The 144,179-nt window shown below is 36.1% G+C and overlaps 1 long non-coding RNA gene across 1 annotated transcript; it reads left to right on the forward strand.

Annotated features, from left to right (window-relative positions):
* Positions 1-8,123: 8,123 nt before the first annotated feature.
* Positions 8,124-61,716, forward strand: LOC144370334 (uncharacterized). The gene is made up of 3 exons (XR_013430317.1): positions 8,124-9,769; positions 58,041-58,119; positions 61,575-61,716. It is a non-coding gene; the product is annotated as an uncharacterized LOC144370334 (long non-coding RNA).
* The last annotated feature ends 82,463 nt before the right edge of the window (positions 61,717-144,179 follow it).

A 144,179-nucleotide genomic window follows, 5' to 3' on the forward strand; every position in this document is an offset into this window, starting at 1 on the left:
GGAAACTCCCAGTTTCTCTAGATAATCTTGTTTTTTTCTCTCTCCATAATTCAATGAGATAATTTTCATTAAGAACCATGTGTTATGTGTATTATATTGTATCATAGTGCCTGCTACATTAGACTTCAATGAATAATCTCTATTATTTTGAGATAAAATCTAATTTGTTATCAACTTACTTGTTTTTCTAGACCCAACTGGAAGACTTTGCTACGGGCTGAATTTTGTCTCCAACCTGCTCAATTCACTTGTTGAAGCTCTAACCTCCAATGTGCCTATAAATTGATAAAGATTAAAAGAGAGCAGAGCACAGTGGCTCATGCTTGTAATCCCAGTGGCTCAGGAGGCTAAGACAGGAGAGTTCAAAGCCAGCCTCAGCAAGGACAAGGTACTAAGCAACTCAGTGAGACCCTGTCTCTAAATAAATTACAAAATTGGGCTTGAGATGTGACTAAGTGATCCAGTGCTCTTGAGTTCAATCCCCATTATTAAAAAAAAAAAAAAACCACATTAAATGAGGCCCTGAATGGGTTCCTCTGGTCCAATGAGGCTGGTGTTCTTATCTGAAGAGGAAGAGAATCCAGAGCCCTCTTCTTTGCACCAAAGAAGGACCATGGGAACACACAGTGAGGAGACGGCTGTCTTTTTAAAAAAAATTTTTTTTAATTGGACACAATATCTTTATTTTGCTTGTTTATTTTTATGTGATGCTGAGGATCAAACCTAGTGCCTCACATATGTGAGGCAAGAGCTCTGCCACTGAGCCACAACCCAGCCCGAGACTGTTATCTTTAAGCCTGGAAGAGAGCCCTTGTCAAGAAATAAAACTCAAACCAGTAAGTGGCATGGCATCAAATTAAAAACAAAAAACAAAACAGAACAAAACTTCCTCACAGCAAAGGAAACAATTAAGAGCATAAAAGTAGAGCCTACAGAATGGGAGAAAGATTTTTTCCACCTTCTCCTCAGATAGTGCATTAATATCCAGAATGTTTAAAGAACTCAAAAAACTTTACATTAAACAAACAAACAAAAACCACATAACCCAATTAATAAATGGGCAAAAGAGCTTTTCAAAAAAAAAAAAAAGAAATACAAGTACTTAATATATATTTGAAAAAATGTTCAACATCTCTAGCAATTAAGGAAATGCAAATCAGAACCACATTAGCTCATCTCACTCCAGTCAGGATGGTAATTATCAAGAATTCGAATAATAGTAAGTATTGGCAAGGATGTGGGAACAAAGGTACTCTCATACATTGCTGGTGGGGCTGAAAATTAGTTCAACCACTCTGGAAGGCAGTATGGAGAGTCTTCAATTCTTCAATGGAGATTCTTCATTAGGAATAAAATTACCATATGACCCAGTTATCCCACTCTTCAATATATATCCAAAAGATATGAAATAAACATACTGAAGAAACACAGCCACATCAATGTGTATAGCAGAACAATTCACAATTCTCAAACTATGGTGCCCTTCGACAGATGAATGGATAAAGAAATTCATATATATATAATCAAGAAGGTCTGAAATAAGGGCAAATGAGAAGTGAAGTAATACTTTCTATCTTATTTTTTTTTGATAAATGTCCAAATGTGCCACATATTCCAACTTAATACAGAGTTTCTCTATTAGAATAGGCTAGAACACTTTTTAGGTGATATATATATATATATGGAATCAGCCATAAAGAAGAACAAAATGAAATGATGGCATTTTCTGTTAAATGGATGGAATTGATATCTTACTAAGTGAAATAAGAGACTCAGAAAGTCAAAGATTGAATATTCTCTCTGATATGTGGAAACTAGTCCATAATAAGGAGGAAAAAAGAACAATGGCAGAGGGGTGGGTGGATTCTATCAAAGTAGAAGATGTGTGGTAGAGGATAGAGATGGGGGGAGGGAGAAGGATAAAGGAAGAATGGTGGAATGGAGCTGACCTAACTTTCCAGTGTCAATACATGAATGTAGTGTAGTGGATCTCACCTTCATGTGTATCCATAAGCCATTAATTAAAAAAAGAAAGAAAGAAAGAAAGAAAGAAAGACAGAAAGAAAGAAAGAAAGAAAGAAAGAGCAAACAACTAGTAAGTAAATAGGTGAATGATCAGTAGAGAGTAGGGAGAAGGGAACAGGGGGCGGGAGGTAAAGTGGCAAAGAAGTACTTGGGACTAAATTAGAGCAAATTGTAGTCCATGCTTTTATAACGATGTCAAATGAATCCTAATGTTGTGCATAACTAAAAGGAACCAACAAGTAGAGAAAGGGAGCCCCTGCCAGAAACTGCTGATCTCCAATTTCAGACGTCCAGGGCCCAGAAATGTGAGAAATACATTTCTAATGTTTACACCTCCCAATGTGTGGGACTTGGTTATTCAGCCTGAGAGGACTAATGTCCACCGACATTTCCCTACGCCCGTTCATGTTTAGTCACCTCTCCTTAGCCTGCTTGTGTAACTTGGCTTTTTCACCTAATTCCAGACCTTGACCAATACAATTCCAATCAAAGCAGCCTGCCCTTCTATTTTAATTTAATAAAATATCCTGCAAGAATTTTAACTTGTAAAGCCACGCACTGTGTTTGCTGCCACCGGCCCAACCTTCATTTCTCTAGCTATCTCCTACCTGTTGTTTGCGTCTTCCAGGCTCTGTGCTCACTGAAGGAGAGGAGCAGAGGCCATTGGAAGAGCAGGGAACAGAGTTCTCATTCTGCACTCCATATTCACTGATGTGGTTCTCACCCAAAGAAACTCTGATTTAGTTTGGCATGGATGCTGACTGAGAATTGGGAAAGTTAAAAGTTTTCCAGGAGATTCTAATGAGTAGTCCAAACTGAGAAGTACTGAGCTATATGCAGGAGAACTTGTATATAGCACACCATGGTGAGTCACGCTCCAGAGAGGTTCTACGTGAGTTTCAGTGTCTAAATTCTACTCTCCGCCATTCTTTCTCTCTAGTTTTGGATCAAGAAGATCTGAAATTAGGGCAAATGAGAAGTGAAGTAATACTTTCTTTTCTTTTTTTTTTTTTTTAAATAAGTGTCCAAATGCCATATATTCCAATTTAATACAGTGCTTCTCCATTAGAATAGGCTAGAACACTGCTTAGTAGTTTAATCAAAGTGGGAGTTCTTCTGAGTGGTAGTCATAACACCTACTGGTCTGAAGATCCAACTCCCAGGCCACTTCTCCAACCAATGCTTTGGTCAAGATCTAAAGAGCTGCTTTGACAATCAGAGCAAGAACAGAAACATAGGATCAGAAAGAGCACGCCTGGGTCCTGTCCAGGCAAAAATGAAGACAGACCAAGGGAGCTCAAGAGAGCCCAGTGTTTATGGCAGAAAGGTACTAATTTAGGTGTGAGGAGCAATGAGCACTTTTGTCCTCTTCAGTAAGACCAGCACAGGGGTTTCCAGGGGTAGAAAGAGGACCAAGGATAATTTGCTTTGTCTTGTTCCACTTTGGAAAAATTTCAGAAAAAAAAATTCATAAGTAAAAATTATTATTATCTATTACAGAAATATAGTGGGGTAGTTTGTGCAAAAAATAGTTTTGGGCTATTTCAGAGATGCTAGGAAGGGGTGAAGAACTGTGCTTCAATGTGGATGGGAACCAGGGATACCTCATGGGTTTATGTTTTGGGAGTGGTCCGTGAAAATTATTCTGCCTTCCCTATTACATGTTGCAATGCAGAGACCCATTGGATACCTCTGAGAACCCACTTCAAATTTCTGAAGATGAGCACTTTCTTGGATCAGGTTGGTTCTGGTATTTACTGCTGGGCAAGCAGTTAAAGTCAAGGAGTCAGTGTCATTGAAAAGAAAAAAGTACTGTAACACTGGGCATGGATGGATGGGTTCTTTGTCTCATGAACTGGAGGAATAAGATCCGTGGACACAGGGTGAGAGCAAAGTAACAGGATTTATTAAAGTAATAGAAAGTGCAGCTCCTAAATAGGAGGGTCCCAAGAGAGGGATGTCAACAGGTATCTGTTGTCTAGGGATTTTTAAGGCATATCTGATGATCCAGCACAGGTGATTGGCAGGAGGAGGGACATTAGCATGGGCCAGTGAAGCTCTAAGTTTAATAAGCCAATCAGAAGTGTATAATTTCAATTCCTTATTTACATAACTAAGAGGACGAGTCTAACTGTGTGGTTTGACTCATTTGTTGGGGAGAGGAAATGCTGTAGGGGCAAGGGAAACTGGAGAAGGGCGGCTGTGGTTGAAGCATGAGGAATGGAAACAGGTGTTCTAACTCAGAAGACGTCCTGTGGTAGAGGCTGATAGGGAGTCTCCAGTGCAGGGTGTCCTCCTGATCCCACGTCTCCTTCAGGTTGCATGATGTCCCCTCCCGTCCTGTCCTCCAAGGTCCCTATCCTGGATGCCTGTGTCTTCCTGCCTCCATACTTTCAGAGAAGAGTTTCAAAGAAAGGAAAAATCATGGTGGGTAAGCAGAAACCTGGAATGTGTTTACTACAAACCCCTTTTTGTGTCAGTGTTCTTTGTCAGTGTACCAAGGACAGTTTTCTTCTTCCTAAGATGTAAAGATACTAGTGAAAAGGGAATTATTTTTCATAAAGAAAATTCTACATCATAAGATGTCAACCTTATGACCTAGTTAATGGTACTGATCTCTTCAGAGCCCAGCAGTGGGTATAGGGATGAAAGCGGAAAAGGAAAGAAAATGCCTGAGGGGAGAACTTTTTAAGATCAGGAGGGGAGGCTCCCCCCTCCGAGATGAGGCAAGGAACTCTGTGCAAAGCTGGCCTCACTTCCTCAGGGATCTCTCCCTGGCTGAGCTTCATCCCCACTGCAGATTATGCTGCTAACCATGGGAGCAAAATCAATGCACCCTCATACACATTCTGGGTAAGAAAACTACTTCTGAGTAAGCGTTTTCTTTTTTCTTGGATTCTTTTAAAAGAACGCAGATTGTCTATCCATCACTTAAATTTTCTTCCAAGAGAGGGAGCATCATCTCTGTTGATTTCTAGCACTGTGCAAGGAGAAGTTTCTTGGAAAACAGAAGAGGACTTCCTCTTTCTCCCGGGCTTGCACGTGGCTTTTCTCTCTGTGTAACATTAGCAGGGAGGTTGACCCAGAGGGATCACTTACTTTGGTTATAGTGGAGTGTTAATTGCTCGCTGCAAACAGAAACATACTTTATACATAACTACTTAGCATACTTTTAATTTAAAAAAAATGTTCCCAAAATATGTGAGGAAGAGAGGGCAGAAGAGTGGGCGTTTGGTGGTGCTGTGTGGACTGGGATGATCTATAAACACCTCTGGGAAAAGGAGGACTACAACAGTTGCTGTCTGGGTGCCACTAGGTTTGTGTGCTTTGTGGAGGACGGGGTTATATTTTAAGTGAGGTAATTAGTCAGTTTCACATAGAATTTTCCACTGTTTTCTAATGGGGTCTGAGATAATGTTTTTATGTTCATGAAGATAATTTGGCCATGTACTCTTAACCTACAAATAATAGAAAAAAGAAGAAAGCAAAATAATGGATAATCCCATCACCCATAGTCATTTACAAATTTTAGGTAATTTAATTTAATTTTATAGAGAAGTATAGTTTTGAGAATTTTATAGTATAGAGAAGTTAAGCAACTTGTGGAGAAGCTCTGACCAAAAGTGGACTAATGTTCAAATGACATATCTTTTTCATAGTTTTATGTCTAAACTACTTGTACTTTTATAAAGCATTTCTATAAGTGGGGTTATTTTCTTATATTTATTTTTTAGTTGTAGGTGGACACAATATCTTTATTTTATTATTTTTTTTTTATGTGGTGCTGAGGATTGAACCCAGTGCCTTAGGCATGCTAGGTAAGTGTTCTACCTCTGAGCCACAACCCTAGCCCCAGCATTATTTTCTTATTAAGTTATTTGACTCTATTATAATTTTTGTTTTTACTTAAGCTCTGTAACTTTGCAAGTATCTTTTTAACTTTTAAGGTAGTTTGAGTAAATTCCATGTAATTTAATCAAAATTCATCCGAGACTTTTAACTGAGGATAGATACAGTTGTGAGTTCGGAGAATACACGTGGTAAAGTTGAGGACTGGTTGATAAAGGGAGAAATGTGGAAAACCCTCTTTTATTCTTTTTAAATATATAAATGTTCATGTGTTATTCAGAGGTATAGTTTCCTAGTATTGGTTTATGCATTCAAGAAAGGAAAAGATTTTTCTCTTTGCATTTTATTAATAATAGAAAGTGATAGTTACAAAGCACTTTATAATTTTACAAAGCATACATGATGTATAGCCTTATTTAATTAACACAAAAGCCCAGCATGGGGTGACAGACAGACCCATCATTGATGGAAACACTGGGAATTTCAGAGGTTAATGCCCAAACTCACCCATCTCCACAATGATTAACCTAGGACTCACTCAGCTCGGGACTCTTTACCTTCAAGTCTTGTGCTCTTTACACTGCATCACTGATAAGAATCAGATCATGAAAATCACAATCATTTGAAATGCACAAATGATCCCAAACAGCCCTAGATGGGACTCCTTTCCAAGAAAAGGAACTTGCAATGAGAGAGTTCCGCCACAAGAGGGCACAATTCCGAGTTTGCAGTTATGCTCTAGCGCCAAGGGGAATATTGTAATGCCATCAGAAGGATTTTGCTGTCACCAGCTTCTTGGCAACTGGTTGTAACTCCGAAGACCGGGCATAGAGGATAATGCAAAACACTTTTAATTCTAGGGGGAAAAAAAAATGAAAGTTTACTTTTCTCTGCTTGGTGATTGTGGCACTCTTAGAATGTGCTGTTTCACCAGTACAGGAAGCTTTCTCTGGGCTCCAGTGTTGGTTGTTGGTTGGATTGGCGAGAAGACAGAAAACATCAGCTGTATTTTTCGATTGCATTATGTCTGTTGGCCTAACAGACTCCAGGCACATTAATATTCCTTGAATGAGTTGGTGGTTCCCATTTGTTAGAGCTGGTAAGAATTAAAGCATGAAAAAAAACACATTTTATAGAAATTCCCCAAGGCACAGAACAGCAAAGCTGGAAACAGTTTTAGAGTTCAGATTCTTCATTTTGCAGATAACAAAACTAAGTATTAAAACAAAGGATGACTTTCCCTGAATTATCCAGCTAACCTAGACCAGAGGCTGACCTAGAACTAAGGTCTCATATTTGTATGGTCTCATCCCATCCATGAACAAGTGAAGAGGGAATTTGATGACACTGGTCCACAGAATTCTTGGGTGGCTTATTAAGTTAATAGAGCCTCATTAGAGGTTCTCCATGAAGTGTATTGTACATGCACATGTTAGTTTCCATTAATAAATACTATTATTGCAGCATGTTAGCGTATCTCTAGCTAGATTAAGGCTAGGGGCTTTTACATCTCTATGCCCATCGGGTCTCAGGGCAAGCAGTTTCCAAGCAAGTAGAAATGTGTGCCTCCTTGTTAGATTTCTAGAAATGGAGACCTCACTGTTTTGAACTTGTCTAGTCATACTGACAGAGTAATGTTGATGAAGTAATTGGGAGGAGAGAGGGTAGTTTGGAAAATGGGTTTGGATATGGGGGTAATAATTTAAGGTTGTTGCCCTTTTCTATGTGATGATGAAGAGGTTTAGCAGGGCTCTGTGATTCATCCGAGGCTCTGAAATTAGATGTCAAAATAGGCGTTATATAATACATTAGAACCTAGAACCCCCCTTAGACTTGTAGTGAAATATTGTAAGTAAGTAATGATTCCACTGTATAAGTGGCTTCTCAAGTCAGAGAGTCACTTTCTAGTCTTAGTCCCTAAGTGTGGACTGAATCTCCTTGCAATATGTTCCCCTCAAATCTTTCATTTCCGTCACTGACTTATGCCCTTTCTATCCAGATGTGCTCAACACTCTCCACCTCGCCCCAGAACTGCACTTAGCAGGAACTTGTCCTAAAGCAAATTGGACTGTACCTCTCCCCTGATTCAAATTCCTTCTTAGCTTCCCAGGGTCCATACTGACACTCACTTAACTGCATATGGAAGAGACAAGTTTCATTTTGAAGCCAGAATATGTTCTTCTTCTCCTCCCCTATTTGTTTGCTTTCCTGCTTGGGAGACTCCCTCTTTGACTTGTCCTCTCTTCTTGTTGAAATGAAATTTGTCTGTGGTGTAAGAGATGGAAGCTGGTTTTGTAGGAATAGGCTACATGCAATAAAAAGAGGTGTGCTATTTTAAGTCACGAGCAGCAGATGCCTGTATAGCATAGTGAATCAGAAAGACTCTAACAGATTCTACCTCCAAGAAAAAAAAAATCATATGCATACATATATACATAGATATCTGGGCTGAACAGTCACTAGGCTCCTGATGTGACTTGCCCTACATTCCTTGCTCCCTGGGGATCCACGCAAAGTATTTTGCAGCCTCCTTTTACACCTCAGCCTACCACACCGTGTTGCCTCTGCACATTGACATTCCACCTCCTTCTTTTATTTGTGGTAATTTTATACATGACAGCTACTAACAAACTTAACGGGAAAATGATAGAGGGTCCTATTAAAATGAAAAACGCAAGGCTGTGAGTGTAGCACATTCCCTGTAAATAGTACAGCATTCTCAGCTAAAAATTTAAAGCAGAGGACATTCACTATTACAAGGATTTTTTTTTTATAAGTACAGGAAACTGGGCCTTACCCCAGATTCCACATGAATTCACTTTGGAAATTCATTCAGTTACATTTTTCTAACTCATTTCCAAAGCTCCCCCTGCCAACATACATTAAAGGTGGTGAGGGGATTTTGTTCTGATCTTCCTATTAGGACAGGAATCTGCAGCAGATTTGGGAGGCCATTCCGTCCTGTATTCATTCAACGTGCATTCTTTCCATAGCTCCAGAGATCAGGTATCTTGCTAGGTCTCTGGTTGGATGCACACAGATGCTGGAGGATCTCATTGAAGGGAGAGACATTTTCAGGTGAAGTGATGTGTAAATAAAACGATACCCGCAGTGCTGCCTATTAACACCATGATGCAGGCGAAGAGCCTAATGCTTCCGATGACAGTGCAGGCTGACTTCCTGGAGGAGCTGGTCCTAGCACTGGTTGAGACTCAGAAGTGAAGGGGAAGAGGGGTGTCACTCAGGAAGACAGCAGCCCGGGCACAAGGACTGGGTTTCTTGAAGCATATGCAGTAGTGGGGACTGCAGGGTCCCAATGGACCATGGTTTCTTCTCGGGGGAATTTTGGCCAAGATGTACGGATGCTCTTCAGGAAGTTGACCAAGCCCAAGTTTACCTTCTTCCTTTGCCCCTTGGAAAACTACTTATGATCCTCTTCTAATTCAATATCAGAGATTTTATTTTAATTCCAACTAAGCATGGAATGGCAGGGGACGCTGCACTTTCTGGCTGGTTGATGTGTCATCATGGTTGTATCAGCCATGGTAGGGAGTGACCAGTTTCTGTTTGACAGCAATGGGAGGGAGCCTAAGGTAGTGGGAGGCTGGATATCTGCCTTCTTTAGCAACAGGCTCGGGTGAATGCAGAGATGGAAGGAAACAAAGCCCCTTGACACTGACCCGCCGTTGTCTATTTTTCTTCTTTAACTGTGAGGAGACAGCAGAACCAGAGAGTTTCCTGTGGCACGCACCGTAACCACAGAAGAACGAGGCTGAGAAGCCAAAGAGCAGACCTTGGGTCAGTCCACTCTGAAAGCAAGAGAGGCAAAGCTCCCTCAAGGCTGTCTCAGTTCAAGTCCAAGTGGAAGATGACACCCACTTCTGGAGAACCCTTGGTGAAAAACCATGGCGGAAACCTGGTCTGTGACTCTGGAAAGGCAGAAATGCATTGGGAGGCTTGGCAGCTAGAAGTCTGCTGGTAGTTGTTTTGTTTGGTTTTGGTTGGTTGCTTACTAAACGGAGTTTGCCACATGCTAGAGAGGTTTGAAGGACCCAAATAGCACTAGGAGACCTGATCCTTGAACTTAATTATATTGACAAAGTAAGTAATAATCGTTGCTGTGTGAGTTAGTGCACTGATGATCTATATCTGCTCTTTGAAATCATTTTGGGAACCTTGAGACACATGCATTCCACTCTGGGAAACTCTGGCCACTGTCTCTTTGCATGCTTACATTTTGTCCCAGCCCAGTTTTGCAATCCTGTGGATTTCAAATATCTGTTCTAGGTCATTGCCTTAGAGCTGCCCCAGTGCATATTATATGATAATTAAATCAAAAGGTGTTTTTCAAACGTCTGTGTCAGCCTAATCTTTTCATTCTGAAAATGGTTCTGAAATGTCTTCAGATTCTCGTTTCTTATCTATCAATCTATATATCCACTCCTCTTCTATCTTTCTATCTATCTACCTATAGATATATTGGTTTATCCATCTGTCCATCTACCTATCAATATACACGGGAAAATACATGTTTGTGGCTTGGTGTGTAAATTTGCTTGCAAGAGTCCCATCATCTTCCAGATGTTGTGAGCCATTCACTCTTTTTCCCACTTGTTTCTATTCCTTATATTTCTTGGACATTGACAGTTAAGGATAAATATGTATGAATTTTTAATTTTTTAGGGTTTTGTTTCGCTTGTGACATTGTATAGATGTTGGTGTCTAGGCAGATTTGCACTGCTGATAATTTTTATACTGAAACTATAAAACATTAAATGACATTTTAAAAATTAACATTTAAATAATAGAATGCATAAAGTAGTTTTAGTGAGAATTTCAAACCATTATAAGTGTTCATGCTTGACAGATTTCTGATTTTTTTTCCTCTAGTTGGGTTCCAAAAAAATTGGTCATCGATTGCCCTCTAAGTAAACAATATTAGACATTCATTTCAGGATGGAAGCCTGGGAAAGATATCTGTAGGTTATGTCTTGACAGCTACACTGTTTGCCAGGTGGACATTGGATTATATTTTTTATTTTTACTATCTTTTATGCACATCACACAGAGTGCCAGATAGAAGTAAAGTGCATTGCAAAAATAATGAAAATAAAATTTAAATTGCTGGACCATACTTTCTAATACTTTCTGTGATTAAAACACAGTGCACACTTTGTATTTTTAAATGGGGACTTGCAAAATGAAAACTTATTTCTGTCTTTATTGGCATATAAGCAATTCAACACAGCTTGAGCAAATACACCCCTCTGTCTCTCATGGCAGAATGTTTGGTCTCTGTCTCTATCTCTGTCTAGTGGTGGAAGAGTTGATAAGCTGATGCAATGGTTATTAGTTGATTGATTATTTAGAAAACCTGGAAAAATAATAAAAGATACATTCAGACTCCGTCTATAGGGAATACCTAAGTCTACTTCTCTGTCATTGGATTTTTATGTCAGATTATCAGAATAAATGATGACCAAATAATGAAGCAAATCACTGCTCAGTTTATCTGAATCTATTTTTACAGTGACAGAAATAATTCTCTCAGACATGTCATGGTTTGGCTATTTCAGAAATCTCTAAGAACAAATCAGATTCTCTGTATTTCAATGCAATTGGTGTTGCAGGGATCAGTGGTTATTTCAGTTAAAACAAAAGAATTGACTCTGACTCAGCACTGCCACTCTCACCTGTCAATCTTGTATCACTCGGTTGTCTTTCTATGGGTTGGTGTGGACCAAAGAGTAGATGAGTATAATTAGGAGTAAGTGTAGAAGACTTGGAAAAAGAATTCTGTGTGGCTCCATTACTTTGACTCCTGTTGATACCCTGTGGCCCCTTGCTGGGAACAAGGGCGTGTGCTTTTTGACTTGCTTCTCCAAGGATTCTTGGAATTTTTGAGAATAATAACCCATGTCTCCATTCAGAGTTAGGGATTCCTGGTGAATATGGAGCTGAGAGAGATGCCCTGCAAGGTTGTCTCGCTCATGCTCCTGACTTGGGGCTTCAAGGATTTCAGAGCCTTCTAGCCAAACTTACCTTGTGAGCAGTTTTGTTGGTTGAACAAGGTCATTTCCATCCAAATAGTCATTTGATCTAGTACTGAAGCTTTACGTGTATTTTCCCGTGTATATTGACCTTCTAAGTACGTAGATGTTTGACTAAGACCTCCATGTTTTCCTTTATATAAAAGATAACAGGAAGGTCTCAGGGGTTTGGCCGCTTGCCTTAAGCTTTAAGAATTTAATTTCTTTTAATAGGCATTTCCCAGCTTCTGGAATTTTAATGCATAGGATGTAATCTGCAGGTTAAGGTAAAACTGTCATGTCTATTGACTTTGTGTCTTTAGCCAACTCATTATAAGGATATTTGTAAGCCAAATTTCTGTATGTATATATGAATGTCTAATGAATCTCTTCTCACTCTGATTCTCAATGCGGCATTTAGATTTATATTTTAATCAGACCAAGTCAACATTTAATTTTCACTTGCTTTATCTATTGTGTTCAATGAAGCAGAGAATCCATCTGTCTTCAAACTGCAGAGAAACAAATACAGCAGATAAAAGAACCTCAGAGGTGATGGGTGTTCTGCACCCCCAGCTGACGTCATCCTGGAGCCCTGTCCACCCTGAGGGCTGTTGGGACACGCAGGACCATGTTGAAACGTTCAGCCTTTCTTCCTGGGATCCTTTGTCTTCCTCTTCCAATTGTTACTGTGATTATTCATCCTCTATCATCCTTTTCTTTATTAGGCTGTCCCAGAACTTCCCCTTAGATGTACAAAACCAAGTGAGGATTTGGGTTTAATAAAGTCTGATTTTTTTAATATGTTTTCCCCCCTCCTTCAACACTTCCCAGTTTCCTTTTTTAAATTCCTCACTGAACTGCTTTACCTTCGGAATCTCATGGGCACAAACTGAGGATACCGTCCCTTAAATGACCTCCCCTTGTTAATGACTGAGCAAGGGAGCAAGGCATTCAAATTGCAAAGGTGTTTGAAAGCAGAGCCTTCTTGTTTGGGCTCATTATAGTCAAATATTAAGCGTCTTGTGCTAATGCTAAGGCCCTTCTCACTTTCCTAGGCCGACTTGGGTGCTGTTCCTTAACAGGAACACTACATTTAGTCAGATTGGTCTCTTGTGACATATTAGACATACCAAACTTTCCCATTATTTTTTTAACTTGCACACCATTGCGTCTGTATGTAAGTTGTGTCTTCCCCATCTTACCTGCTCCCCGCCCTGCCCAACATTGCCTCTTCAGGTGGGTTCCACTATTGAGGCTGCATTAAATGTCATCTTCTCAGTTCTTTAATCAGTAACCTCTGCTGTCACTACCCACCCCATGGCAGGATTCTCATGTAGCACCTCTGTATTGTGATTACGCAGATGTGGTTCAGTTGCTCCCATGGACTGATTCCATGGCACACCAAGAGACAGTTCACACACTACAAACTAGCCATGTATTCAACTTCCTTCTTTTGGAATATTTGTACTTCTATGCAACTTACAGACACTGATCCTAATATTTAACCCAGCACACTATTTCTCCTCTTCTTGTATGATGCCTTGCTTCAAGCATTTAGAAAGGACTTGCTTTACAATTTTAGTCTCTGACATGCTTTAGAGAGTCTCTCATGAGATTGCTTTTTTTTTAGAGTACTCCCTTTATAATCAGTCAATAATTGAACACTATGTTTCAGTTGTGACCAGTACAGAACAAAATGAGGCTGTTATTTACAGTGTTCTAGATTTACTTTTCTATATGTGGTCCAGTGTTGAAAGGAATTCTTAGTAATCATGTGACAATCTGGCTCACTGTCTTTGCAATCAATTATTTATATTTTCCACTTTCAATGTTTTCTAATACATCTTTGCAGTCTTTTGGCCCCTTCTACCTCTGACCCCAGGCAAACATACAGTGATCTGTTTTATGTCATTATAGATTAGTTTGCATTTTCTAAAATATATATAAATAAAATCTTGTATACATATATAGTTGATTACAAAGAATTTTCCTTCTTTGGAAAATGTATGAGTATTTTTTTTTTATTTCTTGAAACCAGATTATTCTTACACCATGTTTGCACAATTGAATTTCTAAACCTAAGAAATCCGTCCTTTTCAATTTCATCTTGTTGGTTTCAATCCAGTGTTCCTGTATGTCAAAATGATTTTGAATCCTGAATCTGTCAACCAAAGAATTAGCTGGCTATCTTTTCTAGTTGTAAGCTTTCTGAAGGCTTGATAAATAAATTTCAATACATTATTGCAGAACACAGAATCATAAAATATTAAACCTGAAAGAGCCTAAGTCATGGATAAAATTGCTGATCAGAACGACCCAGGCTAAAAGCCCCATGGTACTGTCCTAGCAATGACCTGTCAGGTTGATCTCACAGCCAAGGCCTGGCTACCTCCTTACCAAGGACACAGCCTTCTGTCCTACCTCAAATCCTATGGCAACTTTTGTACCTGCCACTGACTCTGTGGTGTTTTCCCAAATGAATTATACTTCTTTTCTACTTCTCTCGCCCTTCTTCCCAGGTACCCTCTTGATGTCTATGCAGATACGTGTTTAACATGTTTTGAATTCACACTCAGCAACATTTACCCACTTAAGTATCAACTTTGATGAGCTTTTCCAAGTGTTAACATTTATGTAACCATTCCTCCAGGCAAGATGAAAAATTATTTTCATTATCCCAGAGGTTACTAATGTCCTTTCATTTAATACTCTCTATCTTGCACCCCAGGCAACCATTGATCCACTTTATGCCTTTTGAGATTAGTTTGCATTTTCTAGAGTTTTGCATAAATGGAATCCCACAGTATACAATCTTTCGTATTTGAGATGGATCCATGATTTTGCATATGCCAATAGTTCATTCATTTTTATTAATTGTTACTGTTTCATTGTAAGAATTTATTTAATCCCTTGTTCATGTGATTTGAGCTGTTCTCAGTTCTTAGCTATTATGAATAAAATTGCTATGAGCATTGGTGTATGCTACATGAAGTCCTGAATGTTCCCTACAGGCCTGTGTGGTGAAGGTTGGGTCCCTTGCCTTTGGGAGGTGGTGAAACTTTCAGGAAGTGGGGTCTGGTGGAGGGAAGTTAGGTCATTTTATAGCATGCTCTTGAAGGAGAGATTGGAACCACAACCCTCTCTCACTCTCTCTTCACTTCTGGCTGCCATAGGTGAATAGATCTCCTCTGCTATGTAGTTCCTGCCATAATTTACTATGGAACCATTGACTCAAAACAACAGAGTCCAGCATCCATGGACTATGACCTCTAAAACTGTGACCCAAATTAATATTTCTTTCTTATAAGTTAACTGTCTCAGGCATTTTGTCACAGTGACACAAAGTTGACCAAAACAGTAAACAAATCTTTTCATGGATAGAGGTTTTCATTTTTCTTGGGTATATGACTATAAAGGGGAATATTGATTCACATATTTAATTGCATAATAAACTGCCAGATTATTTTTCAAAGAGACTAAATCATTGTACATTCCTACTATCAATGTATGAGGAATCTTGTCGGTCCACATCCTTGCAAACATTTGGTTTTCCATTTATTCATTGTATGGAAACATACTAGTAGCACATTATGGCTTATATTAGCATTTTGCATATTCAATGTGCTTTTTTTTGGCCATCTATATGTATATTTTTTTGTGAGATGTCTATTCAAATTTACTCCCATTCATTCTCTTTCCCTTTTCTCTCTTTTGTCCAGTTGCTACTCTCTCCATCTTTCTCTCAAGCCCCACTTTTTGGTCTGCAATGATTCTTTTGGTAGCTTATCCAAGCTCTTCTCCTTCAAATTTGCAAGCTTCTCCTCAGCACATGGCTGCTCAAAAATGTCTTCTGTAAGCATAATAGTCCAAGTTACTTTTCCTAGTAATAACTCCAAGTCAGGGATGCTGCTGGGTGAATGTCAATATTGAGAGAGAAGAAATGCTTCAGAAAAACTTGTTGAAAATAAATACTTGTTTAATGCTATCATCAGGGTAAAAATCTGCTGTATAAAATAAAAGGAACCAGTATTGACAGACAATTGGAAATTTTTGCCCCATAAATATCAGTTTGTTGAAGTCAAGGAAATCAATAAGGTTGAATTAAGAAAAAAAATCTCTTCTTTGTTTTCTGGGATGATTTCATTGGATTTATTTTTTAAAATGCAATGTTCTGTGTAGATTTCCAGCCTCTTTTCATGAATCTTTTCAATTTCTAAAAACTAACTCATCTTGACAGCAAGCTACAGTCAACATTTTATTGATCAGATTAGAAAACTCCAACTTCTCAAGCATTTGTTTTGCTGTTTCACCTACTTAACATGATTTGCAAAATATTTTTCTTGGAATTTGCAATGTGAAAGCACAGAAGGAGGAGAGGAAGGGTCAACCCATTCCAAGCTGTAGCATCACTCTCCACATGTACAAGCATGTTAGAGCATCCTGTGCAGTTAAGGTGCAGCAGTGGCACAGTCTCTGGGTTTGCAGAAAGCTGGCCTTGAGCATGTTCCCTGGGATCCTTTCTCCCTCACCTGGATTACCTGGTAATCTTTTTTTTCTTATTACTTCCTCTTGGGTTCTGAGGGTTCCTAGAACAATATGGTTCACCCAGCACTGCTTTACAATGAATGCCATTAAATAACCCCATTTCCTGATTAGGATAAGGAGATAAATACTAGACCCTCATTCACTCCTATTCACTAAAATATATAATAGCCTCAACTTTCTTAGGTAATTTGTTGCCATTGGTATTTTAAATATAAGCAAATTTGTGTGTGTGTGTGTGTGTGTGTGTGTGTATGTTTGGTACTAGGGATGATTGAACCCAGGGGTGCTTAACCCCTGAGCCACATCTCCAGTCCTTTTGTATATTTTATTTAGAGACAGGATCTTGCTGAGTTTAAGGCGTCACTAAGTTGCTGAGGCTGGCTTTGAACTCACGATCCTCCTGCCTCAGCCTCCTGAGCCTCTGGGATTACAGGTGTGCTCCACGATGCCTGGCACATGTGGTTTCTTTAATTCCCTCCATTAAGTTCAATATATACACCACTAAACTGTCTTAGTATGTGTATTATTTTGGTTTTGCATCTTTAGGTGAAGCTACACGATGTTAACATTGGCCCAAAACTAATAATCTCAAGAACTTCCCTGTGTGAAAACTAAGTTAACATCACCAATATCATGGAATACTAGTTTTTTAAAGAATCAATACATAGACTAATTATATATCTTTTTTTTTTCTGGATGAACTTTATTTGATGGTTGCATCCACTGTTTCTTTCTCTGAGTATGGGACTGATCAGAGTTTGGTCTATGAGGACTTGAACACATTCCTGGCTCCAAAAACGTGTTTGGTTAAAACTTCTCCACAGGAGCTCCTCACATAGAGAGATGCTTTAGGAGGTTTTGGCAAACTACTTTAAATTACATATTAAAACAACTTAATGTGGAGATTCTTTTCTTCTCTCTAAAGTTATTTTGACTTTAGACTTGCATGCCATTTCCCCTTTCGTTGGATACACTACATACGTTATGTTTCATCCCCATTTGTACATTGACTCTGTCCTGTAACCCTGCTAAGCCTGTTAGGATCATGACTTGTGTATAGAGATCTTTTCTCTGAGGAGACCTTTGAGACCATCAGAGGTGTCCTCCTGGGCCACGCGTTGTTTCTGCTCCTGTCTTTCATCCGACCATCCCGGCTGTGAGTTCAGGGGTAATGGTGAAAAACAGCTGTAACAGCTGGAGTCCTTGCTGCCCCCTGATTTAGCCCTTGCCTCTCCCTGGCCCCTGGATGGCGTCCTCAGCTGTCCTACTTGCTGAGTGCTGTTAAGTTTTGGTGGATTGCCCGAGAAAGGGAAAAAATGTTTACTTTTTTCTTTGTTTGTTAATAACTTTTTCCTTTTTATCATGAATACATCATGACATTGTCTTCAGCACTCGCCTTCATCTTTTCAATGATCAGCTTGTCATCTTCATTTTACGGATGTACGTGTGAACACGTTTGAGATCTAAGACCTCAGTTTTTGATGTACAAATAAATATACAGTGAAACTATTACTGTGAACAAGCAAATTGACACACTCATCACCTTCCGTGCCTCCCCTTTGTGTGTGTATGTGTGAGAGCACCTGAGATCTGTTCTCTTAGTGAATGCTATAGCCAGCTTTTACGCTGCTGATACTAAAAGACCCAACCAGATCAATGGTACACCAGGGAAGCTTTACCCGAGGGCTCATGGTTTCCGAGGTTTTAGTCCATTTCTTGGGGCTCGAGATGAGGCTGCACATCATGGTGGAGTGTGTGGCAGAAAGAAGCAGCTCTCATCACAGTGGTCAAGAGGCAGGGAGAGAAGCTCCACTCTCTAGATAAAAATATATGCACTGAAGCCGCATCCTCCTTCCCACCTCTCCAGCCACACCCCACCACTTCAGTCACTACTCAGTTAATCCCTATTGGGGGGTTAAATCACTGATTGGGTTGAGACTCTTACAACCCAATCATTTCTCCTCTGAACCTTCTTGTACTGTCTCACACGTGAGCTTTCGGGAGATACCACATCTCAACTATAACAGCAAAGTTTCAGTGTACAGTATTATTAACCATAGTCCTCGCGTAGCACAAGTTTTTCATTAACTTTATTGGTGATTTAAACTAATCAGCTTTCCTCACTTTAACTAACATTATGTTCCTGAAATAAATACACAACTGGACATGGATGCACAGGCCCACATACTATATCATGTTCACAAGTAAACATTCTTTTTTCCTCTGTAATGTTTGTGTTATTTCTGGGGTCACTTTTATATTTGTTTTCTAAAATTCCTTTGGGCATATCTCCTCTCCTATTTTCTGAAAGTATTTGTATAACATTGTAGTTATTTCTTGAAATTTAAAAAAAAATTCTTTGGAATTGTTCTTTTATTTGTGAAACTGTTAATTCCTGATCCATATCTTGATGTTCACAGACTGTTTCAATTTGCAGTTTCCCCTTAGATTTGGTAAGTTCTATTTTTTTTCTAAGAAACTTTCTTATTGTCTAACATTATAAATTTATTGACAAAAGTACTTGTTTATAGAGGGGTGTGTGTGTGTGTATTTGCATATGTGTTGCCTTGGTTTATTTGTATATATGTACATATAATGTATAATGTATAGCATATATCCCCATATATATAGTGCACATGCACATATATATATATATATATATTTTTTTTTTTTCCCCCTTATTTCTAGCTACTTTTACTATTGGTTACTTGTGTCTTTCATTTCTCTCATCATTGAATTCTTCCTTCTTGAGATGGTTTAGTTGTTTTAAAGAACAATTTTTTGAGCTTATTAAACTTCTCTATTGTACTTTATATTTTTATCTATTTCATTAATTCCTAGTCTTTAAAAAATACCCTTTCTTCCACTGTATTCTGAATCTATTCTGTTAACTTTTTTAAATGATTGAATAGCTCATTATTTTTCAGATTTTAAAGTTTTCAAAGAAGAGAAGATTATTTCTTCAAAGACAGCTATAACTATATTAATGAGTTTTTAATATGTAGTATTTTTATTATTACACATAATAACATAATAGTAAAATTCATTTTGAAGTATTTTCTAGTTTCAATTATTATTTCTTCCTTGAAGTGCGTTTTTACAAAAACTTAATTTAGGAAATCTAGAGGGTTTTTTTTTTTTTTTTTTGCTATGTTTTAAATTAATGGAGTTGTTCTAATAAAACAGGACCATGCTTTTTCTGGTTCTTTTCCTCTGTGTGCTATGTGTTTTGCGGGTTTCAAGGCTTAGTATCTGTGTGGTTTTCGTAAACATCCTTTTATCAGGAGTAGCACCACCATGTGATGTTGGTGGGTGTCTGGTTCTGTACAAGTCTGTTAATCAGTCTTGTTAATAATGTGATTCAAACATTCTCTGTCTTGCTGATCTCTTTATTTGATAGATGTACTAATTACAGACATTTATCCATAATGGTGGTAAATTTATCCATTTTTTCCTGTACTGCTTTCAACTTTTGCTATACAGATGATGAATCGATGTTCCTTGGTGGCACCAGATTTCAAGTTGTTATATCATTGAAGCGAGATGCATTCTTTTTTTTTTTTTTTAAAGAGAGTGTGAGAGAGAGGGGGGCAGAGAGAGAATTTTAACATTTATTTTTTCTTAGTTCTCGGCGGACACAACATCTTTGTCTGTATGTGGTGCTGAGGATCGAACCCGGGCCGCATGCACGATAGGCGAGCGCGCTACCGCTTGAGCCACATCCCCAGCCCCAACGAGATGCATTCTTGATATTTATTAATGCCTTTTGCCTTGGGTTTAATTTATCTGTAAGTAACAGTAGCTTAGATTTGGTTCATATTTGCCTATATATAATTTCTCATCCTTTCACTTTCTAGTTTTTCTGTTTTATGATATATATGCATTTTATTTATCATAAACACTAACATAGACACAAATATAAATTGGGGGTGGAAATGTTTTCTTTAATGAACAAACTTAGCTCATTAAAATTATTTGGATTCCTGATTGTATTTTATCCATATAATCTTCTTTGGAGTATTTTTGTAGCAAATTTCCTCTGCATTTTGCCTCTTTCTTATTTATTTGAGATTAAATAGTTGCCGTATTTTCCATTTTTTCTACTTGTTTGAAGTTGTTATGGTTTGGATCTTAATGTGCTCTGAAAAGCTTGTGTTTTGAGCTCTTAGATAAAAGTGTTGTCCCCAGTACAGCAAGGTTCAGAGGTGAGGCTTTTAGACAATGTTTAAGACTCTGACTTCAGTAGATTAATCTAGTAAATGGATTAACTCTTTGCTAGCTAAATGGATTACTGGAAGGTTGGACCTACTTGGAGGAAGCAGGTGAATGGCAGGTTTAGTACCCAGCCCCTTCATCTCACTCTCTCTGCTTCCTAGGTGCCATGAGCTAGGTAGCTTTTCACCAATACTCCCTTCCGCCATGATGTTCTGCCTTATCTCAGCCCCAGAGCAAGGAAGTTGGCCGACCATGGACAGAACCTCTGAAACAGGGAGCTCAAAATAAACTTTTCCTCTTCTAAGATATTCTTGTCAGGTAATTTGGTCACAGTGATGAAAATATAACACAGATGTTATATGCTCTTTTTTATATTATTAATGTTTATTTTTGGAATTTTAATAAGCATATTTCATTCTAAAGCTAATCAGTAGCTTTGTCTTCTCCCTATCAAAACAAATACCTTAGAAGGCTTTACCTTAAATAGTCCACTTCACCAATATTATTGTAATCTCATCTGAAATTTTAATGATTTTATTTTGGTAGTTCTACAAATTTTATTGTTGTTATTTTTATACATATTCATATCGACAAACTTACTCAAAATTATATTTGCTCACCATTGCCCATTTCACATTAGGCTTTTGTTCTGGGATTATTTGTTTTCTTCTAGTCTGTATCTTTTGATTTTCATTTTACCCTTGATTATTGATAGTAAAGTTCCACAGGATTTGTTTGTTTGTTTGTAACTTGAAAATACTTTATTTCATCTTCACTTTGAGAGGGCAATTTCTGGGGGGTATTCAATTTTAGCATGACTTTTTATTTGTCAGCTCCTTGGATATATCATGTAACTTTGCTTCTAGTTTTCACTCTTGTTATTAGGAAAGCAATTACAAATGTTTCTTTGTAGATAATTTATCTTGGATTTCTGTTTTCATTGTCTAATGTGTCAGGCAAGGAGTTCTTTAAATTTATCCGCATGGTTTTTATTTTATATGAAGATAGCTTATTTTAGACCTAACTCTGATAACATTGAATATTTTGTATAATTATAATGGAAATTTTAGTTTAAAATATCAGTACCTATAAATGAAAATTTAATAAGACAGGTAAAACCATACATGTATGCATGTATATCTGTGTATGAGTGTGTGTATGAGTGTGTGTGTGTGTGTGTGCGTGCGCGCACACACACATATCTATTAAGCTGGTGGTACTGCCATACAGAACTATTTTATTTCAATGACTATAACACAAATATTTATCTTATAGCCCTATCACATAGATAAGGACAAAAGACAACTGGGAAAAGCATATTAAACTGTTTAAAATATATGCTTTCAGTAATTGTGTTGCATCGTTGTCACTGAGATATTTGTGTGTGTCAAATGATGGAGCAGGTTGGTAAATTTGTTGACATCATTGGAAATGGGTTTGTAGCATGGTTTAAAGGAAATACAAAAACATAATAGAAGAAATAAACAAATTCCCATAGTGTGAGTTTTGGAGTAATAATATCAGTATAAAATCATGAAGCATTTTCCCCAAAAAAGAAAAAAAAATTTCTACTTTTGTCCACTTAAAATTACATAGGAATGACCTGAAATTCAGTGTCATGAGCAACTTTATTATTCAGATTGTGCTTTACAAACATTTCTCCCCAAACAAAGGCTTATTGCCGAAAAATAGTCTATTTCACATTTGGAGTTGAATATCTTACAAGGTGAGCCTGGAACATCATTTTCTGACTGAAAAGCAAGCAAGATTTAAAGAGCTATTAGGTGTGTTAGAAAGACTCAGAGGAGTCAATTTGAAGATCTTACCAACTGGTCTAAAATAAAAATATTTGAGAATGTAGAAGAAAATAAATACAGAAGATTAAAATACATCAAACATGTTTAAATCTATAAGTTCATAGTAATTTTAATTAAAAATAATGTCACTGAATACCTTAGAAAAACAAGAGGAATTCAATTATTGCTGTGAAAATGGGTAAATAAATGAATAGATTCAAGCACTTTTCCTGTCTTTTATGGATTACATTTCAGGGTAATCAAATGTTGATGAGAGAAAGTTCTCTGTAGAGATTAATTTAACTAAGTAATGAAAAATAATGTTAGAATTGAATTATTACCATTTTTCTTACCCCTCATGAAATAAGGGTCCAGGCAGTAATTATAAATTGTAGCTCACATCAAAAAAGACATCTGACCTTATATTTCTTCTGATTGGGGTATTCTTAATATATACCATTATTGCTTTAAAAAATTATTGCCAGAAAAAAATTCAAGTCAAATCCTAGAAAACCTTTAAATCTAAGAGCCAATTTATAGTATTTACAGAAGACAGAGGAGTATGTTAAAGGATGTCACAAAGAGGCAATTGATGAAGTGCCATTGGTACTATAGTATGCACAGTAAATAGCCCAGTGACTTCAACACATAGATTACAGGAAGAGGGGTGAAGGAGCAATCTACTGATAAAAATAGACTCAAAAAGAGTTGCAATATACTGATCTCATTTGAATTACTGATGTAAATAAATTACAGGATGCCATTATTAGGTATTTGAGGAAAAGAGGGATCAATTTTAAGTGTGATAATAATATACCGTGCTCATACATTTAAAGTCTTTTAGAGGTAAATGCAAAAATATTTATAGATTAAATAAAATTAAAATATAAATATTTGATTGGGGTATTCTTAATATATACCATTATTGCCTTAAAAAATTATTGCCAGAATGTCTGGAGCATACGGCAGAACAATCCAGTAAGGAGAGCAGGGGAGGAGGACAGACCATTGAACACAAAAGTGGCCATGAATTGACCATGGTGGTGTTGATGGCTAAATGAAGATGTATTATATTATTCTTTCTACTTTCAAATACACTGAAAGATTTTGATTTTCAACAAGCTAGTACTGAGAAAGAGAAAATATTTTCTTTTCATAGTCAGGTTTTGAATAGAGATCAGAATAAAACCACTTTAGACCAAAAGGGAAAAATTAAAACAAACTGATAAATTTTTGTAGTTTCAATCTCTAGAGTTATCTTATTACTTTTTTAAAAAATTTTTATCGTTGGTTGTTCAAAACATTACATAGTTCTTTTTTTTTTTTAAGAGAGAGGAGAGAGAGAGAGAGAATTTTTTTTACTATTTATTTCTTTTAGTTATTGGCGGACACAACATCTTTGTTTGTGTTTTTTTTTTTTTTAAGAGAGAGTGAGAGAGGAGAGAGAGAGAGGAGATAGAGAATTTTCAATATTTATTTTTTTTAGTTCTCGGCAGACACAACATCTTTGTTTGTATGTGGTGCTGAGGATCGAACCCGGGCCGCACGCATGCCAGGCGAGCGCGCTACCGCTTGAGCCACATCCCCAGCCCCATTACATAGTTCTTGATATATCATATTTCACATTTTGATTCACGTGGGTTATGAACTCCCATTTTTACCCTGTATACAGATTGCAGAATCACATCAGTTACACTTCCACTGATTTACATATTGCCATACTAGTGTCTGTTGTATTCTGCTGCCTTTCCTATCCTCTACTATGCCCCCTCCTCTCCCCTCCCCTCCCCTCTTCACTCTCTACCCCATCTACTGTAATTTATTTCTCCCCCTTGTTTTTTCCCTTTCCCCTCACTTCCTCTTGTATGTAATTTTGTATAACCCTGAGGGTCTCCTTCCATTTCCATGCAATTTCCCTTCTCTCTCCCTTTCCCTCCTACCTCTCATCCCTGTTTAAGGTTAATCTTCTTCTCATGCTCTTCCTCCCTACTCTGTTCTTAGGTACTCTCCTTATATCAAAGAAGACATTTGACATTTGTTTTTTTAGGGATTGGCTAGCTTCACTTAGCACAATCTGCTCTAATGCCATCCATTTCCCTGCAAATTCTATGATTTTGTCATTGTTTAATGCAGAGTAATACTACATTGTGTATAATTGCCACATTTTTTTTATCCATTCGTCTATTGAAGGGCATCTAGATTGGTTCCACAGTCTTCCTATCGTGAATTGTGCTGCTATGAACATCGATGTAGCAGTGTCCCTGTAGTAAGCTCTTTTTAGGTCTTTGGGGAATAGACCGAGAAGGGGAATAGCTGGGTCAAATGGTGGTTCCATTCCCAGCTTTTCAAGAAATCTCCATACTGCTTTCCAAATTGGCCGCCCCAATTTGCAGTCCCACCAGCAATGTACTAGTGTACCCTTTTCCCCACATCCTCGCCAGCACTTGTTGTTGTTTGACTTCAGAATGGCTGGCAATCTTACTGGAGTGAGATGGTATCTTAGGGTGGTTTTGATTTGTATTTCTCTGACTGCTAGAGATGATGAGCATTTTTTCATGTACTTATTGATTGATTGTATGTCCTCCTCTGAGAAGTGTCTGTTCAGGTCCTTGGCCCATTTGTTGATTGGGTTATTCGTTTTCTTATCATTTAATTTTTTATGTTATTTGTATACTCTGGATATTAGGGCTCTATCTGAAGTGTGAGGAGTAAAGATTTGTTCCCAGGATGTAGGCTCCCTATTTAACTCTCTTATTGTTTCTTTTGCTGAGAAAAAACTTTTCAGTTTGAGTAAGTCCCATTTGTTGATTCTAGTTATTAACTCTTGTGCTATGGGTGTCCTATTGAGGAATTTGGAGCCCAACCCCACACTATGTAGATCATAGCCAACTTTTTCTTGTATCAGATGCCATGTCTCTGATTTAATATCAAGCTCCTTGATCCATTTAGAGTTAACTTTTGTGCATGGCGAGAGAAAGGGATTCAGTTTCATTTTGTTGCATATGGATTTCCAGTTTTCCCAGCACCATTTGTTGAAGATGCTATCCTTCCTCCATTTCATGCTTTTAGCACCTTTATCAAATATAAGATAGTTGTAGTTTTGTGGATTGGTTACTGTGTCCTCTATTCTGTACCATTGGTCCACCCGTCTGTTTTGGTACCAGTACCATGCTGTTTTTGTTACTATTGCTCTGTAGTATAGTTTGAAGTCTGCTATCGCTATGCCGCCTGATTCACACTTCCTGCTTAGAGTTGTTTTTGCTACTCTGGGTCTTTTATTTTTTCATATGAATTTCATGATTGCTTTATCTATTTCTACAGGAAATGCCGTTGGGATTTTGATTGGCATTGCATTAAACCTATAGACAACTTTTGGTAATATTGCCATTTTGATGATGTTAGTTCTGCCTATCCATGAACAGGGTATATTTTTGCATCTTCTAAGATCTTCTTCTATTTCTCTCTTTAGGGTTCTGTAGTTTTCATTGTATAAGTCTTTCACCTCTTTTGTTAGGTTGATTCCCAAGTTTTTTTTTTTTTTTGAGGATATTGTGAATGGAGTGGTTGTCCTGATTTCCATTTCAGAGGATTTGTCCCTGATATACAAAATGCCTTTGATTTATGCATGCTGATTTTATATCCTTCCACTTTGCTGAATTCATTATTAGCTCTAATAATTTCTTTGTAGACCCTTTTGGATCTGCTAGGTATAGAATCATGTCATCTGAAAATAGTGATAATTTAAGTTCTTCTTTTCCTATTTTTATGCCTTTAATTTCTTTCATCTGTCTAATTGCTCTGGCCAATGTTTCGAGAAATATGTTAAACAGAAGTGGTGAGAGAGGGCATCCCTGTCTGGTTCCAGATTTTAGAGGGAATGCCTTCAATTTTTCTCCATTCAGAATGATGCTAGAATAAGGCTTAGCATAGATAGCTTTTACAATATTGAGGTATGTTCCTGTTATATCTAGTTTTTCTAGAGTTTTGAACATAAAGGGATGCTGTACTTTGTCGAATGCTTTTTCTGCATCTATCGAGATGATCATATGGTTCTTATCTTTAAGTATATTGATGTGGTGAATAACATTTGTTGATTTCCTTATATTGAACCAGCCTTGTATCCCAGGGATGAATCCTACTTGATCATGGTGCACAATTTTTTTGATATGTTTTTGTATCCAATTTGCCAGAATTTTATTGAGGATTTTTGCATCTAGATTCGATAGAGATATTGGTCTGTAGTTTTCTTTCTTTGAATTGTCTTTGTCTGGTTTAGGAATCAGAGTGATGTTGGCCTCGTAGAATGAATTTGGAAGTTTGCCCTCTTTTTCTACTTCCTGGAATAGCTTGAAAAGTATTGGTATTAGTTCTTCTTTAAAGGTTTTGTAAAACTCTTGCTGTATTCCCATCTGGTCCTGGGCTTTTATTAGCTGGTAGTCTTTTGACGGCTTCTTCTATTTCCTCAGTTGATATTGGTCTGTTTAGGTTGTCTATGTCCTCCTGACTCAATCTGGGTAGATCATATGACTTAAGAAATTTATCGATATCTTCACTATCTTCTATTTTATTGGAGTATGAGGATTCAAAATAATTTCTAATTATCTTCTGTATTTCTGAAGTGTCTTTTGTGATATTGCCTTTTTCATCCTGTATGCTAGTAATTTGAGTTCTCTCTCTTCTTCTCTTCGTTAGCATGGCTAAGGGCTCTGTTGATCTTAATTTTTTTTTCAAAGAACCAACTTTTAGTTTTGTCAATTTTTTCAATTGTTTCTTTTGTTTTGATATTATTAATTTCTGCTCTGATTTTAATTATTTCTTGCCTTCTATTTCTTTTGCTGTTGTTTTGCTCTTCTTTTTCTAGGATTTTGAGATGAAGTGTGAGATCATTTATTTGTTGGTTTTTCCTTTTTTTAAGGAATGAACTCCAGGCAATGAATTTTCCTCTTAGAACTGCTTTCATTGTTTCCCATAAATTCTGATATGTTGTGTCTGTGTTTTCATTTATCTCTAAGAATTTTTTAATTTCCTCCTTGATGTCTTTTATAACCCATTGATCATTCAGTAACCTATTGTTCATTCTCCAGGTGATGCATGATTTTTCCTTCCTTCTTTTATCGTTGATTTCCAGTTTCATTCCATTATGATCAAATAAGATGCATGGTATTATCTCTACTTCTTTAAAATGTCTAAGAGTTGCCCTGTGACATAATATATCATCTATTTTTGAGAAGGATCCATGTGCTGCTGAGAAAAAAGTGTAATTGCTTGATGTTGGGTGGTATATTCTATATATGTCAATTAAGTCTAGGTTATTAATTGTATTATTGAGTTCTATAGTTTCTTTATTCAACTTTTGTTTGGAAGATCTGTCCAGTGGTGAGAGAGGTGTGTTGAAGTCTCCCATAATTATCGTATGGTGGTCTATTAGACTCTTGATCTTGAGAAGAGTTTGTTTGATGAACATAGCTCCACCATTGTTTGGAGCATATATATTTATGATTGTTATGTCTTGTTGGTGTATGGTTCCCTTGAGCAGTATGTAGTGTCCCTCTTTATCCTTTTTGATTAAATTTGGCTTGAAATCTATTATATTTGATATGAGTATGGACACTCCTGCTTGTTTCCGAAGTCCATATGCGTGATATGATTTTTCCCAACCTTTCACCTTCAGTCTATGTATGTCTTTTCCTATCAAATGTGTCTCTTGTTGGCAGCATATTGTTGGATCCTTTTTTTTTTGATCCACTCTACTAGCCTGTGTCTCTTAATTGGTGAGTTTAAGCCATTAACATTTAGGGTTATTCTTGAAATATGGATTATTCTTCCAGCCATATTTGTTTATTTATGTTACTTAACATGGTTTGTTTTTCCTCTTCGATTATTTTTTTCCCTTTACTGTACTACCTCTCACTGTTGGTTTTCAGTGTTATTTTCTATTTCCTCTTCCTGTAATGTTTTGCCGAGGATGTTTTGAAGAGATGGTTTTCTAGCTGCAAATTCTTTTAGCTTTTGTTTATTGTGGAAGGTTCTAATTTCATCTTCCATCCTGAAGATTAATTTCACTGGATAAACAATTCTTGGTTGGAACCCATTTTCTTTCAGCATTTGAAATATGTTGTTCCAGGATCTTCTAGCTTTCAGAGTCTGTGTTGAAAGATCAGCTGTTATCCTGATTGGTTTACCCCTAAATGTAATCTGCTTCCTTTCTCTTGAAGCTTTTAAAATTCTCTCCTTATTCTGTATGTTGGGCATCTTCATTATAATGTGTCTAGGTGTGGATCTCTTATGATTTTGCATGTTCAGCGTCCTGTAGGCTTCTAGGATTTGGGATTCTGTCTCATTCTTCAAGTCTGGGAAGTTTTCTCATATTATTTCATTGAACAGATTGCTCATTCCTTTGGTTTGGACCTCTATACCTTCCTGTATCCCAATGACTCTTAAATTTGGTCTCTTTATGTTATCCCATATTTCTTGGATGTTCTGCTCATGGTTTCTTAAGAGTCTCGCTGAGCTCTCTGTGTTCTTTTCAAGTTGATATACTTTGTCTTCATTGTCTGATGTTCTATCTTCTAAGTGTTTTACTCTGCTGGTAGTATTCTCATTTGAGTTTTTAAGTTGGTTTATTGCTTTCTGCATTTCTAGGATTTCTGTTTGATTGTTTTTTATAACCTTTATCTCTCTTTATAGTTGATCTTTTGCTTCTTGTATTTGTTTATGTAATTCATTGTTGAAGTGATCTTTCATTGTCTGATTTTGCTGTCTAATGTCTTCCTTGAGACTCCAGATCATCTGTAGCATGTAAATCCTGAATTCTTTATCTGACATTCCATCTGCTGCAGCTATTACCTCTTCTAAGGTTGAGTTGACTGCATTGCTTGTGGTCCTTTCTTTCCTTGTCTTTTCATACTGCTTGAGTTTCTTTCTGCTTGGTGAAACTGTTGTGTTATTGAATTTTCCCCCTATATATTTATATTGCTCTTGTATAGTTGCAAAGTTTCCCTTGCAGGGGCAGGCCATGGCTGTGCTCCTCCTCCAATTGGGGTGATCTGTCTATCATGTCGGCGGGCTGCTGGGCCCCTTCTCCAGGTCGTGTGGTCTGCCTACATTGTGGGCAACGGCTGGGCCCCTCCTCCAATAGGGGTGGTCTGTCTACCATGCTGGCGGGCCGCTGGGCCTGTTCTCCAGGTTGCAGGTCTGCCTACCTTGCAGGCGCGGGCGGCAGCTGTGCTCCTCCTCCAATTGGGGTGATCTTTCAAGTAGGCCGGCGGGCCACTGGGCCCCTTCTCCGGGACACGTGGTCTGCCTACGTTGCGTTCGGCAGATGGGCCCTTCCTCCAATTGGGGTGAGGTGTCTACCACGCCGGCGGGCCGCTGGGTCTGTTCTGCCAGTCAGTTGCAGGTCTGCCTACCTTGCTGGTGCCTATCTTATTACTTTTATTGTAAATCATTTATTTAAGCATTGAAGCCACTTAAAATTATATTTGGCATTTAAAAAAACACAATAAATGTGGTATTTTGTAGTCCCATTCTGCTCTGTTCTTTTCCATAACTCAGTCTCTTTAAGAATTCATTCATTGTTTACTGAGTTCTCAAAATTTTGTTTAAATAAGGAAAAAAAGTCAAATTAATACCATTTTATAGCTTAATATTGGACACAAAATAAGATGACTTTCAAATCGGAAAACAAGATGAAGCTACTACTTGCTCCCTACCTGGACAAACAATCTCCGGGATAATCAGCATCCCCCAATAATATGGTACTATTTCTGTTACACTTGATAAACCTACACCGACACATTGTTATGGCTCAAAGTCTAAAAGTTTACATTCGGTTCACTCTTGGTGTTGTCAAGTCTATGAGTTTGAAAATGTGTATAATGGTGCGTATCACCGTTCTAATATCATACAGAGCATTTTCATTGCTATGGAAATCTTCTGTGCCCCACATGTTCATATGTCCCTCTCCCTTTCCCTAGGAAACCATCTCCAGAATTGAACCATCTCCACAGCATTTCTGTTTGCAGAATGTTATACTGGGTAGTTGGAACCATACAGTATACAGCCTTTTCAGATTGTTTTCTTTCACATATTTATGCATTTTAGGTTCTTCTGTGCCTTGCCATGGCTTGATAGCTCATTTCTTTTTGACACTGTATATTTCATTGTCTGGATGTGCCACAGTTTGTATATTCACCTACTGAAGGGCATCTTGATTTTATCCAAGTTTGGGCAATTATGAATAAAGATGCTTTAAAAAATTTGTGTGTAGGTTTTCATCTGAATATATTTTGCTGACTTGTGTTGTTCGTTTTTTAAGAAATTGCCAATCTGCCTTCCAAATTGACTGTGCCATTTTGTATTCCACCAGCAAGGGATGAGAGCTCCTGCTGCTCCACATCCTCTCCAGCATTTGGTGTTTTCAGAATTCTGGATTTGGGCCATTATCATAGATGTGTTGTTTTCGTCAGCCCTTTTTTTTTTTTTCTGCTATGGCTATAAGACCTGACAAGAATAATTTTAGAGGAGGAAAAGTTTATGTAAGGGCTTATGGTTTCAGAGGTCTTCATCCATAGATAGCTGGCTCTGTCCATGGGGCATGAGCTTTGACAGACATCTGTGGCATTAGAGTTTGGCAGAGGGAAGTAGCTTACATGGTGATCAGGAAGCAAAGAGAGAGAGAGAGAGAGAGAGAGAGAGAGAGAGAGAGAGAGAGAGAGAGAGATACAAAATATTTATCCCAAAGGCATGCATGCCCCCAAGGACTCACCTCCTTCAGCCACACCTCACCTGCCTCCAGTCGGTACCCAGTTAATCCCATCAGAAGATTAATTAACTGATTGAGTTAAAGCTTTCACAACCCAATCATTTCCCCTCTGAATCTTCTCACATTGTCCCACACGTAGGTTTTGGGGGATACCTCATATCCAAACCATAATTTGTGGAGGTATGTCATGTCATTTTAATCCACACACAAGCTTCTTAGTCTACAAAATGAAGTTTGCAATAAGTATTTCAGAGAACTCCTCTGAGAATGAATTAATGAGGAAATTCATGGAAAATAGCACAATGCCTGACATATTTTAGAACTCAGAAAATGATAGCTTTGCATATAGCTACCATTTCTGAATTTTGGTGTAGGGTAGATAAATCTCAAGTCTGAAAATAAAATTAAAATTTTCATTTTAAAATTTTAATTTAAAATTTAAATTAAAAAAACAAATAGAATTTTTGTCCTTCTTTCATCAATTGGACTACTAACCTGTATGTTAAGAAAGCATATACATAAATAAAAATGCTACATTAAAATATTGGCTTGGATTATACAACACACAATGAATGTTTTCTAGAATTGTATGTAACACTTTGGTCCAATAGTATCAAATAGCAGAGATGAAACACACATGTTCTTGCCATTAACCTTCCTTTAATAGATCACCTATCTGCATGTGAAGTAGAAAAGTAGCATTTACCAAACTGTGATTAATTTGTGTTGAGTGGTTTAATCCTAACCACAAATTATTTAATTCAGGGCATGGGTACAATGTGCTATTAGTTTCTGAATGATGATCTTAGTTATGGTCTAAGAAATAGAAGTGAAATTGTTTTGTAGTTTTATTTGTTTGAAATTAGTGCTTTCTTCTTACCTGAGAAGACTCTAGGGCAAAATGACTTAGTTATGAAGTCTTCAGCACATGAGAATTAGTATTGCCACTGCTGCCTTGGCATCCTGATGAACAATGCTGAATTCAGGATGTCACCAAAGCAGCATAGGTAGGCTTTTAGGCTGGGGATCTGCTTTGACAATGCATGCCACTGATTCTGAAGTCCGAGTTTCAGACTCCCCTCTTGGAAAGAGTTTCATCGTTGATGCTTTTATGAAATTTGAGGTTAAAAACACTGATGTTCAAGGTATGTGTGTGTGTGTGTGTGTGTGTGTGTGTGTGTGTGTGTGTGTGTTGCAGTCAGGTGTCTTTTCTCCATTCCAGGCCCCAGCAAGAAGGAATGAAGTTCACTTGTTGATCTGTGTCCCCTGCTACACACACCACTTTGTCTTGCTTCTTTTGGGGGCATTTTCTCCCCTTCAGAGCTCCCCTCAGTCTGAAACAGGAAGTGCAGCTGTAACTTGTTAGGGTGAAATGTTAGGGTAACTTGTCAGGGGAAACTGTGAAGTTTCCTGGATTCTGCATCCTCTAAAGAACATGTGTGAAAGTGGACTTTTGAGCTCCTGTGAGGAAATGTAAAAATGGATTGATATTTTCCTGGGAACTTTATAAAACCATTTTATAGCACTGTGTTTGCAAGACTAGTCTTCTGAGACTATTCATTTTTTTCCAGGATACTCTAGTCTGCTCCTCATCACGTGGAATTTTTCAGCCATTTTAGCTGGTCCATGTTTTCACATGATGATCTTAGATACCACAGGGAGGGCTGATTCCTGGCTGCTAGGAGGGGACAAATCTCCAGTAATGGGAACTCCCTGTGGATATTACCTGCAAAGTTCAGGGGAAAGGAGGCCTGAAGCCAGGCTCTATCTAGGACATACTGGCACTGTTTGTCTGAAGTTTTTTACATTTGGACTTAGAATCACATTGTCCAGGAGAAAATGAACTGAATCTGACCAAGGGGCAATTTGATGAAGTGTTTCATTGATTTAGCTTGGATATATAAAGATTCTTCCCTAGATTCAATTCCAGGTATTCCCTCCTCAAAAAATAAAAATAAAAAGGGATATAGATATATATCCCTTTATGTATTTATATATATATATGTGTGTGTGTGTGTGTGTGTGTGTGTGTGTGTGTGTGTGTATGTGTATGTGTGTGTGTATATCTGTGTGTATATCTCCCAGTGTTTGGGTATACTTAAATGTGTTTGAATTTTTCTTGAAGACAAAATTTCAAAAGCCAATTTAGCTTCTGAAAATTGGTAATAAACAAAAAATATTTGAAAGAACAAAATATAATAATATGTGAGCTCTATTAAATTGTATCATGTTATTTATTAAATCGTTAGAAGAAAAAATTACAAAAACCCAGACATTCAGTCTCCCTAGCAAAATCATCTGTCTTTATTGGCACGAGAAGGTGTGTTCATAGTCCAGCTGTCTGGGTAACCTGCAATGAGCTAAACACTGCTATTAAATCAAATCTTAGATACCAGTAAAAGTACTGAACCATCACAGGCTTCTGTTCTTTGAAGAAGCCAAGTCATAACATGATTTTACTGATATGGTCCACAATTAAAAAAAAAAGTCTCTTCACCTTGGTTGTTCAGACAACACAACAAGTATGATTTTACAATTATTTCACACACTTATTCTTTGAAGAACTGTGCAGAAAGCCTGAGAATATGCAAAACAATACCTTTGTTGTCTTGCTTTCAGAATGCTACCTCTGTTTGAGTAAACCAAACTAAAAGGCACTGAAAAATAACCAAGAGGGGGACACACTAAGCCTGCACATGGACTTTATGCATGGGGAGAACTTCCATCTTTACTAGATGCAAATTAGTGTCTTTAAAATTTTTTTTTTTTAGTGGTGCTGGGAATTAAACCCAAGACTTTGCTCATGCCAGGCAAGTGCTTTATCACTGAGCTGCACCATCACCCTAATTCTTTTTTTTTTTTTAAACTTCCATTGACTGTGCTTTCCAGCTTCCTGGCTTTAATCCTCATAAAGGCTGGATCACCTTGACTTCCTTTTTCATTATTTTAAAGATAATTGAACTTGATAGCAGAATTGTTTATAATCATAAAAATTTGAATTTAACCAAAATGTGCAAAAACATGTTGTTAATAAAAAAAATTATGGAGCATCTATCCAAAATAATATTATGGATGTACTAAAATGATTTTGTAGCTCTGTTTGTTGATGTGAAACAGTGCTAAGTCATTAGCATTATAAAAGAGAAAAAAGGCTATAGAATTTTGTAAATCTATTATATAATTGTATTTATTGGCACCTGAATGTGTGTAATTCAGCTGTCTTACCCACCACCAATTTAGATGTAAGGAGTGCCAGTATTTTAAAATCTTTCCTATAATAAATATTTCAGTGTCACCTACTCTGACCTCATCACCTTGCAGATTGATCTAGTCAAGGATCTCTGTTGAACAGGAGTTGGGCCCTGGAAAAGTCATTGCTGCCATTCTAGCCTCCTCCCTTCCTGGTCCACTGCCAAGGAGGAACATCAGTGCAGGGGCCTCAAGTGGCTTTCCCTTCATAGCCAAGGGAACTTCCTGTCCTGGGTGGGCAGGAAGAGTAGACCCAGGTATGGCTACTCCATGAGACTCAATTTCCTGTAAAATGTGGATTGATTTATGCACCCTAAGATGCAAAACTTGAATGCATAGAAGGCTGCATGCACCAAAATATTGCTGAGAATTAGTCTAGAATGTCAAATTATCATTATTTTAAAAAATTGCCTTGACTGATTTTCTTAATATTTGTTTTATAATAAATGTTGTATGCTTCTGTCATAAAACATGACAGATGTAGGTAATACAGTATTATCCTTCTGTGTCTTTAAAAATCCTTTGAAAATCTTTCATAAGGAAAGGATTTATTTAAAACACCAATTTTAGTTCTCCCAATGCCACTGTGATGCAGGTATACATTTTCCCATTTATACATGGAGATACCATGTTACAAGACATGTCCAAATTCATATAAACTAGTAAATGGCAGAGTGAGAATTTGGAATCATGCAATTTTCAACACAATTGTACACTTAATTCTCTCATTAAACTGATTTTAAGGGAAAATAACACAAATAATTTGTTCTTGGATAATTTAAATTTATAAGATACATTTGCAAAGCATAGATTTTTCCCTCTTATGGATCCACTGAAAACTGCTTTTGCTATCATAGAAGAGTTAGGAATAGCAGGAGTAGTAGACGAAGAGAAGGAATTTAAAATATTTAAATACTGAAGTAATGCTATCTCGCTGCCCTAACAAATGATCACAAATTCAGTGACTTAAAACCACATGGACTTATCATTTTACAGTTGTACAGGTCAGGAATCTGGCATCTTGGCTGAGCTTAGCTCCAAAATTGTCCCACAAAGCCAAAATCAAGGCTCTAGCTTGGCCTGGGCTTTTATCAGGAGAACCTGAGAAGTGACAGATGTTTCCAGGATCATTGAAGTTCTCAGCAGAATTTTGGTCTATGCGGTTGTAGGACTGAAGTACTGGTGACCTTGCTGGCTGTCAACTGTGGTCATCGTCAATATTTAGAGGTCAACTACATTTACTTCTTTTCTCTCTCACTCAGTTCCCTGGTCAGAGCTCACCGTTGACTCCATCTGGAGAGGTTTCTCTGCTGTAAAGGGGTCAAGTGCTCACCTCCATAATACAGGCTACTCTCCTTTTTTTTTTTTCCTGGTCCATAACCTCAATTACATCTGAAAAATCCCCAACATCCCTACTCAGACAGTGTTTGACTGAATAATCAGAAAATAGAATCTTGGGGAACGTTGTTAAAATTCTTCCCACCACAGATTTTCTTTTCCCCTCAAAACTTGGAGGTAGATAGAAATATTCATACTCTTTAAAAGGTTAATAAGTACTGATAACCTTCAGGGCTTATTCCTAAACATATGACACAGTTCAGATACTCAGAGATTTTCCCTCAAACACAGCACCTTGAGTAGCTTTATTTGTAAATATTTCAAAGTGGATATTATTAGTCTCACCCGAGATGTGTACTTCATTCTTCCTGGTAAAATGGAAAATAGCTCTTCTCTGATAACGTATTATTTTATAGACAAGTTAGCTTGAGGGGACTCAGGAATAAAGGACAAGGTCATAAGTAGCCCTGACCTGGTTATGACACAGAGCATATATTTCTATGGTCTGGGTTCAGGTGCAAATGTACAGGTGAACTACTCTGTCTCAGTTTAATTCATTTGTCTTAATCTAAATTGTGTTCATCACCATTATTCTGGTTAGGATTTACCATTTTACTGTAATTTTGGTCTTTATGGATACATACTAGGTTTTAAGAGATAAATTCCCAAATTGGATGAACTTTAGCTCCTCAAAGCCCTCTTGTCAGAGTAAGATGAAAAAAAAATGGAAGTTTTTTTTTTGTCCAACTTTACAATAGTTTGATTTCATAAATGTTATCCTGACTTGCTATAGACCACTTCTGGACAAAGTATCATTATCTTTAAGATGGGCACGCTTCCATAAAAAAATTAGCTAAAAAGTGGGCTAATTGTGCTATTAGAATTGCAGGTGCATTCCTCTAACAGGTTATACTTTTCCTTAGAAAAACAAATTAAATGAGAGGTCAGCATCTGGCAATAAATCAGAAGATAGGCAGATAAGTGCGAGATGGATGATCGATAGGTGAGAGATTGAGGTCAGGAGATAGAGGAGAACTTAGAGATATCCTAAGATAAATTTTAACAAGAGAGGCTGAATGAACCCCTAAATGAAAATAAAGGATATGGGGATTAGGGAGGTGGATATTCTGGGGAAATTACTAAATAGGGCCTTAAGATTGGAATTACATGGAACACACTGTCCTTAGCAAAGTCAATGAGAATAATTGATTATGACTTTCCTCGAGGAGGGTCCACAGAGTTCAGGTTGCCCTTTACCCAATGGCAAGTGGCGGCACCTCTGCATGCCACCTAGCAGCAGTGTCTATTTGAATGAAAAGTCACAGTGCTAAGATCACATCTGCCAGCTGCTGCCATGATGTGGAGTATGACATACCTTTTGGCCTGAGGATTTCTACAAATCAGAGTTAGTTACACAGAAAAACAGAATCAACATGATGAGTATATAGACAGAAAGAGATCCGTTTTAAGGAAGTGGCTTGAGAAATGATGGGGCCTGGCAAGTCCAAAATCTTTAGGGTGGGCTGGTAGGCTGGAGACCCATGGAAGAGCCAAAGCTGCAGGTCAAGTCCAAGGCCTGCCAGGATGAACATGCAGGGAAGATCCAATGCTGCAGTCTAAGTCCAAAGGCCTCCGGGGACCTAAGAAGGGGACCTAAGAAGGAATCGCCATTGCAGATCAAAATCTGAGGGTATCCTCTGGCAGAATTCCTTCTTGCTCAGAAGTGGTTAGTTTTTTGCTCTAGTTAATCCATCAGCTGATTGGACAAGGTCCACTCCACTCCCCATTATGGAGAGTGATCTGTTCTAGTGAAAGCCAGCCAGTTTGGATGTTTACCTTACCCCCAAACACCTCTACCAGAAACTCTAGGATTATGTTTGATTACATATCTTAGATCCTGTGGTCCGGCCAAGTTGACATATGAAACTCACCATCACAGGAGACTTTAAGTTTTATCTTTTGGATTCTAGGGTCTAAATTCTTACACATTAAGAGATTCAACTTACATGATTATTAAAATAATGTTAATGATACCTGTGTGTCTAGGTTTAGATTTCCTTTTCTAACAGAACAAAATAAAGTGCAAGTTATATATCATCCCCAGGTACTTAGTATGTGGCAGGCACAGCACTGAGGGTTTCATATGATAAGCCTACACAAGAGAGAATATTATCCCCATTTCACTGTTGATCTTGAAAGTAATTGATTGACATAAAAGACAGTGTTAAGTACCAAAGATGACCATTAACGTCAATTCTTTTCTTTCTAAATCTTACACGTTTTCCATTGATTACTGTACCTCCCACATGACATGGACATACCTGAAAATTCAGAGCCTTTCTCTGCCTAGGTGATCCACAAGCTGGCGCTTAGCATCATAGCTACAAAAGAGCAGAGGTATCATATATTTTATTATAACTTAAAATTAATGTGGGCTGTAGAAATTGAAATGTTTAAAGAAAATGTTTCAAGAATTTTATTATGCATTGATCTTTAATTGTTGGCGGAAAATTGGATGTATTTTAGCATTCTCAGATGGTTCTAATCTAATTAATATGAGTAACCTCACCATCGACATTTCTTGAATAATTGTGTGTGTTCTATACAAATGGTTGCAGTAAAGGGGCCGTCAGAACAGCAATGTGATTCTCTCCCATGTTGGCAGCAGCACATTTAATCTAAACCTCCACACGGGCTGCCAGGATATTACTGTCTTGCTGGAATTGTGTCAAAGCCATTGCTCTCCTTCTGCCCCACTGTGTTCATTGGCAGGAGGCATGTGACAGTTCCCAAGGAACAGAATCTGAGTAGTCCTATAATTTATTTGTTCATTTCATCCATTTATGAAAGAAAACAGGAGCACTAGCCATTGGGGGAAGTATTTGCATAATTTAATTAAATAACCACTGTCTTCCTATGCCAGCAAGCTGATGCAGTAGATTATGTCCCAATCATTGTTTGGTCACTCTTTCCTCTCCACCTTGAAGTCTCCAGGCACATATCAGAGGTGGGGAGACTTAAGATTGTCCTGAGAAAGGAACCTACATTGTGCCATGAAAAGCATATCCTTGTGTTTCCCATTGATTCATATTGGCTCTGATTCAAAAGACTTTCCCTCTTCTATGATGCTGGAGTCCTGGTTCTCCACAGTGACTCAGGTATAAAACCTGATTTGCCTAGGAGAAGCAGGCTAATCCCAATGCCTTTTTCAGCATAGATTTAGGAAAAAAATAAGACCTGGCTTCTGAAATGTGAGAAGTCCCCTTGGGTACTTTGGATGAAGGATTTCTTGTTCTTCTAAAAAGACCAGAGAAAATGATGCCTCATTCTTTTCCCACTAGATCTTGTCTGGTCTGAGTGGAGAAACATGGAGCAAGAGTAATCACCTACTAACCACGCAGCAAGCTACCTTGAGTAATTGGCATATTGTTGATGTTAGAGATAAAAGTTTCCATAGTCTTGATATATAAATATAAATAAACCACTTGAACAACTTAATCCTGAAGCTATCCCCTCTGTCTCATTATTTGAGATAAAAATGTTTCCTAATTTCTTAACCTGTGGAATCAACATTTGTCTTTAACTCTGTGCTGAATGCACACTTTCTTTTATGATTGACTTTTTTTGAATTCCTCCTGGTGGCTATGTCTTGTCTTTGAAGGATATGTGACTTATTTAGATTTTTTTTTTCCTGCTAATGACCTTACCCTTGAATACTGGTGAGTCATACACAGTCTCTCATTTCCACAGAAGCATGTGTTGTGGAGGATGTGTTACGTGGAAGGCAGACTCGTGACATACTGTGGGATTGCTGCCTGTGAATGCTGTGGAGTGTGTGCAAAATATGTGTGTGGAAAAGCAGCCAAGCACAGATTTACTTATGGAGGGACCACTGCCATCCATTTCCCTTCACACACACACACACTCACACACACAACCTACACTCTTTGCTCAGTTGGAGAATGTGGATGAAGAAATTCACAATACTTTGTGTATTGGAGGAGAAATTGGTGGGAGTGATTGACAGGACCCAAACAACTGCAATATGCCCGGACTATCACCTTTACTGAGATAAAGACCAAGAGGGCCTGGTTGCCTGGTTTTAAATCTTTGAGACAAATGTAACTGTTAACACCACACCCAAGAATCAGGCAACTTATCCCAATAGGGCCAGTGAGGTTTACAGCATTTAAAATAAGTAAAAACTCATGACTTTGGTGGAAAAGTTTGCGCATGAGATAAAAAAAATAGGGTTTACTGATAATAATTGCTGGCAGTGCTGGAAGTGCAAATTATATTGTAATATTTGTGCATGTACAATATATAACAATGAATTTCATCATTATATACTACTATAATGTACCAATAAAAATGCGAAAAAAAAAAACAAATAATAATTGCTGGTAAGAAGGTGTTGGCGGGACTGAAAATGAATACAACTACTTTGGAAATCAGTAAGGAGGTTCCTCAAAAGACTATGTATGAAACCACCATACGACCCAGCTATCCCACTACTTGGTATATATACAAAAAAATATGTTCTATAGCAGTACATCTACATCAACGTTTACAGTAATGCGATTCACAATAGCCAAGTTATGGAACCACCCCAGCTGCCTGTCGACAGTTGAACGGATGATGAAACTGTGGTGCGTATACACAATGGAGTTTTACTCAGTCATGAAGAAAAATGAAACTATGGCATTTGCCAGTAGATGAATGAAAGTGGAGAATATCATGCTAAGTGAAATAAGCCAGACTCAGAAAGTCAAGGGTCAGATATGTTCTCACATATGTAGAACCTAGAAAGAGAGAGAAAAAGAAGATTAGAAAAAATGGGGATCTCATAAAAATAGAAGGGAAAACAATAGAGTAGAAAGATTGAGGAGGAGGAAGGAGGAGAGGGCATGGGGAAGTACTGGGGAATAAAATCTACCAAATTATGCTATGTTCACGTATGTATGTACTACAATGAATTCTGTGTGTGTGTGTGTGTGTATACATACACACACTAGTTAAAATGATAATATTAATAGTCATAATAATAATAAAATGAGAACCATAAAATAGGATGAGCAGATCAGAAGGAGGAAGGGAGAAGGATTACAGAATGAGATGGGTCAAATTATGTTTTGTGACTATATGAATATGGCATGATGAATCTCACTGTTATGTATAATTATAATTCACCAATTTTAAAAAATGGATTCACATGCAAGGTCTCCCAAAAGACTGATCTGAGCATGTTGCTGTGGACTCAGTTGTGTCCCAGGTTCACACATGGAAGCTCTCATCCCCATTGTACTGCAAACTGGAGATGAGGTCTTAGGGAAGTAATTAATTTTAGATGAGGCTATGAAGGTGGGATGAAGGGATCTGTGCCCTTCTAAGAAGAAATGCCAGAGAGGTTATGTCCCTTCTTACCATGAGAGAATACAGGGTTGGGGTAGGACAGCAGTCTCTAAGCCAAGAAGAGGTCTCTAACCATAAACTAAATTAAGTGGCACTTCCGTGGACTTTGAGCCTCCAGAACTGTTGTGAGGACAGTTCGTCCAAGGTTCAAGCAGAATAGTAGGCATGCCCAGGTGTTTTCCAGGATCTAGCAATACTAGCAGAATCTCCTTAATGAGTAAACAAGTGGAGAATGGACAGAAATTATATTATTTTGACCTCTTATCACAAGAAGATTTTTGGGATGGAACTGAGGTATCCAAAATTAAAATTGTGTTTCTCTTATCCCTTTATGAAAGGTATGAAGTTCTGTGGGAGCAAGTTCAATAGACCATGGACCTTCCATAAGTTAGTAATTCTCTAGCATGTTTTTTTAAAATATTTGTTCTTTTTCTGCTCTGGAGAAAAGGATCCAGTTGATAAAAAGGAGACGGCAATGATGTTTGTCTCATGTTGTCCTATAGAAAAGGACAAAAACTGGTTGCCTGGTTTTAAATCTTTGAGACAAATGCCTTACATGCACGAAGTCTTACTCTTTGATTTTTGTACTGAGAAGAGACTCAGAGAGGTAACAATGTTGTGACCCAGGTTATTCATGGTAGAACTGGCTTCATGGCTTCTCACTCCTTGGAGTCAAATGTGTGTCCTCTAACTTCAATAGCTCAGGGTCAGGCTTCAATGATTACCTTTTGAAGTCTTTGAGCTTGCCAACTACAGGAGCAAAATTTATTTAGCATGAAACACACTTTGTTCTTTCCACTCTCATGAGCTTATTGCTGAGTGTCCTTTAGCCTTTAATTAAAGAATTAAAGCGAACATTTTATGTTTGTCTTCTAATTTATATGAAAATCACTCTATATCTTTGTTTTAAATTTGTCTGGATTTCTTAATGAAGTGTTAAGAAAATCTTTATATAATATATTCCAAGTTAAGTGTGGAAAAGGAGAAAACCACATTTATGTTTTCATCTTAAATTCTTTTTTGCAAATATAAGTGGATTTTACAAATAGTGTTTAGTCTGGGAAGCGAACTGGATTAACTGTCAGTAGAGGTAAAGAGGAACTTATATTTTTAACTATATATTATTAAACTTTTCTTTATTGTGTTATTTATAACTCTCTCTTCAGGATTTAGTGAAGATTTGTGTAACTCTTCATTCTATTTTAGAAAGTTACAAGTTGTTAAGGAAAGTCCTCACCTAAGGAAAAATTGGGAAACGGAAACCAAGTATTAGGATTTGACTTCTATTCTGTCTCTTCCTGTTTGAAGTTTTGAAAACTTCTTCATTCTTTCTATTTTCTCATCTTTAATGTAAGGATAATAATAAAACACAAGACTTGGGCAATGATTAGAAATAATATATCTATTTTAGTTGGTTTTGTTTTGCTATAACAAAGTTCTTGTGGCTGGGAAATTTAAAAAGAAAAGAGACTAACATAGCTCGTTGTTCTGGAGATCTGAGGGCATGGGGCTAGCATTTGCTCAGCTCTGGTCATGACTTCATGACTGTGTTACAAGATGGTAGAAAACAAGCAAGAGATAGGGGAGGAGCCAGGGTTGTTCTTTTATCTAACATCCTGTTTGTGCAGGAACTAATCCAGTTCCATGAAACCTGACCCACTTCCATGAGACAGCATTAATCTATTCATGAAGGTAGAGCTCCTGTGGAGAGTGGTGACAAGGAACGGGAGAGAAGTGTCTGAAACTGGGGTCTCTGATGATTTCAAGGCTGTTGCATGCTTGGTGCCTGAAAAATTTCAGTGCAAAGGTGCAAGATACCTAGTTGCAATTTTGTGAGGATGCTCTGTGATAGAGTCTTATCAGCCTTGACCTTGATCTCAGGCCCACAGCTCCTGGGAATAAATGAACTCTTTTGCTAGACAACCACAAGGTTTCACTGGCTCTGCTGCTCCTGAACCTACTCACTTAACAGTGTCTTTAAACAATGGACTTCCTTGAGAGCTACACACAGCTCCTAACATTGCACATTGTAACTGTAATATGTAACTGAGATATAAACTGCATAGTGTTGCTAATTCTGTAACTTTCATGAATACATAGAATTATGCTTGCCTAGTCTTTAATCTGATTAAGAAGACATATATAATAAAGATTACTGGCATAATTCTTTAGACCTACTTCTCCATCAGATAGCAGTGCTCTACCCAATTCCAGCTGTTATCTTCAAAATCTGTATACCTGAGTCTTTATTTTTCTGATTTCCCATTTTTCTAATCTTCCAGCCCTTCTGGAACCTGCTAATTTGGCTGCAGTGGGTGTGGCATGCTCCCATGCCCTAGTTACTTTCCAGAAGCCTCTACCTCTTGAGATATTTCACCACTGGAGCACCCACCACACTGGGGACCAATCGTCTAGCACATAAACCTTGGGTGGACAAATCCCACCCAAACCATGCAGCACATATTAAGTCTGCTATGAAGCAGACACTAATGAAGTGCTGGCTGTATAACTCGGGGCCAGATGATTGACTGCCAAGTGGGGAGGATGAAGGGACCTTTTGACAGGGACCTTTTTGGTCTACCTAATTATCCCACTGGAATTGCCACTAATATTGCTTTTCATTTTCAAATAATTGGAAATGAAAGATAAATTACATAGTCACCCCTATCCATCTGAGAAATGTTGGGGAGTTTGGATTTTATGGCAGAGTCTGTGGAAGGACACTGAGAGAGGAGAGCATGCTCCAGAGCTGGCTTGGTTTCTGAAGTTTTCACCCCCACAGGGAATATCTGTATGGGTTCTTAGGTTTACCTGTTTCAACAGCAGAAGCTTCTGTAAACCTAGAAGAAAAAGAAGAGACTTAAGCAGTTTAAGGTAGCACTGAAAGATGAATCTGGTGATGGAAGGAGACAGATATGAAATAAAGCTCCTCCTGAGCTGATCTTAGGATAGCTGTCTGCCTCTCTTCTGTTGCTGATTTGTTCGCTTTTTAAATTCAAGACTGACAAGTATGAAACTGTTTGAATATTCCCACAAATTCAGATTAAATTGGATCCACAAGCTAATATAGTGCTATTATTAGGAACTAAATCACTCACTCTGGAACCATTATCTGATACATTTCAGCAATATACATGTAGTGGATGTGCCACTTTTCCTTCTTGTACTTGAGGGATGGAATACAAACATTCAAAAGGTCATATGGAGTACAAAGTAGAAGGGAGGATGGCTCCCAGGCACATAAACAGACATGAAAAGACATCTTAGGTAAAGATTTACCTGAAGAGAGACTTGGGTTCAGACATTAGTAAGTTACTCTTTCAGAGTGGGGAGTTTTCTTTTAACTAGGGAGTACCTTCCATACAGGGTGGGTGGACATGCATCTATTATGGAAAAGTGGGGAACAAAATCAGATTCTGATTTTTTTTTTGCAGTTTTTTAAATCAGGGGATGCATCACTATTAACCAGGAGGTTTTTTTTTCTTCCTTTTAAATACAGGTGTGGAGCCCCACATCACACCTCCTAAATTAGAATGAGTGGATAGAGGGCTAATGAATTTTGAAAGCCTTGAATGTGAGTTTAATATGCACCCTGGGTTCAGAACTAGTGCTCCAGGTCTGTGATTATTAAGCTTTTTCATTGGAAGGACATGATAGACTTGTAAAAGTTAAGATTTCTGCATTCTGCCCCAGGTTGCTGAATTATATGCCTCGAGTAGGGTCTGAGAACATGGATTTCTGACTGGTCCCCAGGTGATGTTGATGCCAGCCTCCTGTCCCAGCTTGGAAAACCACTGCCTGACACTCTGCCCTTCCTCCTACCTCATCATTTCTTGCTTGGGTTGTTACTATGGTTTCCCATCTTACTTCCTTATCTTCTCCTCCAATCATTGCTAAAGTGATCTTTCTAAAATAAAAACTTGCTTATGATTCAATAACTTAAGGCATTTCAATGACTCCTCACTTGGTCAGGTCCAAATTTTATGGAATAGTATTCTTTGGGCCCTGCTACCACAGGTCTCATCTCCCACTGCTCAGCCACACTGTGATGCTTATCTTCAGAAGAGACTAGATCCTCCTGCAGGGTAATGCTTTCTCTGTTCCTGCTGCAAAGCAGGAAAGAGCACAGACTTCCTGAGTCCCTATTGGGATTTCTTCACTTCCATTTTTGGCTTATGGCCTTGGAAATGTTACTTAGCCTTTAGTTTTGACCTCTTCATTTTATTTATAAAGTAGAGTTGACAATAATGTTCCTACTTTTTCGGATGATTGAAAATTGAAAAAACCCTGTATTTGAAAAAAAAATATATATATAGTTTTATATATGTCTAACATTATATGCATATAAATATATATTACATATATATATTATGGCACATAATACATAAGTACACAATTAAAACAGTACTCAGCAAGTAAAAGACATTTAAATATTTGCTTCCATGGTACATTTTTTCTAAGAAATCTTCCTCTTATCCTTGAATCCTTGAATGCCAGTTTGGATTAAACATTTTTTTAAGCAAACAGTCCTGTATACTATGTTTAAGAGTGTCTTCCTGGGATCACTTATAGTTTTTAGTTCATGTTTTTATTTGGATACTTCCTGAATTTCCTCCTCTATTTATGAGCCCTGAAGAATAGGGTTTTTTTGTTGTTGTTGTTATTTCTTGATGACACTGCTCTTCTAGAGATCGAGCCAGAACATGTTGGTTGAGGAACAACTGGTAGATCCGAGTCACTGAGTCATGGGGCCTCCAGAAGACAAGAAAAATGGTTGTGAAACAAAGAGTTTTAAACACAAGGGAGTGAAAGCCACATAGAAGATAAACTGTTAGTCAGTTGTCTTCTTTTTCTTTCCCTCTGACCACATATTGGTTGTTTATACATTCTTCTCAAAAATTCCAAGAAAAGTCTTCAATAATAAAGAGATATAGAATCAGGAATAGAAGATGTTTTGTGTAAGGAATTAAAACAGATAATGTCAAATTTTTTCTAAAGTGACCCTAATAATTTACAGTACCAATAAATGAGAGTTTCAGTTGTTCCATATCTTTGCCAATATTTGATATTCTTGGGATTATTTTTGATTACTGTCATTTTAACGAGGGTGACTTCAATTGCATTTACCTGGTGACTGATGATGTTAAGCATCTTTGCATATAGTTATTGACCAATTCTATATCTTCTTTTGAGTTATTTTGGTTCAAATCTTTTGCCAATCAATATCTTATTGATACATTATTTTTATAGTCAAAGTAAGAGTCCTTTATCATATATATATACCTTTCTCTGTGTGTGTGTATGTAATATTCTCCCACTCTGATTTATCTTTCACTTTCAGTTGATGTCCTAAATAATAGATGTGTTGATTAGAGAAGCCTAATTAGTTACTATTTTCTTAATAGTTAATATTTACATGCCATTTAGATATTCTGCCTTATCCCAGAAAATGCATTGCTTTACCTTTCACATTTAAGTACATTGTGTTTTGTTTATTTTTGTATGTGGTCTTTGTGTTTTCCATATGAATAGAAAGTTTTACAACACTATTGATTGGAAAGATATTTCCTTCCTAACCGAATTCCAGTGGCCTTTGCATTACATTTGTGGAGGTATGCTTTAGAACTTGCTATGTATAGCTCTATCATCTATATAGTATTAATACCATACTATTTTAATTATAATAGTTTTCACTTGCCTTAATATTTATTTTTTTGGTACTAGGTATTGGACTCAGGGACACTTAACTAACTGAGCCACATCCTCAGCCCCTTTTACATTTTATTTAAAAACAGGGTCTTGCTGAGTTGCTTAGGGCCTAGCTGAGTTGCGAAGGGTGGTTTGAACACATGATCCTCCTGACTCAGCTTCCTGAAGCTGCTGGCATTTATGGATGTGAACCACTGTACCTGGTTCCTTAATACTTTTTAATATAAAATAAGTCATGATACATGTTAATATAATTATTTCCTTAATTCTTTTTCTAAATTAACTTCAATATTCTGGAGTCATTGGATTTCCATGTGAATTTTATAATTACTCTATCAATTTGCACAAAGAAATATTGCTGAGATTTTGGTTAGCATTGTACTGAATTTATAATTTTATGTGAGGACAGTTGATGATTTTATAATATCAAGTCTTCCAATACCTAATGTATTATAATCTTCCATTTATTTAGGTTGCTCTTAATTTTCCCAATAATGTCTTATAGTTTTCCCTGCAGATGTGTTGGTCCATCTCTGATTGGATTTATTTGTAGGCATTTTATATTGTTTGCCATAACTATTATAGATTTTAAGATTAAAAATTCTCCATTTGGTGCTAATTTATATTAATGATAAAGTAAGCATTCATAGTGACTATGATCTACCAACTTTGCTAAGTTCACTTATTAATTCTAATAATTTATATATTATTTGGGATTTTTTATGTACTCAAATCATATGACTAAAACTAATCACATTTTCTTTCTTTCTTTTACTTCCATATATGTTTATATCATCTTCTTACCTCTTGCAATGGCTATAACATCTAGCACAAGGTTAAATGGAAGTCAGGATAATGGGATGTCCTTATCTCATCCTGGATATGAGGGATTAAGCTTCCAGAATTTGAACATTAGTAGTATGTGTCGAACATTTTGTAAAAGACACCTTTCTATTCCTAGTTTGCAAAGAACATCACAAACTCTCATTTAATTTTATTATTTGACCTAGATATGTCAATAATGCTACTAGTATATTTGAGTTCAAATCTGTACCCTTTTTAATTTTCTTTACCTCCTCAGTTTTTGTTTTTTTTTCTTTCTTGATGTATTTTGTATTTTTCAAATATTTTAATGTATTCAACTTTCCTTCCCTATCAGCAATGTAAGTTTATATTATTTTATCATTATTTTAGTGGTTTCCCAGAGATCATATATAATTTCAACTTTAAAGGTACATCTTAAATATGTACTGCTATCAACTGTCAGAATAACACAAAGGTAGTACAACTCTTAAATTACAATCATTTTCTTGTTTTTCTGTAGTATTATTGATGTGATTTGTGTCCCAGCCATCCACACCTAGGGATTGAATCCAGGGTCTCTTAGCCACTGAGCCACATCTCCAGTCTTTAAAAAAAAAAAAAAAAAATATATATATATATATATATATAATTTTGAGACTGGGTCTCTTTAAGTTGCTTGGGGCCTTGCTAAATTGCTGAGCCTAGTCTGGAATTTAGGATCCTCTGCTGGGATTACAGGCATGAGCCACAGCGTCTGGTGCATTTTTATCGCAATATGCTTTAGAATATCCAAGTCTTTACTATCATTATTTATGCAGCCATTTTCATTTAAATTTACAAGTGTATTTCTGCCCCCCCCCACCTCTTTAAAAAATTAATTCTTGTATTATTGTACTTCTGTCTGGAATTTTTGTATTTTCTTCTGCCTAAAATTCTCACTGCAGTTTTCCTGCTAGCTTTCATTTTGAAGTTAGTTTTCCCAAGTATGGAATTCCAAATTGGCAAGTATTTTCTTTAAGTATGTTAAGGATATCTCTCCATTCAAATTAGAATTAAATCTCATGAAGAATTAATTTTCTATCTCTTTTTCAAAATAATTTTTAAAAAATTTTTTCCTCAAGAGGGAGCTTACTAATTCAATGCTAGTCAATTTGATTCTATCTTTGAATTGGGGGGAAAAAAGAAACCAATGCTTTCTCAGTACTACACAGAGCTCATTGGACCACGCCTGGCACTGGACTCCAAGCTCAACTGTGACTCCGTAGCTCTGGTCCTACTGCCTCCAGAGGAGTGTGTGGCTGCAAGCAAATACGCCTCCATTTTCTCCTGTGTAAACTGAGATGGGTACTGGAAGAAAAAACCTTTCTCTGTCAACTATTCATGATCATATGGCTCTTCTATTCTGGTCAAAATTGTGCTGAACAAAAGAAAGAAGAATGAAAGAAAATTTTTAGGTATTATCATCACATATGTCTTGTGTGTAGGCACTCGTAGTTCTGAAATGTCTTAGTGTGTGCAAATTTTACTACAGTACAAAAATGCTTTATGTGTATGATATGCATTAAATTTTTAAAATATTTTTATGACATTTTATGGGCTTGTTTAAACCATTATGGGTTATTTTAATAGGATTGCTGCATTTTGGAAAATGGTATTTTCTATTATCATTGAATGGACTTGGCAAAGAAAGTCATATATTCACTTTGCGCTTGGTGTCATGTTTGTTAGGTCTCTTCACAGCACTGTGCTTCTAAATAAACACAGGCAATAGCACCAGGATATGGATTCAGAATCTAAGTGGATTGGAAAAGTGTTCAACCTCTCTTTATTTGAATCTTCTCAGCTGTGAAAGGTCCAGTAGAGCAACAATTGGGATGACCGTGAGGATCCTGTGCAATGGTCCATGGAAAGCCCTTTACAGAGTCAGGCACAGTTCAGTGAATATTAAAATCTTCATCTTACTTTCTAGAAGCCTGGTAATAATGTATGTGATGCTTAAAATACTACCTAGCTAGTGTTGTGTACCTATTCATCCTTTCATCTTCTGCTCTAATCATTTTTATTATGAAGACCACACAGATTTATGGCATGAGTTGGAGTGGGTTACTATTATGCAGAGAAACAACTTTGTCTTTCTCAGGAGAGCGATTTAGGCTTTCTATTTATTTTTTTGTCATTTACTACTGCTCAACAAAGTACCAAATGAGTGGCCTAAAGCAACAAACCATGTTCACCTTATTCTTTCAAACTGGTGGGAAATCAGGGTTCAGCAGACCTGAGCCCTAAGGCTTTCAGTCTCTTGGCTACAACCTGAAAGTACCCTCTGTATCTGTGGTCATTTCCACACCAGGATTTGGTCTCCTGGCCAGGTCACTGACACAGCCACAGGGATTGGTTCCCTGGCAGTTGGGCCTCTCAACAGGCAACTCACAACATGGCGGTTTACTCTTCCCAGAGTGAGGGCAGAGGGAGAGGGGTGGGAGGCAGGAATATAAGGAAGAGAAGGAATCAAAGTCTTTTGTTATTTAATTTTACAAGTGACCTCCCAGCAACTTTTCCCTATTCTGTTTATTAGTCATTAGGTTTCATCCCCTCTCAGGCAGAATTACACAGGGCCCGGGTGTGGTCAGGAAGTGGCATCACTGGGACCCATCTCAGAAGCTTACAGGTATGAAATTCAGATCATTCAAAATGTTTGGTCTTCCATTTCAGCTTGGTAACGGGAAGAGAAAGAACATCATGTACATACCAAATGCAAATTGTTTTCCGAGTTTTTACGTAAGACTCATCAGCTTCATGAATTAAATATTTTTACCATATTGAATATGATGCAAGAGGCTAAAAGGTTTTAGTAATGGAAACCTTTCACTCCCCAAAAGCAAACACAGAATGAAGGAACGAACTCTTGTTTTAACTCCAAAGCTTAACAGGTTATATGTCAATGGGATAATTATTTTAAAACCTAAACAGCCCGTTTTTTTTTTTTTCTAAATAACTTTAAAATGCTAGTGAGGAAGTAGATTTTCGTCTTCATGCCTCCCAAGGTTAGAAGGGTAGGATGGTGTCTTGCCACACCTGGGCAATTCAGTTTTCACAGCTCCCTATTAATCCAAGAAACAGAATTGTCTCTGAAAAACAGAAGAACTGATTAAAATTTCTGTCTCTGTGATTACTTACAACATCTGCTTTGTGCCCTGGGATCCTTCTTTATCCTTAGTCTGTTTAGAGTTTCAAAGATTTCTTTCTGCACCTGGTATCAGATGAATCTGTGACTCTCATCAGAGAAGATGTTAGAGTTAATTTATTCTACAGCAAAGCAAAGACACCTATGCTCCTCAGAGGTGACTAACAGGGAAAAGGGAGCACAGTTCTTTTGTTCTCTGTTTGTATAAGGCAAATAGCAGGGGGAGTTTAGGATGCAGGCACACTTAATTCAAATTAGTCAAAGTCTACTTAATTATAAAGAACTGACATGCAGACAAATAAGGCCATTTAACAAAAGTTTAACTGCTAAGCCTTACACTTTGTTCTGTTTTAGTCACCCAAAAGAGTTGTTGAAAACAAATCTGTCTTCTTTGATGGACCTTATCTTCCAATTTTGCAGCTTCAGGAATCATTGGGTTGCAGAAACCTATGGGAAATTCGAAATCTTTGTACCATCTCTCTAGAATATTGCATATACTCACATACATGCAAAATTTAATAAATTTCAGAGCTTTCACAGACCTCTATTAGCCTCTACATGGATTTCTGACTAAGAAACTACTGAGATGGAAAATGGGAATTTATAAAATCAGAAGATGTTTGCTGGAAGGAGTATGTATTTGAGGCTTTTGAAACTCCCTGAGTGATCTCAAATGTTCTTCTGCTGCAGGGACAGTGTGTGTTAGTGTTGTGGAGTAAAGGAAGTATTTCTATTGTAGGCGTTCTCAATCTTTTGTCTATAGAAAAATAATCCAAGAAGTTTATTCAAAAATAAATATGGATTCCTGGGCCCCACCTCCAATACTGATTCAGTAGTTCCTAAGTGAGGCTCAAGTTTTCAACTTAGAAATGCATAGGAGACACTAATCCAGATGGCCCAGGTACCAGGCTTAGAGAAATGCACCACACGCAGGAGATCCACCAATCTGTGTGTCAGGGTCTTTCTCAGGCGAGGCTTGGTCACTGTGTCCTTCTTTTCCACAAGCTCTTAGAAGCCTTTCTCGGTATGAAATTGTTTCAGAACAGCCAGTGTCACTATAAACATTAGAAAGGGAACAAATATAACACAACACTGACCATTTATTGAAGACATATTTATGCCAGGCCATCTCCTGAAGTCAGCACTTAAATCCTTAAAAACTCACATAATAGATGTTATTAGTTCATTCTATAAATGATGTTAAATGAGCTTAAATGTTAAACATTTTGGGGGAGGTCATAAAGCTTGAAAGGGGCCCAAGGAACTGGGGTGAAGGCTATGATTGATCTACTCTGAAAAAAAAAAACAAAAACCAAAACCGCTTTTCTGGCAGGCTGTTTTGCCTATTAGTTTAATGCATCCGTGTGGGCTGTCGTCCCAATTCATAATATTCTTGCCTGTGGGACCAGTATTTACTGCATTTCTTTGTCACCTTAGATACATTATTAAATATTAGAGTTATTAGAATTAGAAAAAAAATTAACTAACATGATAATCTGAGGCCTGAATTTAGGTTTCATTCTGTTATATAAATAAAATAACCATATTAAACTGTGTCATTATCAATGTGGATGTGAATCTACATTTAGAATGGATGTTTCTTGGGGCTGGGTATGTAGATCAGAGGTAGTAGATCACCAGTCTAGCATGCAGGAGGCCCTGAGTTCAATCTCAGCACCAAAGTAAGTAAGTAAGTAAGAAAATAAATGTTTTAAAAAGATGAATGCCTCCTTTGAGGCCACTTGTAGTTCTTTCAGTTAAGGTATAAATTATCCTTACAACTGGGAGCTCTTTCATAGAGCCTTTACTTGATTTCTGTGTTTACCAAAATTCTGGGATTCATAAACTAAGATTTATTTATTTATTAAGATTTTAAATTTCTGCACTTACCCAGAACCCACCTAATTTGGAATGTTGAGGATAGTGTGCTGAATAGTACTGGCCTGTGAAAAGACATGTTACTCTTTCTTGTGGTGAATATTTAATATTAATATTTAAGATTGAAAAACGTTGCCCTGGGATTCATCATTGGAATCAGAAGCAGCTTCAGGTCTGTGGATCCTGCTAATCTACCCCTCTCTATCCCCATCAAGCCCTGAGAATCTCCAGGTTCTGAGAATCTCCAGCAATACTTGCTGTGATCATGTAGATGGGAAATTTGAGGGTTTTCTTATATTGACATAGAATTTCCAAAATGTGAGGAAAAAGACCCCAAAGAAGTCCATTGTGCTAGTCAGCTTTCTATCACTATAATAAATTCACGAGATAATCAAAATATAAAAAGAAAAGTTTTATTTTGATTGATGGTTTGAGGTTAATGGTTTATAAAAAGAAAAGTTTTATTTTGATTAATGGTTTGAGAGATCCTAGCCCATGATCAGTTAGCCCCGTTGCTTTGGACCTGTTTTAGTCAGTTTTTCATATCTAGGACCAAAAGACCTGCTAAGAATACCTTAGAGAAGAAAAAAATATATTTTGGCTGGTGATTTCAGAGGTTTAGTCCATGGTTGACCAACTCCATTGCTCGGGGCATAAGGTAAGACAGAACATCACGGTTGAAGGGTGTGGCAGAGGAAAGCAGCTCAGGACAAAGTAACCAAGAAGTAGAGGGAGATTTAGTGCTAGGAGCCAGGGGAAATATAATCCCCCAGGGTATGATCCCAGTGACCTATTTCCTCCAGCCAGGTCCTACCTGCCTACAGTTACTGCCCATTAATCCATTCAAATCATCAATCCACTAACTGGATTAATCCACTCACTAGGTCACAGTGCTCGTGATCCAAACATTTCACCTCGGAAACATTCCTGCATTGTTTTCTGGGGATACCTCATATCCAAACAACCACAGGCTCTGTGGTGAGGCAGCACAGCACAGTGAGAGTGTAAAGCACAGCCAAACTGCTTACCTCATAAGGAATCAAAGGAAGAGGAAGGGGCTGGAGTCCCACTATCCTTTCAGGATGTACAATTCCAATGACCTAAAGACCTCTCACTGGGTCCCATCTCCACCTCTTAAAGGTTCCACAACCCCCAAAGGTGTCATCCTGGGGACCTAGCTTTTAACATATGGGCCCTTGGGGGACATTGAAGATTCATCAATAAAAATATCCCAGGCAGCTTACAATAAAATTTAGCATTCTATCAGTCAGGGTTCTTCAGAGGAATGAAACTAATAGAGATATAGGTAAAACATTAATATGCATGTGATTTTTATTATTATTTTAATTTAAATAGTATGGTTTACTTTCTTATCCCACCTCCTTCTGTCTCCTTTCCCTTTTTTCTTTTTTCTTTTCCCCCCTTTGGCAGTATTGTGGATCAAATCATGGGCCTCATGCATGCTAGGCAAGTACTCTATGCTACTGCTGAACTATATCCCCATCCCTCTTTCTTAAAAGGTTTCTTAATTTCAAAAAGACTCTCAAAGTTTGCCAGTGCCTCTCTCCACCACACACCCCATAGATATGCAACAAAAAGTCAGCTTGGATTTGCTGCTTACATTTGGACTGGTATCCAAAAGTAGTGTACATAATTTTACAAAAATACTGGTCTTCTGGAGGAGGGGGTGGAGCTGGGCAAGCTGCTTCCAGAAGTGTTACTTGAAGAACCAGCAGAGCACATCAATGTGTGATTTCACAGCTCCGGCATATGCTTTGAATACTACTGTTTTTTTTTTTCCCTCATTCTCTCTTCATTCTTAGTTTAATTTTTATTTAGAGAAATGTCTCCCGAAAATTTTTAAAATATTAGACTGACTCGTCTCACGAATGCTCATCTAGAATGAACATAAATATAATTGACAAGAAAGCCACTCTAGACCAGCAGAGCATTTGAAACTGGTTGGGAACTTTCTATATAATTCTGATGCTGAACACATGGAGCTATTTTGAGTATTGCCATTCCATCTCTGGACCTCAATATTTTCTGTTTGTTAGAACTCTAGATTCTTTAGGCAAAACCATAGCAAATGGATTTGATAGTTGTAATGCTCTTCCAACTCGTTGCCTTTCTCCACAGAGCCAGTGTGAATCTCTTCAGACCTGTGGTGGTTGGAATTGGTGTGTTTCCAACAGAAAGAGATCAGCCACTTAGACTGAATCCTAAGAAAAATCACTAACTAGTCACTGACTCATGAATTTGCCATGAGTTTATGATAGTCATGTGTTGCGTAACAACAATTCAGTCACCAATGGACTGCACATGTGATGCTGATCCTATAAGATCATAATGAAGCTGAATAATTCCTATCACTTAGTGACACTGTAGCTGTCATAACATTGCATGTTGCAGCACAAGCATTACTCACATGTCTGTGCTGATGTGAGTAAACCCAATGCACTCTGACAGTTGTATAAAGTACAGTACAAACAATTATGTGTAATACTTAATACTGATAATGACAATAAATGACTCTTGCTGGTTTATGTATTTACTGTTCTATACTTTCCATCATTGTTTTAGAGTATACTCTCTCTACTTTCAAAAATACTTACTATAAAATAGTACAGCATGTTTTACTGGCAGCAGCCTTGCCCATCTCCTGTTTACTGTGTCTTTTGATTGCATTGAGAGGCCACATTGAGTGATTAACCTACACCATCTGGGTTTGTGTAAGCACATTCTATGATGCTCACACAATGACAAAATTGCTTAACAACGCGTTTCACAGAACAGAGCCTTACGGTTCAGTGATGTATGGCGATACTTCATCTCTCTGGACCTTGCTTTGCTGACGGATAAATTATCTAAGATCCCTTCCAGTTTTGTGATCAAAGGTTTATTCTTGCGTAGCCATCTTTGTTTTAAGCTCTTGGAACGATCAAGAACTTCCTAGAGAGAATTTGAAGAGTCCCCAGAATTAGGTGGCTTTCTTAGGATCTGTAGTGATTTATATTTGATCATTCTTGACTAATATATCAATATCCTTTTACAGACTGCTGTAGCAATACAGATCTTGGCTTCTACTTTGTATATTAGCATGCCTCCACATTCCTTTTGCTAAAAGATTCAGAGTGTGTAAGATAGTCCCAAAAGGGGGAGTTTGGAAAGCAGATAATAGATTGAAGTACATAAAATATGGGAAATAATGATGGTGAAGGATAGAGAATTGAAGGAACAGAGACATTGGGGTTATGCATTAAGCTACCTGGGGCACATACCTAAAATGGAGATGCTGGGGCCGGGGGTGTAGCTCAGTGGTTGAGTGCTTGCTGAGTGTTTTTTCCTCTGGGTGAGAAAAAAAGAAGGAAATCAAAATAAAGAAAAAGAAGATAAAACCAGCTCAGACCTAGAGAAGCCAAGGTAGGGTTAGGAAGGGGAACAGTCTGTTTTTTAAATGCATTTTTAAAAATGCGTCTCAGACACATTGATCTTTGGAAATCATCAGTAGTTCAGGAATCACATATTTGGAAGCAAGAAAATTGTGCCTAAGAGGATAAGTGAAATATTAAAAATAAAGCAAGCAAAATAAGTCAGTTTCCCAATTCTGCTTGAGTGGGGAAATTTGATCTGCCTCCAGGGACCCAAACTCTCTTCTATGGGACTCCTCCACCTCATCAGACCTTAAGGCTATTGTAGAGAATACCTGGCAGTCTGTTGCATTGGTAACTGTGTTTTCACACACATTTTTAGCTCAATACTTATTTCTAAGTCTCTCTTCCCTGAGAGTTTGTCAAAATCCTGCAGGGGGAAGAAATCAACACAGCTGCCTGTTAACTTCAGCGGGACAAGAACAGTTCCTAATTAAACTCTTATGTCTTTGATTTAAAACTCCATTTAATCAAATTATTCACCAACTTAAGGCAGTTGTTGATTACAGGGAATGTATACCTTGAATCTTTGTAAGTTATACCCCGCTTCAGGGCCTCATCAACCTCCCTAAAGGAATACAACACGTGCCTTCTTAAGAGAAGTCGAAAATCTTTTCATCATTTGACTCTTTCCTACTTGAGGCTCTTTCTTAAATTCTGGGGAGTTTGGATGAGTTCCATGAGAAGATTGCCATTCTTGCTTCCATTATTTCAAACCTGATCGCAGAGCCTGAAAAAGCTGCCAAGTGTTTTGAAGGCGGAGGTAAAGGCCACAGCCTCCAGATGTAGAGAGTAGGCACAGTGGACCAGGGACACCAGGTGGCTTCCAGGAGTCTGGCTGGCAGTGAATGCTTTGGGGTCTGCTGCTCTTTGAGATCTTTTTCCTGCTTTGGATTCTACTCCCAAACGAATCCCCGATTGGAGACAGGAAGACCTCTTATGAGTCTTCCCCTGTTTTTTCTCTTTCTTGGTACTTCCTCCTCATGGCTGCCTGCTAAGGTGCAGTATCAGGAAGAGAAGATGTGTTAACTTCAGAGTTGTTTAGGGAAGAACAGCTGATGAGTCTCAGCCCAGCTGTTGGCCCATATGACTGTTTAGACTCAGCCAACAACATGGCCTTTTGAAGTTGGACTTCATGAATGTGACAGTATGACTCCACATGCCTGTCCACTTACCTTTTAATGGGACACTTTACTCCTTCCCTTTCTCTCTAGGTCAGAACTCTCAGCCACAATGTGATAGTAGGGTATGGGATATGGAAGTCATTTCCCATCTCCAGTTATTTTTATGCAAAGTCTGGGATTCACTCTTCGGCTTTCTCCAGCTTGACGTCAGTCTCCTGATTCTAAAACTAACCAGGCTCTTCGGCACTCCTCTCTTGGGGGAAGCTAGCGTGCCTCATTGGTATCTTGTGGCCTCTTGCTGATGTCTTCAATGAAACAGCTTTTCATCCTCTTGAAACCCCGACACTCTCCATTCTCTGGGGTACATTTCTTGAGAGTGACTTGAAAGGAAGTTTCATTAGTGACTCCTTCTAAATGCAGTGTTTGGCATACTACTGTCTGGATTCCTGACGCTGCAGTACCTAGAAATGTTTATTAGCAGCTTCACCTCAAAATTGTAGGGACACATCACATATTTACTGTAAGCACCATAAAATCTGACATGTTGATGACAACACAACTGTTGATAATAACCAAACTGTGCAGTTAGCATCCCCTATTCCTTTCCTACCCACATCAAAGAGGATATTGCTTTTCTAATTACATAGATATTGCTGGCCTAATAGTCATTTATTTCTTGTTTTAGCAACAAGATGGCAAACCAAAGGAATGGAATGTGTTTAAGTGAATCATGAGAGTCCAATTCTTTGCAGTGATTTGTTCAGGTAAGAATATGACTAATTCTCATGAGAGACAGAAAATTTGGGGCTTCTGGGAATGATTTCTCTTCTTTAGAAGGCGCATGCAGCACGCTTCTTTTTACCATATTTATTTCTCCTTCAAATACTGCTGTAGGAAGGTATGGTGCTTGGGACCACTGCAGTCATCTTGTGAACCCCAGGGGAAAGCAAGATAATTTCAGATCTCCTCATTTATGGGCCCTCACATGGCTGAGTCACTGAGACATTTCTAGAACTACCTAACTTTGGACATCTTTTTCTATGAGAAAATATTGCTTACTTCAGTCACTTTAATTGTTGCATTTATTTTAATGTTTTCAATGATATAATTTGAATAGATTCTAACTGGTCAGGAATGAAAAATATATCAGGTCTTTGTCAAGTAGAAAAGTCCTGGCCACATTTTTCTGGGCTTCTTGTACTCCCCAGGGAGTAAAACTTGGCCTTATGTTTTGCTAGTGAAACAGATGAATGACTCTTGGCCTGAGTTCACCAAGGATGGTTAGACCGGTCTGGCTCTCTTAGGGCTTAATTAGTCTCACCTGGTTCACAGCCTCAGCAAACTTGACTAATTGATTTTTTTAAAATCGCCAAGTGCTATGGCAATTTCCATAATATCATGACAGTGCTAATAAAATGTAGCCAAGATGAAATGCGAATCTCTCTCTGGAGAGCAAAGCAGAGAGAGGCTTTTGGTTGAGTTGTTTCTGAGCTTTCTGTCCTACTTGACTGCAGAAGAGGACAGGGAAGTCCTGTGGAACTCAGCCTGCTATTTTCTGAGTCACCAATCTGTGGTTATAACGTAAAGCCACTTGTTACCTCTGGAGTTGCCCTTTACAGGTAATGTTGCTCAAGCTGCATGTGACTGTCTTGGCTGATTTTGTTAACCAAGAACAATTCCCAGTGCTGGGGGAACACTGGTTCTTATTAGATCCTTTAACCCCCTTCCCCTTCTAATTTGCCATGGAGTCTAAAATTTTTCCTCTTCAGGTTTAGAAGTTATGGGCAGAAGGTACTGTTTGTGGGAGTAAAGTGAGCTGGAGGATGTCATATTTTTATCTTCAGAAGGTGGGATAGGGAATGATAACTTATTCAGAATAGGACTTTGTTCCATGATAACGGACTGAAATCCTTTAGATTAGGTGCTTGTGCCTTGTAGAGCAAAAGACAAGTAACCTGTTTTTGAAAGAAAGCCTGGAAAGTAGGTCAGTTGGGGGCCTGTGTGGTTTTGGGGAGATGCGGTATATGGACTGAGGAAAAGAGAATGACATTGTCCATTTCTTAACGATAACTGGGGGTCAATAATAACTATGGGTTCTCTCATCACTAACTTGTGGGCTCCCAACCCAGCTACCTTTGGGCAGAGGACCAAGGTTCCCATACCTGTCTGATCAATATTATCAGTTAGTAATCTTATTAAACTACGGACTTATTGGTTCTACCTTGGAGCTACTAAGACTCACAGCAAGCTTAGAAACTAGCTTGATGAATTAGTTTTGGAATATAGCTTTTTCCCCCCCTTTCCCCTGTGATTCTCAAGTCTAGGGATCCTTGGGAATGCCTAATCTCACATGACCCCTCTCATGGGAATCCCAGTCTAGATGATGACTGGGGTGAGTCTGGAATATTGTCTCTCCGTTGCACGGCCATGCTTCTTTTTCCTCCTCAAGAGTGATAAGATGGCCAAGTTAGAATGTGGGAAGGAAAGGTGAATTGGTAACTAAGGCAGATTTACATAAAGTAGTGACAGATGATCAGGTAGGAAATATACCATTTATTAGATCTAGAGTGTTTTCAGTGTGAAGCTAGGGTTTAGCCTAGGAAATAGAGTGTTGGCGCAGACTTGAGTAGTATTCCATCATGTGAGGTGATTACTCAGTAGCAACGTATATCATCTTTTCAAGTGGGTGATGGTTGGCAAGGGAAACTGGTACGGTTCATGGCAGTTGTCTAGGTAACTTGAATTAGTGTGTTAGTGAGCTTTTTATCATCATATCAAATACTGGAGGTAAATCAACTTATAAGAAAAGGTTTATTTTGACTCATGGTTTCAGAGGTTTAAGTCTATGATGGATTGGCCCTGTTATTTTGCATCTGTGGCATTCAGTATATCATGGCAGGGAGCATGTAGTGAGGCAAAGCTGCTGAACTCACTGCCAGGAATTCAATGACAGCAATAGGTAGGGATAGCTACCCAATATCCCCTTCAAGGGCATATCTTCAATGACATAAGACCTCCCACCAAGCCCCACCTGCTGAAAGTTCCACCACTCCTAATAGTAGCCAAGCTGGGGACCAAGTCTTTGACACATGGGCCTTTGGGAGAAATTCCAGATCCAAACTATAGCAATTTAGATGGTGAATAGGATGGAAGAAAGCAGGAAACATATGGAAGGCTGTGAACTGAAAGATGGTGACTGATTATACAGAGGAGGGAGATGTGCATTAAAAAATGACTCAAAATTTTAGGGGCAATAAGGAGACTACTAAGTGAATTGGGAAAGATATTCAACTTGGTAGAAAGGAAAGTTTGATTTTGAGCATCATTAAAAAGACCCTAGTGATACCCAGGGGAACACTTGGGGTAATATACATTGTAGTAATTTCTGTGAAGATGTGTCTTCCATTTTGTCTTTATAATATGGGATCAATTGTCTATTGTTCAAAGCTTTAATAGCCCAAGACAAACATAAATGCTCTCTCAATGTCCTCGTATATAATTATTGAACTAAAATCATTTATTGATTCTCTGTAAGTGCCAGGTATTTTCCTGAGGTGCCGAGGATCACAAAGAAGGCCTTTGTTTGTTGGAGTTATATTTTGAGGGTGGAGAAAAGTATAGGAAAGACAATGAAAAAATAAGAAAATTGGAAATTCATATCCATTTTAGGTTTGAAGAGTTTAAACAGGGGATATATCAGATGAGTGAATTATTAATTTGGAGGAGGTGAGGCAAACTACAAAAGAGAAGGCAAAGCTTTTGAGTGTCAGTATAGTTATGTTGAAGGCTTTGGGAAACACAGTCAGGCTCATGCTATAGGACTGGGGTTGTCAAACTACAGTGAACTAAATGGAAACTGCCATCTGCAATGTGAGTGATGTTTCATTGGGATGCACAGGAACCCCTCTTTAACATATTGTTTAACATAGTCTTTCATGCAGCAACTATGGAGTTTCATATCCATTGGATGAGAATGGATGAGACAAAGATCGTGTGGTCTGAAATCCTGATATGGTTAGGATAGGAGGTATCTCTCCAAAGTTTCTGCTTTCATGCAGGAATAGTCACAGATAAAATGACTGGATTATGAGAGCTGTGATCTAATTGAATAACTGGGTGGTAATATGGACAGGTGGAGTGTGGCTGGCGGGGAGGTGAGTCACTGGCGGTGTGCCCTGGAGGGTTTCATCTTCACTGTGACCCTTTTCCTGTCTCTCAGCTTCCAGGCCACCATGATCCAGGATGTTTCCTCAGCCTTCATCTTTCTGCTTCACCCAGGGCGCAGAGGAATGGAGTCAGACAACTATGGACTGAACCTCTGAAACTATAAGCCAAAATAAACATTTCCTCTTCTAAGTTGATCTTGTCCTGTATTGTGGACATAGCAATGCAAAGCTGACTAACAAAAAGCCTAAAATATTTACTCGTTGGCCCTTTATAGTTTGCTCACCATCTTCCATAAAAAAAAAGTGTTTCATGAAATGAGGATTCACTCAGCATCTGAATAATCTACAGGAATATAAAGATAAAAATTATATTTATTATTCAATGCATAAACAATCATATTTATTCTTGCTGTCAATCAGTGTGTCCTAGAATCGTTGAATTCCTATTTGTAGTTACTTTGTACAGATGAGAATCACTTATGAAACCTTTGTATTGAATAAGTGTCAGGCAACTGTGCAAATTTGCCCAGACTGCCTATTGAAGATGGTGTGCTTTTCTCTAAGGTAGCGAATTCATTAACTTAGATGACTGAGAATCTATCACAAACATCAAAGCATTCTGCAGCAAGGTTAGTTCTCCCTTATGGAGTGTGACTATTCTTATGGCCCAGCACATTTGCCAAGGAATGTCTTCAGAGACATGCAGGACCGTTTCCTTGCACATTTACTTCCTGCTATTTGTCTGGCTCCTATGAAATATTTTTAAATGTTTGCCTTTCTAATTTGTGTTCTTTTACAAAATGTTTGTCAAATATTGATTCTCTTCCACAATGGTGCTTGAATGCAGCTGATGGTCATTTTGTTTCACAACTTTGATTCATGCAGCTTCTGCTGCTGCCAAAGTACTTCTTTGTGTACCAGCTTCATCCATTGACCTCAGCTCAGCACTGGAAACTGGGTTTGTTTAGTGGCTGCAGCTGGGGTATCACATATCCTTTTCCTGATGTTATCACTTGTGCCACTATAGAGCTTTTCATCTGTGGTCTCAATGCCTTTTACTGGTGTTCTAACTGGGGTGACACAATGACCGTGTTATAGAAGATATAATTATGCTTGTTCTTTTGCACAGAAGCAAACAACGAGGTAAAGGAATGTGTCCAAGTTCATGTAGGGATTCTCAGCTATCCCAACCAAAACATATGGTGCTGTTTTTCTATCTAATATGCAAATGTGATCTGTTCATTTTAGTGATCACAATTGTCTATTTTATGTTTCATACCATCTACCTCTTGTTAATGGCTTTCTTGTTTATATCCACTAATTCTTCTTTTACCTTGTTAATATTTTCTCTTGGAGAACCCCAAAATACATTGTTTTTACCAATTAATGAACTTCACCTCATTGCTTCCTTTACAATTTAGGTTTAATAATATGCTACTTTATGCATATACATGCTGCATTTTCTTATCCATTCATTTGTTCTAGATATTTGTGTTGCTTCCATATTTTAACTACTATGATTAATATTATTATGAGCATGGGGTTACAAATATATCTTCACCTCTCATGGGTACATACCCAGATATATTACTTTCACTTCTCTTGGGTACATACCCAGAAATGGAATTGTTTAATCACATGTTAATTCTGTTTTTAATTATTTGAGGAACTACTATACTATTTTACTTAGTAGCTATGTCAACAACACTCTAAAATGGTTCACAGTTCTTCAGATTCTCACTTCACTAACAATTATTTTCCATTTTTTTTAAAAAATTGTTTCTTTTTAATTATACATGAAAGTAGAGTCTATTTTGATATATTTATACAAAAAAAGGAGTAGATTTTATTCTAATTAGGATTCCAGTCTTGTGGATGTGCATGTTGTTGAGGTTCACTGTGTTGTATTCATATAAGCACATAAGGAAGTTATGAAGATTCATTCTGCTTATTTTTCATTTTTTGACACATACCATGTTATAGTTTTGATTTGCATTTCAACATCATTGATGTTGAACATTTTAATGTGCTTATTAGCCATTTGTATATCTTCTTTGGAGAAATGTCTATTTGGGTTTTCTGCCTATTTTCTAATTGGGCTTTTTTGTTTTTAATTTATAGGAGTTCCTTATATTTTTTGAATGTTTATCCATGTTGATATTGATTTTTCCTGTACCAAACTTAAACATTGTTTAGCCTAGTGTGTCTGTGTTCTCTTTTTTTGCCTATCTATTTGTTGTCTATCCAAAAAATTACTGTTAAATCCAATAGTATATAATTTTTAAAATTTATTGGTTCTTTTAGTTATACCTGACAGTAGAATCCATCTTGATATAATTTCTTCTAAGAAATTTATAGTCTGAGGTCTTCGCTTCATTTTGAGTTAATTTTGGTATATGGTATGATATAAGGATACGGCTCTTTTCTTTTGCACATGGATATCAAGTTTTCACAGCAGTGTGGTTTGAAAGGACTATTATTTAGAAGTCTAATGGGCCTGGAAATTTTGTCGGAAATCATTTGATTACATGTGTGATTTCTAGGCTCTTTATTCTAGTTCATTGGTTTATATATTTGTCGTTATACTAGCTCCACATTGCTTTGATTACTATAGCTTTGTAGTAAATTTTGAAATCAGGAAGCATGAGTCTTCTCACTTTATCTGTTTCCCCCCCCTCAACATTATTTTAGCTATTCAGAATCCTTGAGATTCCATATGAATTTTTGATTGAGTTTTTCTTATTTCTGAAAAAAAAGTTGTCATTCAGATTTTGAAAGGGACCATGCACTCTTGAGATTTAAAGGAACAGAGCAGGAAATCTTTGCTCCATGAGTTTTGTTAATGCAATGTGGAAATTCATGTTTAAAGGAAATCAATCCCAGAATGAAATGATGGTATCAATCAGATTATATCTTTGAATTCAGACAAAATATAAGAAAATATTTATCAGATATTATTCAATTAACATGGTTTTTCAGTGTAGACATATATACAATGAGAAGAGTATTAAGTTGATACTCAGGCTGATTTTTAAATCTTTTGCATTTTGTTTTCTGTTAGTTTTGTTTTTTTATTTCTTTACCTCTCAATCCTCTTTCTGTACCACCTGACATAGTAAAATGTGAATTGTAGGCCATTATGACTTGGAATATTCCTTTTTTGGATCATTGTCCAAGTGTTGAGGTTGATATTCTTTAGCAATTGATATGAACTCTTCATAATCTGACCATTATTTTTCTCTTTGGAAAGCTCTCTCCTAGCTTTGCCCCTTCTCCATGCTTTCTCATGTAGGGAGGAGCCCATTCTCATCTTCCAGGGTTCAGCCTACTCATCAAAACCTATAGGACTTCTTTCATGACTCCCTATTTTGGCAAAAGAATCAACTATCTTTTCTTTTTGCTAAAATAATAGGGAAGTATGCATAGTGAAAAGAGGAGTCAGATCCTGCACCTCAGATGGGGACATGGAAAATGTCAAAACTCCAACTAAGTATTTGAAATAAATGGAACCATGCCCAAATCATACCCCATGGTGGACCCCAGTGGTATTTGGGATTTAGAGAGATATCCTGCAAGCCAAGTCTATTGGTTATTGTTTTTAATGTAGCAAAACAACGTGGATTGGCTCTTAAATGATTATACTACAACATAAAGTACCATGATACCCTACCTACACGTCTTCTTCATTCTTGTCTGTGCTTCTTATTCTCTGTTTACAACACTGCCAATATCATCATCATTAATACTGATGATACAGTGCTCTACTTGGAACCTTATCCTAAACAAACAGCACATGCAAGGTGGATCCTTGATGTCTCACATCTTTAGACAAAACAGTGCTCAGAAATAAGTATTGCTTTTTAAATATTGAAACGTCAATACTTCCAATTATATATCCATTGCACAGCCATATATAAACATTTTGGAAAGCATGAACTATTCCCTATTCATTTTCCCTCAAAAAGGGTATTTTGTTTCTCTTAATATCTTTCCACATGTTGTATTTATATGGAATGATTTTTAACCAAAAATGTACTCCTCATTTGTTCTAATTTCTCAAGACTCAGACTATTAAAACTAGAATTATGATCTAATTACAAATATTTCATTTCATTAATGGGGAAACAGAGATGTCACAAATGTCACCTAAGAAAGCATGAAACCAGAGCTTGGATTCTGATGTGTGTATATAAAATGATTTCTGTTATGAAATCATTAGCAACATTTATGAAACCCAATCATTCTTTGGACTAGTCATTTTGGGTCATCTTTAGTGTGGCATGACATGATTAAATGCATCTCCAGAATAGCACCTATAACTAGAAGTCTAATATTTTGTCATTAGTGTACATTAGGTTTTATTAGACTTAGTCATGTCACGCATTTATAAAATCTAGCAAAATGTCTAGGGTAATAGAAAAGCAGAATTCATCCTGCTTGGGAGGAAAGTTCTTTATATTTGTCATTTCAACAAATTGCCCAGTTAATGTGTTGGGAACAAAAAAGGAGAAGGAATATGTAATAGGGATGCTACATATTTCAAAAACAAAATTCAAAGAACTTACTAGGGCAAGAACTCAATCATCTCAGAATAATGTCAATATTATTAATTGTATTTCTTTGTTTTACAAGTGCTGGCAGTAGTTACCCCTTTGGGTCAGGGACTGACGAGGGAATAAGGTAGGAGACTACAGCAGACATAGAGTGCAACACTGCCTCTAAATTCCTGATGTTCTGTAAATTAGAAGCCTAAATCTACAGAGTGGAGTTTCCATTTAGACATCCTGCTATGTAAGCCTTTTATTTCCACTCAAAAACTTTTAACCTAATGGCTACAATTTACTTGCCATGTTCTTTATCTTGATTTCCCCCTTCCCCATCCTTTATGCCTAGGTGTGTATATATAGAAGCTTTCTCTTTGCTAGTCACCCGTCTGCTTCTTGCTGAGCTCAAACTAGGTAACAACCGCCCCTCTGTGATCAAATGCTACACTTCAAGCCACATATCATGACAACAGTGAACACGTCAGGCAGGGGGAGGAAAAGGTGGCTAATTATAAAGAATGGAAGCTGTGATTTGGACACAAATAGTTTGGTAATAATCCCTGAAAGTACCTGCCATTTAGAATAAAGGAAAGAAAAGACAAACAAGCAAAATGGTTATGATAAAGTACAGATCTGATTTCAGACTCTTGGGGGTTGTCAAGAACTGAAAAACAACCCCTGTATGACATACCAGCAAGAAGGTTGTCCAGTGTGTGTGTGCATACCTCCATGAGGGACAATCTCTGATTTTTTAAAGCAACTCCACAATTGAAAGTTATTTTTTTGTGATTTCTTGTTTGGTCTCCCTGTAATCTTTTCCCATTGGGTTCAGAAGGGAGAAGTTACTCATTTTAGGTGGTGGAATCTGCGGTCTCTGAGTGGACCTATCAGGCCAGCATGTCCCCAACTCCAGGATCTCACATACTGCTCGTTCCCTTGCTCTCCCAAGTCTTAATTTTATATTAGGTTAAAATTTCCTGAAGTACAAATATTAAGCTTTCTAACCATCTACTTCAATTCTATAACCTTTCCAGTGTGGTTAGCTATGTTTAATGGTCATGATATAGTAGGTGTGTTCTGATGGAAAACAGATGAGGACCAACCTCTAACTTGTCCTGGTGTATGACTTTGGATTTACAGAATTATTTCCTTTCTTTCTTACTATCTACATTAGGTGATGGGCTTTGATGGGGGCTTCCTACCTACTAAAATGTCATGTGTTATATCCCAAATCCATTATTTTGACTTACAGTTGCACAGATTTAAATGATATTATGTAGATTTCTGCAATTTCCAGATTTTATCATATTAAAGATATTTTCAGATCAAAATATGAATACTTCTGAATCTTCCCGGATGATGGAGGAGTCACTCAGCAGCAGACGTCTTGACCAGCTGGATTCTTGTGGCCATTTGGGGAGAAGATGTTGATTTCATCTGGTTTTCATCAATGTGTCCAAAATAGGATATTTACTTCAGTGTCACAATCTATATGAGGCTGTAAGAATCATCAGATTAGTTTCTCATACATTTGACTGCAGAGTTGTACCAGGAGAGTTTTTTAAAAACATATTTTGCTTTGGAAGATTTTGAATGCATACAAGCAAGGAGAATTGCATAATGAATTTAATCATCTACTTTTTAAATTAACTTGAATTCAACAATTAACAATACTTGGCCAAACTTGTATAGTATATACCACCGCCTATTTAGCCTGTATCATTTTTGAATCAATATCAGATATCATCTTTATCTAAATAGTTCATTGCATATTTTTAAAGATAAGGTCTGTTTTAAAAGAAGCTATTTTTTATGGCTATAAAGCATTCACAAGAGTTCCTGAGTATTGTTGGATAGTCAGGTAGTGTTCAAATTTTCAGAATTGTCTTTTATATGGGTTTCTCCCTTTTCTTTCTTTTCTCTTTCCTTTTTCCTATCTCTATTTCTATGTCTATCTCTTTTTTCTCTACATTTTGTTCATCTGAATTAGGATACAAATATATCCTAATTCATACGTCTCTTACTTATTGAGGCTCTTTTCTAATGTTGTTTTTGAAGAAAATAGTATAGTCTTATAGTTTCTCATAGTCTGGATATTCTTGAATATTCTGAATATATCCATACAACATCAATTAAAATTATTTTGTATGCTTCTCTGTCCTCAGAATGTCCTATATTTTATTAGTTGGACCTAGAGATGCAATGGAATTCAAATTCCTGTGTATTTGTTTACTTTTGAAAAACTACTTTAAAGGTGGGTCTCTGCTGTGCCCTGCTACCAAGAGGTGTGTGGTGCTGGGTTACTTTTCTTCTGGTAATAACAACAATCCTTGATGATCATCACAAATATGCATCTGTCTGCTAGCCATTGTATGATGGACAGATTCTCATTTTGTTGTTAATTTCTATTTCTTAGCTGGAATACTCACCTATAAAGAAACATCCCTTCCTCAGCTATTGGATCTCTACGAGATATGGATTAATAAGAAAATCAAGATAAATACTCACTTTCCTCTTGTAAGTCACTTTCAAAATGATGAAGAAGTTCTTTCATATCTCCCAAAGATGACCAGTATGGTGGATATACTGTGTTCAGCATTGTTGTGATCCCATGGGCATAAATATATTGAATTTGTATCAATTGTTTTCACTTACTATGTTTCTTGGTGCTGAAATTCATCTGTTTTTGGCCAACAGCCATTTTACTTGGCTCCTCAGTTATTTGTATAGGACTCTACTAGTTTCTTATAACTTTATTGCTTTCTGATATCCAAGGTCATCTTTATATAAAGTAGTGAGGAAGTGGTAAATGTAAAGATTCAACTGGGCCAAATATTCAGAGCATCTTTCTTGAGGGAACAAGAGGGAACATTTTTATGGCTAAATGAATTCTCAATTTTGTTTTCAGAAAACCGGGAAAGAAAACTACAGTTTAATGCTTATTTTCGTATTCAAAGATGAAACATGGAATTGTTCTGGTGTACATTTCTAGTATAATAAAGTAGGTTGATCCACTAATAAATAATAATAATGATGATAATAATACTAATATGGAATCCTAGCCAAACACATAGCAGTATTAGATTAAACATTGTTTCTGCTCTCAATGGCCCATATTCAAAGTCCATACTATTGCCAAAATCATGTAATCAGAGAGATAAGTGTACATGCAAATTATGATAAAAATACCATTTCGTGCATTTTGAACTTCCCATATTGCCTTAATATATGTTATCTCCATTTGATTACAGTCTTTATGACAGATATTTAAGGAGAAGAAAATAGCTAAATGATTATGCTAGCAGGTTGTTGCTTTCTGGGGAAATCTTTATGGATGTTTTTACTTGAGATTTAAAGAGCAATGACATATGAAATAGTAGATAGGCACCATCCAACTCTATTCTGATAGTCTTAGTCTTACACTGATGAAAAAAAGAGAAGCTAATCAGGGTTATAAAATCGAGTCTTACCAACAGGAGTAGCAACTTTTCTTTTCAGTATACAAATGCATTATATTATAACATGCATACTCATGAGCATAGTTGTCTAAACCAAAGAGTTTTGTGTCAGAACTTTCAAATTAACAAATGTGTTGACCTATTGCTTTCTTAGAGTTGATTTTTCCCCCTTTCATTTTACTATTCTCTCTTTTTTTCCCCCATAGCTTTTGCTATGTATTTTCAAATTCAGTAGTAAGTTACTATGCTGAATATCTCCAACTATTTTGGCAACATGTCTGGGAAATAAAGGAATACCTTTCTGAAAGCTGCTTGCAGAGATCTGTGGGCTGGGGAAATGATAAAGAGTAGGTTGTAATTAGTTTCACTTTCCTTAGAGCAAAGTCAACACATGATGTTCTAATACAGTTTCCATAGGGCCACAGTCCTCTATCTCCACTGCAAGATTGTGATCACATATCTTCATTCAACAGAAAAATCATGCAGTGGAAGTACAGGATATTCGTGCAGCACAAAACTACTGGGTGTGTTAGGTCTTAAGAACATGGAGGTGAATAAGACAGAGTCTCTGTCCATGAGGAAGTCCAGTGTAGAGGGAAAAGGAGGAGGGAGAGATTGTGGTTTTCATAAGGAAAATCACAGCACAGCATGACACGTTCAGTGGTTATGTGGGGTCCAACATGGCATAGAAGAAGAGGATGCCTGGCCTGAGGCAGCCAGGTAGGCACTACCTACTTATTATCTTTCTACACACAGTGTCTGTGAGCAGCAAGCAGGCGCTCATTGTTTAGCTGTCATGAAATTATGTTTGAGATTTGTCAAAAGTATAAGAAAGAAGATTTTTCAATATTTTGCATGAGCAAAATGATCCCTGTTCTTATCTTCATATTTTAATCAAAGTGATTTATTTACCATCAACAAGATAGTCTTCATCAAAAATCTATTTCAAGAAAGGGGGCAGCACAGTGTAGAGGTGCTTGAACTATGTTTTATGGTAGGATTTAGGGATTCAAGAACATCATCACTCCTTTTCTTGGTACCCATAAATGTTGTAACTAATCTCAGTAACTGGTGTGCCTTCCTTCTTTACCACATTCCCACACGTCCTATGTGTGACCATCAACTATTATCATTATTTTTTGACAATTATAATTTACTCCTGAAAAACTGCTGGAAATAGTTCTAAATTCCAGCGCATGGGTCAAATGTAAGAATGCCTGTGGCTCAGCGTCACTGAGCTGGACACGGTCAGTAGATCCTGCATATTTCTGGTTCTAGCCAGTAAACAGGTAACATGAAAAATGTCGTGTTAAAAATCTTGCTTTAAAAAAAAAATCTTGCTTTCAGAAAGGAATGGCTGATTAAATAACATCAAGTAGACAAGAACATTGGACTGAACCAAAATCTTTTTAACGTCTGTATGGTAAGCCTAAGTGTCTTAATATTAATGGTCTTTGTTTGACTTTGCCTCTCAAGCACTTTGATACAGTTATCTTCAAACACAAATAGTAACTGTGAAGTTGGGGAATCTGTGATGGTGTCCTACTTACCATCACTTGCTTTTAAGGCTATGTTTAGCAACATTTTGATGTCAAATTATCTTTTTTTGAATTCTGATAATTTCAGAAACACCATGATTCCCAAGGCTTATTTTATATATATACATATACACACACAAATACTCTCTCTATATACATTTTATAATATTTATATATACATACAAACACTTTATATATTTTAGAAACATTTTATTTATTTAGTTTTTTACTTGCAAGCTGTTAATTGATTAATGAGGTCAGAGTCATCTGGTATCCTCTACCTTTCCAAGTAATGAAGCATTTCAAGTCTAGATCACTCTGAAGGTCCAGCAGGGGGATATTGAGGACTCAGCCTCTGCCCCTCAGTGATGTTCTGAAATCCCTATCCTAGCACAATGTGTGGTTCTAGAACCTCTGCACAGTTCTGTTCTCTTTCTTAAAACAGATTTCTGATGAAGACTATTTTAATTGCATTATTTTGAGAATACGTCAAAATGAACCCTGATATTGTGTATGACTATAATTCACTAATACAAACATTAGAAAAGTATAATAGAAACTTCAGTTTCTGCTGTGTTAGCATTCAAAATATATGATATAAAAGCTCTCAGTTATCTTTGGAAACACTATCAGGAATCTATTTGTGAAGGACTTTCAACATTCATATTATCTAATACAGATCAGCAGCAGGCTACAACACTGACTTGGATAAGATAGATAAGCTCAGAACATATTTCTTTGCAGAGAATACAATTATGAGTGTCACTGAACTATATGTAGTTTTTATTTGGATAAAAATTTCAGCTTACGAACTTATTTGGTTTTAATTTGGAGGATGACAAAAAAACCTTTATAAATACAAAATAACTAGTGACATTAGAATTTTTAAAAATACATAGCCATGTGTTTGAAAGCATAGTAAGTAAACTTAGATATGGTGGCATGAGATGTTTACTCTTTGCAACTGACCTGAAGAGTATCTTCCAAATCATAATGATATTTACTAATGGTGGTTTTCTATCCATCTTTCCATATCGCAGGATGCCCCCTGGGTTATTTTTTCAATCTGAGAAAAACTAAGAGATTGCTGAGGGTGACTTGGACATATTTCTATCAGTATTGGATGATGTGTAATTCCATTAAATAAACATGTCAGTACTCTAAACCTTCTGTTTGGTTCTTCTCCCCCAGTCTACCTCCCAACTTCTGTCACCTGAACTTTCATTTTAACATGACTAAGATTGAACTTTACATTATATAACCATAATTAAGGAATTTGGGGTATGTGACTTGTCTATGGTTGGATCCTAGAATTTTTAAAATACACTTGGCAAGTTTCAAAAATTGCTGAAAAATGCATGAAAGAGTATTTACATTTTAGAACCTGAGAAATGCTATTTTTCAGGTAGCCAAGAATTGTACTAGTACTACATTTGGAATCTTTGCCTTTATCACATTCTCATTTTTTCCTCTCTTTGTCCTGCATCCTGTCCACCTATTACTGAATTCCCTTTATCCACAGACCTCTGTCCCAGAGCCTTCAACAACCCTGCCCCGGACACAGATGCTGTTCTTAATAGTTTCTGAACAGTTTTCACTTTGACATTCCTAGGTTAGTTGCTTGATTTCCTTTATTTCATGGCTTTTAATTTTTTAAGTTTTTGATTAACACTTATTGATTATTCATAACAGGGTTCAGTGTGCTGTTTCAACCCTTCATACCAAGTGTACTGACCAAATCCAGTCTTCCAGTACCCATTCTTCCTGTACCCATTCTTCCTCAGCCTTACCAGCTTCTAGTGATCACTCTTCTACATCCAGGTGGACTTTCTAAAGCTTCCACACAGGAGAGAGAACATGCAGCTCTTGTATTTCTGTGCCTGGCTTATTTCACCTCAGGTGATTCCATCCATTTTGCTACAAATGATAAAATTTCATTTTTCCTTATAGCTGAAAAATAGTCCATTATGTTTTTATACCACATTTTATTAATCCATTCATCCCAAGATTATTCGATGGTTTTATTAAACACATTTAACCACTTCATAAGGGAGGAGGGCTTGAGAGAAATCTAGGTTCTTGTGTATCTGATACGTTTTATTCTCCCATGGCTCTTGATGGTTATTAGGTGGAGTGTTAGGGTTCTTCTTGAACATCATTTTCCTAAAGAACCCTGAAGATATTGTTGCCTTTCTTTCTAAAAACTGTGTCTGGTGGGGGTATGGCATCAGTTTGATAACTGATCATTGTTATTTTAATGAGACTCTTTTTTTTTTCACTCCAGGACATTTTGTTATGAAATAACCATAAAAACATTTTTAGTGATAGGAATTATTCATTTGAAGCAGTTTTTGAAGCAATACGGGGCTCAGGAAAAAATTCAGCTATTTCTTCTTTGATAATTTTCCTAGTATTTTTTCTCCTTTCTTCATTAAGAAAATTATCTGTTTTTTATTTTTCCTTTTGGTTGATGTTTTTGTTTTTTATAAGATAAACGGTTTCATCAATATTATCTTCTAAAACTTCAACTTACTTTTCTTTGGAAGTCATATTGAATATGTCAAGAGAGTTCTCTTGTACTTTGATATTTTTATAACTTCCTGATTTTAAGAATGAACTAACTTTTCAAAACTATCTGAAAGCACTAAACGAAGGCTTTTAAAATTATCTCTTCTTTTTCCCAGATTCATCATTTTTATGTGAGACTTTCCTTCCCATTTATCTCCGTCTCTTTGGGCTTCTAGGATTTCCTCAATAGATATCTCTCATGTACAAGTACGAGGAAATGGAAAGCTATCTGCCTGAGATCTCTGTGTCCTTGTGCTGGGTTCTTCAGATGTTGAGCTGTAATTGGAGTGACAGGGTTAATACACATTAAGCCTTCTAAAAGTGAAATACCATCTTGCCTGATATTTATCATCTAAATCTTCCTGAAGTTCTTCCAAGCATATAAACTCTTCCTTCTGACATATACACCTCCATACATGTCCTAGGTGGGTGCTTCCTCTGGCCCGCTGTATCAGTTACTGTGTTTCTGTCAGCATTCAGTGTCTTATTGGTTGAAATCTCGCATTCTTAGTCTATTTTCTATTCCTTGCTTTTGTATGACTACAATTTGTTTTACTTCAACATAGTAGTAATTGCAGGATAAAGAGAAACTAATATGTGATCAGTCCACTGTGTTTAGGGAGCTCAGTTTGGTCCTTACCTAACTTTATTCTGTCCTAGATATATAAAATACCATGAAACATGGGTGCTTTATTGGACCGACATAGAAAAAGGTATACATATTTAAAGTACACTTTTATCTGTCTGATTTTATCAGTTTAATTATTTTTAGATTCATTCATATTGTTACATACATTGGTAATTCATCCTTTCTCATTGTTAATATCTTGTGTATGTATATGCCATAATTTTTATAATCATTTACCCATTGAGGGATATTTGCTTTGCTTCAAACTTGGGCTATTAAAAATAAAACTTCTCAAGCTGGACATGGTGGCATATGCTTGTTGTAATCTCAACTGCTCCAGTGGCTGAAGCATGAGGATTGCAAGTTTGAGGCCAGTCTCGGCAACTTAATAAGACCTTGCCTCAAAATAAAATATAAAAGGGGGTTGAGGATGTAGCTCAGTGTTAAAGTGCGTCTGGGCTTAATCCCCAGTAAAACTAAAATAATAAAACAAATGTTTTATAAACATTTGTATGAAGATATTTTATGGACTTATGCCTTTATTTCTCTTGCATAAATGCTTAAAAGTGAAGTGTCTGGGTCATGTGGTTGGTACATGAGGTGGCCTGAGCCTGGCGTCCCCCCTCTCTGGTTGTGTTTAGACTGCCAAGTCTTTTATATCTTGAAACTAAAAAGTCGTCCAATTCAATTATTTTATGCAATCAAAAAATTCAGGAAAATTATTTTAGTATGTACCATTTAAATTACCATTTCCAATAGCAACAAAAATTGAAGCACGATTATAAATTGAATTGTATCCCTCCAAAATTCTCATGTTAAAAACCTAACCCCACCTGATTGTATTTTAAGATAGAAAATATCTGTGTATACTTCTCCTACTTCTGTAGGACATATACAGGGGTAATTAAGATTAGATGAGTTTATTCATATGAACCCTGATCCTATTGGATTAGTGTCCTTACAAGAAGTGACACCAGAGAGTTAACTCTCTACCATGTAAGGAAAACTGCAGGAAGGTGGCCATCTACCAGCACCTTGATTTTGGATTTCCCCATTTCCAGAACTGTGAGACAATAAATTTCTACTGCTTAAACTAGTCAGTGCCTGGTATTTCATTATGGCAGCTCAAGCAGACTAAGATGAGTGCTAGAAATAAATCTCAGAAGAGAGATAAATTGCCATTATTTAGAAAATTACAAAATTACAAACAATTATAAAAATCATAAAATAAAATTTCATAAAAAACATTGAACAATTTAAATGCTTCATTTGAAAATTTCATTGCTATAAAGATATTGTGTTTGGATCAGAATCTATTAATTTAGTGTAATTTTAAGAAAAATAAAGACTGAGTCTTAAAATCTAATCAAAAGAAAAGGTTGAATGATGAAGACACATTCAAAGAAGAAGGTGAGGGGACTTGCTTTATGATTTCAGGGCTAATTACAAGAGTTAAATTAGTAAGAGTAGATTTCTGTAGGAGTTGAGTAGATCAAGGGAAAGAGAAGTCTCTCTCTTGAGATACCAATGCCAGCACCTTGATCTTGCCCTTCTCAGCCCCTAGGGCTATAAGCAGTATCTTTCTTTTGTTTATAAATTATCGGTTCTAAGTATATAGAGTCATTAATTAACTAAAATATGGGAAAAGATAGGACATTAAATAAATAGAAAATGGATTATAGACAATATAAAAATAGATATCTACCTCACATTAGACACACAAGTAAATTCCATGGTAATTATATAGCTAAATGGGAAGCAGAAAAATTATTCTTTTAAAAAGAAGGTATCAGAGATCATTTACTTGCACTTAGGATAGAGATAAATGTCCTGAATCAGACCTTCAACATAGAAATCATGGAAGAAATATTGCAAAATTCAATGCTGGTAATTTAATTTTTTTTAAAAAAGTCACAAACCAGAAAAAGACATTTGCAGCAAATGTGATCAACAAAAAAGGTCAATACATGTGTTACACATGTGACATAGATGTTACATACATGGTACATATGACATATCCTACAAAAAAGGAGAGAACCACTAACCAAGGAAAAAATTTGGTAAAAATATGGACAGAATCTATTAACAAGCTATTGATAGCAAAAGGGAAAACAATTTGTTGATGAATTCATGGATAATTGCCCAATCTCAGAAACATTCATGTAGGCAAAATTAAGAATATGGTGACATTTGACTTTATCTCCTACTGTATGGGTAATAAGTAAACATACACACACATAGCACTGTCACATCTAATCAAATCAATTATTTATAGAGGACATAGAGAATAGGACTTTTTATGTAAAGTGGATAGAAATGTAAATTAGGACACCACTTTGGAAAATACCAATTGGTACTACCTAGTATATGTACCTAGTATATGTATTTGGGCAAAAAAAAATATTTTAAGTCTAGCAATCACATTCCCTCAATACAGAAATTCTTACATAAATACCCCAAAAACCTGAACAAGGATGTTTATAGTAGAATTATATGTGCTAGCAAAACATAGCAAGAAAACCAGTATCTATCAATAGGAAAATTTAAAAAAATAAATTTTGCTATATTAATGTAATTTGTTATTATAGAGATATGAAATTCATTGAACTAGCACTATGTGGCAATATCATGTAGTATTTAAACAAATAGAAAAATGTTAAGGAATACTGTGTAAATCATGGTGCTGTTTCTTATTTTATAAAGGCTAGAGCTGATAAACCTAAAGAAGAAATTGAAGAAACATTCAAAATGCAATAAAACTTTAAAGAGAGTAAATGTTAAATATAAAATTCAAAGTAATATCCACATTGTTAAAATTGAGAGAGGTGATCAGTGCGGAGCACATAGGAAGAGTCAGTGGAACAGGTAATATTTTATTTAGAATCTGGCAGGTGAGTGCCATGTTATGGTCATATTTTCATTTTTGTTTTTCTATGCAGAAAATGAACTTTGGGATGCTTTCTACATATTTTATACATGTTATATATAGTTTTTTTCAAAAGTGAAATATCACAAAACAAATAATAAAATGTGTTTATTTTGTTCATATCAAATCTATATGGTATCTTCTGATTTCTATTGTGTAAAATGAAGAATATGGTGCACTTACATTTATATCCCTGCTATCATTTCTCCTTTGCTGATCCCTAATTTTTATTAGATTATCTTTATATTGTCAAGGATTACAATGACATTTTCGGCGAATTATAACACTGTCTACTGAGCTTTCTCTAAAGGTTGAGGCAGAATATTTAACTTCAGAAATACTACACTTAAGATTTCATAATTACATTATACACAACCCAACCATGCAATGTGGTTGAAATATTTAAGTCACTGTGTACATTCTATAACTTGAAATTGAATTTTGAAGTATTGGGGTGCCATGAATTATTTTAAAATTTATTTTGAATTCATCAATGGTTATAAACTTGATTGTATAGTAGAGTTACCTTGGAGATGGTGAAAAATTAAAAAAAATATTAATTACTGAGTCTCACTCTTAGAGATTCTGATTATTTCTTCTTCTTCTCCTCCTTCTCCATCTCCTCCTCCTCCTCCTCCTCCTCCTCCTTCTTCTTCCCGAGGTTGGGGTGGGTAGTGTATGAGTGTGTGTGTATGTGTGTGTGTGTGTGTGTGTGTGTGTGTGTGTGTGTGTGTGTAGGAGAGAGAGAGAGAGAGAGAGAGAAACTGTTGGACTGCTGAATAGGAACATATTATAACTGTTATATTATTATGCATTATTCAGATTTTTACACAGTACCTAATATGAAGTAGGAGTTCATAATTTGGAAATAATAAGTCATTCTTGATTTTTTATTCTTTCTTTCTTGTTCTTTAAGTTTTCTCCCTTTTGTTATTTCATCTTTCTTTTTTATGTTACCTTTTCATTTGAAGCCTATATAATTCTAATAATAGTTATTTTTAAAATATAAGAATATGACAAGTTTAAAGCTATGTCAAATATGAGTATGCTTATATGTTTGCTTATCTAAATCCATATAAATATGTAGGTGCATAATGTCAAATATAAAGGCAAATGTATTGACTTCCTATATAACCCTTAATATTTAGTTCATTTATATCAACTTCTTCTCTTTTACTCCTTCCTCTTTTATTGACCCGTTTGTGGTATTAGTCTCCATCCACTGTTAACAATCTATTATGACTACTAAATGGGTAGATTTTGTCCAGGTTTTGAAAAATATCCATGCATTTGTCCTCATCCTGAGTCTTGTTCTGGACCTTCATATTTAGACAATCATTCAGGTTTTATGCTCTCTGTTAGGCTTTTTTATTTTTTACATGAATTAACCACTTAACCAATTAGAATTAACTTATTTTAATTTAGATGTTGTTCCCAGGATTTTCCATCTTCAAGTGGGTGTGAAATGAAAGAACATTAGTGATATATTTCCTGATTTTTTACTTTTTTGTCTAGGGAATGTCTTCCAGCTTAGGACGATGTCTTCCAACTGGATGGGACCAGACTTCCAGGTGGTTTTAGTCACATCTCTTTGTTCCCAGCACATACACTGTAGATCAACAAATATCCTGGGCTGATGAGAGTCAGAGACCAGACTTATTTACTTATTTTTCTTTCTGAATGACATACAAGTCTTGCCTGGATCGTTAGAAAATTGCCTTTTTGTTTTTTGAGTTTCTGTAAATTCACTGCAATATGCTTTAGTGAACATTCCTGTTCATAACCTTTCCTTGGAATCTGACTCTTTGGGTCTTCTTTTATTTCGGGAAGTTTTCCTTACACCATGTATTTGAAAATGTGTTTTTTTTTCCTTTCATGTTATGATTTGTCTTCCCTAAGAACAATTATCCATAAATTGGCCTCCACGTTTTTCTTTCTAATGATTGTTCTGTCTGATCGCTGCAATCTCCTCATCTCCTCACTCTGAATTTCATGTGATTATTCTGCCCTGACTTCCCTTTACTCTCACCAGATAGGTTCCTCCTCTGCAATTCTGTTCCTTTCTACTTCTAATGGGGTTTCAAATACTTTAAAGGTTTTAATTTCCTCCTCACTTTCTTTTTTAGGTTTTCAGCTATTTTCCATAGGATTCTATTTTTGAATCTCCTTTAATATGGTCCTTTTTTTTTGTTTCTTTTATCCATTGATTCACAGACCCTATGTTATCTTTAAGTTCCTGTAGAATACAGACGACTGACTGCGTGACTCGCATTTATTCTGTTCTCTTTCAGTGCGTCTCATAAAGAATTTTTCATCTTCAGGGTGCTTATGCCTTTTATTAATTTATTATCCTGAATAACTGAATGAAGTTCATACTCAGCCTCTTACTTGTCCCCAAGTTTTAAAAGAAATATTTTCCAGACTTTATTCTTAATTATGCCATGGCTTAAAATCCCCGTCCAAATCCTTTCACTGTAATCTGGCTGAATTTGGTATTCTTGATTCTTGATTCAGCCATTTGATGGATGTGGAAAAGAGCGGACTTGCTAGTGTGTCCTTGGCAGCCACAGTTCTGATGTGGTATCTTTGAGTATTTTCCTCTGTCCAGAGCATTTATTAACTGTCTGGTAAAGAAAATCGGAGAATTAGCTGTACCCATAATGTGGCACACAATAAATGCTTAATGCATTGTTACATGTAGAAGTTTCTGTTAAGATTTGTCAAGTTCTGATAAAACACACCCTCTTCCATGTATTTATTTTTTTCCTGGTACCCCACTTAAGTGTTCCTAGGAAGCTTCCTGTGAGCAGGTGCTGCTGTGTTAATGCTGTCTATGCCATGCCGTGCTCTCTGTGGTTTATGTTGGATTGGTCATGACTTTCCAGTTTCATGGCAATGATGATGCCTATTATTTCTGTTCCCCCCCCCCCGCCCTGTGACTCCCAGTGCATCATAGAGCACATTGTAGATTCACAAGTAATGTTTCTTGGTTTATTGACTAAGCTGCTATTTTTTGTAAAGATAAATTTGAATTATCCTTTTGCTTCTAGTGATTAGGTTAGAAGGGAACAAGCTTGTTTAAAGTGTCTCCAACATCCCAGTAGTTCCAGGGCATCATCAAACAACGTCAGATGATTTTTGTCCTTTGGTGAGCCAGTAAGTATTATGAACATCATTTTATGAATGAAAAAAATTATGGTTGGAATTAATAACTACATATGTCTTTGTTGACTCCAATGCTTACTCTTTTTTAAGAAAGTGCTGGTGTTACTGTCATTCTTATTTCTATAAGTTATTGTGGCCATAAATTGAAAGAGTTAGTGATCGTGGTTTAGAATAAACACTTTGAAATTTATAATTTGCTATGATAAAGCTGAAGACAGCTTCATAATCTCCTCACTTGATCCTGGAACTCATAAAGTAGAGAGATTGTTCTCATGTTCCAAAGAGATTCCTTAAGCTACAGCCATCAATCATATCTGCATTGCAGAAGCATCATGGAGGGACACTAGAAAAGGATAAGTTGATTTTCATCACTTGTCCACATCTAGTGGAATGTCATAATGCTAACTTTTCAGTGGTCCATGATGAATTCAAACATTGACAGAAGAAACAGATGACTATTAGGGTTTGGTAAGAAATTCTTATAAACAATATTGCCTTCCAGGAGAATTGGAAATCAATCACATTCCCTGAAGGTGGAAGAAACTACAAGAAGCATCATCTCATAGACTCAGAGAATAACAAGTGAAAATAAAAACGACTGACAGTGTTTTATGCTAGAAATGCATTTTTGAAAAGACTATGACAAGAGGACCTTGTGTAGTCTGGTTGCCACTTCCAGACCCACCTTCCCTTCACTACATGAGGGGACACCTGCACCTTACGTTAAACGTCTAATCATTCATTTGTTAAGCAATCATTATAATTGCTTTATTGACATATAACTCACCAACCACAATATTTTCTCATTGAAAATGTATGACTTAGTGGTTGATTTTTAGCGTGTTTACAGAGTTGCATGATCATTACCACAGTATAATTTTTGAATATTTCCATTATCACACAAAGAAACCCCATACCCATCAGCAATCCCTCCCCATACTTCTCTCTCCTGCATTCCTAGGTAATCACTAATCTTGGTTTCTCTACAGATTCGTCTATTATGAATACTTGATATTAATGGAATCACAGGATGTATAGCTGGCTCCTTTTACTTAGCATATCATATTATGCTTTATCCATATTGCAGCAGGAATAAGTAATTCGTTCAACAACTATTTTTGCATGTGGATAATGTACAAGGCTCTGTAAGTCACTAGGGATATGACTACAAGTCCAGAGGAACATAGCGTGGCCTGTCTTCACACAGCTCAAAGCCTAGTGGCTAAAGAGTTTATACAAATACTCACACTCGTTATAATTAAAATTGTGATAAAGCTACTAGGAAATCCCTGTGGAAATCCAAAAGTCATCAGAGGTGTCAGGAAAGGACTTTTGGTGAAAGTCACATACAAATTAAGGTCTCAGCAATGAGAAAAAAGTGACCAAATGAAGAGGTATCACCATCAAATTCTCAAGCTCCTGCTATATGCTAGGTCAAAAAAGGTCAAGAACCAAAAAGATAAAGGGAAGGGCATTGTGGTGAAGCAGCTCATGACAGAGAGAGGCATCCTAAGACATGAGTGCAGAGTGTTCACTCAGGATTAGCAGCTTAGAGCAGGGGCAGCTGGCATGGCCCGGGAACTGAGGCTCAGAGAAGTCTGCTTGTGAAAGTTGATGGATCAGCTGAGTTCTACCAGAGACAAGGAGCTGTCCACTTGAAAAATGAAGGGAAGTCTGCTCCAAGAAAAGTAGCCAAATCGCCACAGCCTTGAGATGACAACAGCAGGCTGTTTTCAGGAAGTGCATCTCTTAGCAGAGCTTCCCAAAAGTGTTCTCATTCATCCAGGGGTCTTTAATGGGCTCTGATCTCTTATCTATTTTCTAATCGAGAGCTTTGGACTGTCTCCAGGCATGAGAGCTCTAGCTCCATATTTTGCATGTCTTCATTTTACGCAAAGCATTCAGTGACTGCTGCAGTATTCTAAGAACGTAACTCTCTCACCACACAGGATTGTTCTGAGTCGTGGCATGTTGAAATGAATCACTGAGGGTAGTGCTTATTCCATATCCGGAGATTACTCTGTAGATCCATATTTAGTTAGGCTTATTGAGTTTGGCTCATGTTATTAACATGATGATGGAACTAATAATGGATGCATATTTCATTTTTCACTGGCAGGGCATTCTAGTTATAACAGTCTAGTAATTGCTCAAGAGATATTTTCAATAAAATACCCCGTTTACGGACTCAAGTAGAAAAACAAAACACTTTTAAGGCATAAAATGTGACATCACTGAAGTGAGTTTAACTTTGACTAAAGGGGCATTTCATTGAGTCATGCTGCCCTATCTTGGAAGCAAAGGTTAGAGGAGAAGAGGGCTGAGGGTGGGGACCAAGAGCTATTGATCAAGTTCTCGGTTTCCAGGCAACTTTAGCATCACAAAGAAGCTTTAATATAAAGGCAGAGAAGGAAACTCCTGGGCCTCAGATTCATATAGAAATTCGCCCGTGGTGCACCTTGATTCTAGCTCTGCTTTTGTGCTCGAATCCTACAGCGAAACGTGGAGAGGGAATGACAGGACAGGTTTGGAAGTTAACTGCAAATGGTCAGCCACCTGCACCCTCTTCAGGGAAAACGGGTCTTTCCCTTTATAACTCAGAATATGTTGGAGGGAGATGAGGAGCTGTTGCTGCTATTACTTGTATTTGTGATTTAAGGCTTCTGAGAAATGCTTTTTTTTTTCACCCCTGTATCTAGTGTATGATTAAAGCCTCTTTAAGCTTTTTCTAAAATTTGGGGAATATTGCTAGATCTCTGGGTTGTGTAGAGGGAGGCAGCCTTTAGGTCACTAGAGGAAACTTTGTCTCTAACTCATTCCAGTTGTCTGCTTAACCTCCTCAAGTAACTTTCTACCATTTTTGTTGTTGTTGGTTTATTGGTTTTAACCTGGTGCCTTAGGAACTTCAGAATAATAAGTGATACTTAACAGAAGGAAGTATTAAAACCTATCTTCACAGGTATCAATACAGAAAGAGGATCTTTTTTTAAATCTTTTTTTAGGTGTAAATGGATACAATATCTTTATGTATTTATTTTTATGTGGTGCTGAGGATTGAACCCAGTGCCCCTCCGTGCAAGGCAAGCACTCTACCACTGAGCTACAGCCCCAGCCCCAGAAAGGGGGATATTATAGGGTTTATTTATTAAATAGGTATTTGTTGAGCAGCTACTATGAGCCAGGTTCCATTTTAAGTGCAGGCAATCAGTAATGAACAGGGAAGACAAAGCCCCAACCTCATGAGACTTTTGTCCTAGTTTTTAATCACAATCAGATAGAGCATAAAATTAAAAAGGAATGGCTCCTTTTTTTGCCACAGATCTTGCTCTTTTTATATTTGTGTTCAAAGGTTATAGTAGCTGCATTTGAAGAAACTTCTGTGGGAAGCCATGGAAAGAACTTGAGCCCAGATGTGGGAAAGTATCTCTGAACCGATGAGTAGATTTTCAAGATGTGACAGACGGAAGCTCACAACCAAGGTAAAGGAATCGAGGGTTAAGTGGGAGCAACTGGAGTCAAATCACCAAATTCTCCAGGCTCACTCTTCCCCTGGATGAACACGAGGATCATAAGAAGATACCCAGTTGGTGAGAAGACGGCTGGAATCCATTCCTGAGCAGCACTATTGGGGAAGATGGGGAGACCCTGGAAGGAAGTGACTGAGCGCTGCCTCTGAGCAATAGCTCTTGGTCCACTTAAAAGGTGATTCACGGGGACTATATGCTGCTTATAGAGTAGATCACCTCGTGTGGAGGACCCTTCTTCACTTTCAAGTTTAATGGATCTGGCTCTTATGAAAAGAGGACTTCTTTTCCTATAAGGTGTTTCTTTTCCAGATCTGTAGTTTCATAGTATTTGGATATCTGTGCATCCCACTGTGCCTTGTTTTTTCTCTAGTCATCTTGTAATCTCCTACTTTTAAGAGTAGCACCATACCTATGCACCAGAAAGTCACAAGGTAAATTTAAACAACTTTTCATTTATATTGCATTTACTGTTGGTTGCGTACGACTTTATATATATATATATATATATATATATTTGATGCCTTAAAACATATCATAGGAAATGAGTCCTGAGGGGTGAAGATCAAGCCACCTTAAATTGTTACTTCTTATTTTTTCTCTAATTTCCCAAGTGAGTGTCTCAAATTAGAATTCTATTATCTGCAATCAATAGGACATTTCTTTATGACAGGAAATAACCAAGGGTTTAGGGATGGCTGGGGTTGGGCATTGGGAAACAGAAGAGAGAAACCTATCCTTTTAGCTTGTATTGATACTATTAAAAATTATCTTCAGATTCCTTGCAAACATTGGGAAGATGTGTCTCTTAATAATATGGTGATAAAACTTCTCTCCATCTTTTTATTAGTTTAATCATATCTCTAAGCACCTCTCGCTCGAAATGAGTTTTTTTTATTGTTCTTTCTTTTTGAATGATTGCAATCTGATAATGCAGAGTGAAGAACAAGTCTAAAAAAGCACTTCTGATTCTCATTGAACAGCTACAAAAAAAAAAGGAACAAGAGAGTCTGTTATCAAATGCTTTGTTAGATTGTTAAATGAAATGGAAGGTTAAATGGGAAATCTGTTTGGCTTAAACTATTGAGAAGATATACATTTGTCATGGGATTGAATAATTTTGCCTTCATTTTGAACTGCATGTTTTAAAATGCCTCTGTGAATAATGAGATATTTGGACTGAGGAAGAATACTGGGGCCAACAGTAGAGGAAATAACTCTTTTACATGTCCTATGGGATAGAGAGCTGGTTTTACTTATCTGGATTTGTTAGTGATAGGAATGCATGGGGATTCATGGAATTCTAGGTGGGAAGAAGAAAAAAGAGCCAGTTATGGAATTTTTCTGAAGCATCTTTTTCATTTCAGTGGCTAGGCACAGGAGCAATCTGCATGTAAGAAATGAGACTGTAATATAATTAGAACAGATCTTAGAAGGAAGGAATGATTGGAAGACAGCTCCATTAATTCACATTTTATTAAAGGGACTTATGTGCTCCCTGCCAAAGTTTTCTCTATTTTCTCTCAGTTGGTACATAAGAGCCACCTCCCTTCATGGTCTAAGCCCTCTCGTTCTTCTCTGGAGGGTCATGGCAGTACTGCAGTGAGGTTTCTCTGCCCATCCACAGTTTACCTGTTTGTTAATGCTCTAAGTCTCATACAGAGGCTTAACCCCTATAAAAAAGGGGTTGGGACAAGCCAGGTAAATACCAGCACACAGTTTTCCTAATGGGTGTGAGATTGACTCCAAATTTCCTCTCTCAAATAAAAAAGCAGCATGTGATGGATAAACAAATTAGTATCCTTAAGAAATGCTGTGGTAATAATAAATGGAATAGGAGGAAAATAAATTTCCCTCTCAAGGAACATCATAAAAAGGAAACTGAAGCTGAATTTTCCTTAATGTGAGAGAGTGATAGAGCTGACCTTCTCCAATGCCAACAAGGTGAAAAAAATCTCACAATTTTTCTTAGACTGTTTATGCTGGCTAAAATTTCAATTCTGACATTCGGTTGAAATGCAAGTTCAAAACAAACAACCTCGATACCCTCTCATCTTAATTAAAGCATCTTAGAAAGATGTTTGGAAGCAAGCACCTGCTCTGAGCCACTGGGCTGTGCCTATTCCCTTTTATTCTCATTTTTGCACAAGACTGACTGACATTCTGTGCTGACTTTTGGGTTTCTAGCCATTTAAAGCAAAAGTTTTTTATTTTTATTTTTTATTTTTTTTATCAGGTTTGATGTTACTGTTGAACATCCACAGCCATATTTTGGCAAGGAAATCAGAGCCTGGCAGCCTTTTTCAATAATTTCCCATAATGCAAAAGGGCTTAATGCCCCTATTATAGCACTGATTCTATTATACTCTCCTCTCCAGAACTAATGGAGCACTCAACTTATTCATGTTAAAGAAAATGATTGAATATGAAAAGCATCCAGACTCTGCTTCTTGCCAGGATTAAAGCTGCTCTGTTCTTTATACTGACCAGAAAAGTCACCCCTTAATTAGGTTTATTGTTATTTTTCACCTGCCAGGAAGTGCCATACAGAGCACACACAGGCCCATTTGTTGGAAACCATTTTAGATTTCTCTTTTAAACCCTTATTTTCATTTAAAAATATACAATAATAATAGCTAAGCTTTACTGAGCACTTACAAAATGACAGATACTCTTCCAGTTCTTTATATGAATTGAATCTCACAAAACACTAAGCAGTACTTACTGTTATTACCACCATTCCATGGACGGAGAAGGTAAGCTTACAAGAGTGAAAGTGGGTATTAGAGGTTGAAATACAAACCACCTGAATGCTTAGCCGCTATGCTAAAAACATTTAGATACAAATATTTGAAAGTGAATTAAACCGGTGAGTTGGGGATCAACACATTTATGAAGAAATTCCTGAGTGGCTGCTGTTTGTGATATGATCCTAGTAGCAAGGAGGGCTGCAGAGCAAGCCAGGTGAAATGGTTGCTCATTCAGTGAACACTTCCTCCAGTGCATAAGATAGGAAAACACAAAGCTGATTAAAATTCAAGGTAGTGTACACCGTGCTTTAATACAAGTATGAACTGAATAGCTGGCTTGGGGGGATACATTGATTGTAAATATTCATATGGGGTTAAACAACAATTTATGGAAAAAGTGACATTTGAGCATACACTTGAAAATTTGTGAAAAGTTTGGACAAGTATGGTCATGGAGATGTGATTTTAGGGTAGAGGAATACTGTAATGCAAAAGAAAGAAATTTCAGGCTTTTTCATGAAGTGTTCATTTTAGTATGGTTACGGCATTAGTAGGAGATGTTTATAATATGAAAAGTAGTTTGGAATCCTATAATATTAGATGTGGAGGAGACCACAGAGATTATCTACTCTGCTGCAGAATTTTCATAACTGTAGAAATCAAAGCCCAAAGAAATATTATACACTTATTTTATTTACATGAGCTCTTCTTGCAGAAAGAACAAAGGTTGAAAAGAGAAACATTAACTTGATAAAGATGTGACATTTATCTTATGGAATGAAACTGAAAGTTCAATTTAAGAATTTAGATTTAGGTAGAAAGCCAATGAAGTTTTTTTGGGGAAAAAAAAAAGGTATATTTGGCAGTCTGTGTTGGTCTCTGGACTCAGATCAGGACTTAAATTCCACCTCTGTCTTGCCTCTTTCACTTGCTAACTGTCTGATTTTGAGGCAAGTTCATTAATCTGTTGGTGATAAAACTATTTTCCTCTAAGATTTAGTTGAGTGTATCTTAGATATTAAATGTGAAGTGTTTGGCTAATCCCTGGAATAGAGTAAGTACATAATTGTCACTTTCAATTTTTCTATCAGTGGCTTGATAAAATCTGGGCTTAGAATAATAACTGATAGCAATGTAGATCATATTTTTCAAGGTGGAGAAATCTAAAGTCGGTTGTTAGATATTATAATATACAGAAAAAAGGTGAAAAGTCACAAACTAGATAATTAAAAAAAAGAAGCAATTCAAAGCTTTGATGAAAGAGTCTCTAGCATTTGGCCAGTGATTAGATGTCAATAGTCCAGAAAAGGAAGGGGGATGATACCCTGATCTTCAAACAATGAATTAGAATGGGGAGGCCGTTGACTGACAGGGAGCCAGGGAAGGCTCAGGACAGGAATGAGCATGATGGATTTGGTGCAGAGGTACAATTTGGGGAATGTCTTCTGGGGGTAGCTGGAAAGATTTAAAGATCAAAAGAGAGTCTGTACTTAGGGAGGAAGAACGAGGGATGATTCCTGGGATTAAAAATCAAGGCAGCAGAAGGATATTATATGAAGACCTGTGAAATTGAAAAAGGTGAGGGAAGAGGAGAGAGCAAAAAGGGAGGAGCTGTCGAAGGGTAGAATCCATCAGCAGAGCATGCGGCAAAGAAGTGGTGACTCCGTTTCCATAAAAAGGCACCATTCTGTGGTGGGGCTGCTGCAGGACAGGGGCAGCACTGCAGTGCCCACTGCAATCATGTTAAGCTTTTTTAAAAAAATACTGAGATTAAAGACAGTTTACCAAAAGTGAGAAATAACTGGGAGGAGAAATAACTGGGAGGAGAAGAATTTAAAGCAGAGTGTATCATATGTTATATATATATATATATGAAAAGAGAATGGAAAGAGAACTAATAGCTCCAAGGTCAATTTTATTTTTATGAGAAATGTCAGAATATTCAAGAAGAAGGACAACCCATGGGTGGAAACAAATCAAAGACATTTAAAGACCATGAGGCTGTTCCTGTAGAACATGACAGATTAGGATCAAGGACAAAATATGAAGGATTTACTTTGAAAACTAACATGAATACTTGGTCCTCATAAGACAGGACATCACACAATGGACATACATAGAAACACACTGAACTGGATGGAAGGTAAACTGAGGGAGTTCACGTGGGGTGGGGCTTGTTTCATGGAGATAGAGAGTGAGATTAACCATTGGGGTGAAGAGCAGACATTTCATTCATGAGAGAACAGCAGATCTTAGGACAATCCAGAGTCAACTGAGAAGGACTGAGTGTATTGCATTACAGTTGTATTTGATACAGAAGATAGCATGGCTTTGCGGGACAGCCATGGTGACATTGTATTATTTTCTCCTTCATTGCATTAAATCTGGAGAATATGAAATGCTTATTTTTGCAGAAATTGTCACTGATAAAGTAAATATGACAAAACACCAAGGAGAGAAGTTTCTGACCCACAGAAAGAAGATTAGATTTGGCCAACATCACGTACAATAGTGACGTAGATGTGGACAGAATATTGCAGAACTGGAAGGTGTCAAGGACTAGAAATCATCATGAGGCTAAATTGAAGCTTTAAAATAAGATGTGAAGTGGAAGAGGTGAAGTGTAGCTCATTCAGAGAGATAATTTCCATACTTGAAATGGAAGTGAGAAAAATGGGTGATAATGGCGATGTATGTGTATTTCCATAGGCTCAGACATTGGAAGGGCCAATAAAGGGTATTTTTAGTTTTACAAAATATTAAAGGGTATAATTCAAAAATTATTTGTATATTCAGGGGGTTAACAACAATCACCACAAACTAATTTTAAACATTATTGTCCTCCCCAAAGAAATCACTTGCCAATCAGGGGTCACTCCTCTTCCTCCTGCCTCACTTCCTCCCCTCCCCACAGCCAACACCAATTTCCACTTCTTTGTTTATTCTGGAATTTCCTATAAGTCAAACCATATACTGCATGGTCTATTGTGGCTGCTATCTTTTACTTAGCATCATGTATTCATAGTCCATTGTGTTCTAGCATGTATCAGTATTTCATTCTTTTTTATTGCCGAATAATATTGTATCAAATAGGTTGATCATATTGTCTTTATCCATTCATCAGATGTTGAAATTTTGATTATATTATTTCCATTTTGCTTTTATAAATGTGGCTTCCATGTACATTTTTATGTGCCTATGTTTTTTCATTTCTCTTGGGTATATGCCTGGGAGTGGAATGTCTAGGTCACAGGTAACTCTCTTTAATATTTTGAGGACTTGTTATTATGATTTATAAAATGGATGAACATTATAATTTCTCGATTATGTAAGAGAGCTTCTAATTTCTTTACAGCCTTACCAACCCTATGTGTCTCTCATTTTGATTATGACCATCTTAGTAATGGATATGAAGTGACCTCTCTTTGTGGTTGTAATTGATCCATTGTCTAAGCATCTTTTAATGTGTTTATTTGTCATTATATATGTTTTTTGGAGTAACATCAATTCAGATACTTTTCTGAGGAAAAGTCTCCTCTCAGTACCACTTTAGTTGCATTCTGGAAGTTTTTACACATTGTGTTTTATTTTCATTTCATCCTACAGTGTTTTATAATTTTCTTTGTTATTTATTCTTTTGTGCATTGAGTATTTAGGAGTAGGTTATTAATTTTAACATATTTATGACTTTATTAATCATCTTCGCTTACTGAATTATAGTTTCATTTAATGTAATCCAAGAGTACCTTCTATAGTTCTAGACCTTTAAATGGTAGGTCTGATAAGGTGATCTACAAAACTCACACAGCTTACACCATATTTATTGACAAGATGCTTTCCCTAAGATCACAAACAAGACAAAGATGTCACTCGCTCTACTAAATTGCATTTGAAGGTCTATTCAGAGCAGTTAGGTAAGAAAATGAAATAAAAGTCATCCAAAATTCTATTTGTGGGAGACATGATCTTTTCTATAGGAATCCGAGTAGAAAACTGTGAGAATTAATAAGATATTTGAGTAAGTTTACGATATACAATATCAGCATATAAAAAGTGCTCTCTATATACTTGTAATGAATAATCTGTAAAGGAGATTATTTAAAATTCCATTCACAATACCATCAAAAAGAAAAAAATACCCAGGAAGAGATTTAATAAGATAAATGAAAAACTTGTTCTCTGACAACCACAAAACACTGTTGAGAAAAGTTGAAATGATTTAAATAAATGGAAAGATATCATATTTATGGATTGAAAGATGATATTATTCAATTGACCTACAGATTCTCCAAATTGACCTACTGATTCAGCACATTCAATACATAGAAGAATCTTTCCAAACAACTATCATTTGCTACCTTCTCCATATTTCCCCATTCTTTACAAAAATGTCTTTAATAGTGCATTATAGTTATACATCCCATTCTCTTTTGTGAATGTGCCAGAAGCACATAAAATTGGCATCTTCTCCAACGGGGATTTTAAGAACTCAAAAATGGTCATGGCAGGCTGAACGCTGGCTGAGAGAGCTCCATTACCCTTGATGGTTTGGAGGCCAGTAGTTTGAAGAGAAGAAAGGAAGTCATCAGAAAAAACATTTTGTACATTATTCTGAACACCAGTGAAAAGATGCTTTGTGAAATGGAAGTGGTAAAACAGGGGTGGTCAAGCAATAAATAAGGTTAAAATATCAAAGAACATTAAATACTAGGGTTATTTGAATATGGAACATCAACTTTAGAAAACAGTATTAAGAATATTAAGTGATCTTATAAATCAATAAAGATAATATAAATATAATATATAATCCCAACCATAATCCAAATATAATCCCAAATAAAAAAATCACAATAAATTAAAGAAGCATAGAAAAAGTATTCAACACAACTCTAACTATACAATAAAATAATATGCTTCCTTTAATACATTGAAAAATTTCAAATAAATTATATATAATGAATATATAAATATTATGGGATTATATAGCATATATTACAATATATTTCATAGTATATTTTAATTTTTTTGCAATGTGTTTTCCCAGTGTTTGACAGGAGGCAGAAAAATAAAATTTCTGATTTATTTTGGAGGACAGTAGACAGTAAATTTGTAAAATGTTTCTAGCAAACAATTTGATTATGTGTATTAAGTATATTGAAAACCTTTGCTTATTTTGACTTCTTAATTTTACTTTTGGAATATATCCTAAGGAAACTATCAGCTATATCTCAAAGACTTATTTATATGAATGTTTATTGCATGATTTTAAAAGGAAATATTGGAAGTAGTTTAAATATTCAAATAAAGGATGAACAACTGTGAAGACTCTAAACCTCAAAGTGTATTAAAGAATACTGAGCAATGCTGACAGTATTTTAAACAGTTTGTTCTTTAATATTAAATGCACATTCAAAATTATTTGTTACTCGAATATAAAATTTGAAGTATAATTTAAAGGACTTGCATATGATCTAAGAACTTAAACACTGGAATATTCTTAAATATCGCTGTAGCTACCTACAGGACACAATACATACCAATACATAAATATTTGCTCACAATATCTTAATTATGCCTACTGTTGTATTGAAGCATAAAATATATGCATAAAAATAACAAAATCATGCATATGGAGAGAATGGATATTATAAGTAAACATACTTCAGTAACCAGCATCCAATATTTTTTAAGTGAATATAACAAATATTCTTTGTGCTCTCTCCAGAATGGTGGAGTAAGTTATATCAAAAATCTCCTACTTTGTGTAAGCAACAAGAATGCTAGCAAAAACAAAACAAAAACAATAAATAAATAAATAAATAAAATAACAGTTTCGAATTTTTAACTAAAGATTTAACTAAAGATTTGCAATAATTGGAAGAATGATTTTTTTGGCAGGGGGAAAATGTTAAATCTTGGTAAGAACAGGAAGTATTATAGTTTTTTAACTTGCCCTAGTCACATGCCCTTCTTCCCAGCTCCATAGTAGCATTAAAAACCACAACCTCACAACTATGTAGACATGATAATCAACTGCCTAGCACCCACAGGAGGTACAGAGTGCATCTGGAGCTCACCAAAAGTTCTATTCCAACTATTGTCACTACTTGGCCTGTCTGGAAAAGCTCCATCTTCAGAGTTTTTCTTATTTGACCTGACATGGAATTTCTTCAATGCAAAAACTACCAACAGAGCATTTAAGCAACAGAGTAGTTTAACATTACCACTTCTTGAGGTGGCATTACTAACTGCGGCTAAGGAAAAGCAAACCAAAATCTAAAAGGAAAAACTGGAGACTGAGATGTCCTTAAGAGGCTTTTAAAAGCTCAAATATATTCTTGAGAAAATAGAAGGCTGCATATATGTAAAAAACTGGGTGCATGTGCAAAGCTGGGTATATGTGAAAAGCTGTGCATATGCCCAGGAAAGACCTAACCAGACCCCAAACCTTTCCCTTTGGCTGACCCCAGGTCTCTATCCAAGCAGAATCTAAAGACTAGGGCAGAGTTGCAAATTGCTTGCTGGGACATTGAAAACAAGTTCCAGCATATGTTAAACATAGTAAACAAATTCAGCAGGGTTATAGGACATAAAATCAATATATAAATATCAATTGTATTGCTGTACACTAGCAACAAACAATCTGAAAATGAAGTGAGGAAAGTAATTGCATTTAAATAGTATTAAAAATAAAATCACTTAAGGGAAAAATAACATAAGACATGCACTGAAAACAAAGTATCACTGAAAGAAATGATAGAAGATCTATATGAACAGGAAAATACCCTCTAGTCATGAATCAGAAGTAATACTGTTCATATGAAAATATCCCCCAGTTTGATCTGTGGGTCAATGTAGTCCCTATCAAAATTGCATATCTATTTTTGGCAGAAGTTAGCAAGGAGGTCCTAAATTTTAGTAAGGAAATGCAAGGAAAACAGGATAGCTAAATCTGAGATAAACATAATTGAGGACTCATATGTCACGATTTGAAAACTGTAGAATATCACCTTCTTGTCTGACCTCACAATATGTCCTATCATACTTATGAAATCTTCTGGATTTTTGATTCTATACTTCTCACCTAACTCCCCCTAGGGGATATAGTAGTGCTGTTTCGGTAATTTGCATTTACCTCTGTAGATAGTCTCAGGCAATTTCTTTTTGGATTGTCTTATGGTACCCTGCTACAGTCAGAAAACCTACTGGTATTTAGGAGTCTCACTCCTCTGCCCTCCCAGGGTGCCATAGCATGTGGCAGAGGCAGTTGCAGCAGCCATTTTGGGGGACCATAGTCATCAGGGCAGTGAGTTTCTTCAGTGAAGGATGGGTAGCAACTGCTGTAGGTGACCTAACTCACCAGGGTCAAGGAAATAAATGTCTAATCAGGTGCAGAGGACAACCAAGGCTCTCAAGACCCTCACTGCCTCCCATTAGCTCTTGGCCATTCCATGGCTTTAACTTTCTCTTGGCTCCCTAGGAAGGAGTTTTGTTCCCAACCTATACCTCCTGCTGTTTATGACACCAAATGTCTTAGGTGGTCTAGGACCTTAATTACAGACCAGAATCACTCAGATCATCTCCCATGTCCAAGAAACCCCTCCACCTTCTTTGGATTTTTCTCTTGTGGTTGGCCCTATATGGACTTAGGACACTTCATTTCCTATTGGGCTCTTATTCCTCTTGGCATTCTTCACATTGTGATTCCTCATTCTCTGAAGCAAAATCCATTTTTCAAGATTTGGCTAATCGGAGTCTACTCTTGTGCTCAGGTTGTCTTTTATTCTTGACCCCTCTGGGTCAGGAGTATACTAAGAGACATATCATGGCCCAAAGAGTAATCTAGACATGAAGGTCACTCAAGCATCTCTCAGGATCCACACTGTGATACACCCGATCCAGCAATTTCCAGGAAAAAAAGACCAACACAGCACTGATGCAGCATTCAGGAAACTTAAACAAAGATTATCCTTACAAGAATAGCTTAAACTTCCTTTATTAAAGAAAGTTGGTTAAAAGATCTGGATATATACTAGTATTAAAAAAAGGAAGGATTCCCCAAACTTTGAGAGTACTGCTTAGACAAAGACCCTTCTGCTTAGTTGATTGTGTGGCTGCATCTGGCCCATGACATCAACCTGCTTCCATTACATATCTTGTAAAACCATTTATAGAATAAACCACTTGAGCATTAGTTGGTGTCTAAAGCTTATCTTTAGCTGAGGTCAGACCTAAGAGGCAAAGTCATCCTGGGGAAGCTCATCAATTAGCAACACCCCAAATCCCTGAACACAGAAAAAAACTTATTACAAAGCCACATTACCAAGATAGTGTGTATGGACTCAAGATGAATGTATAGATCAATAGAATATAATTGAGAGCATAGAAATAAACCATTACATTTATAATCATAAATTATATTGGTCTCAAGGGTGTCAAGACCACTAAATATGGAAAACATAGTTTTTAAACAAACAGTTCTGGGAAAAGTGGATAGCCAAATGTGAAAAAATGAAATTGGTTCCTTACCTCATGCCATAGCAAAAAGTTAATTCAAAGTGGATTATAGACATAAATGTAAGGGCTAAAATTATAAAGCTCTTAAAAGAAAACACAATAGTAAATATTTATGACCTTAGATTAGGTAATTATTTCTTAACTACGATACTGAAACAAACAACAAGAGAAAAAAAAACTTTTCTTCATAAAAAATTAAAACTTTTGTGTTTCCAACTTAACACTATTAAGAAAGTGAAAAGATAATCACAGAATGGGAGAACACATTTGTAAATACTATATCTGACTTGTATCCAGACCATAGATAAACTCTTACAACTCAATTATCAAAAAGCAAGCCAATTAAAAATAGAGATTTGAACTGAAATCTAAACAAGTACACAAAAAGATGTTCAAATCAACAGCAATTATAGAAATACAAGTTTAAAAAAGCAAAAAATAGGATAACTATAATAAACAAACAATAATATTTTGGTGAGGATGGGGAATCATCCAGTTCTTCATCCAATGGTGGCAGGGATATAAAACATAGCTTCTTTGAAAAGGGTTTAGTAGTTCTTTAAAATCTGAATCTATATTCACCATGTGGTCAAGCAATTCTATTTCTAGATCTGTACCCTACAGAGCTGAAAACATATGTCCACAAATATAAATATACTTGATTTCTCTGAGCAGCCTTATTTTTAATAGCAAAAAAGTAGAAATGAATGTCCATCAACTATTGAAAAGATAAGCTAAATATAAGTATCCATGGAACTGAATATTATGCAACAATAATAAGGAATGAAAGTCTGACATATGCTACGATATGCATTATTCTTTAAAACATACTCATTCAAAGAAGCCAGATACAAAAGGGCACACATTGTATGATTCCATTTATAAGAAATGTCTAGAAGAGAAAAATACATAAGGACAGAAATTAGATCAGCGTTTGCCAGGCCCTGGAATGAAGGATGAGAGGGACTGACTGTCAACAGGTATGGGGTTTCTTTCAGGATGATGAAAATGTTCTAGAATTGGATAATTCTGATGATATGCTCATGTTTTTATGTGCAGTAAGAAAAATCACTGAATTATATACTTTGAAAGTATACACTTTATTGTTTTGGGATCACATGTTAATGAAATTATCAATAAAATAGACGTTGCAATTTTGACACTCATTGAAGAAATATACAATGAAGTGGTGAATGCATACAGGCAATTTATGGGGACTTTCGTGTGTGCATACCCCTAGTAGGAAGTGAGGAAGGGGAGATTTGCCTCACCCAATACCATAGGGATCTGTGAAGCTGGGCGTAGTTCTTCAGTTCTGCCCCTTCGGGTCTTTATGCTTCCACATGGATTAGTCACTGTATTGAGCCGTCCTTGGTAAGCTGGCTCAACTTTGAGGGGGGCAGCTCTCCTTGGCTAATGGCAAGTCCTGGGAGGTAGTCAAAAGTGAGCCTCAGCAGGCAGCACTTCTGGTAGATGTGGGGCCTATGAGTTATCTTGGTCTTGGAGGTGGGGCTTGTGTGAGGAGCTCTTTAGTGTTGTGACGATCTACTACATGCAGCACTAATTTTTATTTGGGAGGAGATTGTACTGGGAATTGGTTAGTCCCCTTTCCTGGGAAAATGTTAGAGGAGATTAGTTGGTTGTGCCATTACAACTGACGTTGGTTTCAGAAAAGAAAAAAAAATAAGTACTGGGGGTTGAACCCATGGATGCTGAATCACTGAACTACATCTCCAGACCATTTTTTAAAACTTTTTATTTTGTGACAGTGTCTTGCTATGGTGCCCAGATGGCCTAGAACTTGTGATCCTCCTGCCTCAGCCTCCTGAGTAGCTGAGATTACAGGCTTGTGCCACTCCATCCAGCCAAGAAAGTATAGGTGGTGCCCATCATTTCCCTTCTATAATACTCATTCTGGATTCCTATCATCCTGAGCAGTACCTCTGCTGGTTTTGGTGGCTTCCCTAGTGGATATCACCCTGAGTGGTCTGAACTTTTAGTCCACTTGTCCTTGTAAGTCAATGGCTCTTGCTCATGTCAGTTACCATCAAAACCATCAGTGGAGCTAGAAATATCCCTACAGATTACTTGGTGCAGACATATTCTTCCCTCACCCTATTGGGCAATTTCAGCTGTAAGTACCCCTCATGATCAAACCAACTACATCTGCCAGGGTAGAAATTCCTTTGCTTGAGTGCTGATCTCTTGGAATACAGAGGTTTAGGTCACAAGGCAGCGCTGGCTTAAAATAATGGAACTCTTGCCCTGTCCTCCCCTCTGGGAACCCAAATGACAGACCCACATAGCTTAGAGTCATGGAAAAAGGAAGTGTGGATTGGTCAGTAGATTACTGGGATGTTAGTATAACCATGTCTACGTGAGGAGGTCAACAGCTGCTGCAGAGGCATCTCTGTCTGCCAGAGATATCTAATGTGTCTTGGAAGAAAGAGTAATATATTCTCAAAGGGTATTTTCTCCAAATTTGTGCTTCAGCTATACCTTCATAATATAGATTCACTGCTCCATAAGAACTTCCCAACCTATGAACTGTTGACATATTGTACCTTATATTTCTTTGTTGGGATGTCCTGTGCATTTTGAAATATTTAATAACATAACTCTCTTCCATCCATTAGATGCCAGCAAAACAAGCAAAAATGTCTCCCAACATTGGCAAATATCCCTGAGGGAGCAAAACTGCCCCTGGCTGACAGATACAGAAGTTTATTATTATATCTAATGATTTTATAAATAAAAATTACTTACATGAACCAACAGCCTGTGATATATTATATACAAATTATGTTATATAAAGCTTAAAACTCAAATTTTAGAAAATCTTTACCCACAGGTACATATAAGAGCCAGACTGCTATTTTAAGTACTTAGGTACATTTAGGCATCAGTTCCATACTTTCTAGTTTAGGAAGAAGGCGACTGTGATTGGTTGGGGTCACGTATGAGTCTTGGTCAGTGATATCTTCACTTCCAGTCTGGAGATTTTAATGCCAGTGTACATCTTCTGGTCTCTTTTTCTTAGCTACATTAAACTGATGTGGCAGCTGGAGCAAGCTGGAACCTAAATGAGCCTGGATTACTGACTTGCAGCATGAGCATTGCCCTGGAGACCTGTTCTGGACCCACCATGAATTTTGTGAGTGGAAAATACTCCTCTGCTGAGTTAAATCACTGAAGTTGTGTAGTCCTTTGTTACCACAGTAAAACTTATTCTGATGAGAAGAACCTTACTAAATCTTACCATATATGCAGACAGTTTCTGATGCCCCATGTTATATGTGCATGCTGTCAAAGGCAAATCTGGTCTTTTACAGTGTGGTATTTACCAGGTACTGCTATTGTTTCTGGGTAGTGTCACTTTATGGCCTGGCTGATCACAGCTAGCCCTGTCCAGCCAAGAATCCATTTTTATCTGACAGCACATTTACCCATTTGGGTCTGCTTCTGTCTGCCCTTGAGACACCAACAGTATTCAGTGACACAGGATAGTGAAAGCAATCTCTTCTCTTTTCTTCCCAGTTCTTATAAACCAAAGCAGTGGGCTTGTACCCCTTTGTTTTTATCATTCAGGAAAATTACTTGATTTTTCTCTCCTTATTTTTGACCCTCAGCTCTTTCTCATAAGAACCAAAACACAAGATGGGAAGGTGATATTTTATGGGTGATATTAAGCTACATTCCAAAATGCTTCTATTTAGCAATAACTAGGATTTTATTGCTAAGATAAATTTTTTTTCTGGCTATGATTTTATGCAAATAGATTCCTGGCAGTTTCTCTTCATCGATTCAGCAGATCTATTCAGACGTTTGTTTCAAAATTCAACAGTAAATACTATTTAGGGGCTCAATTTGATAGCTTTGCAAGGGCTTGATTTAAAATTTTGAAGAAAAGATAGGTAGCATCTTAAGGCCAGAAACTTTGAAAGAATGTAATTAAGGGAGTTTAGAGATTCTATAAAATGAAATTCTGACTACTTTTCTTTGTACAGTCTTAGTGGAGAAAGAATGAGGTGATCTAACAGGTTATTGAGGTTATACAGAGAGTTTTTCAATTATGTTAGACATAAAAAGTACATGAACAAAAGTTAGAAAAAAACAGACAAAACCCCAACAAAGCACATATGTACACATATATAATTTTACGTATATCACTATCAGGAAAACTAAAATTAGAAGTCAACAGAGCCTTTACAAACACCAGAGAGTTTAATCCTGTATGTGGAGAAAGAGCATAAAGGATGAACTCACTATATATGAGAAATTTTTACTTGTGAGATGATAAAAACTTCTGAGAGAAAGCAGTACTGGGAAAGTTGGAGCCAAAGTTCTCTCTTTTTATACAATGGAAGGTTAAGACCCAATAGAGAACTACTTTCAGGGAAAACTTAGGCGAAGGTGCATTGGGCCCACTGTGTCTCATGTAGGAAAGAGTATGCAGAGGAGGTCAACAGTTGCTGCAGAGGCATCTCTGCCATTTCTCACCAGGAGAACCTGAAAAGCTAAGGTCCAAGCAAGGGGTTTTGCCATAGAGAAATGGCGCTCCTGGACGCCAGGAGGATGTCCAATAGGGAGTAGAAACCCAGACGCTGCATGCTAAGCTATCCTCTTTCTTTTTTTTTTGCTCCAATTAAGATGATTACAATTTGAATTAAGGCTAAATTTTCTTACATGTGTACATATGTGGTGTGTACGTGTATGTTAATTTTGTTAATTTATTTTCTTGATAACTGTGTTCCCTGATTTATTCTTCATTACGTGACAAAAGGTACTGTGGTTTTTGCTGTTGTGGTTGTTCACCTCTAAGGCTTAGGCACAAGTGTTTGAATCTCAGAAGTGCTTGGTGAGTATGTCAGAGGATGTCTGAGAATTAGTCAGATGATGGCTTATAAATGCCAGCTAGGAAATGCACGTAAAAGCTGCTTGAGAGGACACTATTCCCAGTACAGAGAATTCACTTGTCATCTGCATCTGTCTTCTCTAGCCCAAAATGGAGCAAGCAAGAAAATTTTGATTAATTCTAAATTAGAAGAATCTGGATTAAAATGACATCTGACTTGAGGAGCCTGATGGGACTCTCTGAACTCCTAACTATCAAAACTAAGAAAGATAACCCCATGCCATTAGCAGAAACTCAGAATATCATTAGAGTTGTAGCCACACTCTAGGAATAAGTATCAGTGTTTTCAAAATGATTAAATTTGAATTGGAAAAACATAGTTGAGGGTTCACTTGTGCTTTGGTGTCAGAAACAACAACCTCAACTCTTGAAAGCGGTTGCTAAATATTTCACTTTTCTTTCACTTTCTAATCCCTATCTCAGAATGACAAGGTCTGTTCTGACCAGAAAATCAGAAAAAGCGACTTGGATATGTATTTCAAATATACAGACCTTCTGAAGCAGCCAACACTCTCCCTGTCTTTCCCATATTGTGCTGTAAGTACCTCTCTCAGCCCAGTAGAATCTAAACTTCCGAAGAGGGACCATGTTAAAAGTAGAATACCTAGTGTTGCAACCAATGCGCAGAAATCTTCCTGTAATTTATAAACAGAAAGATTTCTGTTATTATATATAATACATGTATTTGATTCCATAGTATTGTACAAAAGACTGTGTGGAATTGCCAATAAAATACAAAACAATCAAGATTTCTTCTCACCTTTTCCCCCTACATAAAAATCAGTAAAATAAACCAAGACTATAAAAAGGATATAATGAAAAGATATAGAATAAAATGAAAAGGCAGATAGGTGAGCTGAAACTATAAGAATTGAAAAAAATCATAAATATGATAGCAGAATTACAGTATTGATTGGAATAGATGTTTACATCCTTAAAAAGTAAGCCCTAAGTAAATAACAAAAATGATAAAATTCTGAAAATTGTTTCATATTATATATGAATGAGGAATAATTATGTATATATGTATATATGAAGAATACATGTATATATGTATATTCCTCATATATACATGTATTCTATACATATATATGCATATAGATATAAATAGAAAGAGAAGGAAATGAGAGCAATTATATTGAAATCAACAATGCAAGATATGGTTAGAATTTTTTCCTAAATTCTGAGATTAGAAGTTGGAAAAATCAAAAGGACAAGGTAATATCAGCAAAAGAAGACCTATAATTAGGCATACACTACAAATTATTGAAATACAGAGATAAAGAAACTCTAAGAATAGCAGATTATCACTTTTTTAGTCAGTTTTTTTTCACCTCTTTGATTAAAAAACCTGACAAGAACAACTGTAAGGAGGAAAAGTTTATTTGGGAGCTTATAGTTTCAGAGGTCTCAGTCCATGGACAGCCAGCTCCATTCCTCTGGGCTCAAGGCAGAACATCATGGCAGAAGAGTGTGGTAGAGGGAAGCAGCTCACATGACGATCAGCTCACCAGATAAAAATACATACCCCAAAGCCACACACCCAGTGACCTACCCCTTCTAGCCACACCCTACCTGCCTTCAGTTAATCAGGGATTAATTCACTGGTTGGGTTAAGACTCTCGAAACCCAATAATTTCTCCACTAAACCTTCTTGCATTGCTCTACACATGACCTTTTGAAGGACACCTCATATCCAAACCATAATAGTCAACTTCCACAAAGCAGCAACAATGAGGCACCAGCAACTGCATCAATGCAAATCACGATTCCACCTCTGGTGGGTGGGTTCCAGTGATCTAAAGGTTTTTTTTGTTCTATTTATTTTTCTCTGTTGTCTATTTTCCCATAATTTCCATGTGCTATTTGTGTAAGTAGTATAATATAACACAGTTGCTAAAAATTAAGATTTTTAGCAAGCTATAACAGGTCTTAAAGTTTGTGATGTTGAGTAGCCATGTATGTGTTTGTATTTTGACATACATCAAAATATTAATAATTGTTATAGTTGAATGCAAATATAGCTAAATATATGTTCCTCTTTATGATTTTGCAAAAAAGTGTGGTTTAATCTTATTATTAAATGTTTATTTTTGAAGCATGAAATATCTATATGAAAATATCCTTTTTGAGTGATAAAGAGTGTAAATTTAAGAAAATAAAGTCTTAAAACAAAATCCAGGAGACTGTAAGTACAATTTACTCTTGGGAATGAACTTCTTCATCAAAAGAAGACACTTATAGCTATAAAAGGAGGAAAAACCATATTTGACTATGTAAGAATTATGTTTTTGATTGCAAGATACCCCAAACAAAGTAGACAAATATTATGCACAAAGAAATATTTCCCAGGAAGATGACAAAGATTTCATACTAATAATATGGAGTCTTTATAAATTGACAAAAGTGACAAATCACTCAATAGAAAACATTGAGTAACTAACAAGGATACACATTTCGTGGAAGAGCAAATATGAATGCAAAATAAGCACATGAAAAATGTTCAAATTCAGTCATTTTCAGGGAAATGCAATTTAAAGTAACAGACTGGCAAACATTTAAAACAATGATAACACCTTTTGCTGGCAGGATATAGGTAAAGGATTTGTTCTGTCATGCATTGCTAATATAAATGTGAAATTTTGCAGGATTTTCTAAAAGGAATTCAGCAGCATCTGCTATAATATGTCATTTGGCTTAGCAATTCCACTGCTGGGTATATATGCAATTATGTTAAGGAAAACATTTTAGACTATAATGATATTTATACAAAGATGCATTGCATCCACTGGCAAAGAGAAAAAGGAAAGAAGAAAATAGTGAAATCTCATCAACCAGAGGACAGCTGAATAGATTATGATGCACCATATGAGAAATATACAGTCCTTAAGAATGAGTTAGAGCAATTTCTGCTGACTTGGAGGGGCTGCTATGAGGTATTGGTGATTGGGAGAATAAAGATGCAGAAGTATAGATACATCTTTAAGTTTTATGAAGTCAACTGCTAACAAAAGAGTTCTCCTTTTTTGTTTGTTTTACTCATAAAATTATAGACAGAAATGTGTAACAAGGATCCCACGACATGCCACGGAAGGACAGAAATAAAAGGGTGGGGAATGGGAAGAGCTGTAGTAAGTTTCAAAGTTCTAGATACTGCTCTAAGTGCTAGAGATGGGAAGATGAATCAGACCTGTCCTTCCTTTAAGAAACAGCTTATCACGTATAACTGGAAAGAACAAATAAAAAATAAAATCTATTCTGTCTGAAAAACAAAATCAAAACAGCTTGGAGAGAGTAGGGATTGGAGAGCAAAGGGAGTGGAGCAGCTACCCAAGAGAAATGTGAATAGGAAATAGGAAAGCTAAAAAAATTAAAAAGAAGGAGAAGAAGCTACATGGAACGTGTGGAATTTGTCAGTATCTTGGTAAAACTAGTGAGCAAGCATTTTTTAAACCGTACATATTGAGTAGGATAAAGTTGAGATCTGCCCTATCCTTGACATGAATAGCTTAGGAGTAGGCATTTATGGGACTTGAAAGTGTGCTGGAGATGGTAAAAAGAGAGGGTAATCCAGCTTTAAAGTTTCTCATCAAATTAAATTGGTGAGCAAATGTAGAAAATTAGAGCAGATTATTGGAATACTAGCTAATAAATGTTACAAAGACTATGATTATTTCTCTGATATGCAGAACCCATACAAATTTTTTTTGAGAGGGCCCCTATCTGTGTGAATAATTTAATTAAAGATTATACCATTCATAGGCCATATGCAGATATAGTTATCTATAAAAGAAAATATATGTATATATTTGTGTATTGTCCTGTCTGAATTTGAAATTTCTTTGTAGTGACTAGGCACTATAGATTTCTTTGAGGTCCTGGGACAATCCCTTCACATTCTCTATTGCCAAAGGTATTATTCCTATCTAATTTCTTGTCCATCTCCCATGAATACCAATTTTCAATGTCCTACTCAAAGGTTATTACTGTGTTTCATACATGAGAAGCATAAAGGCAAGTATTACCAGAGGGAAAAGGAAAATGTGAATGAGAATCAATTTTCTGATCATCTTAACCTTATGAGTTGAAACATAAAACAACATGCCTTCAACGATATCTTCTCTTGAATTCTTCATGCTGTAGTTACTACATTCCTAGAATGTGATCTTGTTCAATGTCATCCATTCCCTTGCTTTCTGTACACTAACTCTAGTGAGGAAGAAAGATGAAAACCCACTATTTGAAGCAAGAAGAATTTACTCATCCAGTACAAGAAATCCCTTAAAAAATAATTTATCAACTAGCATGGCTTAGGCCTGGTTCACAATAGCATGACCTTGCCATATTGATTGGAGGTGGAAGAGGACATTATAAGAATGACCCTTTGGCATTGTGGAGTAAGGGTCTCTTATACTCTCTGAGGAATTTGCTGAAGCTACCCATGAGGGGTTTCCTAGAACATGATGCAGAGCTGGTGGTAGGTAGATAATCTCCCTAGGGACTGATGGTTGTTTTCTTAAGAGCAAATGCTACCATACCTGCCACCTTCCAATGCTGTGGATTTGAGCAGTACAGTGGTTCAACATATAAATCTGAGATTCTATGCAGGAGCTTATTCATGGGGCTCACACCATATGGACCATTGATAGCCCCATTCCTTGAGCTTGTCCTATATTCTGACAAGAGTAAATGTAATCCAAAATATGTGTGTCAACATTATTCCAGTGACCAGTCTTACACCATGCCATGAAAGAAACAAGAAATCAGCCAGAGAGTGCCATAAAATGAGCAGATCAACCACAGGACCGCAAATGGATGTAATTTGGCTGTCTGAATAATTTAGTGAAACAGAGCCTTCCACACTAACCATAGATCAAACTTTGAGTAATTAATACACTTCTTTTGAATTAAGCCATGGAGATTTCTTTGTTTGTTATAGAATCTAAACTAACACAGTCGTATTTAAAAACTGTATATTTATGTCAGAATTATTAAAGTTATAAATATTAAGGAAGGGAAATAATTTGGAAAGAGTGTTATTGTCACTAAAGTGTGGCAATAAGTATACTAAGTATTTGGCCCTAAAATTAGAGGTAGATGATAATATTACTAGCTTGGTGCCTAAGAGAAATACTATGGTTATATATCTTATTTATATATCTTAATTTATCTTATTTTTACTTTTTATTCCTTATTAATTATTATAATTTGAGATACTGGGGATAGAACCCAGCTCTAACCCAGCTCTACCACTGAGCTTCATCTGAAGTCCTTATTATTTTTTATTTTGCAACAGGATCTTGCTAAGTTGCTGAGAGGCTCAGTAAGTTGCTGAGACTGTCCTTGAACAGTCTCCCATGTATCTGGGGCTAGAGGGGTGGGCCACTGTGCCAAGTTTATCTTAGTTTTAACAAAGCTACTGTCCATATTTCCCATTGATCCCTTTTGGCCATATACTTATTAATAAAAGGGTAACATGCAGTGAGCTCTGTCAGTAAGAGGGCAAGTGTCTAGTCAAACTTCACAAAAGCCCTGTCATTCATTATGCTTGATTCTTCATTTTCTGTACCAGCTTAAAGACAGATGAGAAATGCTTATCTAATTTGCAGGTGATGAAACCTGGAAGAGATAATATGACACGTCAGAATAAAGATTCAAAATGACAGACCGACAAAATGGACTGAAACAAAGACAATAACATTTAGCAGAAGGAAATGCACGAAGTTAGATTTATGCAAATTACCTAAGATTTTTTGGAAAGTGATTAAATTGAGGACAGATTTGAATGAAGAGGCACTGCTTCAAAACCCACAAGTCTCCAGGTATATTGCACCAAAATTATTCTGTAGTTGCTCCACAAAAAGCTCAAAGAATAGTTGCACGTGTATATCCGTAACGCTTAAAACAGCGTTGCTCAAAGAAAACACTTTGGAAATTTGTGGGTGTACATTTTTTCTTGTTCCAGTGCTTTGAGTTTGGTGAGCATTACTGTCTGGAAATGCTAACTCCCAGGCAAAGTCAGACCAAAACTCTGAAGAACTCTCTGACATCATTTTTGATCTTCAAATGTCCTGAAGGTTATTATTAGTGATAAAAATTACTTATAAACATCAGAGTTTAACACTTAACTTCATGAAATAAACAATAAATAAACAATAAACAGGCATTTATTCAAGGTATTAATTATATATTAAATTTACTAGGGATAAAACTACCCTGTATGAAATGAAAGATTGTACTTTAGTTTTTGTTCAGAACTTTACCAGGAGCTATTTACAGTGGCAGAGAATTATCACAGTGGATCAATCATTTACTCCCTTTATTAGCCTGCATTTAAGGTTGTTGCTTTAATGGATATCTTATGTACAGGTGTAATCTCTTTTTTAAATTATATCAACTATTGAAGTCTTGTGAAATCATTTATATGTTGAAACAAATATTATATTATTGTGTTGTCTTTTTCAAAAATTATTTTTATTATACTTAAGATATTATATTGAATTTTGGAAATTATTTTTATAGGCAGTATAATTTTCTGTTAATATAGAAAGTAGAAAAGACAGTATTACAAAAATACTTATTATAAAGGTGGGTACCAAATCACATAGGTTTGAAAAACACACCTATAAATATCTACAATTCATCTATACAAATATTTATTGCCTTCTAGAATTTGCAATTATAATGAATTCAGTGATATTCAATATACTTATAAGGAAGAATAGAATATAGGCCATTTAAGGAAAATATCCGATAACTAGGAATGAAGGGAATAAGAGAGGGAAATTCATCAGATATATACAGCAAATATCATGCTTATTTTTGTAATTAATTTATATGATTTTTCTTAATATTGTTTTATGGTGGTCACAATAACTTGTTTTGGTAGATAAATATTCTACATTTAAAAATGAAGAAACAGATTCAGGGCATTTAAGTACCTTTACTCTCATGAATAAAAAGCATATATAGGATTTAAACTAAACCTATTTGGCTTTGAAGCCCAGTTTCTTAACCATTGTACAAGAGAGGATCCACAGGAAATAGCTCTGTTTGCTGGAAAGGCTAATGTTTGGAAGGAGCAGGTTTCACATGGATCTTTCCAAACATCTCTCAGAAGAGCGAAAAGAAGTGAGACGTAGGTAAAGTTCAGTTCAATTTGAAGAATTTTATCACCTTTGGGTTTCCTTCAGCTGAGCAGTCTGATCTAGGGGGTATTATCCTTAAAGAATAATAACAAACAATAAAAACTGATACTGACGATCATGTTTAAGAATTAATGAAGAAGGGTTTTCTGCATTTGTATAAGACATTTGGTCCAGGTTTAGCTCACTCTTAACTCTAAGATTTGGTGTCTGTACATTATTTAGCTCAGTCTTCCAGGTGAAATGGTCTTCTGCAACATCCTGATGTCAAACAATAAGGAACCTATTATCTTCTGTATATTCTTGTCTATACTAATCCATATAGCTTTTTAATACTTTATTTATCCTTACATAGTAGTTTGAATTATTTTTGCAGCAAGGAGGCAGGGAAACATATTACCATAAAGAATTCATGCAACCTTAATTAAGGTAGCAGGAAAAAAAAAAGAAAAGAAAAAAAAAAGAATCAGAAAAAAAAATTTTTTCTTACATAGAACTTTTTTTTCTTCCTGTTTGTTGGATTCTGAAATACTTGAAACCAGGGCCTGTGTTTTCCAGTAGACTTTGATCATGATCCATTTCCCATTTCACCTGGCTTCTTATTTGTTGGTCAACCCTCTTTGGATGATGTAGTTTAAAAAAAAAATGTTTCATGTCATGAGCTTCAGAATAAAAACACAGCTATGCACAGCATCTTCCTGCAAAGTTCAGTGAGCTTATTGGCTCAGGTCAGCCCTTGGTCTGTTTTTCAGGAAATAGGAAACCTAAAAGGTTAAAACTCTGAAGCCTAAGCAAAAAAACCAAATCAAGTACGCATTAAATACTGACTGGTGTAATTAACCTCCTAATGATCACTCTCATAATGGGTTATTATTCAACACAGCTACAAAAGTCTTGGGCAGATGAAAATGATTTTTCACCCCAGGTGGATGAGAACATGAATTTTAAAAGGTTAGAGCCCTTCCAACCCCTGGAGGATCACCTGGAGTCTCTTGTATCTAAATGGTAAAAGCAAATATAAGGAAGAAATTCTGACAGAGTCAATAGTGGATTGCCACAGAGCTGCCCTGGGCACTGCTCTGGAGATCTGACCTTGGTGTTCTCCAGCTGTATTTTTCACCGCCTTGAACCTTGTTGACATTTGCTTCTTTGACTGTACTTCTTGCTTGCTTCTGCTACATGAAGTGGAAAGGGACATAAACTTATCTCAGTTAAACATAAATACAGACTGCATAAAGGGAATAAGTGGGAAATTAAGCAGTATGGATCCCACACTTGGAAAAATGAGTTGGTAATTGCAGGCCAAATATTGAAGTTAAAAAAAATCACCCCTGCCTGAGTTCCTAACTTCTTACTGCAGAACATGCCATAATGCTCTGAGATAGTGGCGGTTCTCTGACAGTAGTAGAAAGCAAGTATGTTTGTATACTTGTTTGTATACCTGTATACTTGCAGAGTTTGAAATAATTGTTTCACTATGAATATATAAAACCCAAAGAAGAGAAGATCATTTTAGAGGCTGCATATATCTGTGATCATCTTTTGTGGTCCCATCATTCAGTGTCCAGTATGTTAAGTGATTTGCCAAATCACCCCCCTAGTCAGTGATATGGATTCACCTAAAAATATCTTCAGAAAATTAGTCTAATTCTCTTTTCATGATCTTACATAATTATGAGATGCTGAGGCAGAGGATTCAAATGTCAATCTTTCAATGCCTGGAATGCCTATAAAAATGCCTTAAATTTAAAAATACTGTGTTATATAGATGTTGAATTAAATAGACGTCACATATTTTCTCCTGACCTAAATTTTTCTTCCTAATGAAACTCCCTTACCATCTTTGCTTTTTTTATTCCCATGAGTAAAGTTACTCTTATGGAAAGACATTATTAAAATGCCAACTGATAAAAAAAATGGGATCCTTGGAGGGATTCTTCTCATTAATATCATAACATGGATTTATTAGTCATTTAGCTAATTGAGCACAGTAAATGTTGCTAGATATGTTAGCCTCATTTTAAGGGTGAAAGAAATGATTATTTCCAATCAGCTTTTGAGACTAAGGTGTACACTATAAAAGAGTGGACTATATATTGAAACTTTTGGGTTCCATGAGAGGGAGAAATCATGTAATTTACAAGATAATATTTTTTTTTTTAGAATGAAAGAGGACATTGGTACCAACAGAATAAACCACACTGCCTCGATGTGGATTAGTCATGCCAGGCCTGTATGAATGACCTGGAGGAGGAAATCCCAGGCCCTTGACAATATTAAAAGTTAGTTTCCTAAAGTCTTCCCCGGGGAAAAGTACTGTGGGTTTGAAGCCTTGAAATGGGAAGACAACTGATTTAGGCAGTGCAAAATTTACTTAATCCATAGCATTACTCAGAGACCTTGGATTTTCCAAGCTAAATCTCTAAGATGAACAAACCACCACAAACAGGAAGACTGAACAGCACAGCACCATTTTGTTTATATCCATAAATATCAGAGCAAACTCTATTTGTGCTTCAACCTCCAACCTGCTTGCAAATGATGTCATTATGCAGACCTAGCTATGGCATGAAGACATAATTAGTATTCAGTCTGACAGAAAACCATTTTATTTAATTCCACTGGCTGAGATCCAACCTGCACTATATATATGACAGCATACGAAGCAGACACTTTGGGTAAAAGCAGGCTTGGCATTAGTATGCCGAACAGTGACCTGGATAGGGAGCAGGGACAGAGCAAGGTTGGAAGGAGCAAAGAAACAGAGGGAGCTGTCATTCCAGTTCAGAAACCCACTGAGTTACGGTTCTATATACAAAGAATGAGGCTTATTTAATAAAGATTCTTACGTCCTGTTAGTCATGCTGTCTGACAAATTTATGAACATAGTCATGATTAACTTTTGACCCGAAAAAAATTACATAAATTCTCCCAGGAATTTACGTGGAATGAAAATCCAATTTCACATATTAAACGTCTTTTGCAATATGAACTGAAACCTGCATGCTGTTTCTTTTTTTTTTTAAATTTTGTTTAGCTATAAGTGGACACAATACTTTATTTTGTTTATTTATTTGTATGTGGTGCTAAGGGTCGAACCCAGTGCCTCACATGTGCTAGGCGAGTGCTCTACTGCTGAGCCCCAGCCCCAGCCCCTGTATGCTGTTTCTTTAACATGCTAATTCCATCTCCATGACCTGAGAATTTTGATTGACTGAGAACCTTCTGTGAAAAGTACTTAATTGACTTAGAGATTGCAATTAACCAATGATGATGTTTAACACTGAAGTTCCATCACCACTTGTGCCAGTCCTTCTGGTTAGATTTCGCCAATGGGAGGCACCAGCAAGAAGTCTGGAGGCTAGGAGGTGAGTTCTCTGTTCCTCTTAGGGTAGTCCTCTCCACAGAGTATTCTCTCCAAATTGCTGTTGATCCTACATCTTGTCTTTTTCAGGACTAACGTAGCCCCCCTGATCTCAGTAACTCTGGGTTATTGCTCCATTACATTTCCCCTTAAGCCTTGCCCATATCTTTCAAAATGGGCCTTTAGTCGTCTAATTTCAGTCTGTCATTTGTTTCCTGCTGGTTATTACTGACAATCACTATTTCTGACATTATTGGAAAGAAGTCAGAATCACCCGGAGGAAGAAAAGAAAATGTAAGTAGAAAAGGCCAAGAGAATTTTGCTTCACAGCAATGGAGAACTGCAGTATTAATTAGTGGGATTGAGAATGGAAAAGAGTCCTCTGATGTCAGAGATTGGTTGATAATTCATTGTCCTGAAATTTGCAGTCAAGAATGTACGCTGTTAATTCATCATCAATAGAATGTGTACTTTGATGATTGCTATAGAAATTAGTACAAATCTGGTTTGATTTTTATTTTATATTTTATATCCATAATTATGGATTTCATGGTCAAGAATGAAAATAACAATTTTTTTGCTTGATCAATATGAGACACAAGCTTTCCGTGGTGGCCTTACTGACATCCTTTCCAAGCTCCATATCCCAGCATTAAAATTCTCAGCTAGGATTTTAGACACTTTAACCATCATAACAGGGAGAAACACAAGGCTCAGGTACAGAAGAGTGAATCGATGTGTTGTGGGAAATTGTGAATATCTTTTTTTTTCTCTCTTCTGTTTTCTCTGTGAAAGGGGAGCAAAGACATCAGCTGAACATAAATGTTGGGCTTGAGGGGTGAAAGGTTTGAGATGATAACTTATGAAACAGTTGTGTGAGAGAGAATGTTGAAAGGTTGCCATGAAGACTCAACTTGAGGTTACTGGATATCAACTGAATGTGAGATCAGCCAAAATGCCTGGTCTTCCTCCAGCCACAGATCACCTGAAGGCTAGAAAAAGCAGTGGATTTAGTCAAGGAAATGGAAATCAAAGAGGGATGAAAGATTTTGGGGTACATGCAAGGAGTGATTATAATTTAGATTATGATATCCAAACTGGTTAAAGGGGTAAGTAAAAAATTGAGGAAAACAAAGAACTGTTAAATGGAGGCAACCTGTACAGATTCTAGGTACCCATGGCACTGAAGAGTTGTAACAGTTAAGGCATTAGAGAGAAGGAAGTATAAAAATAGTGGGTGGTAGCTGGAGATTTGGATGCTTAAAAATCAAATATCAGGAGGGGTGGTAGTTTTTTGTTAATGTCAAAGGATGGGGTACGATAATAAAGTTATGACTATGATAGGATGACATATAAATTAATTTTAGAGAATTAAGAAATTAGGAATCTGGATTTTGGAACAATCAATGATGTGAAATTTTAAGACACTAACATTGTCCTAGGTTTGTTGCTTCTCAAAGTGACAGTCAAGAGCTGACATCTCCAAGGAATACCTATGAGTGACTTCCAGGATAAGTGGTGGTAACAAGGAACTCTGATGGTGGTATGACTTCGCTACAGGAGATATAATGTTGTTTTTCTTTGTTTCTTTTTGACTTTTCAGGGAAGAAACCCATAAGATGATGTAGGAGTGGTGGGAATTACAGAGTTCACTTGAAGGTAGAAAGGGAGTAAAAGAGAAAAGACATTCCAGGAAACTTAGATTTTAGGAGAGATGAAAATGCAAATGCTAATACAGAAGAAAGGTGGCAGATATTTAGTTTTGCAGATGGCTGTCTCTGAACTTTAAAGGGAGGAGTGGATGGGTTTTAGGAGTTGGGCAGAAATGGGAGATAGGTCATCAAGAGCTTCTAGGGAATTGGAGTCAGAGGTTGAGGGGCAACTGAGAGTTGTGGGTTACACCTAGTGACTAAGATAAAACTAGTAAAATGAGGACAGCAGCTCTCAGGGATGTTGGGGCCGGATTGGTGGGTAGGGAGGAGGGAGCATCTTATCAGGAGCATGCAGTGACCTGTTCCAGTTTACTCCTATCAGAGAGGTGTTGAGGGTCAACATGAGGGGAGAAGAGTCTCACAGACAAATGTATATTAGTATATTAAATGACCATCAGACAAATTCATTTTATTGTCATGAAAATATATTTTCGTTTTCCTCCTCCTCGTCTCATTTACAACTGATATATCAAGTACATATTCTGTGTCAGGTAATATAGTTGGAATTTACACATGCTCTTTTGATATTAACATCTCAAAAGAGCAGATATATATTATGAATTCTGTTTTAAAGTTTTATTATAATGTATTTTAATGGAAAATTAAAAATCGTACATATTTGTAATGTTCAACATGATGTTTTGACAAATTTATACTTTGTAGAATGGCCAAATCAGCCTATTTTTATTCTGTTGGTGAGAACACTTAATTTCTAACACTTAATTTCTATTCTCTTACCATTTTTAAGTTTATCATGTTTTGCTTTTAACTCTATATTTTATAGTCAACATATTGTACAATAGGTTTCTTGAATATATTCTTCCTATCTAACTGAATTTCTTGTTCAGCATCTCCCCATTCCTTCACAGCTCAACCTCTGGAAACTATCATTTTGCTCTATGTTTCTATGAGATTTTTTAGGCTGTACATATAGAGTAAGATCATGTGCTATTTCTCTTTCCATGTCTGGCTTATTTCACTCAGCACAATGTCTTCTAAGTTCATCTGTGTTGTCTCAAATGACAAGATTTCCTTTCTTTTTCTTTAAGGTTGAACCTATTTTCTTTACCTGCTGATGGAAACTGAGGCTCATTTGGTTCTTATGAATAATGTTACAAAGAACATGGTAGTGTATATATCTATTTGACATACTGATTTCATATCTTTTGTCCATGAACCCAGTAGTGAGATTGCTGAATTCTATGGTAGCTCTATTTTAATTTGCATTTCCACACACAGTGTACAGAGATTCCTCTTTTTCTCTATCTTAATCAAACAGTCATCATTAGTCTTTTTCTTTTATAATAGCCTTTCTAACCACTGTGAAGAAATATCTCATTGTGACTTTAATTTTCTCTGATTAGTATCATTAAAAAAATATGGAGTATTTTTCATATACCTGTTTGACCATTGATATATATTATTTAGAGAAATTCCTTTTAAGTTCCTTTGCTAATTTTTAATTGAGTTGTTTATTACCATTTAGTTGTTTGCATTTCTTATATATTTTGGATATTAGGTCCCAATCAGATGTAAGATTTGCAATATATTTTTCTTTTTCATAGGTTGTCTCTTCCATCTGGCAATTATTTCCTTGGCTGGGCAGAAGGATTTTAGTTTGATTTAATCCATTCATCTATTTTTACATTTATTACCTGTACTTTTGGAATCATATCCAAATAAAAAATTATTGCCTATATTAACATTGTGAAGGATTTTACTTACATTTTCTTTTAATAGAATTGCAGTTTCTGGTCTTATATTTAACTCTGTAATCCCTTTTGAGTAGATTCTTGCATATGGTGTGAGAAGTTCTAATTCCATTCTTCTGCATAGGGATGCCCAGTTTACCCAAAGTCATTTGTTGAAGAGAGCCTTTTACCTATTATTTGTTCTTGTCATCTTTGTTGAACATTGACCTTAAATATACAGCTTTATTTCAGTGCTCTCCACTTTGTTTTAATGGTGTATCTGTTTTTATGCCATTATCACACTATTTGAATTCTATGTCATTGTGCTAGATTTTGAAATCAAGGAGAATAATGCCTTCGGGTTTGTTATTTTATTGACAATGTAGCTATCTGGGGTCTTTTAGGTTCCATATGAATTTAAGAATCATTTTTCTATTTTCATTGAAGATGTTATTGGAATTTTGATAGGGGTTTCATTGAATCTGTAAACTACATTGGGTACTACGGACATTTTATCAATATTAAATCTCCAATCTATGAACATGAATATCCTTCCACTTAATTTTAGCTTTTCAATTTATTTTATCAATGTTGTATATGTTTCATTATATAGGACTTTTGGTTCTTTTTTTTACAGTTATTGCCAAGTCTTGAATTTTTTGTACTTACTGCAAATGAGATAATTGTCTTGATTTTTTTTTTGTATAGTAGATGGAAACACCACTGATTTTTGCTGCACACTTAATAGATTTTTAAAATTAGTTCTAACTTTCTTGATTAGCATTTACTATGTATAATATATAATATATATTACTCTATATAATATAATATGTATAATATATAACATATTATATATAGTAAATGTAAATGATTGTGTGCATGAATAATTTACCCTCTTCAGTTCTTATTTGGATGCCCTTTGTCTCTTTCTCTTGCCTAATTGCCCTTATGGAGAGCTTCCAGTTCTATGTTGAAATGCTTGTCTCGTCACTGACCTTAAGGGGAAAGCTTTGAACTTTTCACCTTTTGAGTATAATGTTATCCATGGCTTGTCATACTTGGCCTTCATTGTATTAAGGTAGATTCCTTCTATACCTAATTTGTTGAATTCTTTTTTCCTCATAAAAGGATATTTAGACTGTATGGAAAGCCTTTTTTCTGCATCTATTGAGATGACTTATGGGGATTTTTATCCTTCATTTTGATGATATGGAGTATTACATTTATTGATTGTGTATCTTGAATCCTTGAATCTCAGGGATAAGTCTCAGTTGATGATATTGCATGATCCTTTTTATATGATATTAAATTTGTTTTGCTACTATTGAGAATTTTTGTGTCTTATGTTCATCAGGGATATTGGCCTATAATTTTATTTTCTTGTATTATCCTTGACTGGCTTGGGCATTAGGATAGTGCTGTCATTGTAAAATCAGTTTAGAAGCATTCCTCTTTATTTTTAAAAAGAGTTCAGGAAGGATTGATACTAGGTCTTTAAATGTTCGTTAGAATTTAGCCATGAAGCCTTTCGGTTTCGGCTTTTCTTTGATGAGATTCAATCTTCACGTTAGTTATACGTCTGTTCAGACTTTCTATTTCTGCATTATTCCACCTTGGTGTTTCTATATGTCTAAGAATTTATCCATTTGTTCTGGGTTTTCCAATTCAATGGTGAATAATAGTCTATAGTCGTCTCTCATAATCTTTTGTATTTGTGGTATCAGTGGTAATGTCTCCTTCTTCATTTCTGATTTTACTTTTTCTTAATGAGCTAAAATTTTGTTGATTTTTCTCTTTTGGAAAAAAAAAAGCCAACTCAGTTTCATTGATCTTTTCTGTTGTTTGTGAGACTCTAAATTATTTTCCAATGTTCTTGTCTTTACAACTGATTTTTTTTCCTGCTAACTTGGGGCTCAGTTTGTTCTTCCTTTTCTACTTCCTTTAAGTGCAAATAAGGCTACTTGAGGCACTTCTTCTTCTTGAGGTATGTCTTATTATAAACCTCCCTCCAGGAGCTGCCTTGGCCGTACACCACGTTTTGGCAGACATTTTTCCATTTTCATTTGTCTTCCTTTGTCTCAAGATATGTTTTTAATTTCTTTTTAAATATTTCTTTGACATGTTCCTCTGCAAGGAGAATCTATTGTAGAATTACCTGAAATTCTCCCATTACTTCTTATTCCTAGTTTCATACCATTATGTTCAGAAAAGATTCTTGATATAATTTCAATCTTGTAAATTTGTGAAGAAGTTCCCTAACCCAACACAAAATATCCTCGTGATCATTTCATTGTTCTTGAGAAAACTATGTATTCAGCTGCTGTTGAATAAAATATTTTGTACATATATTTGGTCTAAAATATAGATCAAATGCAACGCTTCTTCTTGGGGGTGTCTATATATCTACTGTTAAAAGCAGATTATTGAACCCCCTATTCTTACTGCATTGAACTGATTGTTTTAAAGTTTCTTTGTGCTTTTCTTCCTGTCTTACTGCCTTTATTTATGATAAAAATTTTTTCTCTAGTGATATATGCTTTAATTTGCACCTTTTTACCTTTTGTATATCTTCTTAGGCTTTTGCTTTGTATATGCTCTTAAGGATTATGTAAAGAGGTATCCAAGATGGCAGGCGAGAGGGAGGCAGCATTCAGTGTTGCTCCATGACCTGGGACTCAAGTAGTGAGAATTCTGCTTCTCTGCAAGTGATATTTCTGCCCCCGTGCAGGAATCACTGCCACCATGTTCTTCCAGGGCTTCAGGCCTTGTCAAAGTAGGTCTCCCAACTACTCGCCCACGCAGAAATACCGGGTACCCGAGCAGGACCATTACCACCTGCACAGAACTTTCAGCCACTCACCTGAGCAAAAATCACTGATGCAGCTCTCACATAGGACATTGAGCAGCTACCCACGCACAGGAAATCCAGCTGCCACTCCCGTGTGGACTCCCATTTACAAATGTGGGGCTCCCCAGTTGTGCAGTGGCCTGCCTGCACCAGGAAACTTCACAAAGGCCTGAAGTCAGCCGACAGCCACACACTGCAAGCCACAGAGCTTGTCTCTGAATTCATTGTCCAATGCCATCCCTTGGCTTTCCCCACCTGATCTGACATCCCACCACTAAAAGCAGGTGCCTCCATCTTAGATCACCTTCATCACCATCTTCAGTGGGAGCAACTCTCAGTTTGGAAATTCGGCTGGCCAGGTACCCAGTTTCTAACTCACCCATCTCCCCAGAGGCCACTACCCCAGCACAGTGACACCCTGGTTACCTTCACCATCCTGAGTGTGGAGATACTAGCTAACAAAAGATGACCCCACCAACTGAATGAGAAGGGAAGCTGGAAAGATACTGATCTCCAACCAAAACCATCCTTATTTCTTCCTTCAAGATTTTTTTCCCTCCCCCTTTCTATTCTCCCTCGCTCACATCCCCAACATTTGTGAAACCAAGTACTTTGCATGAATTAGGATTTTGAGGACTGGGACATCTGAATAGTATATTAGAGTTGTGTTTTATATTCCCTCTCCACCCTGCAATTTCTGCTATTTTAACATTTTTTATTTTTCTTAATATATGTGTGTTTGTTTTATGTACTCTTCTGTCTTTCCACTTATTTGTCCAAATTACTTCCTCTCCCTTCTCCTGCTACTGATCTTCCTCTTTAGACTTCTCTTTCACACTTCCTAAGATATAACAACTCTATATCTTCACCTCCTACCTCCTCAGCGTATCATCCTACTCCTCTTCCTTGGTTCTTTGTTCACCATCAGAAACTGTAAACTCTTTTACAAACCCACTGATTATATTGTAGATAATAATTGAATTCACCATTTCTGTACATTGTGTCCAAACTGTAAACATCTTAAGCAGGCATTTGTTTTTAGGGTGTATATTGTTTATATTGAGATCTGATAACATTGTCCTTAACCTCAAAGGAGAAGTATTGGTTCCTTACAGGAGCACAATTAGCCTATTGGGTAAAAACTGTAACACCTGGGATCCAAAGTGCTAGAAGGGAAGACACATAAGCAATATGAAAAGACAAGGGAAGAAGGTGCCCCCAAACAAATCAAGATAACACATTACTGGAATCCATGGCCAGCACATCAGAAGAAATCAGTAAGAAGGAGTTCAGGATGTACATAATTAAAATGTTCTGTGAATTAAAGGATGATATAAGAGAGCAAATACAGGCAGAAAAAGATCATTTTGACAAAGAGCTACATAAATACAGGAAGCAAAAGATTACTTCAGTAGGGAGATGAGGTTATAAGAAAAAAGCAGAAATCCTTGAATTGAAAGAAACAATAAACCAAATTAAAAGTTGAATTGAAAGCATCACAAACAGTTTAGACCAGTTGAAAGACAGGACCTCAGACAATGAAGACATAATATATGACCTTGAAAAGAATGTAGACTACACAGTGAAAATGGTAAGAAACCAATAACAGAACATTAAAGAAATATAGAATAGCATAAAATACTAAATTTAAGAATTATTGGGATAGAGGAAGGAATAGAGTACCAAACCAAAGGAATGAGCAATCTATTCAATGAAATAATAGCAGAAAAATTTTCAAACATGAACAATATATTGGAAAAACAAATTCAAGAGGCTTACAGGATGCCAAATATACAAAATCAAAACAGATCCACACCAAGGCACATTTTAATGAAAATGCCTACCATTCAGATTAAGGAGAGAATATTAAAAGCCAGGAGATAAAGGAATCAGATTACATATTGGGGGAAACCAGTTATATTATGTGCAGATATTTCAACCTAGACCTTGAAAGCTAGAAGATCCTGAAACAATATACCAAGCTCTGAAAGAAAATGGATGCCAACCAAAAATCTTATAGCCAGAAAAATTAAGTGTTAGAATGGATGATGAAATAAAAACCTTCAAAGATAAACAAAAGTTAAAAGAATTTACAACTTGAAAGCCTGCACTGCAGAACATCCTTCACAAAATATTCCATGAAGAGTAATTGAAAAACAACAATGAAAATCAGCAAAAGGAAAAGCTAATCAAAAGAGAAACCAAGTCAAGTTAAATAACAAAAATGACTAGGAATACAAATCATGTCTCAATAAATAATAACCCTGAATGTTAAAGGCCTAAACTCAACAATCAAAAGACATAGACTAGCAGGTTGGATTTTTAAAAAAAGACCCAACAATATGCTTCCAGCAAGAGACTATTCTTAGAAAAAGACATCCACAGACTAAAGGTGAAAGGTTGGGATAAATCATACCACTCACATGGTCTGCGAAAGTGAGCAGGGTTTATATCCTCATAACAAATAAAATAGACTTCAAGCCAAAGTCAATCAAAAGGGATAAAGAAGGATATTTTATAGTGCTTAGGGAACTATTCATCAAAAAGAAATAGCAATATTAAATTTATATGTCCCAAACAATGGAGCATCTGCATTCATCAAACAAACTTCTCAAGTTCAAGAGTCAAATAGATCACAAAATAGTGGGTGACTTTAACACACTTCTTTAACCACTATATAAATCACCCAAACAAAAGCTGAACAAAGACAGTATAAAACTTAATAATACAATCAATAACTTAGACTTAACTGACACATATAGAATATTTTATCCTTCAATGAATGGATACAATTACATCTCAGCTGCACATGAATTCTTCTCTAAAATAGACCATATATTATGCTACAAAGCAACTCTTAGAAAATATAAAAAAGTAGAGAAACTACCCTGAATTTTATCAGATCATAATGAAATGAAATTAGAAATCAAGGATAAAATGAAAAATAAAGTACTCCGACAACTGGAAACTAAATAATATGCTACTGAATGAACAATGGGTTGCAAAAGATATCAAGGGGGAGATTAAAAAATTCTTACAGGTGAATGAGAACACACAGTCTATTGAAATCTCTGGAACACTATGAAGGCAGTACTAAGAGGAAAGTTTATTGCATGGAGTTTTTTCCTTAAAAGAAGGAAGAGTCAAGAAATAAATGACCTAACATTACATCTCAAAGCTCTATAAAAAGAACAAATCAACATCAAAAGCAGTAGAAGTCAGGAAATAATTAAAATCAGATCTTAAATCAATGAAATTTAAACAAAAGAAACAATTTAAAAAATTGACAAAACAAAAAGTTGGTTCTTTGAAAAAAATAACTAAAATTAACAAACCCTTAGCCATGCTAACAAAGAGAAGGTGAGAGAAAAATCAAATTACTAACATACATGAAGAAAAAGAAAATATCACAAGAGTCATTTCAGAAATACAGAATTAGAAATTATTTTTAAAACTCATAAAATAATAAAGTAGAAAATATCAAAACCATTGACACATTTCTAGTAACATGATTTACCCAAATTGAATCAGGATGATATACAGATCACTTTCAAATGATGTAATAGAAGATACCATAAGAAGCCTACCAAACAAAAAATTCCAGGAACAGATGGATACACAGCTGAGTTTTACAAGACCTTTAAAGAAGATCTAATACCAACTCATATCAATTTATGTCAGGAAATAGAAAAAGAGGAAGCATTTTCAAACTCATTCTATGAGGGCAATTTCATCCGTACTTCAAAAACAGGCAAACACACATCAAAGAAAGAAAACTTCAGACCAATACCTCTAATGAATGTAGATGCAATAAAATAAAGTTCTCAATAAAATCCAAGCAAATTGAATACAAAATCATATAAAAATGATAGTGCAGCACAATCAAGTGGGGTTCATCCCATGGATGCAAGGTTGGTTCAACATTTGGAAATCAATAAATGTAACATCACATCAATAGTCTTAATGATAGGAACCATATGAACATCTCAATAGATCAGAAAAAGCATTTGACAAAATACAGCACCCTTTTATGTTCAAAACACTAGAAAAACTAGGAATAACAAAACACATCTCAACATTATAAAAGCTATCTATGTAAAGCCTGAGGCCAACATCATTCTAAATGAAGAAAACTTGAAAGCATTCCCTCTAAAACCTAGAACAAGTCATGGATGCCCTGTTTCACCATTTCTATTTAACATAGTTCTTAAAACACTGGTCAGAGCTTTTAGACAGACAAAAGAAATTAAAGGGAGAAATCAAATTAGCATTATTTGCCAACAATATAATTCTATACCTAGAAGACCCCAAAAATTCCACCAGAAAATTTCTAGAACTAATAAATGAATTCAGCAAATTAGCAGGATATAAAATCAACATCCATGAATCAACGGCATTTCTGTACATATACTCAATAATACAGAGAAACTACTCAATGAAACATGTGAAAGATCTCTACAATGAAAAGTACACAACACTGAAGAAAGAAATTAAAGAAGACCTTAGAAGATGAGAAGATTTACTCGTTCTTGGATTGGCAGAATTAATATTGTCAAAATGACCATATTACAGATTTAAAAAGCTGCTTTTTCTAAACAAACAAACAAACAAACAAAAACTTCTTTAACTAAAAAGCTTCTTCTCAGCAAAAGAAACAATCAGTGAGGTTAATAGAGACCCTACAGAATGGTAGCAAATCTTTACCACAAGCACATCAGACACAGCCCTAATTTCTAGGATATATAAAGTACTCAAAAACCTTAACACCAATAAATAAACAAATAAATGACGCAATCAATAAATGGGCCAAGGAACTGAACAGACACTTCTCAGAAAGTGATATGGAATCAATCAATAAATATATAAAAAAATGTTCTACATGTCTAGCAATTAGATAAATACAAATGAAAACTACTCTATAATTTCATCTCACTCCAGTCAGAATGGCAGCTATTAAAAATGCAAATAACAATAACTGTTGGTGAGGATGACGGAGGAAAGGCACACTCATACATTGCTGAGACTGCAAATTGTCGCAGCCAACCAGGAAAGCAGTATTGAGATTCCTTGGAAAACTGAGAATAGAATCATCATTTGACTCAGCTATCCCACTCCTTGGTCTATACCCAAAGAACTTTAAAACAGTGTACTACATGGATGCAGCCACATCAATATTTATAGCAGCACAATTCACAATAGCTAAACTGGAATCAACCTAGATACGCTTCAGTAGATGAATGGATATAGAAAATATAGAAAGTGTGATATATGTTTATATATATATATACACACACACACACACACACATGCACACACACACACACACACTAGAATATTACTCAGCAATAAAAAATAATAAAATCATGGCACTTGCAGGTAAGTGGATGGAGTTGGAGAATATAATGCTAAGTGAAATTAGCCAATTCCAAAAAAACAAATGCCAAATGTTTTCTCTGAAATAAGGAGGCTGATTCATAGTAGGGTTTGGAGGGGGAGCATAGGAAGATTAGACAAACTCTAGATAGGGTAAAGGGAAGGGATTGGAAGGAAAGAGTCAAGGGGGTAAAAAAGATGGTGGAATGAGATGGACATCATTACCCCAAGTACATGTATGAAGACACGAATGCTGTTATTATACTTTGTGTACAACCAGAGATATGAAAAATTGTGATTTATATGTGTAATATGAATTGCGATGCACTCTGATGTCATATATAACAAATTAGAATAAAAAAGAAAAAAGATTCATGTAAAACATCTAACAGTTATACCAGGCTATTTTAAGCTGACAGAGAGTTAACTTTGATCACACATAATAACTACATTTTAATCCCACCCATATTTTGTTTTTATAGCACAATTTATAATTTTTCTATTGCATATACCTTGGACAAATATTGTGCTTATTACTAATTATTATTATTTTTTTTACCATTGAAGCCTTCTATTTGTACGTGTGTGTTGCATCCCTAGAAAAAGAATCTCAGTATTTTTCTTTCCTGTGTGTTTTTGTCATGCTTATTCATGATGATTGCTTCAGCTGAACTTATCAGCATAATGAATCCAAGTGATGGAATGGAAGCAGATTATTCTACCATTTTCTTTGATCTTTCAGTTGCACATCAAATCTTGAATTGATTATCCATACTCACTTAACTCGCCTATGAGGTTTAAACAGTTTTCCCATCTCTATCATTATTTCAAATTCATTAATGCAATCACTCTTCATTATCATTTAGGAAGTGGATGGTGAATTTGTGGCCTATCCTAATAACAACCTGCCTCTTTTCTTGACATTGTTGATGGTCTTGAGAGCATCATTCAGGACATTCATATACATTTCTATGACAGCTTGAAGGATACTAGAAAGACATTATTATTTTTTTTTTAAAGAGAGAGTGAGAGAGGAGAGAGAGAGAGAGAGAGAGAGAGAGAGAGAGAGAGAGAGAAAGAGAGAGAGAGAGAGAGAATTTTTAATATTTGTTTTTTTTAGTTCTCGGCAGACACAACATCTTGGTTGGTATATGGTGCTGAGGATTGAACCCGGGCCAGACAAGCAAACTACCACCTGAGATACATTCTCAGCCCCTATTATTATTTTTTAATAGTTTTATCTTTAACCTTCTTGTAGAGATCTATATTCACATATCATCATTAAAGTAATTGAATATTTGGAATTTATTACTTGCTTTTGCCAGTGGGTTTTATGCTTTTGTGTTATGAATCAGCATCCTTTTATTTTTAGAATTTCCCTTTAGCATTTCTTGTAAGACATGCCTGGTTGTGTTGAAGTTTCTTATCTTTAGTTTGAATGGGAAAGTCCCTGTCTCTCCTTCATGTGTGAAAACAGCTTTGCTAGGTACTCTTGGTTGAGAATCCATTGTGTTCATTATATTTAATATATCTTCTTCTTGCCTGTAAGTTTTCTTCTGGGAAGCCCACTATTAAATCTAATGGAACTTCTTCATGTGTAATATACTTATTTTCCCTTGTAGCTCTCAGAATTCTTTCTTTGCTATTTTCACAGTTTTCTTATAACATATTGTGGCATAATCTTGTTTAGATTGAATCTTATGGGAGATATTTGATCTCCTTGTACTTGAATATTTATATCTTTCCCCAGACTTGGTAAGTTTTTTGCTTTTATGTTTTTTAGTAAGCTTTCTGAGATACTCTTATTTTTTATAATGTGAATATTTGTATTTTTATGCTACTGCATAGTCCTCTAAGTATTCTTCATTTTTAATTTATTTTTCCCCTTATACTATTTGTTTTTAAATAACCTGTATTTGGGTTAAAGAGTCCTTGTAAGGTAGTCTTTTGTTGACACTTTCTATTGTATTTTTTATTTCAGTTATGGTATTTTTAGCTCTAGAATTTTTTTCTTTTTTCTTCCCTCCTCTTCTCCTTCTCCTTCTCTCTCTCCTCCTCCTCCTACTTCTTGTTCCTCTTCTTATTTTTTTCTTATTCTCATTCTTCTCCCACTCCTTCTTCTCTTGAATTTCAACCTATTGTAATTCTTGCTTTGGCTCTTTAACATTTCCTAATTTTTTTGAATTATTTCTTTGGGTTTTTTGAAGTTCACTGAGACTCATTTAAATCAATTATTGAATTTATTATTGGGCTCAATCCATTTCTTTGGAGTAAACTACTGTGTAATTAACATTCTCTGATGTCTTTCTTTATTTTTTTGGTTTTTCATGTTTCTTATCAATTAATGTTGGTGTCTTCACATTTAGTAAAGTAGTTAATTCTTCAAGATTTTATGAGTTAGTGTTACTGTTGGATGATGTTTCCTATTGGAGAGTGCTTGTTAGGTGGGGTGTAGGCATTCAGACACCAGTAGAGGTAGAGCCATGTAGTTTCTTTACAGCTGTTATCTGAAGTTGGTGATGACAAAGTTTGCAGGGATCATCAGTAACTAATGCTATGGATACCTGCAGTAATATTGATGGTCATAGGCATATTCAGTGTCATGACTGCTGAGTTCTTCTTGCTCTCTTTTTGTCTAGACAGGGAACTTGTGGCTGTAGGATCCTTCTTGTCAGTAGGATTGGTTGCAGGTCCACTTGCAATGGTTGTAGACATAGCACAATTGCCTGAGTGGCAAAGGAGCCGAGGCATGAAGCATGAGCACACAAAGGGAACACATCTCTTGAATCTGGGTTGGTAATAAAATTGGTCCTTTCGTATAGGTACCCTCATTACTGTGGTGGTAATTTATGCTTGTGGAGCACCTGGGGAGATGAGCTCAGGTTTGTGCAGTGTAAGAGTAGCTCTAGGCTACTCTACCCTTACTGCCAAATGTTGACAGGGGACGTGTGTGAAGACTCATCTCTGAGGATCCCCAGTGGGAATGAGTATTGTTTACCTCAGTGACAAGAAATGACCATGCACTCTGTGGAACACTGGGTACTGCAATGCAGCTGCTTCCTGCCACATATCTAAAACTGATAGTCTCTTGATATCCTCTTTCTCCTAGATATCTCCTGTTTTTTCAAGTATGTCAACCTATAAATGATACTTTCTAAATAGGAAATTTCCCTTTAAGCTTCACTATATTGCTGTAGGTTTTTAAATAAGCTCTTAAGCATTTTGTAGGCTATTGTGGTTTGTGGGAGTTGTACATGTTTGTTTTGTTTTGTGGAGGATGAATACTAAGTATCAAGCAGTGATGCTGGTATCTAAAATTTTTTAGGTTGGTACAATTTAGACTTAGGAAGATTAAGTAAGCTATTTGAGATCTCATGGTAAGTTGTGAAGTAGAATTCAAACCTGAAACATATCACTCTTAGATCTCTTATTCTTGTAATATTAACTTCTTTCTCAAACAATAACAATACCTGTTCTCTCTTTTTAATCGTTTTGCTTGTAATTCTTTTCCTCTTCTGAGAGACACTAAATAGAAATGCATACACAGGAGAAGTATAAGTTTTTCTACTTATGAATTTTTTTACAGGTGATATTCTTTAAACTAAATATTACTGGGAACATTTTGTAAGTGATGTCAAACTTAATGATTTCTCCTAGGCTTGGTATAATCTGACATAAAAATTCCAGTTGTAGATTTCTTGACTTTTCCATAGCTAAATCAGATTTGCATGATCTTTGCTTAAAACATTGCAATTATTCTCCCTTTTATATACATGCCCAATTTACTATCACCCTTTCAAGTCTCCCCCATCATTTAAATGCTCTCCTTGGTAATTTACCTCTAGATATTTTCTGGTGTTTAATGCTAAGATAAGTTTAGTTTTTATTTGACTATCCAAGGCACTTGAATCTTACATAGTATATGATAGGTACAATATAAAAGGATTTTTAATCACAGTATAACACACAATAAATCTCAATAGTGTAAGACAAAAACTCTTTAGTATTGCACTAGAAAGCAGCTTGACCATTGTCGTCTTTTAACATTTAGAATGGCAAAGTGCCTGTTCAAGGCAAGATCAAAAACTTTTTTCTTTAGGAGTTGAAGGGATGCACAGGTCTTAGACAACAGTTCATATTCTTAGGCATTTTAGTTTTATAGAGTTCTTCTGTTTATCTAGATTCTCCTTTACTTGTCCCTGCTAATCTCTCTATATTCTTGTCTCACTTTTATGTTAATTCTTTCTTTCTAAGCATCTTGTAAAATTTAAAATTCCAATATAGGAAAAAACTTTAGTATGAATAAATTTTTCTACGTACCTCATAAAAAATCTACTTGATGGAAAATAGAAAAAAGAAACCAACAAAACCTTCTCTCTCCATCCAAACATAAAAACCTGTGAGCAAATACTAATGAAAATTAAAAGAATTAAATATCTCTTTTCTAAAGTAATAATCATCTTCTCTAAGACCACACTACCATCTCCTTTGCCTGAGGGCTTCCTTTCTTATGAGCCCAATCATGGGAAATATCATTAAAGGCTTCATATTACAAGAGAAAAACAGCCATTCTATGGAGTGAGACAAAGTAAAGAAAAAAATAATTAGGATCCTGTGGAAATTATGAGAAATGTGGATAATATAAATTTGGTAGTTTAGCAAATCAACAATTGTGCAATTATTGTAATGAAATAGAAGAACCAAGACTAGTAGTTGTTTCTAAACCTTAGATGTAGGTTTACAATTGCATAGTTTGCTTATCTTTTCTAGATGGAAAATATTTTCAAATCAGAGACCACATGTTACTCATCTTTCTATACTCTACCTTGTCTTCCAGCCATTCAAATAACTCTTCCTCCTTCCCTTACTTCCTTCATTCTTTCTGTATTTCTACATTTACATTTATTCTGTCAATAATAATTGTTCAGCCACTGTGTGTGCCAGGAACTATGCTACATCTGGAAAGAAAGATGTAAAATTCCTGGGCCCCATTTTCATAAACATTTGTTTTTTCATACATGTAATAAATATGTATCAAAAGGTCACTATTTGACAACTAAAAAATATTTTTTAGAAAACCTCAATCTTCGTCAGTTATTACTTTGGGTAATTCATTATTGACTTTATTCATAAGTGAATAGAACAGAAATCTCAGTGAATAAAACAGTAGCCACTTTATGTGTTTTTCAAAGACAATGCTAGGTATAAAAAGAGAAGAGTAATTCACCAACCCTATCATTATTTACTCACCCATTGATTTAATAAATATTTCATGAAATAATACTATGTGTTAGTCCTTGTTTAAGAATTTGGAATATATTAATGACTCAAAGTCTTTTTTATTTGATATAAACATGGCTACCTCTGCACATTTTGTTTACCATTTGGATATAATACCTTTCTCCATCCCTTCTCTTTTAGCCTATGTGTGTCCTTACAGTTAAAGTGAATCTCTTCTAGGCAGTGTGTCACTGGATCTTGTTATTTTTAAAAATATGTCTCTTTTGATTAATAATTTAATACATATGCACTTAAAATAGTTATCAATAGCTAAAATATACTATTTTCATTTTATTGTTTTGTGCTTTGTATTTTCTTTCTTTCTTCCTATCCTCATTTGCTAATCTAAATTTTTATTTAGATTAACTGATTAATTAATTAATTAATTAATTTCTGTGCTGGGGCTCAAACTGAGAGCCTCAGGCCTCCCAATCAAGCATGATACCACTGAACTAATGTGTATCTATTACAGATATTTTCTTTATGTTGTCATTTTTCTTACATAAAATGTATTATGGTTATAATTATTTTAAGTTCATAACAATTTAACTTAAAAATCATGCAAATATTCTGTAATTATAACTTTTTCCCTTCTTTACATCTTAGACTATTGATATGAGAATAAAGATCTTTTTAATATTACACATCTCAGAACCAAATTGTTTGATATTTATTTTTAATGCATTTGGCTTTTAAAAACATTTTTTATGAAAGTTGAAGGTGGTTTTATGGACACTAATTACCATATTAGGCAATTCTGATCCATATATTTATCTGTTTTAAAATTTGTGTTAATGAGTTATACATGACAATAGAATGCATTGATGCACTTTGACATATGATACATAGATTGGGATATAATTTGTTGTAGAATTACGTTGGTCATGCAGTCACATATATACATACAGTAATAATGTCTGTTTTGTTCTACTATCCTTCCTATTCCTATGTCCCCTGCCCAACCCTCCCTTCCCTTCCCTCTACCTAATCTAAGGTAATTCTATTCTTCTCTGTGCCCTGCTCCCTTATTGCCAATTAGCATCCGCATATTAGAGAAAACATTCAGCCTTTGGTTTTTTGGGGTTGGCTTATTTTGCTTAGCATGAAATTCTCAAACTCCATCTATTTACTGACAAATGCCATAATTTCATTCTTTTTTTTAAAAAAATGACTAATATTTCATTGAATATATATACCACATTTTCTTTATCCATTCATCTAGTGAAGGAAACCTAGGTTGGTTTCATAGTTTAGCTATTGTGAATTGAGCTGCTATAAAAGTTGATGTGGCTGCATTACATAGTATGCTGATTTTAAGTCCTTTGGGCCTACTTTTTCTTCTATTAGGCACAAGGTTTCTTTTATAGTGCCTAAGTCTTTGATCCACATTGAGTTGATTTTTGTGCAAGGTGAGAGATAGATGTTTAATTTCATTTTTCTACATATGAATTTTCAGTTTTGCCAGAACAATATATTGAAGAGACTATTGTTTCTCTGAATGTTTTTGGCATTTTGTCTAGTATAACTGTATTTATGTGGTTTTGTCTCTGTGTCCTCTATTCTGTACCATTTGTCTACAAGTCTATTTTGGTGTCAATGCCATGCTGTTTTGTTACTATAGCTCTGTAGTATAGTTTAAGTTCTATTATTGTGATACCTCCTGCTTTACTTTTCTTGCTTAGGATTGCTTTGGCTATTCTTGGTCTCTTATGTTTCCAAATAAATTTTATGATTGTTTTTTCTATTTCTATGAAGAATGCCATTGGGATTTTAATAGAAATTGAATTAAATCTGGATAGTGTTTTGGTAATATGATCATTTTGACAATATTAATGCTGCCTATCCAGGAGCATGGGAGATCTTTCCATATTCTGAGGTTTTCATAAATATCTTTAGTATTCTGTAGTTTTCATTGTAGAGGTTTTTCAGGTCTTTTGTTAGATTGATTCCCAGTTATTTTATTTTATTTGAGGCTATTGTGAATGAGCTAGTTTTCCTAATTTTTCTTTCAGTGGGTTCATCACTGATGTATAGGAATGCATTTGATTTATGGGTGTGGTTATTGTATCCTGGTACTTTGCTGAATTCATTTATTAGTTCTAGAAGTTTCATTGTGTTATCTTGATTAGTGAGTTGATATATGTTTATATTATCAATCATTGTCCTTCACTTCAGCTTGAAGAGCTCCTTAAGGCTGTGGTGATAAATGCCCTTAATTTTTTGTTTGGGAAAATCTTCTTTTCTTCATTCCTGAAAGAAGCTTTGCCAGGTATCCTACTCAAGTTTGACAGGTTCTTCTTTCAATCATTTAAATATATCATCTTACTTTCTTCCAGTCTTCAAGGTTTCCATGGAGAAATTGTCTCAAAGTCTATGAAGGCTCCCTTTTATGTGATGATTTGCTTTTACTCTTGCTCCTTGCAAAATTCTCTTTTCTTTTGGTTATTTTATTATAATAAGTCTTGGCTCATACCCTTTTGGATTTAAACTATTGGGTGACTTTAATATGGAGGTCCCTTTCACTCCTTAGTTGTAGAAAGTGTTCAGCCATTATTTAAAAAAAATACACTTTCATCCAATTTTCTTTCTCATTTCCTGCTTGGATTTCCATAATTCATCTATTGTTCCACTTGCTTATGTCCCATAATTCCTATTGCTTTCCTTATTCTTTTGTATTATTGTTCCTATGACTGGTTAATTTCAAATGACCAGTACTTGAATCCTCTAATTTTTTTTTTCTTCTTGACCAATCTGTGGTGGAAGTTATCTATTTTATTTTTTGGTTTAGCTATTGGATTCTCTACTCAAAGACTTTTTAAAATAGTTTTTGTTTCTTTGTTGAACTTGTAATTGTGGCATGTATTGTTTCTCTAAATTTACTTGATCATCCTTCAGTGTATGCATGTGTGTGTGTGTGTGTGTGTGTGTGTGTGTGTGTGTGTGTGTATGTGATGTAACTCATGAAGTTTCTTTAAGAGGATCATTCTGAATTCTCTGTTAGTAAGTCTATAATGTTTATAACTTCTTATCCTCAAGTAGTGGGGTCTTAATAATTTCATTTGGTGGTGCTATTCTTTTTTTTTATTATTATTCATGGCCTTGTATTCTTACACTGATCTCTGCGTGTGTGAGGAGGCATGTCTTCTGGGCTTTATAGATTTACTTTGTCAGTGAAAGACCTTCAACATTCAGCCATGCCTGGGGTCTGGATAAGAAAATATTTAAAAACTGCAAAACAGGGGGAAAAAACCCTCTGTCCTAGAGAAGAGAGACAGAAAATAATAACACAACAAGCAATACATTAGCATGTAATGAAAGTATCAATAGAGCAAAGAAAATACATTTAGAAGGGCTAGGATTGGATAAGAATTGCAGGTTTAAAATTTGAGTTTAATAATATGAGTAAGCCTCAATGAGAAAGTGACATTTGGGCCCAGGGGCGATGTGGGCAAAGGAATTACACAGGGGCAAGAGTAGATATTATGAAGGTCCTAGGATGGTAAGATTTGGCAACAAAGAAGACAACGTAATATCAGGTGGATTGAGCAGGTGGAGAGTCGTAATTGTTGAGGCAAAAAGGTTGTGGGAAACCTGAACACATAGAGCCTTCCAAGGTTTAGCTTTTTATTCATGTAAAATGGGGAGCCATGGAAGAGTTTTAAGCATAGAATAACACCGCCTGACTTAGATTTTTAAATGATCTCTCTGGCTACTGTTTTGAGAATGAATAGCTCAAAGTCAAGGGAAGACAGTAGGAATCCTGTTGAAAAGTTAATTGCAAAAGTCTAACCATGCACTGCATCACCCAAGTGAATACTGATTTCCAATGTCTCTTTCGAAGGTCTTACTCTGCTTGGTTCTTGGGTGATGACCATAAATACAAGTCTTCCCCAGACCATGAAGGCAAATGTGAACAATAATTGGTTTTTGTTTTTGTTAATTTAAATTTGCTGTTTGGAATTTCACAGAATAAATATAGAACAAGACTCAAAAATTTCTTCTTTTTTAAATATTAAAATCCATTTTATCTCAAAAAAAAAAAAAAAGAAAAAAGTCCAACCTCATGTTGGTAGCCTGAACTGTGAGATAGAGAGCAAGTAATGTGAAATGACCAGACTCCTAAAGTATTTAGAAAATAAAGTGAACAGGAATTCCTGACAGATGATGTGAAGGTTATGAGAGAAAGAGAGAAGTCGGAGATTGTTCTAAGGCTTCATAGCTGATCTAAAAAAAAATGATAATCGAATCAGTGATTATTATGTACTACTAGAAGGAAGGTACCAGAGGGACTGATAGGGTCTTATATACTTGGTACATTGAAATGAAATAGTATGAGGGGAGACCGCTTAGAAGAGATAATAATTAAACTGGCTTTTAGTAGAGATGAGTATGTGTTTTAGGTAACAAAAGGAAGGAAAGATGATAATGCAGATTGTAGGGATGTTAGCGAGTAATAGGCAGGAAGGATCAAGGAATGTAAGTAGAGGACTGGTGAGAGCTGATGAAACAGAAGAAGACAGAAAAAGAAGTAGGCAGCAGAAACTGTCCTTGTGTACTGAGTGAAAGATTCTTAAACTTTATCGTGGACATTGTCTGGAAGGCGTTAACAGAGGCACGGCATGATTACTAAATGAATAAAAAGAACAATTTGGGAAACACTGTGTAATACAAGATATGTTGAAAGGAGACAGAAGTTCATTCTGTAGTTTAGATGAGATATGATGGAAATCAATACGGCTGAAGCTGAGAGAACCCACACCAACGAGGAAGTCAGGTCTACAAAATATGCCTGGATAATAGAAGAGGGAAAGAGGGCACTCTGGGCACCATCACCTGCGAGAGGAAATGAAGGACGCTGTTGTGATCTTACAGTTGGCCCACCAAGGTTAGTGTGTTGGAAGGTTGGACCACAGGGTGGTGGTGTTGAGAAGGGCTGGAACTTTTAAAAGGGTCAGTTTACAGGGAGGCCCTTGAGTGAGTACCTTCAGAAGGTATTGTGAGACCCCTGCCTCTCTCTGAGCCCCTGTTTTGAGATATAATCTCTTCCTCACACAAACATTCTCACCATGATGTGGCATGGCCAAGGGGTCCTCACCCAAGGTGAACAGATGGAAGTTCAATACCCTTGAACCTCCACAACTCTGAGGTAAATAGACTTCTTTTCTCATAAAGTTATCTTGCCTTAAGTATTGTGTTATAGTACTAAAAATGAACTGAGGTGTATACAGGTTTGAACAGGTAGATGATTAACAAAGTGACACTGTGGAATATCCAAGGTGAAATTATTAATAGTGTCAGATAAGTGAATCTCAGATCTGTTGAAAAATTCCTCTGGGAATTTTGATTGGAGAAGCATAGGATATTAGTGATAGCTGAACTGCATACTTGGATAATTTCACATAAAGTGAAAGAAAATAAGAACAGAGATGATTAAAATACTAATATTTAGAGGCAAACTAAACAAAAGTGTCCATGAATAAAATATAAAACGGGAAGAGAAGAAGGACTTCAGGAGAGATGAGTGTCATCCAAGTATTATGTAAAAGAGGGGATTGTGGAGACTGCCAGATGCTCTAAACTCTGAAAAATGTTACCAGATACATTCCATGGAGTTGGCCATATAAATGTTTTTAGTGGTATCCACAAAATGCTGTGGTTTATGATGCTAGTAAAAACAGACATTCAGCATGGAAGCTTTCCAACCAATGGTACAATAGGCAGGAACATGGAAGAAAGTGGAAAATAGACTCAGTGTAAAAAACAGGTCAACATTTGCAACTCGAGGGAGAGTGCATTAGCCAGGTCTAGAATTCAGTATATCCATTTTCTCTATTCTTTGTGTCTAAGAATATTGTCTCTCTGCTTTCACACAGCTTAGTTTTATGCATGTGTCTTGTAATTGGAACTTGAGATTTATTTTCCTGGATCCATGTAGCAATTTCTTTTTTAAAAAATTATTTTTGTAGGTTCTTTTTAGTAGAATTCATTTTGATATAATTATATAAGCATGAAGTATATTTTATTCTAATTAAGACCCTTTTCTTATGTATGTACACAATGGTGGGATTCACTATAGTGTATTCATATATGTACATGGGAAAATTATTTCAGATCTATCCTCCCTCCCTTCCTTTCTCTCTCCTTTGTATAATCTACTAAATTTCTTTACCTTCCCCTACTTATTGTGGAAATTTCTATGGAAGAGAATCCTTTCCTACCTATTCTTTGCCTTTGTCAATTGACATATATATCTGCATGTTAGAAATTTGACCATTGCTTGTCACACAGAAAACAACAATCAGTGTGAATTAGTAAAAGTGAAAACAATCTTAGTTCAAAATAGATGACTAGCCATTTTAAATCTTGTCAATTTCATGCAGTCTGAGTAGATTTACAGTAGGAACTTTTCCATAGCCACAGGGCCACTCAATTTTGGAGCATGGTTACCTTTTTGCAATCAATGCCACTGGATATGAGTGATGGGGTAAATAAAGGTGAATGGTTCAGAATGACTCATTTTCCTCTTCGGAGAGAAACTTAAAATAGAGTTTCCTCCTGATGGCCAGGTCAAAAAGGCCACTTCATATACAATGTTCTTGAAATATATTTGGTGCTGTGGGACTGCTCATCACTTCTTCCAAACATTTCACCAGTTTTCCTACTTTTCAAATTACACGTCCATCTGTCTTTTCAAAAGGAATTGTTATACTTATTCTAATGTATGAATAATTCTAATAATAGACCATCAGAATACAGAAAAAAATATTCCAACTACTTGTCCAAGTTAGCATTCTACATGACAAAGAGATAACGAACGTCCTCAGTACAGGGCAGCAGAGCTAAATTAAATCCGACCTAACTTTAAAAAGTGTGTGAGAGATGGTGTTGTCAGGGACCTGAAAATACCAAGTATCCATAAATAGATGTGACTAATGGTAGATTTTCAAAAGTATATAATCCAAGTAATCCTTGTCACTAATACCTGGAAATGATGGAAGCAAACATCTACTATAAACATTGATAAATATATTTTAAGCTCAGAATGTTCTTGGTATAATGTGCAATGCTCCTACCTTAGACAAACAGTTGGGCTCTACCTTAGTTATTTCATTATGTATACACTCTAAGACAGATATTTACTCTTCCTGACCGTGAAGATAAAGAACATAGATCAGAACCATTGAGGTCTGTTCTCTCTTACTGTTAGGAATACCTTGTTCCTTTACTAATTTATTCCTTTAAGTATACATTGCATTTTAGGCAACTTTCTCATATCTTTCCCACGTCTTGTGTTTTTGTAATAGGCTACTGTGATAGATATACTGGACAGTGAAGACTGAGACATGGAGCATGTGACATACTGATGCATCAAGTCTAGGGCTACCTGTTCAGTTCTTGTTCCCTCATCATTCCCGATCCTGGAGACACTGTAGTTTTCCCTGACTTGGAAGATAAGCTCAGACTTTGGAGGTCCAACAGCATTAAGCCTGGGACCAGAAAAGAGTGAGCCTTCAAGTAAATATAGATAGATCCATAATTCCCTACTCTACTTCAGTTCCCAGAGATTTCTGATTCCTCTGGCTTTATCACTATTCAGTTTACATACATAATACTTCATTTATTAATCTGATGTTGATTGAATGAGTGTTCAGTACTCAGCTCTGTTTTTGTGCTTAGATTACAATGGTCATAATATATTCATGCTGTTAAATAACCTTCAATGTAGTGAGACTAACACTCACAGAGAGAAAGCTTACAGGTTGAAGTCCAGAGAACTCTAAGCTCTGTTACTCTGGTTAGATTTAGATCCTTTTTATACTATTTTTGTGTTGAGGAGATCAAGTTCCTGACACAAATAATGTATTCATGATCAAAAACTTTTCCAATCCAAGACATTTATTTTTCCCATGGGATTGTGCCTAAGGTCTGGTATCCACCCCAACATTATATGGTTTCGTTGATCTGTTTCAAATCTCCCCTAGGAATGACCTCAAAGGAAGGGGCATGTGAGTTTGAAGGATCTTCCCTATTGCTACATCCTCCAGGAAGGTCTCTTTGTTTTCCATATTAAATCTTTCCCAACAGAAATTCACATAGAAATTTGTTACTCTTTTATGACAAATCTTATTTTGAACAGCATAATGGTTGTTTTGTGTGCTGTTCTTGATGATTTTAAGTCTATTACACAATATTATTATATGACATAAACTAAGCTTCATAACAGAACATTGACTCTTTTTCTGTTTTTCCACACCATGTGTCGTCTTCTACCCTATGGCAAAGAGACTCAAACAAGTTCAATATCTAAGATCAATTTTTGAAAACTTTGACAAAATTCTCCTTATACTCAATGCAGTTATCAAGTATCAAGGTGGGAGTCATTCTGAAGTTGAGTTCACTATGAAGTTAGGATTCTTAAATTTAATCTTTATGAATTTAAACTGCTGCAGGGCCAAAAAGTAAATATTTTAAAGAACATAAGAAAGACAGAGAATAACATATATCTTAAAGTTAGGGGAAGGTTCTCACCAGGATGTCTGAGGACTAAGTCCACCATCACATCAGGCTGGTTCACTCACAGGCCAAGCTACAGTGGAAATTGCACTTAGTTCTGTCAGAGCCTCAGACAGTGGTAGTATGAATGGATGGTCACTGAAGTCCTCCATCTTCTACTGTAATACCCACAAACATTTCTCTTCCCAATCCCACACTTACACTTCTTATATATGTCCATTTTCTCCATCTTACATTACTTGCTATGAACAGTGAAAGAGAAGTCTTTAGCTGAAGCCTCTCTCCTCTCCTGTATAGAAACACTGACTCTACCACTTACCTTGGAAATTCAACCTAATAGCTATGTATGCATTTTTTCACCATTACCTCTGGACTGAGGTTAGGCATTGTAGGCCCTCCAGAGAAACAGATTCTAGAAGTCAAACTTAGACTAGTTCCACGTTCTTATACAACTTTCAGATTCATCCATGTTTTAGAAGTGTTATCTAAGTCAAGTGACCTAATTTCTGAAATGGAACCTATGCCATTTTTTATTTTATCATAAAATAATCTTATTTTTTTATAATTAAAGATTATGTATAAGGTGCTTAGCATAGTAACCAGCACATACCAAATACCAAATAATGCAATCTCTGGTAATGATGAGGATGACAATGGAATGAAACTATTTGCTCTCTGGAAGATATTGCCAAAACTTCAATTAACATTAAACCCTGCTCTTCTTCCTCTCAGTAGTATATTTGAATAGGTTCCATATTCCCTCACAAAAGGTATTCCTTTTCTTTCCTCAGAAAATGTCAGGGGATTTGTGAACTAACTTAAGAGAAAAGTCACTTGTTCTGAAAAAGGACAGATGCCATCACCAATGGCTTTAGGTTGATTGTGAATCCATTCAAATTGGACCATAGTATCTACAGGCAAATGGGAAATATTACCATTCTCCAACTAGTCTTGAGAAAATAGGAAAGTTTATTCCTGTGTATCCCACCTTAATTTTCTGAGAACTTTAAAATTTAACTTTACATTCATTGATTTGATATGTAGAAAGACAACTTATAATTTAAATTTATCTTTTTACCAGCTTAAAGTTTTGGTGTCAATTGCATAAAGATAGATATGCATTTTTGTTTATGATAGCACTTAACCAAGTGCTTAACAGTGTCATGGGAGGTATGTGAGGGGGTGAATTATATTTCAACATACATTTAGAAATCTTTGGAACTTAAGGTTGTACAAATAGAATGAACCAAAAATGGAATAGCTGTAGCTATTTTTGATGGATATTCCAGCAGTGATATATTAAGTTCTTTTGCATTTTTGTTTATTTTGCTTGACAGAGGATATTAAAAAGTTGTCCTTGATTAATCACCTTAATATCTTATATTTGTATGATACTTTTCATCTCAAAGGCATAATAATCTATGTTTATACACTTTTATAAACTTGAGACAGAATTGAACCATTCTTCACCAGGAATAGTAGAAATCCATCTGTGGCAGACATGTATGCCCCAGTGAAGGAGATAAGGGATTTCAGGTGGAGATTACCAAGGAAGATTCATATGGTTCAAATATACTAAAATCCTAACAACTGAGAAAATTCTGGCTTATCTGATGAGTTTTGGGAAAGCATTTCACTGGCAACATTAATTAATATACTATTTATAACTAATCTACTGTTTATACAGTTTATGTTGAACTGTTTCTTATTCTTCTTAGTATGTGAGAGGGGCTACATGAGTTTTGACATGTCCTGTCCAAAACCACTGACTCATTCCCCTGAGCTTAATCTTTTAAAATCATAATGAATAGTTCATCAATCATTTACTTAAAATTTTCCAGAAGATTTGGTTTGGGACTCATTTTCCTTTGGTTACAATGGAGGATAATGGGATCTTTCTCTCTCTCTGTACCTCTCTCTCTCTTTCCTTCCCTTTCTCATACACACACACACTTGAAAAATCCTAAATACAGAATTCAGGATATCAACAGGTTGGTCTTTATTTTGGTACTGATGAACTTTCTGTTAATCTCTTTCTAACCCCAATTTCTTAGTTTATAATTTTTCCTATAGATTTCAGTGGAAATAGCTCATATATTATGATGATGGCATATTAAGTGTTTGAATCTTTCAAATAATTTGTTGGACTCTTAAAATTCAAAGTATCATTAAATTAAAAATTACCAAATTCTTCTTGGTTCTAAAACATCTTTGAATAGTGTAAACTTAGCTTTTATGCTAGGTGTTATTGCGTGAGAATAGCATGAATGTATTTATAAGATTTAAAAGATTCACAGTGTCCAATTGATTTCTTTAAAGTTCTGTTTACTTAGGAAATATCTATCATGTGTTAAATCAAATTGAAAAAGAGAGCAAACTCAAAGTATTGTTAAAATATGTTATTAATATTTATATTTTGAAAGAACAAGACCAAACTCTATCTTGGAATGTATGTAGGGTATAGCTGTACCCTCTCTTAGTCAATGCTTCAAGCTCTTATGTATTCAAATTTATGCAAACAACTATTGGATTTGAGATATACCATGTTTTTTTTAACTTGTATCAAAGATGATTTTCCCCATTTTATTATTTTATTTTTCAGCAACTAGCAGCATTACTAAACTCTGAAGTTTTCATACCCAGTTTATAAATCAAGGGGCTGGAATAGTACTTAAAAGAAATAAGGAAGCTAAATATCATGGTCTAGAGGGAAAAATCCGTGTGTGCTGCTTGGTTGTTTTGTGACAGCTATAATTTCAGATGACGTATATGTTTACTTTGTTGCTCCCGAAGGTACAACAATATCATGCCTTGTTCATGCTGCTTAGAAACATTCAACCCCACTTTCTTCATAGCCTATTATATTTCTCAGAAAATTGCTTGCATAAGGAACTCTCCCACATTAAATTGTGGTGCTTAGGAAGTGGATTGTGCCTGTGCGCTTGGAAACAGATGATTCTGCAGGCTGAATTTTATGGGAAAATAAAAACCGAAAATAAATTGCATTTTGGCGAACTCAACTGGGTTAATACAATCTTTCCATCAACCATCTTTTCCCTGGGAGCCCTAGACTGCAAATAATTGATCTAGTCAAGATATTTTTTCTAACATCCATTTTAAAGGTAATGCCTAAGTAAGGTTCAGTGTTCAGCCCAATTCCATAAATTACTGAGCCCGGAATCAGAATTTTATATGTAAGTTACGCAGAAAACAATGGCAACAGAAAATGGAGACCTGGTTTCTACTGTTCTGTCTTATTTACCTAATTCTGGTTTGTGTTAAACCTAGCTAGTTTATGTAAGTCATTATTTTTCCCTCAGTCAGGGCCTATGCTATGATTATTTATACATTCACTCAATATTATACATTGTGCATTGAAGGTGGCAAATCAATATCTGGAATGTTCTGGAACACCTAGAAGACTTATTCTGATGTGACAAAATTGTTCTGTGAAATGGATGGCAAAGTATATATTTGCCCTTGATGTTTTGAATGTCTAAAAATGGAACATACTGACATTAGGCACCTAATCAGTCAAATTAATTCTTCTGAAGAATTCTTTCCTAATATCTCAAACAAAGTGTCCAAAAATCTATGGTTGGAATCCAAGATACTCTGTTGTTTTTCATTGCTTGTATCCCTGATCTCAAGTTCATGATTTTTTCTCCTGTATACCAAATATGCTAACAAGTTTGAATTATGTTTAGATGATCACACATCCTGGTCTGCCCAATTTTGGCATGGCTTATACCTGTCATCTTAGCATAATTTAATAACAATGATTTTCATTTTTAAGTGTATTGATTTGGAAAAAAGTGTCATCCTAATTCCTTATACTTGGTTAATGGCTATGTGATACCTTGTGTTTTTGTAGATTTTTGGAAAATAATCGTTACAACTTCCAATGTTTCACATGTGCCAAATTATTCAACTTTTAGGTCTTCATGCATCAAGTTAGTAGTTGAATTGGTGGAAGGTTTCTGAGAGTTTCAAGCTTCTGAAGAGCTGTCTAAAACTAGAATTCTGGAAGCCTGTTAGGTTTAAGTATTTGAAGTATTTTTAAGTTTAGGTATTTTTTTTCCTACTGGGAAATTCCAGCACTATACCCTTCTTTGAATAATAATGTGGACACTCTGGATCTAACTTTAATATCCATTAAGGCTATAGTTGACCTCTTCTGTACTCTTCCATAAGAATCCCAAAACATGGAAGTATACATATAATATATATTTTCAATTGTTCAGAAATTCTTTCCTTATTTTTTAATATTTTTTCTACATTTTTATTGGTGCATCATAGTTGTACAAAATGATGGGATTTATCGTTACATAATTGTACAGTCACACAATATAACAATGTAATTTGGCCAATATCACTCCACAGCACTCCCCACTCCTTCCCCATCTCTCACCCCTTAGCACCTTTCTTCTATTAATTTCCCTGTGGTTTTCATAAGCTCCCCTCAACCTTTCTTTTCCTGTTTCTCCTCTAGCTTCCTTGTATGAGAGAAAACATATGACCCTTGACCCTTGAGTTTGACTTATTTTTGTAACATAATGGTGTCTAGTTCCACCCATTTTTATGCAAATGACATAACCTCATTTTTCTTTATAGCTGAATAAAACTCCATCATGCATATATTCCACATTTTCTTTATCCACTCATCCATTGATGGGCACCTAGGCTGTTTCCATAGTTTGGTTCTTGTGAAGTGTGCTGCTATAAACATGGATATGCATGTAGCACTCTAGTATGAGAACTTTAATTCATTAGTGTAAATACTGGGGAGGGGTATAGCTGGATCAAGTAATGGTTCCATGCCTAGCCTTTTGAAGAACCTTCATACTGATATCCATAGGGATTTTACTAATTTACAGTCCCACCAACAATGTAAAAATGTTCTCTTTTTTTCATATTCTCTCCAGCATTTATTATTATTTGTATTCCTGATGACTGCCTTTCTAAATGGTATGAGATGAAATGTCAGTGTGGTTTTTATTTGCATTTTCCCAATTGCTAATGATGTTGGACATTTTTTTTCATATATTTCTTTGCTATCTATATTTCTTCTTTTGATAAATATCTGTTTAATTCATTTGCCCATTTATGAACTGGTTTATTTGATTTATTTTGGTGTATAGATTTTTGAGTTCTTTGTACCTTTCTAAGCACAAGAAGAATAATTAAATCTTAAAGAGTAGCTATCAAAGATTTTCTTCCATTTTGTAGATTCTCTCTTCACATTCCTAATATCTCTTTGCTGTGCAGAAACATTTTTAATTTGAAGCCATTCTATTTATTAACTCTTGGCATTATTTCCTAAGCTTTAGGGCTTCCTATTGAGAAAGCCTTATAGCCTGAGCCTATAAGCTGAAATATTGACCCTATGTTTTCTTCTAGGAGTTGCCTAATTTCTGTTCCAAGGAATTTCTTTAATGGTAGTGATATTTCTATTTTGGTGATATTTCTAGTGATATTTCTAATTTTGGTCTCTTTAGACAGAGCTAAGAACTTCAAAACAGAAAATGTCATAGTACCAGAGTACACATTGGTACCTTTGATAAAGATTATGCTTGTTTCTTTCCTTTTCCTTGGCGAAAATTCTGACACTCAATAGCAATACATTTGGCACATCTGCCTGGTTGAGTTACTTTGGCTTAAATGAATGTAAGTACACACAGATTTTCTGCATGGAGCTCAACAGCATTGCTTTTATCCCTGGATTTCTGTATACTTGTTTCCCAATCCTCTGCCTTGGTTTTAAGCTTTCAGTGTGAGAGTAAACATTTATTTTCTCCTTTGACTCAGGTCATGCCTCTTCTGTCACAGTTAATATAAAGCATGGGCATTGGCTAAAGGAACAATGCTGCTCTGAAAGCCTGTAGTTCAAACACCATTCCAATTCTTGCTACCTGCGTTTACTTTTAGTCATAAAAGTATAGGAGCAGGACAGAGCTCACAGTTCTTAAGACACTAGCAGAATTTTATTCTGGAAGGAACCTTGGGTAGTTTCATAGGCACCAGGGCCACTTGTGATTTCTGGAGGTGCCTGTTTGGGGTCTTATGGAAGGAATGTGGGAAAAAAATATTGAAAAAATATTGATTGAATTAATGATATATTTTATTAAATGAGAATGATCTTCAATGCAGAAGATTACTTATGAAAAATCATAAGAACCATTATGAATCATGTGCAGGGTATGTATGATTGTGTGTGTGCATGTGTGTGTGTTTGTGTGTATGTGTGTGTGTGTGTGTGTGTGTGTGTGTGTGTGTGTGCATGATCATAGACTGACACCTGAAAAGTGTTTCTCCTCTTCCTTCTTTCTTTCCTTCCTTCCTTCCTTTCTTCTGCAGGAAATACACTTAAGACTTAGGTGTGAGCTGAGGAAGGGGACCTCTCCACTAACAGGGGAAGAGTCTTACTTGTGCTCTTTGGCCCTGCTCAAGTAAAATGCCAAATAAACCAAGAATGTCTTAAAATGGGTAGCCACTGGGCATACCTGCCTCTGATAAGTCTGACAGAACTCAGCTCCTGATGGGCAACTTGGGCTGCATGATCTCTTGAGGTCCATGAATGCAGGCTTATCAGTTTTGTCTCTAAGAAAATGTTTTCTTGCCAAAAGGCATATAATTATTTATTGCAGATGGTGTGATCTTGCTTGGATTCCAGCAATCTACACTCTCAATATATTTTCTAAGCCTAAGAAGAATAATTAAATCTTAAAATTAGTTGACATATGGGGAATGATTAAAAAAATATGATCTTTTTCTTCAGCAAACCCCTTGGGTATTATTCTCAAAGTCTATGTGGATTTCTGTTCACCATACTTCAAGAATAAAAATAACAGAAATAGAAAGATTAATCAAGAGTGAATATAATAATCTGAGATAGAAGAATGCTAAATAGAAGCTAAATGTTGGATATATGAAAGTTAAAAGAAACATTATGAAGTCCATAGCTATCAAACACCCACTCAATGGATTAACTGGGTTTTCTAGGGGAATAGAGAACCCCTGCTTATATATGATTAAAATAGGGGATTTATTAGATTGCCTGACACAACCAGAAGCTGGATAGCCCCACAATCGTAGTCCGCATGGTGGAAAACTCTAGGAACCCATAGCTGCTTGGTTTAGGAAGCTAGAGCTGTTGAAGAAGAAGGACCAATGTCTCAGCCCTAATCTGGACAGAAGGCCTGGAAACTCCCTAGAGAGTCCTTGTTCAGAGACTCCATTGAAAGAGTGAAGGAGCTGGGTCCAATGTCCTCATCCAATCCCAACAGCAATGGAAACACCCACTCAAAATAGATGGAGCTTGTGTCTGCAGTAGTTTCCTCATTCTCCCACCTGTTTGTTCCATCCAGCCTCCAACGGATTGGACTGTGCTGCCCACATTGAGGGTGGGCTTCCACTTGAGTGTGCTGTCTCTTATGCCCATCATTCCTAGAAACAACCAGAAATCTCTTAAATTTAGGCAACTCTTAGTCCAGTCAAGCTGAAAGTTAAGATGAAGCATTGTGCTGGGTCATTGCTGTTAAGGTGCTACTTTGGGATGAAAAGATTATTTTCGAAAGTGTGGGAAGGGTTGGGGAATAAATGAATGATGTCGATTTACCCAGAGTCTAGTAATAGCAGGAAGCCATTACTTCCACCAAACCTAAAGGGTCAAGCAGAGCAAGTGATGCTATCAGACTCCAGAAAGGACTGAGAGCCTCCAACAGGAGCTGGAGAAGTCAGCACACACCCTGCTCTAACCATAGTGCTAAGTTAGGAATGGAGGGAGAAGTAACCTGAGCTCTCTTTTTGCATTTTTAGGTTTCTGATGTTTCTTATTATTTAAATAGAATAAAAAAAAAAACAGAGTTCAATGGATCCCACAAGTTGATCCTTAGGGATCAACTCTCCTGATTCCAGAACAGAACTCTGAAAATGGAAAATTTGTTCTGGGAATGAGGGAAAGGGAGCTAAATGAGTGGAGAATTCCCAGTACAAATAAATAGAACAATGTTATGACTTGGGTATTATTTTCCAGAGGCAGAACCTGAGTATAGCATTGTTTTAATAGTTTGTCCAAGGTCACACAGCTATTGGAAATCATACCACTGCCTTGAATTTATATTTTTTTACTCAATAGGCAATACTAATTACTATGGTATATTGCCATTCCAATAATTACACTTTTTTTTTCAGTTGAT

Source organism: Ictidomys tridecemlineatus, chromosome 2 (assembly GCF_052094955.1).
Source record: "Ictidomys tridecemlineatus isolate mIctTri1 chromosome 2, mIctTri1.hap1, whole genome shotgun sequence".
In the NCBI taxonomy this organism is placed as follows: domain Eukaryota; kingdom Metazoa; phylum Chordata; class Mammalia; order Rodentia; family Sciuridae; genus Ictidomys; species Ictidomys tridecemlineatus.